The sequence below is a fragment of the Vulpes vulpes genome, chromosome 13 (assembly GCF_048418805.1).
Source record: "Vulpes vulpes isolate BD-2025 chromosome 13, VulVul3, whole genome shotgun sequence".
Taxonomy (NCBI): domain Eukaryota; kingdom Metazoa; phylum Chordata; class Mammalia; order Carnivora; family Canidae; genus Vulpes; species Vulpes vulpes.
Window position 1 is genome coordinate 113,737,757 of NC_132792.1, and position 144,179 is coordinate 113,881,935.

Here is a 144,179-nt window from a genome sequence, read left to right on the forward strand (position 1 = left end):
GGATTTTCTTTTCTCTCTTCTTATCCTGACTGAGACTAACTGGGCTTGTCTAATATGTAGATCAGTGTGTTTTATCAATCATAGGAAAATTCTCAATCATTTTCTCTTCATAAATTACCTCTACCTCTGCCATATTCTACCTTTTCTCTATTTTTGAAAATCTTATCATATATTAGTTCTTCTTACTCTTAAACTCATTTTCCTATTTTTCATTTTGACTTCTCTATACTATATGAAAAATAATTTCTTCTGACTTTTTTCCAGGTCGGTCTTTAACTATATCTAATCAGCTGTTAAATGCAACTATTAGGTTTTCTATTTTGTTAAATTATACTTTACATTCCATAATATGCCCCTACTTAAAATATACTGCATTAAGTTTTGGCACATGGATGTGCCCACATAACTTCCATCAAAACTAGATGAGACCATTTCTATCACTTCAAGTTCTCTGTGTATTGTTGTATTTAACCCTCCAACATGCATCCATAAGCCACTAATTATCTGATTCCTATTTAAATAATTCATTTTGTTTTTTCAAGGACTTCATATAAATTAAATCATTATTTTCAGGTTTTGGCCTGGCTTCTTCTATTCGGCATACTTTTTTTGAGAGTTGTTCACATTCTTTCATATATTAATAATTTATTCATTTTTATTAAGTAGTAATCCATTATATGACTATAATATAAATTCCTTTTTCCATCAATAAGCATTAGGATTCTGTACAGTTTTTATAAGAAATACTATGAAAATTCTTTTTTGTTGTTACTGTTACGACATTTATTCATTCAGTGAGTATTCATTGAATAATTTATAGTTATCATGTGATAAGGAAATGTTATTAGGTATATTAAGATTACAAAGAAATTTGAAGGTATTTTAACCTCTAATAACAAACTTTCTCTTTGAAAAAGGCTTGGATTTGGGGAAGTTCTTTGCAATTTTCAAAGCCAATTCACCCGCTACAAAGCTTCACCTGAAAGGTTTACCAGATTTATTGAGATATAATTGACATATAACATACAATAAATTTATAATGTGTTGACTTGATACACTTTATATTGCAAGATAGTTACTACAATGGAGTTAGCTAACACCTCCATCGTGGTACAAAATTATTGGGTTTTGTTTGTTTTTGTTTTTGTAGTGAGAACATTTGAGATCTACTTTCATAGCAATGTTGTATATAGCACACTACTATTAACTATAATCACCATGTTGTTTTTTAGACCCCCAGAACTTATTCATCTTATAACTGGAAGTTTGTACTCTGACCATCTTCCCTAGCCCCTAATAAATTACCATTTTGTTCTCTGTTTCAATGAATTTTGGAGTATAAAAAGTGTCCAGTTTTGATGTATAAAAAATGCTATTAAAACTTTTGTATATGTGAAATACTTGAGAGTGGAATTTCTCAGTTACTTAGTAAGTGTATTTTTAACTCCAAAAGGAACTGCATATATTTTTTCCAGAGTATCTCTTCAATTTCACATTTTCTATAAGCAATATATACTCTACAATGTTGTTCCATAACATGATCTACATTTTGTATTTTCAGTCTTTTGAATTTTAGACATTCTAATGTGTGTAGCAAAATTTACCATGATTTTTTCATTTCCCTGGTGAATAATGTTATTGAATATCTCTCTATATATTTATTGGACATCCATTTACCTTGAAATTTGGTTCAAATCATTTGTTCATGTTAATTGGTGAGGATACTCAGTATTTTATATTATGATGACAGTTTCCCCTTACTATCCTATAGATTTTATATAATTACAATCAAAACCTCAGCATGCTTTTAAAAATAATCAATTGACAATGTTTTCTAAAATGTATAGGGAAATACAAACAATCTAGAATAATGAAACTATTTTGGAAAAGAAACACAAGACGACAATTAGCCCACTTTTAAAGTGATATATATCATTAATAATAAAGGAAATGCAAATAAAAACAATAATGAGCAATGACTACTCATAATACGATGGTTAAAATAAAGGCAAAGAACACTGATCATACTAAGTACTTAAGAGTATAGAAATTGTGGAGATGAGATCTTAAGAAGGAGTCACATAAAGAGCTACAGAAATCTGCATGATCCAACATTTGACAACCTAAATATCACACCTGGAATCAAATAAAAATTAGTAAACATATGAAACAGCAGGAAACATCTCTATAATGAGAAAAAATAGTCAACAGAAACAGACTCAGAAGTGACACAGAGGATGGAATTAACAGAAATGGATGTTAAAAGAGCTATGTTAACTATGATCAATGTAGCTTTTTGTCCTACTCTGGCCACTGTAGTGAGAAGAATTGCTGCCATGTCCACCCACCTGCAACAGATGGTGTGAGGTTCCAGGTTCCTGATTAATAGGAACAAGCAGACATACAACACCAAACCCAACAATGTAAAGGCTCCCAAAGGCTCCCAATTCCTCATAATACAAAAGACCAGGACCAGACAGCTTCACAGGTGAATTTACTGAACTTTTAAAGAGTGAATACCTATTCTTCTCAAACTATTCCAAAAAAAAAGAAGAGAAACTTCCAATTCATTCTATGAAGCCAGCATTATCCTGATACTGAAGCCAGGTAAAGACACCACACACAAAAAAGAGAACTACAGGCCAGTATCTCTGATGAACACAGATGTAAAAATTCTCAGCAAAATATTAGCAAACCAAATCTAACAATACATTTATAAAATGATTCACCACAATCAAGTGGAACTTATTCCCAAGATGTAAGGATGGTTCAATATTTGCCAGTAAGTCAGCGTAATACATCATATCAATAAAAGAAAGGATAAAAACCACATGATGATTTTAAGAGATACAGAAAAAGTATTCAATAAAGTACAATATACATTCATAATTTTAAAAATCCTCAGCAGAGTACATATAGAAGGAACATACCTCAACATAATAAAGGTTTTATATAAAAAGCCCACAGTTATCACCATACTCAGTGGGAAAAAACAGTTTTCCCTCTAAGGTCAGGAACAGCACAAGAATATCCAATCTCACCATTTTTATTCAACATCCTACTAGAAATCCTAGCCACAGCAACCAGACAACAAAAATAAAAGCCTTCCAAACTGGTAAGGAAGGAGTGAAATTTTCACTATTTGCAGATGACATGATTTAGAAACCTGTAAAGACGTCACCCCCTCAAAAAAAAAAAAAACCCTACTGGAACCAATCAATTAATCCAGTAAGGTCACTGTTATAAAAATTGATGTACAGAAATTCATTGCATTTCTATATACTAATAATGAAAAAAGAAAGAAAGAAATCAAGAAAATAATTCCATTTTCTATTGTACAATAATGAAATACTAAGGAATAAACTTAACCAAAGAGGTGAAAGACTCATACTCAGAAAACTATACAACACTGATGAAAGAAATTGAAGACAATACAAAGAAATGAAAAGATATTCCATGCTCATGAATTGGAAGAACAAATATTGTTAAAGTATCTATACTGCTCAAACTACAGACTTAATGCAATCCCTATGAATATAGTAACAGAATTTTTCACAGAACTAGAACAATCTTAATATTTGTATGTAACTACAAAAGACCCCAAATAGCCAAAGCAATCTTGAAAAATAAAAACAAAACTGGAGGTATCATAATTTCAGATGTCAAATTATCTTACGAAGTGGTAGTAATCAAAACAGTATGACAATGGCATAAAAATAGGCATATTGATCAACAGAAAAGAATAAAAAACCCAGAAATAAACATACAACTATATGGTCAGTTAAATTTTGACAAAGGAGGCAAGAATGTGCGATAGAAAAAAGACAGTTTCTTTAACAAATGATGTTGGGAAAACTGGCCAGCTACATGCAAAAGAATGAAACTGGACCATGTTCTTATATCACACAGACACAAATACAAAATGCGTCGAAAACATAAATGTGAGACCTGAAGCCATAAAAATACTCGATAAGAGCAAATGCAGTAATGTCTCTGACACTGGCCATAGCAACATTCTTCTACATATGTCTACTGAGGTAAGGGAAACAAAAGCAAAAATAAACCACTGGTACTAAATCAAAATGAAAAGCTTCTGTACAGCAAAGGAAACAACAAAAGTAAAAGATAACCTACTAAATGAAGGAATATATTTGCAAATGGCCCATCTGATAAAGAGTAACCAAAATATCTAAATAACTTATACAACTCAACCCCCCCAAAAATAATCTAATTAAAAATGAGAAGACATGAACAAACATTTCTCTAAAGAAGACATCCAGATGGCCAACAGATACATGAAAAGATGCTCAACATCACTTATCACCAGGGAAATGCAAATCAAAACCACAATGAGATATCTCTTCACACCTGCCTGAATGGCTAAAATAGAAAACTCAAACAACTGTTGGCAAGGATGTGAAGAAAAAGGCACCCTCATGCACTACTGGTGGGAAAGCAAACTAGAGCAGCCACTGTGGAAGACAGTATGGAGGTTCCTCAAAAAGTTAAAAGTAGAACTAGCCTATGATTCAGGAAATGTACAATAACACTAATTTGAGGGGATATATGCACCCTTATGTTTATTGCAGTATTATTTACAATAGCCAAACTATAGAAACAGCCCAAGTGTCCACTGATAGATGAATCAATGAAGAAGATTTGGTGTGTGTGTGTGTGTGTGTGTGTGTGTACACTCAACCATAAATAGTGAAATCTTGTCATTTGCAATGACATCAATGGATCTAAAGATTATTATGCTAAGCAAAATAAGCCAATCAGAGAAAGACAAATACCATATGATTTTACTCATATGAAGATTTTAAGAAACAAATAAACAAAGGAAAGAAAGAGATAAAGACAATATGTAAACCAGACTCTTAACTAGAGGACAAACTGATCATTACCCGAGGGGAAGTCAGTGGAGCATGAGTGAAATAGGTGAAGGAGTTTAAGAGTACATTTGTCTTGATGAATACTGAGTAATATATGGAACTGTGAAGTCACTAGATTATATACTCAACACTAACACTATATGTTAACTACAGTAAAATTAAAACCAAAAACTAAATTAAAAGATTAAATAAAAAGATAATTTAGCCTTCATATTAGCATATTAGCATATTATTAGCAAATAAAATTCTACACCAACTGCTCTGTCTTATGTAGGACATTTCCATTTCATTTGTCACAAATGAAGGATTTCGGTTGCTTTTGCCTTCCTCTGTGAACCAGATCCTGTGAGGTTCACAGCTATAGCCTTTATAACCACTTCAAATTTATGTTTTATTTCTGAGGAAAGGACATGTTTACCTCATTTTTAAATTTGTACTTTTATTTTTTCCATATTTTCTACATTTTATGTGTTTAAGGGGAAAAAAGTGTTATATCACCATCACATCTTGATCCCCCAGCAGGAGGAAGTGTCTTAAAAAATATTCAGGTGGGGCACCTGGGTGGCTCAGTTGGTTAAGCAGCTGACTCTTGGTTTCAGCTCAGGTCATAATTTCAGGGTAGTGAGATCTAGCCCCATGTCTGAATCCACACTTAATGGGGAGTCAGCTTGAGATTTACTCCCTGTGCCTTTGGTCACACACTCTCTAAAATTAAATTTAAAATTAAAAAATATATTCAGTTATATGATTTCTCTGTACTAAGACTGTAGCCATTTTTACTAGTGAAATCATCTCCAATGTCTTCACTTGTTAATACCTTGTTTTTAATATCAGGATCAAACTTCTTTCGTAAAAACAACAACAAAAACTACAATCCTGAGATTTCTCATGCCACAAACCATCTTCACCTCCCCTAAAATCTCCTATTTCTTTATATAACTTATATGGAAGTCATTACATTATCATTTATATTACTACTGTTTACGTAAGTTACAGTATATTTTTGGTAATATTTGTATCACCCAGAATCATTTTCTTCAAGTCATCTTGTGAGTCCTTGCTAAAGAATAATGCCTGGAAGTGGATGATCAAGTTTCTTTGACAGTTTGGAGAAAATACTTTTTCCATCATGGAGGCTACTGCATAAGACTTCCACTAGAGTAGGAAGAGTCATACACAGGGAAAAGAAAAAACACTCTTTCTAGTCTGCTCTTTTTGAAGAGAAAAAGGAAAGGAGTTCACGAGATATGAGGCCTACTCTTTCCACTAAAGGGATTCAAAATCCAAGAAAAGGAAAGAGAACATTAGATAGATGATAAGGAGTCCAAGAGAAAAAGAGCTCTTGCTTTGCTTTCTACCTAGTACTTTGGGAGAAAACCTCCACAATAAGCATCCCTACACCCACATGGAGCAGCTCCAGCATGGTTCAAGAGGATGCGACAGTGTGTCCAGGATTAGATGGAGGGAGAAGTTAGTGTTTAGAAGTTTTACTTATCCTCCCTTGTAGTACAAGTGTGGAACTGAGAGACAATGCGCATGCCATTAGGTCTAGTCTGAGAAGAACATAAGGTTATCCAGCAACTCACATGAAAGTTGTGTTAGTGATACAGGAGTATCTGCAGTACAGCAAGAGCTAAGGGAGGACGATATAGCACAGAGTCAACTCAGTGACTGTACCTGCAAACAGTACACCCAGTGAGGTAAGGGAAAAAAGATTCCTCCAAAGATATTAATCTGTATCCATCAAGGGACCAGAAAGTTTCCATCCTCTCAAAATAGTGAAGTTATCGATGTCAAAACTTGGGGGAAATATTTATTAGAAAAATCAGATCTACTTTTAAAAACTGATGGCCCCTCTGTTCCACTTTCTCTGCATGTCTTAAATTTTATCAGTGAATATCTTATGCTTCTCCATGCCTTAATCTACTAAACCATAAATTGCTTATAGATATGTAACCGATTTCAATATTACACATTCAGGAATACTTAATGATGTTCCGTATTTTCCAAATGAACCTTAGAAATTGTTACCAACCTTTAAGCTTCAACCTGTGAATTATATACTAATATCACACTCTAATTAGTGATAGAATAAAAGGAAAATTAACTACTGAGTATGCCATTTAGGCTACCACTACCATGTCATTTTCACACATCATTTCATTTTGTAATGAGTAATCCAACAATGCACATATAATTTTTACTTAGATAAAACAACTGATTCTTTACTACAAGTAGGTGGGATCACAACAGTTTAACAAATAATTGGTTGATTCATATTTCAAATATCATGGAGAGCAAATAACTAGTACAGATAGTGGTGTACATGCCTATGTGTACTGAACCTATAAGCACATGTCTTCATATTAACATGTCCTCTTATGGTGATTTTTTATGATTATACAAAGTATTGATGCAAATTTTAAAAGATATCTGCACTGCTATGTTTACTGAACCATTATTAAAATAGCCAAATTTTGGAAGCAACCTAGGTGTACATTGATAAATTAATGGATAAAGATGTGATGTGGTATATGTGTGTTTGTATATTTACACACATACACACACACACAGTAGAATATTACTCAACTATATAAAAAAGAATGAGAGCTTGACATTTGTGTCAACGGGTGGATCTAGAGGTTAATGCTAAGTGAAATAAGTTAGAGGAAGACAAATACCATATGATTTCACTTATATGTGCAACCTACAAAACAAAACAAACAGAAACAGAATCATATATACATATATCAAACTGGTGGTTGCCAAAGGGGAGAGAGTTTTGGGGAATGGGCAAAATAGGTGAAGGTTATAGACCACAAATTTCCAGTTATAAAATAAATAAGTCACAGGGATGAATAGAATAGCATAGGAAATATAGTCAATAATATTGGAATAATGTTGTATGATGACAGATGATAACTATACCTATCATGGTGAGCATAGAATAATATATAGAATTGTCAGATCACTGTTATATGCCTGAAACTAATATAACATTTTATGTCGACTATATTTTGATTAAAAATGCTACAAACAAGAAAAAAATGTAGTGTGTATATATATGTGCATATATATACACACACTATATATACACACTACTATATATTAATGTAGTGTATATATATGCACAATATATTTTTACACTACATTTTCTTCTATACTACATTATATATATATACACATTATATATGTATATATGTGTGTGTGTGTGTGTGTGTGTATATAGTAACATTTCCCAGTCATAAAAAGGAACTCCTGTCATTTACAGCAATGTATGGACCCAGAGGACACACTAAGTAAAATAAGTCAGAAGAGAAAGACAAACACTGTATGATCTCACCTGTATGTGGAAACGAAAAAAGCAGAACTCATAAAAGTAGAGAGCACATTGGTAGTTACCAGGGACTTAGCAGTGGGGAAAATGAGGAGATTTTGGTCTAAGAGTACAAACTCCCAGTTATAAAATGATCTAATATACAGCATGGTGACTATAGTTATCAATACTGTATTCTGTACTTGAAACTTGCTAAGAGAATAAATCTTGAATTTTCTACACACATAAAAAGATAATTATGTGAGGTGATAGATATATTAACTAACCTTATTGTGGCAGTCATTTCACACAGTATATACATATATCAAATCACCTTAAGCTTATACAATGTTATATATGTCAGTTATTTCTTAATAAATCTGGAAAAAATGTTGATATAGAGAATTTGCCACAGTGACTGGCACATTATAAACAACCAAAATTGCTATTCTTATACATTTTACATTTTCTTCATTTTCTCCCTGTTTAGTTTTTACTATTCAAACAAGCCAGAGACATTCTAGGCTCCCATCCCTTCCTGTGTGCATTTCACCACTAGAATGTCTTGATCTCGGGTAGCATCAAAGGCTGGGCCTGGAAAATAGTCACAAACCTCTGACCTGGCATTTCCTGGCTCTGTGGAAGAACAGTATATCAGGCAAATTGGTGAGGAGGAAAGCCAAGGCTGAGTGAAATGATGAAAGACCTAGGGACGGAAAGCTAATTTGCAGCTAATTTCTAAAATATTGGCTAGAGATTTGTTCAGCTTCATAGGGACAATAGAGGGATTCAGGCATCACCAAGTCATTCTTCAGGGAAGATTAGAGATTCTTAGAAGCCTTTTTTTCCTATAATGCTGAAAGAATAAAACCTAACTGAATGAGCCAATAAGTATTTGTCTTGTTGACATTTGTTTCACAAATAGAAATGACATAGAACATACAAAAAAAAAAAAAAGAAAGAAAGAAAGAAAGAAAGAAAGAAAGAAAGAAAGAAAGAAAGAGAAACCAATCAAAACGTGTTGGGGGTGGGGAGACCATCCTCATCAGATACCAGTAGTAGGATGGGCAAGAGAACAAGCAAGTTTCCCACCTGCCTATACACCACTGAACATTGCTATCTAGGGGGATCTGGAAACTCTTATCATCAAGGACAACCATGAAAGAAAAGGAAAGAAAAAAAGTGTAATGATCCACTGAAGCATAAATGGAAGAGACAACACCTTTCATGGATCCTTGCTATGTGAGAATGTTCAATCCACTGAGAGCGTTTTTCACTCCATCCTTCCCTCTCCTACCATTTCTTCCCCTGCCTGCATACCCAACTATATTCCTCAAGGATCCTAAATGCACTAGGTCAGTGTTCAAGGTCAGAATTGCATGTAGAGTAGAAAATATACTTAGCATTGTCTTTCTTGAGTCCAGCTTCTCTCATACTCCAGAGCAAACCGATTTCTCTTTTTATGCCTAAATATCTCCTATCTGAATCTTTTACTCCATTTTAGACATTTCCCTATAACACTGCTATCAAATCTAACACAATCTGTGCATCTTTACCAAGAAACTCTGCACAGAGCCCTGGGAGGAAGTTGAATGTGTTTCCAGGCTGGGGGTAAAGAGCCAGCAGAGCATTGGAGAGACAGCTTTGATGACATTGTTTTTCATTTCACAGAGGACGACTCATATTTCTCTCCTTAAATATACACTGCAAGTCACGAGAGATGGCAGCTGTCTAATTACACCTGATAAAGCCTCCTTAAAAATGAGACTTGGGAAAACACATCATGTAGATCATAGAGCTGCTCAATTTTACCTGAAATCCAGAGGGAGCTGTGCACTGTTTGGGAGGGACATAGCGCAGGACCTTAGGGAGACACGGCAAAATTACTGCCACCATCAAGTTGTTGGTGTGAAATAACAGAACATGCACAATTCATATTTAATGCAAACTAGATAACTATACTTTATAAAACATGCAAAAGGATAACCTCATCTTACCATTTTTTTAAAAAGAGCCACTGATGAAGGCTTTGATAATATACCAAATCCCTTCCTAAATTAAAAAGATTTAATGGGAACATTTTATTTTCTCCAACAGGCTTCTGCTGGCATGAGAATATGGGAAGCTGAAATAGGGATGTGATCATTATGTCTAAGGCCTTGGGACAGCTCAAATAGCCTCCTTTTTCTCCCTTCAATTCCACAGACAGGTAATGTTCACTTGAATTTTAAATAAAGGACCAAACAAATGTGTAGATGCACATGGTTCTTAATTCAAGTACCAAAGGAATAAAGAGAATTTGGCCTCATAAATGTGCTCTTTTTGTTTCTCAGAGTTACCCACTCTTGTTTTCATTGTTTCTTCATACTCTTCACCACCTTGTGATAGCTTATGGCCCAATCTGCTATTACTCCAATGACATAGTAAGAAATAGGACATGGAATCTCTCAACTACAATTTACTAGAGAATTCCTACATAATAAGAAACTATTGTACACTGAAGTGGCTTATCCATTTCTAATGAAAGAAAAACAGGGATCCCTGGGTGGCGCAGCGGTTTAGCGCCTGCCTTTGGCTCAGGGCGCGATCCTGGAGACCCGGGATCGAGTCCCACGTCGGGCTCCCAGTGCATGGAGCCTGCTTCTCCCTCTGCCTATGTCTCTGCGCCTCTCTCTCTCTCTGTGACTATCATAAATAAATAAAAGTTAACAAAAAAATAAAAAAATAAAAGATTTGAAAGAAAAACAGAGCCTGGAGCCCTCAGCTTCTCCAACCTGAGAGAACTCTCACTGCTGTGGGATGCTGGGACTGTCGAGCTTCAGTTCAGGGCATATCTTCGAGAAACAGAGGAGGGCTATGAATAGTGTTTTACAATCTTAGTCATGTATTTCCTTTATACTACTTACTTGCTGGCTGAATAGTAACCCCTATGAAAGTAAACTTAAGCCTAGCTGTAGTCATCCTTTATGACAATACTGGAGCCTGGATTAACTTCCTTGGTCTGGTCTAGCTCATCTAACTCTCCAACTAAATGTCCTAATATCCAGCTCAAACTTTGTGTTCTAGAGACTTTTACTTATCCCTCTCATGTTGGTTGCTCTTTCTTCTAAATCCCAATAGTACCTGTCATCTTTATCAGTTGATGTTATCACTCAATTTTTTCTTCTTGTTGCCTGTACAACTAGTTATTTCTTTAAGGCAAGTGTTGTTACTATGATTTATTTTAATCACTCCACAAATCTGATCTATAGATTTTTATCCTGCAATTGCTTCCCCACAAAAAAGCAGCTCAAGAAATTCTCCAAAGCTAAAATCCAAGCTGAAGATGGATACTGTGCTAGTCCCTGTGATGTCATGGAAAAAGTCTTTAGGAAGAAGTTATCTGGAGCAAAGAGAAATATTGACCTCCAGTCATGGGTGTGGCCTTGTAGTATACAGCACCCAAAGAACCCAGCATAGCCTTTCTCACACTGTGCTCCATAGAATTCTATTTTCATGGAATTGTAATTGGTAATACACACATAAAAGGTTTCTGAGATCAAATTAGTTTGGAAAAAGTGAGGTTAAACAAAGTTTAACAGTTATTTTACTGCAGACCTTGGCAGAATGTTTAATAGGTAAAATGCATGATGAAATTCCAAGAGGGGAAAATTATAGGCAGAGTTCCCAAAAGTATTTCACTGTGGATTACTTTTTAAAGGAGCTTCATTTTGAGGCTAGAAATACAATTTGGAATGCTCAACTCTAGATTCACATTTATCCTTAGAAAGATGAAATGTCTAATGTTCAGAGTCCCTTAACATTTATGACATTCATTTACTAATTGCTATTCAAAGTTCCTTAAAAGTCATTGATACCTTGACATTCTAGTTTTAAAATAATTTTTGGAACGAGTTTCAAATGGAATTACTTATGGACATGTAATTTTCAACTAACTTAGAAGTCATATGGGCAAGCAAATCTGGTAGGGGGCTCACTGTACCATGGAAAGAACTTAGAGGTTATCTATATAAAACTCTTACTGCCCCCCCCATTATGGAAATATGAAGTGTTTTTGGTTTTCAACCTAGGACAATGTTTAAACATTAATGTTTTAAGTTATGTATAATAAAATATATCTTAATATAAAAAGAACCCCTCGCATCTCCATAACTTGATTTTCCAAGGCTCAGTTCATGCTGAGAATGTGCTAGAGCATGCCTCTAATGACCTTTTTATTGCTGCTTCTAATCTGTCTGTACATGCCATAACTTTGGCAATCCTAGTAGGAACTCCCCACTCCTTTCCAGAGAAGGTGACTGAGAGAGAATGTACACCTATTTAAAGACAAGTCAATAGGCTCCAGTTTTTTTGAGATTCTGGAAACATAAGAATTCAATAAATCTTATTCATATACAAGGGAATTCACAGTTTCATAAGAAATATTAAACAGATGTAGGTAAGTATCCTTAGAAGTTATATATACGATTATAGAGCTATGAAGCACAAAGCAAGAGCATTTATGTAGAGGGTTGGGTAAGGAGTGGAAAAAGGGCTATTGAGTCAGGGAAGGCTCCCTGGAGCAGGTAACACCAGAACTGAAAATGAATAGAAGTTACTGCAGCAAAGAATGGGAGAGAGAGGGAGACTTCCAGGTAGAGTGACAGTAGATGGCACTGTGCTAGCAGTTTTCATTATACCAAGTTACTGCTTACGTAACAGTATTATTAGGTAAGGAACATCACTTTTGTAATGTTGTTCATAGTATAAATGCATCTTTTAATATAGAGTTTGGTGACAGATTTTTTTTGCAGTTCTCTGAACAAAACTATAATGTTTTATTAGATGCAGACCATAGTTTTTCTTTCTTTTGAGTCTCTCAGAGTACAGACACAGGACTTGAGTATTTGAAGATGCCCCATAAAAACTGAAATTGTTCAAAAAATTAGTGGGAAATATCAGGGAGGGAGACAGAACATGAGAGACTCCTAACTCTGAGAAACGAACTAGGGGTGGTGGAAGCGGAGGTAGGTGGGGAGTGGGGGTGACTGGGTGATGGGCACTGAGGGGGGCACTTGATGGGATGAGCACTGGGTGTTATGCTATATGTTGACAAATTGAACACCAATAAAAAATAAATTTATAAAAAAACCAAAAACAAAAACAAAACGGAGGTAACAGAGAACACAAAAATTTAAGAAAACAGTTTGAATCTGGAAGGAAAATAGCTGAATGCCTTTAAATAATCATGTGATTTATCTCATTTTTAATGGAATCAAGTAATTAGTTAAGTATGCATGTTCCAGAAGCCAGGTATAAAGGACCTGAGCACCAGAGCCCTCATCTCCTTGTAACACTGGAAAGTTCACTTTCCTTTGTCATGTGAACTTAACTAGCCTGAACCTGTTTTAGATCACCAGATACTATGGGAGCTGTCCTTCTAGTGTAAGTGTTCCCCCAGCAACCTGGGAAAAAGAGTCATACTAGCAGTCCTGGCACCTAGAGAAAAACAAAGTGAACACCCAAATGCAGGAAGTTAGAATAAATGCAACCTCTGACCTGCAAAGCACAGTTTCATATTAATCCTAAGAGCACTCCAACCTTTCTATTACCAGGTTCCAATCTACTGGGTTGTAATTGCTTATTATTTGTCTACCTCTTATATTAGACTCTAAGCTCAGCAAAAGCAAGGGCTGATTTGCCTCCATCATGACCACCATCTACTTACCAACATCAAGCATGACACCTGACTCTTAATATGTAAGAAAAAACAAAAGTGTAAAAAATAAACCCCAAAGAATATGACAGGCCTTTGATCAACCAAGCCCATCTTAATGTACCTTCTTGCATGCATAGGAAAGAAATGATTCAAAGTCTGAGTAGTTACTAAAGAGCTAAAGGATCAGACCCTCTTGGAACAAATTTAAATGCAAACAATGAGACCAAACAAAAGACCTTTTAATCATCATATAGGCAGAAGTTCCAGAAGGAGAAGAATGAGTTCACCAAATGCAAAATGGGTAAATAGTTTTCATTGTCCAAAGAAATGATATTTTTTCCATTCTTAAATGAGGGTCAGCAAGCATTTAAACTTTTTTTTTTCCTTCTGGCTCATTTGTTAATTCTGAATGGCATTCATTGGCATGAACTTAAAAAGTTAATTACATCCTAATGCCTTGTCATAAACACTACAATCACAGGCCAAACATGATCTTTTGAGCTCTGCCAGGTGCAATGTGTTTATTTTTTATCACGGGATTTAATCTCATTATTTAAAATAAGGAAACTGAGATTGGGGCAGGGAGGGAACGTCAATGATGTGTACACAAGAATCAGCAAGTGGTAGAGTAGGGGTGCTGGGTCTGGCAATGGTTTATTCTAATGGCTGAAAGAGCTGTTCGGTTCTTGTATGTCTGGACTCGCCCCTCCTCAGAGGACAATGACTGTATGTACTGATACACAGATGCTTTAAGATGTATATTCTGGGAAGCTGGTACTGAAAGTTACATGTAGGATATTTTTAGAAAATTCCTATAGTACCATCACTTGTGGAAGAACAGAGGAAAGAATTAGGATTCTTACCACTGAGCGTTAGCTAGCCCCTGGAGAGTTGTGGAGCTCTAATGGCACTATAATGGTCCCCTGTTTGGCTGAAGTGACCAAGCCTTTTATGCTCCTTCATTGATCAGACATTGAATGTTGGATACCATCATAGGGAATGAAAACCTTAGAACGTTGAGGTATTCACTGAATGGTCTAAAAATTGATATTGGTTTTCCCTAGAGCATGCATCTCTTCTTGCAAAATCTAAGGTAGAGCCAAGATCCCTTATAACATAGAGACAACTGGACACCCCTGAAGAAGTAGCAGTGCAGGTAAAGAATGAATGCAGGTCCTCTGAGTATCCTTTACAGACATTGGATCAAGAAGGGACAATCTGATTCAGGTTAGAGTAGGACTTGATGAGAAATAATGGTAAAAATAACAACTGTTCTTATTTGCTGATGTGTTTTAAGATTTTATTTTTTATTTATTTATTAGAGATACAGAGAGAGAAAGGCAGAGACACAGGCAGAGGGAGAAGCAGGCTCCATGCAGGGAGCCCGACGTGGGACTCGATCCCGGGTCTCCAGGATCACCCTCTGGACCAAAGGTGGCACTAAAGCACTGAGCCACCTGGGCTGCCCTTGCTGATGTGTTTTAAAACACATCTAATACACTGTCACATCCACTGCTGCATTTCACCTTGGTGTCAACACTGTGTGGTAGACAGAGAAGGGAATATCATCCCTAATACACAAATGAAGAAACTGGGTATCAGAAGGAAAAGTGGCTTTCCTGTGGTTATTTAGTGTATTTCAGAGCTGAAGTAACAGCCAAGAGTTCCAGATTTAGAAGCTCATGAAGACTCCTTATTCTTTTCTTAGCTTTAATATAATGGAATGAATGACTCACTCAGAGATTCCATCTCAGCCAAGAGTTTGGCACCTCTGGGTGCAGAGAGGTACAACTCTTGGGGGGGGGGCTCAATGTCTCTGCTGTTGACCCCTAAAATTTACATAGCTCATCCTTTCCTATTTAGCCCCTCTAGACCATAGTAAACTAGATCTGTCCCAACTGGTAATTTTATCATATACCAAAGGATTCTTTAAGCAATTTGTGAATTCATGGCCACACTTCAAAACTAGAAATTGAGATATCTGGATTCTGTGGCATGACCATGACCAAAGCACCTTCTATATTTGGAGATCAATTTCCTGATTCAAAGAATAATTTGTTGGGCTTACATGATCTTCCAGACTGAAATGTAGTCTGTGAATTTAGAAGTTGCCTATTATGGCTCTAAAGCAACTCTGTGAGGTTGTGAATAATGCTCCACAGGTATAATAGATAACAGTTTCATTCTTTCTTTTTTTCTTTTCTTTTCATGCTATGATCTTCTGGGTCCCAGCCTCATGTTACTACTGAAATCACAGCATTCCTTCTATTAATTCCAACAATTAGAAACTTGTATGCATATTTTAACTTTCCTTTTTATTGGTGCTTTTAATTTTTTTCAAAACTTCAAAAATCAAGTTGAAAGAGTACATTAAATGAAGTTACTTGAAATCTTGGCTCCCTTGAGTACTTGTAAGTCTTGGTTCTTCAAGGTTGCCTGAGACCAGAGTAATCAGACTTAGGAATCCACACATTTAGAATATAAATTATAGATACTGCTTTAAGCAGAACTGCTGAGACCATCTAGTCAACAAATTATTTTACAAATAAGGAAACTGAGCTCCAAATATAGGAAGTATGCACTTTGTGCAAATCTTTATCCACTGAAAAAAATAACGAGGGCAATTTGAAATCATGCCCTGCAATTATAATTCACTTTTAATTACCACCCAGGCAATAATTATAGAAGAGAGTAAATGATGACACTCATTATAAAGACTCTACTGTTCTTCTGAATACCTCTATGTCCTCCAACCAATTAGTTAGGTCCTTAGCTGGCCAGAGTATATAAGAGGGAGAAGAACAACTGCATCACTTACAAAAAGCTCTGAGATTTTCCAAGCTATTGTGCCTTTATTTTTTTTTCCTCCAGGAGTCAGGAACTAGGAAGACCTAGACCAGTGCAGAGACCCTGGATAACAGGTCAGTCAACCAACTCGTCCTCCTTGGGCATAGATGATAATATAAAGTGCTAACTTGGTGGAACTGGAGACAAAAAGATGAAAAAGATGTATGCTTTTCTTTTATTAGTGAGCATTCCTATGACTTCAAACTTACCATGTCCCCAGAAGTTCTTATCTCTTTAATTCAGTCCGGGAAGGGTGCTCAAGCTGTTTGACTTCTCCTTGTCCCTATATTTAAGCATATATACCAATACCTGAGAGAAGCAGTCATCATCCCTCCTTACCACCTCTAACATTCATTTAGTTATCAAGAATATCAGAAAGGGAGACAGAACATGAAAGACTCCTAACTCTGGGAAACGAACTAGGGGTGGTGGAAGGGGAGGTGGGTGGGGGGTGGGGGTGACTGGGTGGCGGGCACTGAAAGGGCACTTGACGGGATGACCACTGGGTGTTACTCTGTATGTTGACAAATTGAACACCAATAAAAAATAAATTTATTTTAAAAAAAGACGATCTGAGAAGCTAATTTGCATTAAGACAATAATGAATACAAAAATTTTATATGTTACTCCTCCTTCAGGATTTTCTCTACAGTAGTAAAGAACCTAGGAGGCTAATTCTTTAAACCAAAGGTTTGGTCTCTAAAATTGGACTTTCATCACTGTGACAGAGCAGGGAAAAACATGTTTTGCCTGGACAAGGTCCACAGAGATTCTGTAATTGCCCTGTCTAGGTGCAATTGCACCTACATCATCTAGGCATAAGGCCATGCCTCATGGAGAGTTTTTAGAAAATGCCAATGTACTTTTCTAATTTGAGCTTTTTTTGTATTAAAAACACAAAGTTCCTCTAGTCAACATTGATATAAATCTACAAAAAAAGCTGTTAATTCAGTCATTATATGCAACTTTGCCAGGCTCTTTACCTTGAGATAATTTGTCTCTGCCTTGAAATCATGGGGTTCAGTGTTTTTCTTTTCATTTCCAGTTTCCCTGAAGATATTTATATGTGAAACAAACAAGAGCAAAAATATACTTGAGTTCTTATTTGAACAAAATACTCACAAAATTAGGGCAAAACCCAACATCAAGGCATTCTCTTCCTCCCCCGCCTAACTGTCCATCAAGTCGCAAAACTTCGAGCTGAGCAATTGAGTCTTACATTTATATCTACATGACATTTAGGAAAATTGAAGACTGGAAGCTACACATACAAGTAAAACCAGTGATTAGAGACAATGAGATTCAGTCTGAAGAAAAAAAACAGTGATATTATTAAAGAGACACTGACAAGTCCTTCAGACCCCAAATATAGACTATACCAAAAAGCTAACAGTTTTAGAATTCATCACAAATGTAAGCGTGGGTTTCTTTTAACATCAATAAAAACATGTTTTCCCTGAAATTGTGCATTATGTCAGAAACATTTGGAACTCACATATTTGAAATATAATTTTAAAATTCTCCCAAGTATCATTTTTTTTTCAGGCAGGAGAGCAGAGCCATAGAGAGCACGGTTTTTGGAGGCAGACAGACAGTGAGAATTCAACTATCACTAGCTATATGACCTTAGCAATGTATTCAATTTCTCTGAGTCATAGAATCTACTTCCATGAAGAGGGGAGCTCTTTATACTTATAGCACAACGTTGTTGTAAGGATTGAGTTAGCTATGCCTAACAGATATATGTCTTCAATAAATATACGCTACTATAATTATTATTGCTTCAACTCAATAGCTATTTTATGTCTACTGCATTAAGAATTGAGCCAAAAAGAAACTGCAGCTCTGGGAATTGACATGAACTGAAAGGGGCGCAGTGGGAATTGACATGAACTGAAAGACTTGAGAAATGTATAATGTCAGTTATGGTTCTAAAATGAGGTAAACTCTATGAGCAAGTATGATAAACATGTCTATGATAAGCAAGAAAAGATACCCCAGAGAACTGAAAACCCAAGAAGGAATGATTCCACTGAACTAGGAACAGTTCTTCAGACTACTTAGAAGAGTAACATTTTAGATATAGAGAGAAGAAAATTTGAGTGGACTCCTGACAGAAGGTATACAAATCACAGAACATGACTTTGTGACTTCTTAAGAGAATAGTGATTAAACAACTTGTGTAGATTCTGACAAACAGGTAGAAGTAAGACAACAGTACTGACTTGAAGAAGTCAACACATAACACAATTCAAGGTAAGGCATAAAAGAAACAAGATCAAGATTCATTCTGTTTTAAAATATGTGTAGAAGATAAGCATTATGTAGGGGATGAAGGGTTATGAAATGCATTAGAAAAGATTCCTTGAAGGCTGAATCTTCTATGAGATAATATCATTTAAATGTGGGACATTGGATCCAAGATGGTTTTATAAGATGACCCTGAACTCACATCCTCCCGTGGACACATTGAATCTATATATTGAACAATTCTTCCTGAAGAAGAGATGGGGCCTGAACAAATTATAGAGGGAGCACGTAAAGAATGGTAGGATAGATGAAGACGCAGTTATGATAGAAACCCCATCCCTGACATTGGCAACCTATAGTAGGGAGGTATATCATTGAAGGGCCCATGGACAGACTTACCTACTCAGAGGCACAGTGGGAAAAAAGTACTTTAAAGGGAAACTACAGTATAAGTAAAGGGAATCTATTTACTAATCCTAGAGTATCCACCAAATGGGTGGAGGAATTATAGGAACTCTCGCCAGGTTCAGAGGAGCCAGTGAGTACCATTTGCTATGTTATCCCTCCTTCTTGTTCAGACAAATAAGAACAGGGTTCAGTTGCTCTAGCCAGCCTGCTAGGGTCAACCCAGTATTCCCTGAGACCCTGACTGACCTACACCAGCTCAAGGATTCCCACCAAGGCAACCCTGGTATGGTGTGCACCAGAACACCTCCAGGCCTGTGTTCAACTCAGCCATTCTGCCAAGGCAGTCCCAGTGTGGCACACTCGAGGAACCCCCAGGACTGTGCCCACTCTAGCTCCAGCCATCATGCCAAGGTAGCACTGGTGCAGTACTCTCTAGGCTCCCAAGCTACTCCTGATCCAGGCCAGGTGTCCTTCTAAGATGGCCCTGGTGGAACACACCACAAGACACTCCCACATAGACCCATGACCAATCCATCTGTCCTGCCAAGGCACATTTGGATTCACCCCAGGCCCACACCCACTCCAGCCACCAAACCCAAGGCAGCTCCAGCATGGCACACCCAGGAGCTGCCAAACAGCTCCAGCCACCCCATCAAGATGGCCTTGCTGCAGCATGCCCCTACCAACTCAGCTCCTGCGAAAGCCATCAGGCACACACAGGCTACACAGAGCATACTACTACAAAAAAACATCCTTCAAGACTCAGAAAGATAGCTATTCCACCCAATAGTGGAGACAAGCACAGAAATTTAGATAAAATGAGGAGACAGAGAAATAAATTCCAAATGTAAGGGCAAGGTAACAACCCCAGGAAAATAAAACAAAGCAAAACAACAAGCAACAATAACCCAATGAAATAGAGGTAAGTAATTTACCTGATAAAGAGTTCAAAGTAATGGTCATAAGGTGCTCACCAAACTCAGTAAAAGAAAAACGGAACACAGAATTTCAACAAGAGCTAGAAAGTATAAGAAAGAACAAATCAAAGCTGAATAATACAATAAATGAAATGAAAAAATTCGTTAGAGGGAATCAACAGCAGAATATGTGATATTGAAGAATGGATCAACTATCTGGAAGATGGAATAGTGAAAATCACTGAATCAGAAGAGCAAATATATATATATTAAAATATGAGTGTATATAAAGGGCACCCATTAAGTATACCATCATTTGCAGTAAAAGGTTCCCAGAAGGAAAAGAAAAAGAGAATGTGGACAATAACTTACTTAAATAAATAATGGCTGAAAACTTACCTAACCTGAAGAAGTAAACAGATATTGAGGTCCAGATGCACAGTAAGTTTCAAACAAGTCCAAAAGACCACACCAAGACATATTGTAAATAAAAATAGAAGTTAAAGATAAAAAGAATTTCAACATACCAAGGCAAATCCCAAAAGACTATCTGCTGACTTCACAGCATAAACTTGGCAGGCCAGAAGAGAATGGTAGGATATACTTGAAGGGCAGAAATTGAAAAAAAAAAAGTATATAGATAGAAAGATAGATAGATGATAGATAGATAGATAGATAGATAGATAGATAGATAGATAGATGATAGATAAAGCAAGAATTCTCTACCTGCCAAGGTTATCATTCAGAAATGAAGGAAAGATAAAGATTTTCCCAGACAAGCAAAAACTTAAGGAGTTAAAAAAAAAAAAAAAAAACTTAAGGAGTTCATAACAACTAAATTGACCTTATAAGATATGTTGAAGAATCTTCTTTAGGTAGAAAATAAAATATCATAACTAGAAATAAGAAAACAAATTAATGGAAAAAATCTCATGCTGAAGGCAAATATATATTAAAGGTATAGTTCACCACTTATGAAGCTGGTATAAACGTTAAGTGGAAAAAATAATAAATCAACTGAAACTAAAATAAGTAGTAAAGGAATACGCAAAATGAAAAGATATAAAATATAACATCAAAAACATAAGACATGGAGGGTGGGGAATGTAGTACTTTTAGAATGCATTAGAACTTAAGCAATTCTCACCTTAAAATAGAATGATATATATCACAATAATATATATGTCAATAAATTTGAGAAGACAAAAAAAGATTCAAAAATAATTAAAAAATAAATTTGAGAAGACAAATCATATCAAGTATCATTTCTAACCACAATGATATGAAACTAGATCAATTACAAGAAAATTGGAAACAGGGACACCTGGGTGACTCAGTGGTTGAGCATCTGCCTTCAACTCAGAGTGTGATCCCAGGGCCTGGGATCAAGTCCCACATCAGGCTCCTGCAGGGAGCCTGCTTCTCCCTCTGCCTATGTCTGCCTCTCTCTCTGTGTGTCTCTCATGAATAAATAAATAAAATATCAAAAAAAGAAAGCAAATTGGAAACACATATAAACACATAGGGAGTAAGCATAATGCTACTAAACAATTGGTCAATGAGGAAATAAATACCTTAAGACAAATGGAAAGAAAAAAAACAATATTCCCAAATCAAACAGGACATACCAAATGCAGTTCTAAGAGGCAAGTTGATAGTAATACAAGCCTACCTCAGGAAACAGGAAAAAATTAAAATAAGCCATCTAACTTCACACCTAAAGGAACTAGAAAAAGAAGAACAAATGAAGTACAGAGTTAGTAAAAGAAAGGAAATAATAAAAGTCAGAGTAGAAATAAATGAAATAGAGGCTAAAAAACAATAGATAAGATCAATGAGACTAAAATCTGGTTCTTTCAAAAGGTAATCAAAAGCCATAAATCTTAGCCAGACGTAGCAAGAAAAAAGAGAAAGAGCCCCCAAACAAAATCAGAAATGAAAGAGGAAAGTCACAACTGATACCACAGAAATAAAAATAATCATAACAGACTACTGTAAAAAATTATATGGCAACAAGATAAATTCTTGGAAGCTAACATTCTTCTAAGACTGAATCAGGAAGAAGTAGAAAATCTGACTGATTACTAGTGATGAAATTAAATCAATAATAGAAAAACTCCCTACAAAAGTCCAGGACCATATAGCTTCACTTTCAAAGAAGTAATGCCTATCTTTCTCAAACCTTTCCAAAATATTGAGGTGGAGGGAAAGCTTCAAATTCACTTTATGAGGCCAGCATTATCAGTCAAGGACACTGACACACATGAAATTTACCGGTCAATATCCTTGATGAATGTAAATGCAAAAATTCTCAAGAAAATATTAGCAAAATTAACACAACAACACATTAAAAGTATCATATATCACAATTAAATGGGATTTATTCTGGGGCTGCAAGGATGGTTCAATATCCACAAGTCAGTCAATGTGATATATACACCACATTAACAAAACAAAGAATAAAAATCATATGATCATCTCAATAGATGTAAAGCATTTGACAAAATTCATCCATTTATAATAAAAACTCTCAACAAAGTGTGTATACAAAGAATGTGCCTCAACATATATGACATATATGTGTTGACCATATATGAAAAAGCCACAGATAACATTGTACTTAATGATGAAAAGATGAAAGCTTTTACCCTCAGATCAGGAACATGACAAAGATGCTCATTCTCACTACTTTTATGTAACATTGTATTAGAAATTCTAGCCAGAGCAATTAGTAAAAAAATAAAATAAAATAAAAAAGTCATCCAAATTGGGAAGAAATAGAACTGTCACTATTTGCAGATGACATGATACTACATATAGAAAACTCAAAAAACTCCACCAAAAAACTATTAGAATAAGTGAATTCAATAAAGCTGCAGGATACAAAATTAGCATACAGAAATTGGTTGTGTTTCTATATACTAATAACTAGGTATCACAAAGAGAAATTAAGAAAACAATCCCATTTACAATTGCACCAAACACCATAATATACCTACAAATAAATTTAACACGAGATTAAAGACCTGTACCCTGAAAACTATAAAACATTAATGAAAGAAACTGAAGACAAAAATAAATGAAAAGAGAAAGCATGCTCATGGATTAGAAGAAATAATATTGTTAATGTGTCCATAGTACCAAAAGAATCTACAGATTCAATGTAATCACCATCAAAATACTAATGGCATATTCATGGAAGTAGAATAAATAATCCTGAAATTTATATGAAACCACAGAGACCCTAAATAGCCATAGCAATCTTGAGAAAGGGAACAAAGATGGAGGTATCACATTTCCTGATTTCAAACTATATTACAAAACCATAATAATCCCAAACAGTACAATACTGGCCAAAAGAATATATATAGAGATCAGTGGAATATAATAGAGAATTCAAAAATAACACTATGTATGGCAAATCAATCAATTCAACAAAGGAGGCAAGAATATTCAATCAGGAAGTCTCTTTAATACATAGTGCTGGGAAAACTGGGTAGCTACATGAAAAAAGCATAAAACTGGACCACTATATTATAGTATATACAAAAATACATTTGAAATGGAGTGAAGACTGGAAATGTATAAATTGAAAACATGTAACGCCTGGAAGAAAACATAGGCAATAAGATCTTTGACATCAGTCCTAACAATATTTTTTGGGACCAGTTTCTTAGTTGCAAGAGCAACAAAAGTCAAAACAAACAAATGGGATTATGTCAAATTAAAAAGTTTTGGTGGTGCCTGGTTTAGTCAGTAGAGCATGAAACTCTCAATTTTAGGGTTGTAAGTTCAAGCCCCATGTTGGGTGTAGAGATTATTTAAAAATAAAATCTTAAAAAATAAAAATAAAATAAATAAAAAGCTTTTGCATGGCAAAGGAAACCATGAACAAAATGAAAAGGCAATCTACTGAATGGGAAAAGATATTTTCAAATAATCACCTGATAAGGGGTTACATAATGAATTTACACAACTGAAATTTTTAAAAATGATTAAAATTAAAATGAGCATTGAATAGATGTTTCTTAAACAAGATAGACAATAGCTAACTCTGACATTAAAAGATGTTCAACATTACAATCAACAGGGAAATGCAAATCAAAACCACAGTGAGATGTCACCTCATGGACTATTCTCAAAAAGACAAAAAATAACAAGTGTTGATAAAGAGAAGAGGGAATCCTCATATACATTTGGTAATAATGTAAATTGGTTCAACCACCATGAAAAACGGTATGGAGTTTCCTCAAAATATTAAAAATAGAGCTACCATATGATCTATCAATTTTACTTCTAGGTATTTATCTGAACAATTCAAAGAGATATATGAACTTCTGTGTTCATTGCATCATTATTTACAGCAGCCAAGTATGGAAGCAATCTAATGTGTATCAACAGATGAACGGATGAAAGATGTGGTGCATATATACCATAGAATATTATTAAGCTATAAAAAATTAAATCTTGCTATTTGTGACAACATGGATGGACCTATAGGGTATTATGCTAAGTGAAATAAATTAGAGAAAGACCAATACCATATGATTTCCCTTATGTATAGGAATCTGAAATACAAATCAAATGGACAAACAAAAAATAGTAACACTCATAAATAAGATAACTTGTGGTTATCAGAAGGAAGAATTATGGGAGTATGGGTGAAATAGGTGAAAGGAATTAAGAAACTTCCAGTTATAAAATAAATAAGTCATGGAAAAACAAATAGATAATGGAAATGAAAAGTATAGCAAAGGAAAGATAGTCAATAATACTGTAATAATTTTGTATGGTCACAGATGGTAACTAGACTTGTCATGGTGAGCATTCCATCATATATATAAATATTGAATCACTATGATGTACAACCAAAAATAATAGGATATTATATGTCAATTATACTTCAATTAAACAACATAAATGTGGACAATATTTTGATAATGGTAATGACACTAAAAAAGCACTCGGTGGATGCCAAGCTCTCCTTAGTGTTGTATATACCAAGAACCTTTTTTTTTTTTTTTTTTTTGCAAGTATACGAGGGTTTATTAGCAAGCTCGAGCTTGGGTCCAAGTGTACCGGACACAGTGGAGTAGGGACTCAGATCCCGAGGGGGGCTCCAGCTGGGTTTTATGGGCTGGTCTAGGGGACCTCCACAAGGGGTGGAGGAATTTATCGTTCTGTTTACATTCTGATACGGGGCTTTTAAGGGCGTTAAGCTGTTTTTTTCTTGTAACTGAAGTAAGGTAAGGTTCAGCTCTTATTCACAGGGGCCTGAGATGGCTGTACTTGTGCCAACATTGAACCTAAGGTGGAATGGCCTTAATTTTCTCGGCCTCCACATTTCCCCCTCTCAGAGGAACCTAAGGAAGGACCCAATCATGGGTCCAGGTTGGTCTCAGAGTGAGCCAGGGGGAATGACTAGACCAGAATTTGAACCAACCTTGTTGCTGTCCTCATTCCCGTTTACATCCCAGGGAAGAAGCAACATTCCACATTTAAGGCAGCACATAACCTCTTTGTTGTAAGAAGACTAAGTCTAAGCCCCTTCTTATACCAAGAATCTTATGAGTTTGAAAGTATTATTACTCTTATTTACAGATTAATAAAAAATGAGGTTCATAGAGATAAAATAACTTCTCAATATATGAAAATGATGACAGGGAATTTCAGACTGAAAGGAAAAACATGAGCAAAAGGCAAGAAGAGGAAATAGGCCATTCATTAAATAAAATTAGTGTCCTAGTGTGACTCATGCTTAAACAGAATACAATTGTGGGAGATAAGTCTGGACAGAAAGGTTACAGAGAGACTTGAACTCCAGATTTGGCAATAGAGTATAACTGAAGATATCAGTGAAATGAAGTGATGAAAAAAACCTCCACTTTAAGAAGTTTGATGTGGCAAGAGAATATAGAATGCATTAGAATGTAGGAGGAGAGCTATAGAGAACTTAAAGGTTGTTGAAAACAAAACTGGTGTTCAAGAAATAATGTTTCCCAGTTACCCTTGAAAACTCTCATAGCAGAATATTCACTTCAACATAACTTGATTTCGTAGGTGGGGCTCCTACAAGTGTAGAAGCTCTGTGTTTCTGAAGTTTTGGAGATGCTGGTGATGCAAAGCTAAGGAAAGGAGAGAGGTGAGAACAAGCTTGAGTTCAGGTAGCTCTCTCACAGGTAAAAAAAAAAAAAAACCTTCTCAGCATAAAAAGGGAGAAGTCCATCTCTATTTGCTTCCAAGACTCTCTCTTTTTATACTGGGTGTGAACTTAAATATTGAGGGAGAGAATACAATGAATACTACCTTCAACCTTTACTCTTACTTCTGAGTCCAATCTAGCCAATCCTAATGAAAGTCAGCACTTCTTTTCATCTGGAGTTTTGCAATAAGGAGCTTCTAATAGCTCTCTATTAACTATCATGAGGAAGGAAGGATAATACTTAGAAGAGTATAGGTTTAGGTGGAGAAATGAGATAAATTATGAGTGATGAATGTATAAGAAGAGGATGAGAGGATAATGGTATCAAAGGCATGATTCAGAAACTAGAGATGCAGACCTTCAAAGACAAGCCTATAACTCCATTTTACTAAAGTTTAAGTCTTCTTATAGAGTCCTACATGAATAAAAATAAAAAGCAACCAGGAAATTCACACAAAGTTCACAACACTTGACTATTTGCCTGTTGTTGTCTAAGTTATGAACACACTGAAATTTGATGAGATGCTACATAATAATAACCAAGAACCAATGAGGCTGAATGTCTTTTTTCAGTTAGCCATGTAGCAAGTTGAGCACATTACACTTCTTGGTCTGAGTATAGGTTTCTTTCCATTGCTCCAACACAGTCATATAGAAGAGAAACATTCAAGGGGATGATGTCTAAACTAAAATTTTCTTGTACTCTCCAATTATTTTACCCCATTTTCTCTTACACATAATAATTATAAAACTATGGTGCAGGACAAGGAGCGATTTCCTGAAGCCACAGCCAGGAGCTTTCCTTTAACAGTTTGGTTTCTTTCTTGTATTGCATTCCATATCTAAAAGGTATACATTATACATAAATGTTAAATGGAATAATTTAACTGTTAGGCTCATGAAGGTGTCTAGTTAGGAAAAAAATAAAAGGATTATGGATATATTAAAGATAGGTACTGTGTATAGATAAGTAAACCCAGAGCCAGGCACCTTGAGATAAAATCAAGTAATTGTGTGTCCATATGTAAGACGTTTAATCTTCCTAGCCTTAATTTTTTCATCTGTAAAATAAGAGAGATTAAACAAAAGACCAGTGAGCCCTTTAAACATGGAACATTCCATGAGTCAAAACCTCTTAAAGAAATGACCAGTAAACTGAAGCTCCAAAGGCAGATGGCCAGGCTGGCAATGTCCAGAAAGTGACAACTCCTTGGTTACCCAATTACACCTTTGAAAGAAAAATACGAAGTACCCAAATGCTTCCAATTATAATATTCACTGTGCTGGGGAAAGACAAAGTCAAATGTGTTAAAGGCCTAATGAGGTGTGTGGAAGCAACCTCCCTCTGCAGTTTATGGCTTTTTCACACTTAGTTCTCACTGCTCAGTCAGCAGGCACAAAGGGAGAGGTGAAGAAAATGAGTAGTTGTTTTCTGGCCCATGATGATGACAGAAATAGAATCATATCAATGCTTTGATATTTCACACAAACCTGATGGAAGATTCTTAAATATTGTTTTGATTTTGGCAGAAGCATCCTAAAAGATTTCAGGTATGTTGGAAATAGAGTCTGATCCACTTTGTAGAAGAGTTAACTATTTTGTGAAGTTCAGGGATATCTAAATGAGGCCAGTATGGAATTGTCACCATTGCTTTCACCAGGCTGGGATCATACACATCATAATGTGACTGGGCCAATGTAGGACATTGAAAATTGCCCTGGTATATCTGCTATGAAAGGTCTACTTTGGTTCTGCCACTCACATGGTTAAAATGCTCACTTGTAAAAATACACAAATTAATCCCTGTTTACAAAACTCAGTAGGATTATGATACTCAATTCTGATGAAATTGTACATATTATAAATTCAGTTACTATGTAAGATCATTATGTTATTCTCAAATGCATTTTTCAGAATAATTTTTTTAATTCTGAGATTATGGAATTCTTAAGCTGGAAAAAAAATTTAAATATCTGTATATGTCTCCAGAATGACATTGGTAATTTTTTTTCTTAAAACTTTCTCTACAGACACCAAGGAAGATAATCTTCCTTAGTAGCTTGATCCTTCGTTTCAACTTATTTCCCTTTATAGTTACTTGAACTTATTCCTTCTGCAACTTCACTCCCCTTCATTCTTCCTTTAATGCAGTATTTTAATTTACTTAAGTGGATGTTTAATAATTGTGTTATAGATCTAAAAGATAAAATTAATTATATATTTTAATTGACAGATCTTTTTGGTAGATTTTACTGTTTTGTAAAAAATTCTAATGGAATATTTTAATTATCATTTTGTATATTTCGATTTGCAAGTCAAATATGATCTCCAAATGATCACTGGTATCTTAGCCACATGGTTTGAAAAGTCAATCTATAAAAGAGAGTTTATCATACTCTTCAATTATGTTTCAAAAAATTATTAAAATACCTAAATATAGTAGAAAATGATTTTTATACAAGGGAAATACACATAGGTTCAGATTTAAAATTACCACAATGCAATTAAAACCCTTTCTCATTTAATTTTTACACATTTATGATCACTAATCTAACTTCAGTTTTATCCTCAGAATCTAAATAGCCCAGGAATTGTGGAGTTTTTAAAGATTTTATTAATTTATTCATGAAAGATACAGAGAAGAGGCAGAGACACAGGCAGAGGGAGAAGCAGTCTCCCCACAGGGAGCCCAATGTGGGACTAGATCCCAGGATCACGCCCTGAGATGAAGGCAGATGCTCAACCACTGAGCCACCCAGGTTCCCAGCCCAGGCGTTTTTAATATGAGGTGTAAAGTTGTTATACACACACACACACACACACACACACACACACACACACACATACACATTTATTAGTACACCCACAGTGACAGCACTTTCATAATTTTTCAATTATTTGTGACTGTGAGCTTTCAAAGACAGTATTATTCAATAATACAGGCAGGAAATAAAATACTATTTCAAATTATTTCAGCTTCCTTAGAACTCTGCAGGGGCAGTATCAAATCATCAATATAGAACATATCACCTCATGCTATTTATTCAAAGAATATTATTGTTACAATGTTAGTTGCCTTGGACTAGATGAGATTATGTGAATCAACTATCAACCTTAATCCATGTTCTTTAAAACATCTTTATTTCCCACTATAGTGTTCAAACCTCTTTATTTTATTAAGTGGTGACAGACTTCCACAGTGAATCAAGAAGCCATTAAGTCTTCAAGTCATCTGATGTTATAAGAAACTTAATTTAATTATTCACACTTTCACTCTGAGGCCAAAACCATCCTGTGACTAAGTTATAAAAGAATCAAAATTTGCTCTCTTTTTCTCTACTCACCCCCTTTCCTGCTATACCATGATACTCTATTCCAACACATCGCTCAAAGAGGTCATGGCAAACTGGACTGAAATTGAAATGCCAGATAAAACCTTTTTGCATTCCTGGGAAAACACACTCTAAGGTACATCACTGAGTTTATGAGATGTTGCAGGACAGGAAACAGTCTGGAAATTTCTCCTAAAGCTCAGAGAAAGAATTCCTAGAGGGATGACTTTCAATTAGTGAAAAACAAAATGCAGAAACAGATAATCTGATGGTTTTTGTTTTTTTGTTTTTTGTTTTTTGTTTTTTCATTTGAGGCCAAGAGGTTTTATTCCCTCATCAATCCTACTTGTTATCAGGTAACTGTCTGTGCGGTATTGTTGAAAAGGCCTCAGGAGACCCCACATAAAAAGTAATGCTCCCCCCACTTTTATGAACTAAAAATTCCCTTATGAGAGTTTTATCAGTTAGGTATTTAAATGAAAAATCTGCCAGGGGAGAAAAGAAACTATGTTGTTATTAATATGACCATCATCAAATAATGGGCCTTATGATGCCTTATAACTTGGAAATTGGACAATTGCGTTATTAGACCTTAATAGAAACAAAAGTATCTGAGAACAAGTTTTGATTGTGGAATAGAATGGCTCTAGGTTCCCCAAATACACAGTATGAACAAGGTTGAAATATGAAAACAAAAGACTCAATATCCTAAACAGCTCTGTCAACTTTACATTGTACCCAAGGCCAGCCCTTCCCCAAAGCACTGAAGAGCTCATGTACCAGAAATTCTAGAAATACAGCCATAGCATATTAGGAAAAAATAAGAAGAAATTTAGCCTCCAAGTTTTGGTGTTTATTACAAAAAAAAAAAAAGATTTGCTTAAAGACAACTACAATGTCAAACCTGAGATTTAAAAAAAAAAAGTGTTAGGGAATAAAGGCTTAAATAGTTACCATGGTCAGTTTGTAGATGGCAGATTTCATACCAAATGAATAAGGGAACCATAAGGACAAACCAGAAATTTAAAAATGCTTCAAGCTTATTCCTGCAGAATAAGGTGTTGCTCCTTACCCTTATCACCAGGGTTGTTTCTGACCTCAATTTAATTTAGCAGTGAGGATGATTCTCCTGATCCCTGAAGAATTACCCTGAACTCTACCAGACCTCATTGTCTTCCCTTAAATCAGCTTTATTTCCACTGGCACATTAGACATCCATCAACTATGAATTTGAGCTAGTCCCTACCTCTTTAGAGATGGAATTCTGACCTCTCTCCTATCCCCATCTCATCCCTGACCAACCAATTGAGAACAGGGCAATTAAATGACATTTACACCCTTAAAAAAAATAATAATTCTGAGCACTTCCAGTTTGTTTCTCTCTCTCTCCTCTAAATATCCATTACTTTATATTTATTTTCTGGAATCTAGCAGTGGGGTCACTTATTAAGTATGGCAAGGTGACTAGTGTGTAATCTACCTTAGTGACTATTACAGAATTCTTCTGCAGTAATTTTTAAAAGTCTGAACAAATAAGATGAAGAGAAATGCCCAGAGCAGGTGGGTGCTTAACAGTGACTTATTACTCTAGTGATGCAGAGTCTATGGGCACCTCAATGGACAGGGTGATTTCATCTCTGAGCGAGATTACTATGAAATTCCTATCAATCTGTCATGAATAATTGATCATCACACTGCTAAAAAAAACACAGATGTGATAAACAATGCTACAAATGTGACAAAGAGAGAGCTTACAGCTTATTATTTCACTGCCTATTATTTCACCATTTGTGAAGATGCCATTGGCACAGTCAACCCAATCACTGCATGCGTGTGTAAACTGCATGACAAATAAAAGATTATAATTGATTTAACCCTATGTAATGGCCCCTTTGGGTTTTGTGGAAAAGTGTGTTTGTAAGAGAATGCAGAGACCAGTGATGGCTCTTGTTGAAACCGTGCAGTTTCTTTATTAGTTCTTCTTCCCTCCCACCTCAGTTGATGTACTGTGTGACTCAAAGCCTATTTGTCTGCACAAGCTCAAGGCCCAAACTGCAGGGATTCCACCCTGCCAGCATCCTCCTCTCAGCCCCCTAGTAAGGCTGCTTACTCAAAACTTACCCTTCTTTCTTTCTGTCTGTCAAAACATTAAACTCTCTCCCTGTCCTATTGTGATAGTTCTAAAGAGGAAATTAATCTGACTAAAATAAAATTAAATATAGCATCATAAACTCCAGTACATTCCTACTGACTTAGGTAATTAAATTTTTTTTCTACAAAATGAACATGAAATGTGACAAAAAGCTTGCCAAGTTTCATTAATATACCTAATCTGCCATTCCTGATGTCTCTTGAAAATTATGCCATCCATCAGAAGAAACCAGGAGTCCTGGGAACCTGAAGATCTAAATAAGAATCTTTAAAGAATATATAATCCCAGGTAGGGGTTTCATTTATTTATCCAGAGAAATGTAAAAAATAGATAAAATGTAAAAAAGGATGAAAATATAATACTAAATGATGTTTTCCCTAGTGTTCTGTGCAAAGGGTGGATATTTTCTTAAAAGATTGAAGGAGAAACCAAGAAAAGTCTTATCAGATTTTTTAATATGTGACTCAACAGGGAGTGGGAAGAAATTTTTTTCTGGATAAAAGTCTAAAAATTAATGTTAAGAAAAAATAGCATGTACAGCAGAGAAAAAAAAAACAAATGAAATAATGTAAGGAGGGGGAAGAAGCAAAGAGGAGGAGAAAAAAAAGAAGAGGAGCATTCCTAGTAGTTAAGGCATACTCCAATTAAAAATGAGCTATAGGAACCTCTAAATCCCAGTTATGAGAAGTGGGTCCATTTTCTAGGATTGACATGTTATAGCTTCCATGGTATTCAGTCTCATTGTGGTATCTACAACATGCCAACCATTGTTTTAGGTACTGCATCTGTAGCAATAAAGAATAAGACAGAAATCTTAGTTCTCAGATGGTATGTATTCTAGTGGGAGAGAAAACTAAGATAAAGAAGATATTTACCAGTCATTAAACAAATAAATAAGCAAGTAGCAAGTCCTAGATGGAAAGTCCAGTACCCACAGATGCTGCAATGTATTATCTAAAATGTTCAGTTCACAACCAAACATAAGAAAATATGCAAAAAAAAAAAAAGTGGAATGTATAGCCCATCCAATGCAAAAAGGAAGCAATAGAAACTGTGAGAGTGATCAGATGTTTGATTCAATGGGAGGGAAAAAAATATCCACAAACTTCAAAATAGCCATTATGAATATAATAAAAAAAACTAAAGAAAACCACAGTTTTTAAAAAATGAAGATATGAAAACAATGTCATAGCAAATTCAGAATATCAGTAAAGAGACAGAAACTGTAAGAACCAAGTGGCAATTCTAGAAGTGAAAAGCATATAAACTAAATGAAAATTTCACTAGAGGGTCATAACAACACATCTGAACTAGCATAAAAAAGAATAAGCAAACTTTAAGATAGACTAGTTAATCCAAATAATGGAAAGGAAAAGAGTAAAGAAAAATGAAGCATCTCAGAGAAATGTTGAACATCCAGAAACACAACAAAATACACATATTGGGAGTATTAGAAGGAAGGAGAGAGAAGAGGCAAAATAAGCATTCAATGAAATAATAGTTAAAAATTCTCAAATCAAATTTTAAGGTAAACACCTTATCTGGTAAGCTCAATAAATTCCAAGTAGGATAAAATACCAAGTAGGACATACTGAAACAGACCCATCATCATAAAATTCCTGAAAGCCAAAGGCAAGGAGAAAATCTTGAAAGCAGTAAGATAAAAAGGACTTATCATTCACAAGGGAGCTCCAGTAGGATTAGCAGCTGACATCTTGTTCAAAAACAAAAAATACCAGGGGTACCTAGGTGGCTCAATTGGTTGAATGTTGACTCTTGGTTTCAGCTCAGGTCATGATCTCAGGGTTGTAAGATTGAGCTGGGTAATGGACTCCACGCTTAGTGAGGGAGTCTGCTTGAGATTCTGTTCCTCACCCTCTGCCCTTCCCCCTTCTCACTCTCACTCTTTCTAAAATAAATAAATAAAACTTTTGGGAAAAAAAAAACAAACACTAGAAGGCAGTGGGATAAGATATTCAAAGTGCTACACACCACCACCACAAACTACAACAAAAACATAAAACCTATATCCGCCAAAACTATCTTTCAAATATGAAGGTGAAAGAAAGACATTTCTAGATAAAAAGACAGAATTTGTTCTGAGTTGACTTACCTTACAAGGTATATCCTATGTGCAACTGAGAATATATCAGATATATTCTACATGCAACTGAGAAATATATGTGCATGTGTATATGTATATATACATACATATATTCTGATTAGATTATATCTATATGAGGAGAAATAGATTTATAATAAGAAATTGGCTCCCATTGTTGTGGAGGCTGACAAGTCCCAAGATCTGAAGAGTGAGTCAGCAAGCTGGAGACTCAGCAAAGCTAATGGTTTTGTTCCAGTCTAAGTGAGCATTTGGCATAGTTCCAGTTCCAAGGCTAGTACCCTAGAAGGAGTTCATGTTTCAGTTTAGGTTTATGGCAAGAAAGCGAAAAACAATGTTCAAGTTCAAAGTCTGTCAGGCAGGAAGAATTCTTTCTTACTCAGTGAAGGGTCAGCCTAAGTTCTGTTCAGACTTTCAAATGATTGAATGGAGCCCACTCAACTCATTAGAAAAGACAGTACATTTTACACAGTTTGCCAACTTAAATGTCATTCAATAACACCTTCTGAAATACTCAAAATAAAATTGACCAAATAGCTGGGCATCCCATAAGCCCAGGAAAACTGACACATAAGATGAACCATCATGACATATACCAAATAAAATGATTTGATTAGTAATCTCAAAACTACCCACTACGAAAAGTTCAGGTTCAAATTGCTTTGCTGGTGAATTGTAACATATAAATAATTAATACCAGTTCTTCATAAATTCTTCCAAAAAGTAGAAAGAACACTTCTCAAATCATTCTGAGGCTAGTAATACCCTAATACCAAAATAAGACCACTTATCATATGATTCCATTTATATGAAATGTCCAGAATAGAAAAAAAGAGACAGAAAGTAGATTAGTGATTGCTTTGAATGAGAAGGCAGGGTAGATAATAGTTATAGGGTACAGAGTTTATTTTTGTAGCGATGTTCTAAACTGGATGTTCTAAAATTGATGTGATGTGATGTGATGATGGCTGCACATATTTGTAAACATAATAAGAAACACTGAATTATACATTTTAAATAGGTGAACTGTGTGGTATGAATTATTATTCAATAAAGCTGCTAAAAAGAGAGAGAGAAAAGAGATGCTGGGTTGATGCCCTTGTTAGAAACATGAAAGGACACCCATAGCAATGGGAAGAAGGCAGAGACCAGGGATGTGCATATGTGATGGCAGGAGTTTGTGAATCAGATCCCCAGAAGCTTCCTGCATATGCTGATGATGCTCAGGACTGCTTATGTAGAGCTTCTTTTTCTCCAAGATAAGTTTTGCACATGCCCTCTCCAAGGTCTCCCAATATCTGATATCAGAACTTTGGTACTATACACCCTACATGTCCAAAAGAAACTCTTGGCTCAGCCTCAGGACCTAAGTATTTATTTTTTAAAGAATTTATTTATTTATTGAGAGACACACACACACAGATAATGAGAGAGAGAGAGAGAGAGAGAGAGAGAGAGAGAGAAGAGAGAGAGGCAGAGACACAGGCAGAGGGAGAAGCAGGCTCCATGCAGGAAAGCCCAATGTGGGACTCAATCCCAGGACTCCAGGATCATGCCCTGGGCAAAGGCAGGTACTAAAACGCTGAGCCACTCAAGGATCGCCTAGGACCTAAGTATATTAATATCATCTCAGGAGGCCTCCCTGCTGAAAGAAGTCATTCAGAAAGGGATGAAGTACCATGTGCTCTCTTCCAGCATAATATTCTCCCCTCTATAAACATTGAGAACTATTCAGAACATGCCTGCATTATAACCTAATCTACTACTTACCTGGAGAAATATATCTATTGTCTCCATCTCTCTGTTTTCTCAAATGAAAAAAAAATTATAGGGTTCATTTCATGATTTTCTGTGAAGATTCAATTAAATGGTATATATAAACACTTAAAAAGTGCATGCCCCATTGAAAGTGCAGAAAGAAAACATTTGCTATTATTACTCTAACAGTAGTTAACAAGTGATGAATAATCCATTGTTATCTGGTGGTGCAGGGGAAATCTCTGAATATGAAATACAATTTAACTATGGTATGATTTAATCATGTGTCTTAAGGCCAAGAGTTTGGCCCTGTGTTGTTCAATAATTTTACACTGTTGTGTAAAGCATTAGAATGATCCTGGATTGAATATGCAGATGCTACGTAATGAGGATACGTACTTAACATGTTACATGATACCTTCAAGGTTCAACTGTTTCTCAATAGCATAGCTGACATAAACCATAATAGTTTAAATTTAGGACAATTAGATGATATTTTTAAAGGGCAACCACATGATGGAAACTTGGCAACAGTGTATAATAATAGAAAAGCAACAAATCTGCTGGCAGGTGTATGGATATGAATTCTCTCTTTATTGGTTACAAGCTGTGATATATGGGCAATTTAATTTGCCTAGTCTCTTCACCTGTAAAGTAGATATAACCAAAAGGAAATTACCTACCTCGGCCTCTGGAGGTTGCTTACACAGAATGGTTTCCCTTTTTCTCACAGAAAATAATAATAGTAATAATAATTAGTAGTATAGGTGTACCTGTCATGAATATATTTAGCTGTAAGAAACAGAAAACCCCACTAATGTGTCTGAACCATGGAAGGCATAAGCATATTTGTTTCACTGAATAAAAATCCCAAGGATCAGACCTCCCAAGGATGCTTTTGTGTCTTAATCATACCTTTAAATAGAAGGAGATCTTCTATTTTCCCAGCTCCCAGCCTAGCATGTAGTTTTCATCCACTGGACTATAGGATATATGCAGCACCTCCAGCATCCCATCCCCATCCCAGGCAGGAAGAAGGGGAAGGACAAAGGGAGGATCATGGCAGTCAAGCCTTTCCATTTTAAAGAGTATGCCCAAGAACCCAATGACTTTGCCTTATAATACCCTGAGAAAAACTTGACAGGCTACTGCTAGCCATAAGGCAGCTAGGGCACAGCAAGAGCTGAAAGAGAGCTGTTGAATCAACCAACCAAAAAAATGGTGCTTCAATATTAGTTTTAATTCATTTAGCCCTTACACTGAGGAAACAGGCACAGAGTGATTATGTCACTTGTCAAAGGCCACCCTCAGGACAACAGCTGGTAGGTATAGTGCCTAGTTTAAATTCAAAAAGTACCCCCTCATCTGATTTCTAAAAGGCTCACTTTCCTCTTTGTTGACCCAGTCTTATATCAAGGTTTATGTCTCAGTGATTAGACTTCAGGCACATTTCTAGTCCCATATGCATCCTTGGCTTGGGAGATTTTGTGCAGAACACAATCTTTATAACTGTAAAGGGGAGCCTGGTTCACACGGGGGCCAGTGGAGCCAAAAGTTACTCAAGAGTCTGGACACCAGCACCACCTTCCTCAGCAACATATTTCAGCTGCATTCTAAGTTTATAAATGAAGAAAGCAGTGGAGCATGCTTCCTGGCAATGTCCTCTGGCCCAAGGAGCAGGAAAAATTGTTTCAGAACTTCTATCTATATCCTCATATTGCTATCAATATGTAATGATGGTATTATGGCCATAATTTTTAGTACAGGAGGCGAATTCTGGAAGTCAAATTCTGAGCAACAGTTGAGACTGGGACTATATAATATATATTATAATGCAAAGCAACCATTAGTATTTTTGTGAGCATGAGGAATACTTGATAAATATAATTGTATATATTTAAATTTTACAACATGATGATTTGATACACATATACATTATAGAATGACTACCAAGATCGAGCTAATGAACACATCTATTATCCCACTTAGTTAAAATAGGTAACTGTGAGGAGAGAATGCTTAATTTTCCCCCAACAACTTTCAAGTATACAATACTGTATATATTATTAACTCTAGTCACCATGCTGTACATTAGAGCCTCAAGTTATTCCTTTTATAACTGAAAATGTGTGCCCTTTGACCTACATCTTCCCATTTCCCTCTTTCCCTAACCCCTGGCAGTGACCATTCTATTCTGCTTCTGCAAAATCAGGTTTTGGGGGATTTTTCGTATTTTGTTTAGAGTACACATAAATGATACCATATAGTACTACAGTACTTGGCATTCTCTTTCTTATTTCTGTCACTATTAATGCCTTCAAGATTCATTCCCATTGTCTCACATGGCAGGATTTCCATCTTTTTTATTGCTAAACAATATTCCATTATATCTGTCCATATATTTCACATGTGCTTTATCCATTCATCCATTGAAGGACACTTACATTATTTACATATCTTGGTTATTGTGAATAATGCTGTAACAAACATGAGTGTGAAGATCTTTCTTGTGGATATTGATTTAAATTCCTTTGTATATATACCCTAGAGTAGGATTACTGGATCATATGGTAGTTCAATTTTTAATTTTTTGAGGAACTGCTCTGAGGAACCGCTTTCCATAATGGCTGCTCCATGTTATATTCTCAATGGTCTCCACATCCACATTCTTGCCAAACACCTGTTACTCTTATATTTTGGACAACAACCATCCTAATAGGTGTGAGGTGATGTCTCATTGTGGTTTTGATTTGCATATCCCTGATGATTAGTGATATTGAAAACCTTCTAATATACCTATTGGCCATTTGTATGTCTTCTTTGGAAAAATGTCTTTCAGGTCCTTTGCCCATTTTTAATGAGGTTAGGTGGGGCTTGTTTGTTTGTTTGTTTTGGCTATTGAGTTTTATGAGTTCTTTATGTATTTTGGATCAGATTATCAGATGTATGTTTTGCAAATATTTTCTCCCATTTTGTAGGTCATCTTTTCAACATATTGTTTTCTTTTCTGTGAAGAAGCTCTTTGGTTTAATGTAGCTCCATTTATTTATTGTAGAATAAATATAAACCTATGCATATATAGTCAACTAACTTTTTCAAGTGTGCCAGGAACACGCAATGGGGAAAAGACAGTCTCATCAGTAAATAGTGTTGGGAAACTTGGAATGAAACTGGACCCCCAGCTTACACCTCTCACAAAAACTAACTTGAAATGGATCAAAGATTAAATATAAGACCTAAAACCATAAAAGTCCTAGAAGAAAACATAGCCAAAAGATCCTTGACATTAGTTCTGGCACAATTTCTTGGATGAGACATCAAAAGAATAGGCAACAAAAACTAAACAAACAAAAAATCCACACTACTATCTTGGAAGCTACAAGGAAACAACAAATGTTGGAGAGGATGCGGAGAAAAGGGAACCCTCTTACACTGTTGGTGGGAAGGTGAACTGGTGCAGCCACTCTGGAAAACTGTGTGGAGGTTCCTCAAAGAGTTAAAAATAGACCTGCCCTACGACCCAGCAATTGCACTGTTGGGGATTTACCCCAAAGATTCAGATGCAATGAAACGTCGGGACACCTGCACCCCGATGTTTCTATCAGCAATGTCCACAATAGCCAAACTGTGGAAGGAGCCTCGGTGTCCATCGAAAGATGAATGGATAAAGAAGATGTGGTTTATGTATACAATGGAATATTACTTAGCAATTAGAAACGACAAATACCCACCATTTGCTTCAACATGGATGGAACTGGAGGGTATTATGCTGAGTGAAGTAAGTCAGTCGGAGAAGGACAGTGTATGTTCTCATTAATTTGGGGAATATAAATAATAGTGAAAGGGAATATAAGGGAAGGGAGAAGAGATGTGTGGGAAATATCAGAAAGGGAGACAGAACATAAAGACTCCTAACTCTGGGAAATGAACTAGGGGTGGTGGAAGGGGAGGAGGGTGGAGGGTGGGGGTGAATGGGTGGCGGGCACTGAGGGGGACACTTGACGGGATGAGCACTGGGTGTTATTCTGTATGTTGGTAAATTGAACACCAATAAAAAATTAATTTATTAAAAAAAAGGAAGCTACAAGGGGAAACTTCAAGGGAAGTAGGTGCCAAGCCTTCGAAGGTTTGCATGAATATGTATCAGAGCTCTGTTCAAGAGTGTGGCTTATTATCAGAAAGACAATTGAAGAAACAGGTCTGAATTCCATATCTTAGCCAATGTGGAAGGGAAGGAAAATCACAGGACAAAGCTGTAGTGGGGGAAGGGAGTGATTTTTCAGTAGAGCTGGTGTCCAGATTTTTTTCAGTAGAGCCAGAAAGGGAAAGAAAATCATAAACTTCCCCCTGACTTGCAACCAATTTTGGGCAAGGTAGAACCACCTGCAGAACCTGAAGTGGAGGGGATCAGTCAATTATGTAAGTATATAAATGCATTTCAAATGAAGGGAGACATGGCTGACACCTGGCTGACCTAGATATAACAATAATGCCTATTTTTAAGATTACCTTAAGCATCAACCAGTAAATAAAGTGCTTTATAAACAGTAAGCTGCCATATAGGTGTTAAATGCTACTGCTGCTTTCATTGTTCTCTTTATTGTTATTATTTTGTAAGCATTTAGCTCAGAGCCTTGCATATTATAAGTTCTTGCATATTATAAATGCAATTATTGACTGGCTGTCTGGGTGTTTTTTGAAAAAGAAAAACTGACCTATCTATTTTCTCTAGCCTCCTTCCCCCCAAACTCTAGCCCGGAGAGGAGAAACAAAAACCGACAGTACAGGCAATTCCCAAGAGATGAAACTTGCTGAAGGGACAGGCAGGAGACCACACAAAAGGAAGACTGTTGAGCTGCTTGAAGGGGCTTACTCGGTCTGTTTACAACAAGAGCACGCATCTTGATTGTAATAAGTGAGCTTGGAGGGCTAGACAGGCTCTTTAATCTCAGAAATGACACTGTGAACTCCAGTTCACCTGCTCGATTTATTTACATTGCTTTTGCCCGCTAACAAATCCAACTCTCCATCAGATTAATCAACATTTATCAGCCAGCGGCGGGAGCATCATTTCATAACGTAAGTAAAATAGAGAGGGAGTGAAATGGAATAGAGAGAGAATAAAACTCCCATTACTCTGTGGCTATTTTATTCTCTATGTATTTTATTCACATAATGAATGATGTACTTCTGGCTTTAACAGCATAGCAACCCTGGGTTCTGTTTGTTTAATGTTTTCCCGCCAGGGACTGCGCAATTCAATAGCATATGCACAGCGGGATAAAGGAGGAGGATGGTCAAGTCTGAGCTTTGAGGTTTAAGACTGCTTAAAGAAACCAAAGGTAGGTTAACACCAAGTTGTCCAGAGTCTGGCATTGTTAGTTCAAATAAATTGCCACCAATCCACAAAGTAATTTGTCTCTTTGGTGTTTCATTGACCTTTATTGCAAATAAAGCATTCATTTATTCAGCCATTTAAATAATCCAGTACCAACTGTGAATTGGAAAGTGTTCTGAGTGCTAAAGATGTAGCAGTGAACAGAACAAAGTTCCTGTGCCTGTGGAGTTTACACCGAGGGGGATTATAAACAATAGCAAATAAATATATAATGAAATTTCATGTAGCTATAAGTGTTACAAGAAAAATAAAGTGGGCTATGGGAACAGAAACAAAGAGGGCTACTTTGGATAGGAGAGCCTAAAGACTGCTCTGGGGTCATATTGCAGCAGAAATCTGAATAAAGTGAAAGAACCAGGCATTTGAGTATCTGAGTGAAGTGATTTCCAGATGGAAGAAAAACCCAGGAACACTGAGGAACTGGGAGTCCTGTGTTGCTGGAGAGGAGTGAACAAGGTGAAGAATGATAAAAGAACCTGTCAGAGATGTAGCACTGGGCTATGTCATTTAAACTTATATGCAACAGTAGGAATTTGAAAGTGATAAGAATTAGGTGGAATTTTTTTTAAAAATCATGTTATGATTTTGCCTTGACCATACCACACAAGGACAGAAATCTGATTAATAATTTTGTATTTTGCAAATGAAGCATTGATACTGCCCAGGTTACCAATATTTTAGTGATGTTGTTGATGATGATCCTATAATAGGGCATATGGTAATTGATCAGCTGGGCAATAATAGCTGAGCTAGTAACAAAGAACCTTTTACTTGAAGTATAACATGCAAAGAGAGAAATGTGCAATTCACATATGAATGGCTAAATAAATTATCACAAAGTGAAAATACTGCCAGATCAAGAAACATTATTGACATCCAGGTCTTGCATCCTGGTCTTTTCTAATCACACATCTCCCATCTCACCAGAGTAAAGAAATCTCCTTTTTTCTAATAGTACATACCACTTTAGCCTATTTTCAGAATTCTATATAAATGTGAGATTCATCTTTTTCTTACACACATTATCTGTTCATTTTAATAGCTGTCTAGGGGGCGGCAGGGTGGCTCAGCAGTTAAACATCTGCCTTCAGCTCAGAGCGTGTTCCTGGAGTCCCCGGATCGAGTCCCACATTGGGCTCCCTGCATGGAGCCTGCTTTTCTCTCTGCCTATGTCTCTGCCTCTCTATCTGTGTATCTCTCATGAATAAATAAAATCTTTAAAAGAATTGCTGTCTAGGAATCAACTGTAAATATACCAGATTTATTTATCCCTATAAAACAGGGATGAGGGGCACTGGGTGGCTCAGTGGTTGGAGTGTCTGCCTTTGGCTCAGGTCGTGATCCTGGGGTCCTGGGATTGAATCCCACATTGGGCTCCCCGCAGGGAGCCTGCTTCTCCCTCTGCCTTTGTCTCTGTCTCTCTTTCTGTGTCTCTCATGAATAAATAAATAAAAATTTTAAAGAAAAAAAACAGGGATGTTTCCAGTTTGATGCTATTAAGCATTGTGCTACTATGAATATTCTTGTACTTGTCTATTGCTGCACATTTTCTGTTGGGTATATATGAAGAGGTGATTACCTGGTCATAGTGTATATATACTCAGATTTAGTAAAAAAATCTGAGTCAATGTTTGTTCAAAGTGAATGTACCAGTTTACCCTCCCACCAGCTGTTTTAACAAGGCTTGTAGTGATGCCTCATTGTAGCTTTAATTTGCATTTCTCTGTTGACCAATGAGCACTGAGTTACATGTTTATTAATCATTTAGATACCCTCTCTTGTGAAATAGCTGATTCTCCTGCCTATTATTTTTCTGAATTGTATTTCTCTGAATGATGGGAAGTTCTTTCTATATTTTGTATATATGCATATGTGTTGCTGAATAACTTTTCTTGCTTTTCTGACTTTAAGTTTGTATTTATTTAAGTAATCTCTGCACCCAACATGGGGCTTGAACTTCAACCCCAAGATCAAGAGTGCCAAGCTCCTCTGATTGAGCCAGCCAGGCACCTCATCTTTTTAAGTTTCTTAAAATTGTCTATGATCAGAAATTCCCAATTTTAATCTAGTTGACTCTAGCAGTCTCTTCACTTATAATTAGAGTCGGCTGTGGTTTGAGAAATCTTTACCTATCCCAAGTTCATGAAGATATTCTCATCTATTATAAAAGGTTTGTTTAACTTTCACCTTGAGATATATAACCCTTAGATTTATTTCCTGTTAGCATGCAGTAATTTCAAGTCTTTTTTTCCTGCAGATATTTAGTTAAACCAATGCAATTTATGAGGAAGAAAGCCTTTCCAACTCTTTTGTAGTGCCATTTTTGTTGTAGGAGTTATTTTCAAGTCTATTTATTTATGGGCTGTTTCTGGCTTTTTATTCTGTCTACTACATTAATTACTATTCTTACAGTAACTCTAGTCTTAAATATTGAAGGTTTATAATAAGTTTTAATATGTGGTATTTTTTTCTTCTTCAACATTGTCTTAACTCTCCTTGTCTTCTTGTTCATATGATTTTTAATAGCTTTTATATTTAAAGCAGTTTTAGATTCATAGTAAAATTAAGAGAAAGGTACAGAAATTTTCCATTTATCTCCTGCCCCTACATATTATGCTTGGCCTCCCTCACTATCAAAATTCCATATGAGAGTGGTCCACTGGAGAGTGGTCCAAGTTATCAAGTTCAATGCACCTACATTGGCACATCACTGCTACCTAAGATTTATAGTATTAGGGTTCAATCTTGATATTGTGACAGATATATAATGACATGTATTCACTATTATACTATTATACAGAGTAATTTCACTGGCCTAAAAATCCTTTCTGTTCTAACCACCCACTCTGTTCTCCCAGACTTCTGGAAACCACTGATCTTTTTACTATAGTTAACAGTTTTGTCTTTTCTAGAGTGTCATATATTTGGAATTACACAGTGTTTAGCCTTAGAGATTGGCGTCTTTCACTTAGTAATATGTATTTAAAGTTCCTCCATCTTTTCATGGCTTACAGTTCAATCTACAGTCCATTCCAAGGTGTGTGTGTGTGTGAGTGAAAGAGACAAGGTCTGTTTCTATGTGTCTAGATTCACTTTTTTTGCATGTAGATATTAAGTTGCTCTAGCACCATTTGCTGAGAGGACTATCTCTGCTTTTTCTCTTTTTTCAATAATCATTTAATTATATTTATGTAACCTATTTCTGGACTTCCTATTCTCTTCCATTAATCTGTTTTCTATTTTTTTTATCAATATCATACTCATACTTATTGTAATTTTATGATAAGTCATAAAGCATCAGTCCTATGACTTTATTCTCCTTCATCATTGTGTTAGCTATTCTGGGTCTGCCTCTGTGAACCTTAGAATCAATTTATTGATATCCACAAAATAACTCACTGGAATTTTATTGGAATTTCACTGAATCCATAGATCAGGTTGGGACCAACTAACATCTTATCACTATTGAATCTTTCTATCCATGGACATGGAATATTTCTCCATTTATTTAGTTCTTTGATTTCTTTCACCACAGTTTTATAGTTTTCCTCACATATATCTTGTGCACATTTGTTAGATTTATATCTAACAATATAACTTTTTGAGTGCTAATGTAAATGGTACTGTGTTTTAAATTCAAATTCTACTTGTTTAGTTCTGGTATATAGGAAAGTGACTTTCCTGTATTAAACCTATATCCTGAAAATCTGCTGTAATTACTAATTATTTACAGGAATTTTGGGTTGATTCTTTCAGGTTTTCCAAATAGACAATCATGTCATTTACAAACAAAGACAGTTTTTATTTCTTCCTTCCAAATCGGTATAACTTTTATTTCCCTTTTCTGTCTTATTACATTAGGTAGGACTTTCAGTATCACATTGAAAAACAGTAGTGAGAGGAAACATCTTTGTCTTATTCCTGATTTTGGTAGGAAAAATTATAGTTTCTCACCATTAAGTATGACATTAACTACAACTTTTTGTAGATGTTCTTCATCAAGTTCAGGAAGGCTCCTCTATTCCTAGTTTGTTGAGAGTTTCTATCATGAATGGATGTTGATATTGTGAGATGTTTTGTATGCATCCATTGATATGATTATGTGATTTTTCTTTAGCCTGTTGATGTGATGGATTAGATTGAACCTGCCTCTTATACTTGGAATAAATCCTACTTGGTCAGGTGTATAATTCTCTTTATACATTGTTAGATTGATTTGCTAATATTTTCTTGAGCATTTTTGTATCTATGTTCATGAGAGATATTGGTCTGTAGTTTCCTTGTAATGTCATTGTCTGGTTTTGTTACTAAGATGATACTGGCCCCATGGAATGATTTAAGAAGTATTCTCTCTACTTATATATTATCTTTGATTTTCTGTACGTTGAAATTTATCTTCATAGGTGTAATTTCTTTGTTTTTGTTATTGTTTGTTTTCTAATTTGTTCTGCTTGGTGTTCTCTGAGTTTCCTGCATCTGTGTTTGGTGTCTGACATTGATTTGGGGAAATTCTTATGCATTATTGCTTCTGATATCTTTTCTGTTCCTCTCATTCTTTCTTTTTCTGGTTTCCCATTATACATCTGTATGTTAGATATTTTGTAGTTGTCCCATAGTTCTTGGATATCCTCTTCTTCTTCCTCCTCTTCCTTCCTCTCCTAATCCTTCCCTACCCCCTTTCTTCTTCCTACTTTTTCTTTTACAGTATTTATTCCTCTTTTTTTCTGTTTAGGAAGTTTCTACTGACATATTCTCAAGTTCAGAGATTATTTCCTCAACCATGTCCAGTCCATTAAAAAGTCATCAAAAGCATTCTTATGTATACGACAGTGGTTTTTATCTCTTGCATTTTTAATCCTGTCTTAGAATTTCCATCTCTCTGGTTATATTATTCATCTGTTCTTGCATACTGTCTGTTAGAGCCCTTAGCATATTAACCATAGTTGTTTTAAATTCCCAGTCTGGGGATCCCTGGGTGGCGCAGCGGTTTGGCGCCTGCCTTTGGCCCAGGGCGTGATCCTGGAGACCCGGATCGAATCCCACGTCGGGCTCCCGGTGCATGGAGCCTGCTTCTCCCTCTGCCTGTGTCTCTGCCTCTCTCTATCTCTCTGTGACTATCATAAATAAATAAAAATAAAAAAAATAAATAAATAAATTCCCAGTCTGGTGATCCAATATTCCTGCCATATCTGGCATGATAATCTTTTCTTTTTTTCAAATATCTTTGTTGCACCCATTGAGATGACCATGTGTCCCATAACCACCCCCCTCCCCGCCTTTAATCTATAAAGGTGTAATATGCTAATAGATTTTTCTTATATTAACCCAATTTGAATTTCCAAAATTAAACACAGCTTGTTTGTGATGCATTTTTGTATATAAATTAGATTTTATCACTGATGTTTTATTTAGGATTTTAAATCTATGTTCATGAGAATACTGTTCTTTTAAATTTCTTTTGATAGAACTTTGCAGGTTATCCTGGTCTCATGAAAAGAATAAGAGAAGGAGAGAGGGAAGAGGGGAGAAACAGAAAAAAAAAAGGAGGGAAAGGAAGGGAAAAAAGGGAGAAGGAGGGAGAGTGAGGGAGAGATTTCCTCATTTTATATGAAAATTTTTATGTAATATTGGAATTATTAATTTCTTAAATATTTGGAATAACTCAGTGGTAATCTGATCAGATATTAGAGATTTCTTTATGGATAATGTTTCTTTAAAATTCTGTTAAAAATAAATAAATAAAATAAAATTCTGTTTAGATTTAAATTTTCCTCTTATGTAATATGTATACTTTTTTTTCTCCTTAGAAATATTCTTATCTCATTTACATTTTTTGATTTATGGTCATAAATTTGTTTGTAATGTTTTTATATCTTCATCCTAAAGTTGTAGATCTAAATAATGTTACCTTTTCCATAATATTGATTTTTGCACTTTATCTTTTTTGTTGTTAGTCTCTCTCAGAAATTTATAATTTAACCTTTTATATAAACCAATTTTTGAGTCTTTAAAAATATCTCCAATATATTTTCTATATTAATTTCTTTGTTAATTTTTATTATTTCTATTTTTTAAAGATTATTTATTTATTTATTCATGAGAGACACCAAGAGAGAGGCAGAGACATAGGCAGAGGGAGAAGCAGGCTCCCTGCAAGGAGTTGGATATGAGACTCCATCCCAGGACCCTGGGGTCATGACCTGAGCCAAAGGCAGATGCTCAACCACTGAGCCATCCAGGTGCCCCTCTTATTCTTTGTTTAGATTCAATTGTTCTTCATATGAATGTTTAGCTCATTGATTTTCGTGTATTCTTTTTTCTTAATATATACGTGTAAGGCTATGAATTTCCCTCGAGTCACAGCTTTAGTGATAACCCAAGGATCTGTTGTATTTTATCATTCAGTTTGCAAATACTTTCTAACTGAAATCATTATTTTTATAAAGCATTTTTCCACTAGCTTAATTCCGCTGTCATCAAATAACATATTCTTTGTGATTTTTAACCCATTAACTTTTGTTGAGATTTGCCTTATGGCCTATTTATATTGTCATATTTTAAGACAGACTTCAAATGTATTCTGAATTATTGAGTACAGAAGTCTCTGTATTTCAAACAGGTCAGAGAGTGATTACTGGTGTGAGCAAATTGGAGCAGAATCTGCCTGAGTTTGGAATAAGAGAGAAAGCCTGCATCTCAAGGAAGTTTGAATAATAAATCTCTGCATAAAGCTAAAATTCCTGAAGGATGATACATTCACTGAAGAATTAGGAAAATGAAATGCTTGCCCACAAAAACAAAACAAAACAAGACAAAAACCAAACAAACAAACATAAAATAATACAAAATATGCCTCTTTCAATTATTTTTATATCGAACAGGAAAACAATTTTAAAAAGGAGGTAAAACAATTTGAAATTAGCCACCATAATTGAATATACTCATATACTATGATGTGGGTAGCCATACATGTGTATGTGTCCGGCTTACCCTTGTTTTCTTAATCTTTTATGTTATCCCCTTTTCCAAAGTGTTTCAGGTTGAACAACACACTAAGTGATCATCCTATTATAACCCAGGTAAATATATATAGAAGTAGATATAGTAGAACAAGAAAAATTATTGTTCATGTGCTCCAGGATAATTCTATGAGAATGCTTCTAGGAGCATTATTTGTGATAGCAAAACCTGAAATCAAACTAAATACACCTATCAACAGTAGAATGAATAAATAAAATGAGACATGTTTTTAATTCTGGAATAGTATATAGAAATAAAAATAACTAAATATTTACATCCAACAAAAGAATTCTTTGGGTAAAAGAAGGAAGTGACTGAAGTACACATACATTATGTTTCTATTAACATGAAATTTAAGCACAGGCAAATCTATATATTAAGCCATGTGTATATATATGTAGCAAAATTAACAGATTCAAGAAAATAATTCATGTAAAATTGAAAATAGTCGATATTTCTGGCAAAGAAAAGAGGGGATTTAAAAGTATAATCTGAGGATTTTGAATGTACTGGTTTCTTCTTTAAGATGGATGGAGCTACTGAACAATAATCAGATGTACTCTTTAAAAAAGTATGATAGATTTTAAAATTCTAAATTCCGAAAATTTATTAAGAAATATATTATTGATTTTTTTCACCCAATACCTATATTTATGTGTCTTCTTCAGTTGAGATGATAATGCTTTTAGCATTGATTTTAATAGCTCTTGGTGTAGCTGAGATAATAACCTTTCACCCATAAAATGTGTAGGAAATAATTCCCTCCTGCTTATTATTAGCAGAAAGATAAGTTCATAAATATATTTTTGTTTTCTTTAAAACAATATAATTTCTCCCATTATTGTGTCCAATTTAGAAATTTGAATTTAATTGTTTCATCATTCAGAAAAGTGCCAGTTTTACTTCTATACCAATCCTATTACCTGGAATTGAATGGCTTTCTTTGATTATATTTTCACCTATTGGACTCAAGGACCATTGGTTGCTCATTTGGTAGAGCCTTTTGGGATTAGTCAGAGAAAAAGCCTTTCTTAAAGACAGCAAACTCAGTCCCAGGTGGACTGTGGGGGAATGTGACTGCCTCTAGGTGCTACAGCCAGTGGGCCACATAGTTGAAAATGGATGCAAGGCTCCTTGACTCCAAGTCAAGCCAGTGAACCATTCCCATGAAGAGCTTTCAATGAGACTGCTTATGTGCTTGCTTAAGAAAAAAACAAATACATACATAACTTTAAACTGCCAAGTAAAATAACCCTATGCACTATGCTCTTGATATGTGAATGACTGCATGACATATCAATGTTAGGAATCAGGGGAACCCTGCATAACTGCTATTTATGCATCAATGATAAACAAAGTTGAATAAATGTATTAGGACTGAGACTGCAGCTCAAAGTTAAAACTGGCCACCAAAGGGAGGAAAATAGCAGGGACTAATATGTTGTAATGAAACAAACCACATGGCCTTACCACACACATCCCACACTATACTGCGTTAATCATTCCTATAGCTTTCATTTTGAGTGGCTACCTTAGCCATCAATGTAATGGGTAGTGGAAGAAATTACATCTTACATTTAATTGTCACATTGAGCAGCACTGCAATGCAGGCTTTCTTGGAATTTTAATAGAGTGACCTGGCTGGCTTGCCAGCTAATATAAAATCAGCCTTCTAACTACTTTCTTTACTGCTGTCTTGATGACTTCAACTGATAAACTCTTATGACCTTTCTCAATTTAATTCAATTTGTTAGACATTTCAAATGGAATTTTTTTACACAAATTAATGGTAAATGAGGGATTCCCCCCTTCACCAGCCACCCCCCTCTTTCCTCCAGGAAAGATTACAATAGATGAATTGGAATATAACGGGCTAAAATTGCATAAATGTTCAGCATTAAGTCATGCAAGGCAGCATGCAATTTTATAGCGCAAAATATTTCCCAAATTGTTGATCTGGGGTGAATAACTAAAACAAAATTTGAGGTTATTCTTGTGTTTGATGGAAAATTAAATTCTGTGGTTGATAATATGGCCTTTCAGTTCAGACAGACATGGGTTTGAGTCCTGGTATGCTATTTAGCAACTGTGTTCTAAGTAGACAAGTTGTTCAGCATCTCCAAATGCCACTTTACTTAACATGAAAATGAGAGTCATAATGCCTATATCATATAATGATTATAAGAATTTAATGAGAAAATGTACATAAAGCACCTAGCATGGTGTCTGGCACATAAAAGTGCTCAATAACTGGCTCATATTTCTGCTTTCCACTGTTACACCCCATCAAAATCTATCTCCCAGAATCTGCATATCCTGCTGTCCCAAGGTTCTTCATTTCAGCCAGATGTTCTTAGGTAATACCGGGTTTAATTAGTCAGGCTGGGATAGGTTCCTGTGCAAATAAATCCTACAGCAGCCCTGAGTCTCACAGAGGTAAGGATTAGTGTAGTTTTGTAGGTCTCTGACTCTGGTTCCTGTGGACACCTGGAAGCAGCATTAAGGCAAAGCCACTCAATTCCAGAGCCTTCAAATGTTTTCTTTTTCTTTTTTTCTTTTTCCAAAGTTAAATTAGGGGAGTCAGATCTATTTATAGCTGATGCTACCAGGGTGACCATGGACTTGTCTTACAACAACTATAATACTAAAAGAATACCTCCTAATTGTCCGTAGCTTGGACAGCATGGCTAAGCTTACCCAATTCCAGATTTGGAATAATTCTTTTTTCCCCCCAAATTTGGAGCAATGCTATACCTAAAAGGACTACTTGGTATAGTTAGATGACCTATCACCCATCCCATGCCAGGAGAAAGAATGCTGGTCATGCTCCACAGCTGAAGAGGAACAATTAGCATAGTAATCACGTTTGTATACTGCTTCCTCTTGCTAGCCTTACTTACTCTACCCTGGCCAAAAGTTTGAATTATGGGCCTTCCTCCTTTAAAAAAAAAAAAAAAAAAAAAATATATATATATATATATATATATATATATATATATATATATATAATTTATTCATGAGTGAGAGAAAGAGAGAGAGAGGCAGAGACACAGGCAGAGGGAGAAGCAGGTTCCATGCAGGGAGCCCGATGTGGGACTTGATCCCAGGACCCCCCGATCACGCCCTGGGCCGAAGGCAGGCACTCAACCACTGAGCCACCCAGGGATCCCTGGGCCTTCCTCCTTGATACGAGATAGGACTTATAAAATACCAAAGCTATTGATCATGAAAACAAAGTTTTGAGTGAGAAAACTGGAAATGTGGTTCTTAATTTAATTAAGGAAAATTTAATTCTCCATATTTGTCTTTAACCATATCAAGTGGAGAAATGTGTAAGAGGTGAGATATTCCTACCTCAATAAGTATTCTCATGGTCACTTCTCCAGTGATCCCAAACACCCTCACACTCCACACCACACACCTTGCCCCTCTTTTTTCCAATCCCATTCTTCACTTAAACACTTCTCTCTACTAAGCCCAATGAATGCCTCAAACATGCAGCAAGCCGGTGCTATTACAATCCCTTAGTTTTCTCCACTAAAAATAGCAGACGCATAAACTCCCTAATTCCCCATTGCCACTAATGGAATTCCAGCCTCAAAGATTTTAACAGTTCTCTTCTCTTCAATCCAAGCTACTGAAATGCCTCCTGCTCTGCCAGCTCAGGTGTCATTATTTGGGAAATATTACTTCTCAACGTTTTCTTTTTCCAGTTGTTTGCTTTTTTCATTATTTGCAGTTCAGCAGCTATTAAGATCCAGTGCTGCGGAAAACAACAATAACAACAAAAGAGCCGCTTAATAACTAAACTTAAAAACCAAACTAGTCAGCAGCGAACAATGCCTTGTCAACATTTCTAAATGGAGCAGAAAGAAGGCGAGCCAAAAGGACAGAGAGAGGGCAAAAGAGAGAAAGGGATGCTTCCTGATGGATGAGTATGCATAAGTGCTTCAGATAATGGCTACGAGGTACAGCCTACAGCACATTAAAGGGGAGGAGGAGAGGAAAACAGTGAATGGCTTTGGGAAGGGGACCCCAAGTCTATGATATGGACAGATAGATGCAAACATTGGTGAATGCTGAAGTCAGTACAGGCTTTCAGCACTATCCAAAAGTAGAGTGTTCTTATGAAAACCTCTCTTAGGCTGAAATGGTGTAAAGTGAACAGGCACTTGCCATCAATTTACATGGAAAAAACTTTTGAGCATTCTCAGGACCAAAAAGTAACCTCTTGGGCTTTTCCGATACCTTAGGACACCTCTTGCTAATGGATGCACAAAATAAATGGAGATAAAGCGCGGATATTCACAGTTCAAAGCTCTGGCAGCTAATGCTGAGATGCTGAATGTTCTTCCCATGGAAGAAGCTTGGCAGAGCCAACCTTGCTGCTCGGAGTGTGTACTGCCCTCTGTACTGGCTTGCTGCAAAATAAACACCGAACGCTATTTTTGCTGTTCCTCTTTTTTTTTTTTTTCATAAAAGCCGAAATTTTCTTCTTATTCCTTTCAGTTAGCAGAAACAGGTACTAATGGAGGTCTTTCGTAAAAGTAGAGTGGCATAATACAAATTTTTGGAAAGTGGGGGTTATCTCCAGTATTTTGCCAGGCTACCCCTTACAAATAGCCTTTAATTCAAGGTTCTTTCCCCATCTGAACATCCCACCTCCCTTCTTTGTCCTCTTCCCACAAAACTTTGCCCTCAGATATGAAATTTATCCCCCAGCGGATGAAAGCTTAACACCTTCTCCCTCTGAAGGATATTTACAGGGATAGAAGACACTCTCAGAAACCTCAGAGCCTTCCTAGTCCAAAGTAAAACACAACAGATTTCAAGGAGGAGGAGATATTTCGAGCCTACGAGTTTTCTAGTCCCTATCAAACCATTATTCCCTATAGACATCTGTTTAATAAGTTATGTATTCTTAAATGGACTTCTTTCATGTTTTATATTTTAAGAGAAAAAGATAGAGACAACTGTAATGTCAGTTTCAGGATTAGGATCCATCTCCAATTTCCTCTGAATGGTAGGAGTAGAGTTAGAGCTCCAGTCAGTTTGAGTGGGTCAAATAGACCACTCACATTCGCAACAAGTAACAATCATCTCTTCTTCTGAGGCAGTTATTCACTGTCTCATCTAAAATAAGTGATTAAAAATTGTGATTTCTTACACTTTACAAAGGAGGTGTCAAACTTCAGCCTCTCACCATGGTTTTACAAAGCTGTGTTGAAGAATAAAGTTTCGTGTATTCAACTTGGTTCTCCACCATTATCCTGAAATCATCAAATCAATGCTAGAATAGAAGCTTGCAAGAATAAGTTCCCCAAACAGTATTCTGTGGTTCTACTGACATTGTCTAATAGTTTTAATTCAGTCTCCTCAGCCTTTCCCCACCCCCCCCAGCCCTGCCAATTTTCCCCCAGACTACCCAATTTTTTGCTACCCCTAAAATGGATTCCTGACAAATTAAACTGTCTTACCACCCTACTGTCAGTTCCCAAAAATCTAATTAAAAAATGCCACCTTTCTGAAAACTATGATCAAAACTTACTTCCAGTAGGACTCCTCATCTGCATTTATCCCATATACTTTATTTACTACCTTGTCAACAAAGTACCTTACTGGCCTTCTTTAGTTGATCCTGACTATATGGCATCTTTACATGGATATTTAATAAAGATAATAAACATGTCATTTCAAAAACCATTCACCTTCTCCTCAGTTTAATCATATAATTCCAATATGAAGTTCTAAAATAGGCAAAAGGAGTTTACAGTGGGTAAAAAAAATAGTGTGGTTGTTTCTGGAGGTGTTATGGGTATACTGGGAAGAAGGATAGGAAATTTTCTAAAGCAATGGTCAATGTTTTGATAAGAGTTTAGATTATATAGATCATACAATTACCAAATCCCAGTAAACATACACTTAAGATTACTGCATTTCATTGTAAATTTAAAAAAATCAATTGATTTACAACCTTTCATACCTGTTTTTCTCTTAGTAATTCTCAGTATTTTTTTAAAAAAAGATTTTATTTATTTATTCATGAGAGACACAGAGAAAGAGGCAGAGACATAGGTAGAGAGAATCAGACTTCTTGCAGGGAGCCCAATGTGGGACTCAATCCTGGGACTCCAAGTTCAAGCCCTGAGCCCAAGGCAGATGCTCAACCACTGAGCCACCCAGGCATCCCAGTAATTCTTAGTCTTATAAAACTTCATCATTCACTCTTTCACTCAGAGTCAAATCTTGGGTTCATCTTTGGTTTACGTTCTATCAACAAGTCCTGTTGGCTCTAACTTCAAAATATTATTGAACTTAAGTTTTGTATTACTAGTATCCTTGTCCAAGCCACCATCAACTCGTCCATGGACCACTATAGGTCCTCTAACTGGTCTATTTGCTCCCATTCTTGTTCTTGATTTCTCCCCCAGCCTCTTCACCTAGTCTCTAGTTTTTTAATACCTATATTGAACCATATAAAGCATAAATCTAATAATGGATCTTCTATTTTCCAGTGGTTTCTCATCACAATTAGAATGAAATAAGGGCAGCCCCGTTGGCCCAGTGGTTTGGAGCCCCCTTTGGCCCAGGACATGATCATGGAGACCCAGGATGGAGTCCCACATAGGGCTCCCTGCATGGAGCCTGCTTCTCCCTCTGCCTGTGTCTCTGCCTCTCTGCCTCTCTCTCTCTCTCACTCACTCTCTCTCTTTCTCTCTCATGAATAAATAAATAATATCTTTAAAAAAAAAGAATGAAATAAAAACTCAACACCGAAAAAAAAAAAACCCAAAATAATCCAGTCAAGAAATGGGCAGAAAACACGAACAGACATTTCTCCAAAGAAGACATACAAATGGCCAACAGCCACATGAAAAAATGCTCCACATCACTTGTCATCAGGGTAATACAAATTAAAACTACAATGAGATACCACTTTACATAAGTTAGAATGGCTAACATTCAATTCAATTCAATTCAATTTCAATTCAGGAAATAATAAGTGTTGGCGAGGATGTGGAGAAAAGGGAACCCTCCTGCACTGTTGGTGAGTATGCAAGCTGATACAGCCACTCTGGAAAACAGTGTGGAGGTTCCTCAAGAAGTTAAAAATAGAGTTAATCTACAACCCCACAATGCACTACTGGGTATTTACCCCAAAGATACAGGTGTAGCGAAACAAAGGGGCAACTACACCCCAATGTTCATAGCAGCAACAATGTCCACAATACCCAAACTCAGGAAGGAACTAAGATGTCCTTTGACAGATGAATGGATAAATAAGATGTGGTCTATAAATATACAATAGACTACTAATTAGCCATCAGAAAGGACGAATATCTACCAATTATATCAATATGGATGCAACTAGAGTATATTATGCTGAGTAAAGTAAATCAATCAGAGAGAGACTGTTATCATATGGTTTCATTCATATGCAGAATATAAGAAACTGCAGAGGATCATAACTGAATGGAGGGAAAACTGAATGGGAAGAAGTCAAGGAGTATGACACACCATGAGACTCTTAACTTGGGGAGACGAACTGAGGGTTGCTGAAGGGGAGATGGGTGGGGGAATAGGGTAACTGAGTGATGGGCATTAAGGAGGGCACATGATGTGATGAGCACTGGGTATTATATGCAACTGATGAATTATTGAAAACTACATCTGAAACTAATGATGTACTATATGTTAGCTAATTGAATTTAAATAAAAAATATAATTAAATAAAAATTAAATATATCTGCCCCCATGGATTACAAGGTACTAAATTATCTGACTCCTGCCAAACTCTCTAAACTTATTTCCAACCTCTTTCTCCCTCCCTCTTTCCACTCTTGACATGCTGGCCTCCCTGATATTCCATGAAGCACATCTCCACCTCTCTACCTAAAGTATACTTTTCCAGATAATAGCACAGCTCACTCCTTCACTTCAACCAAGGCTCCATTTAATTTTAACTCCCAAGAGAGGTCTTCTTGATGATTCTCTCTAAATGAGTACTCCTATTACTCTAACTTTTTCCTATTTTGTTTTCATAGCACTCATTACTCTCTCACTCTCTCATACACATACACACATACACACACACACACACACACACACACACACACTAGAGAGAGAGATGGAGATAGATAATATTTGGGTTTAGAGAAGCAAAACCAATACGATGGAAAGAGAGAGAGATTAATATTGTAAGGAACTGGCTCATACAATTATAGAGGCTGAAAGTTACCCTGATCTGCTGTATGGAAGCTGGAAATCCATGAAAGCCTATGGTGTAATTCAGTTTGTCTGAAGAACTGAGAACCAGGGAAGCTGATGTTATAAATAGATTCCAGTCCTGATTTGAAACTGTGAGAACCAGGAGCTCCAAAGCAGGATAAGGTTAATATCCTCATTTCAGTAATCAGGCAAGAAAAAAATAAATAAGTTCATTTTTTCCTTTGCCTTTTGTTCTACCCATGTCTGCAATAGATTGGATGATACCCACTCACATTGAGAAGGGCAATCTGTTTCACTGAATCTACTGATTCAAATGCTAATATTATCTAGAAACAGACACAGCTAGAAATAATGTTTAATCTGAGCACCCTGTGGCCAATCAAGTTGACACATAAAATTAACCATCGAGTGTATTGAAGTCAAACCTTATTTTGTTTGCTGCAATTCTGCTATTACAACTCCTGGAACATAATAAGTGATCAAGAAATACCTCTTAATAAATAACAAGCTTTTCAGTAATGGATGTTTTTTAAAACTTTCTGTGATAGTCTAAGATGGCCACCACCAATCCCTTTCTTCTACATAAATGCATATTCCTAGTTATATCAAAAGAAGCCTAATCTCTATCCATTTAAACCTATACTGTCCTTAGTGACCTGCCTTGACCAATAGAATGCAGAAAAAGTGACACTCTGAGAATTCCAATGGTAGATTATAAGAAGTGTTGTGGCTTCTATCTGATTATCTTGGAACACTCACTTTTGACTCTCTTTTTAGAAACCTAGCCATTATACTGAAGGTCAAGTTGCCAAAAGAGACCACATGTACACTATCCAGTTGACAGTCCAGCTGACAGCCCCAAGCTGACAGCTAACATCAGCCAACAGCCCTATGAATAAGCCATCTTGGATGCTCAGCTAATCAATCCTTCAGATAACTTCAGGCCTAACCATCATTTGATGATAACTGCATGAAAGATCCTAAACAACAGTCTCATAGCTGAGCCCAGTCAACCCATAAAACCATGACAGCTATTGTTTTAAGCTACTGAGTTTTGGGAATATTTTGCTGTGCAGCAGTAGAAACCAGAACACTCTTTAAACTATACTATTCTTTCAAATGTTTATCTCAGTATGTTTTGTAATTGTGGACCTCAATATGTAAATACACTGACTCAGTGATGTTCTTTACATCTTCAAACGATGCCTGTGAACGTTAACTACCAGACAGATCGCATCATCCTCCATGCACCCTCCACAAATACCAATATTATAATAGGATTTACAATATCTGAATGTACTTATGGGGGCATAGAGAAAAAAAATGACCCCCAAAACACAAAAAGCAAAGGAGGAAACAAGCTAACTTTGGTCAAAATCTCTCAGGTCACCAAAAACCAGCTTCATAGTTAGAAGGACCAAAATCCAGGCCTACCCAGGGACTGATATAGGTGCTTGGAATTCTATAACAATGATTTATGAGATCATAGCAAGAAATGAGCCCATTATGTGCTGAGAGCTAATGCTCAGTGGTTTTTTTTTCACTTTCTGATCTAAGAACTTTTAAAACAAGAAGAAGAGGAGGGGGCAAAGAGCTTTTTGTTCATATGGGTTACAGTGATTGATATTTACCTTACTAGAAATCAAAACCTGTAGAATGCTTTAAAAGAAAAAAAAAAGATGATCAGTGAAAACTGAAAATGTAGTTCAGTGGGGAGAAAGATCTGTTTTGGCAACAACAAAGGAAACCTTTTGAAAGACTTGAACCTTGTGACAGGTATTGGAAGATAGGTGAAATCTGATTAGGCAGAGCAGATACAAAGGGTAACTTGAAGCGATGTCTCGGAAAGACATAGATTGAGAATGGTACATGCAAGATTGGCAAAGGAAGTTTTGTTTCTTAGAGCACTGAGTGAGGCTGGAAAATAAGAGAAGCCAGGTCTGGAAAAGAGGCTTGAAGTTTAATCAGTTATTGAGTAGTAATGTGTTCTTCCTAGAGGGTGCTTATAAATACCATTTGGCCAACTTTAGAGTTAGTATAGGATATTGGTTGAGTATACATATCCTGCAATCAGACTGCCAAGGTTTCAATCCAAGCTCCCACATTTGGTAGTTGTGCTGCTTTGGGCAGATTACTTAGCCTCTCTGTGTCTCAAGTCACTGTCTCTAAAGCATAACAGTAACAGTGACCCTGTAAGGTTGTTGTGGGAATTGCATATAACATATCTATAACAAGGCCTGGCTATACTGTAGATCCCTGATGAATTTTCGTTAATACTATGTCAATATTGTGCCAGGAAGGGAAATATTTGTAATGAAGTCATTATTTTTCCCTTTATGTCATAGTCTAAAGTCTTGTTTAGTTTATTGTCAACTAAAACATGTTGTATTTTTCAAACAACTTGGAGCAGCATCTTTGTTTATTAAGCCAATAATTTTGATAACTGGATAATTCTACTTTACTGACCATCTTCATTATAAAACAATACCCTAGATAGTAATCATTTATATTTTTCTAACAATGGATATGTAAAGCTAAAATTTACAAATGTTTTCCACGTGTCAGGCATTGTTCTATATGTGTTTCATGTGATGTTCATGACAACCTCACAAACTGCAAGAATGGATCATCAGGTTTGATCTTGTAACCAAAAGCTGTGCAAGTACCAAGATCTGTGTTATCTGAAAACACCAGCAGCAAAAGAGTAGTGGCATCTGATCTCACAGATTTTATTTTCTAGTATCTGGTTCTTAGATTGGAGAGTCAGAAGAACTTTTAGCCATCCAACACTTTCATATTATGGGTGAGTAAACACAAGTTCATGAACTTAATGTCATGAAAGGCAAATGTTCTTTCCACTCCCGTGCTTTGCTGTGGAATGTATTTGAGGACTCATTCATGAAGATCGTTTTATCTGGTATTTGGAGATAATAGTAATTTAATGAAGTCAATGAAGCCTCCAAAAAAAAATTTTTTTTGTCTTTTGAGGGATTTCAGAACCCTGAATAGCAACACATATCTTCTATCTTCTTCCCACCTTTTCCTTAGCCACCCCCATCCCATCTCCCTCCAATGTTCTCCACATTAACTTCATCACCACCTTACCAAACCTGTCACCAGATTTTGGAGATCTCCTTCTGAAATCTATACTAATGTACACTTACTGGGAAATAATCCTTAAGAAAAATAGTATGAATGTATAATTACTTAGACATTTTTAAAAATTATGCTAAAGATTGCAAACCCTTGGAATTAGGGTAATTCAGTTCAGAACCTGTCTCCAACTCATTTTACAAAGTGACAATGTAGTTGCTAGTGGTTATTATAATAATTTTTTAACTATTTCAGATCCTTCCTGATTTTCCTAAAAAATATAAATCCTACTTAAAAAGTACCCAATAATTATTTTAGCAATTTTCAAAAAGTTTGACTGGAAAACCTGGCAAGGCTCTTAGGAATTCATCTCGCCATGTCAGTCTCACCAAAGAGATGCTCACAGAGTCAACAAGCTTGATTGTAGATGGGGCCTCTCTTAGCCTCTTAGTGTGATCCCCAAACCAGAGCCTAAGACGAAGGCTTGCATGAGGATAGTATGTAGGGAATAAAGCAGATAATAATGAATATCAAAGAGGGGAAAGGCAATAAAGGATGCATTGAATTGGCCATCACAAGGACACTCCCTCACTCACAAACCTACAGTAGCTTTGAAGGAGCCTCAAAAATTACTTTCAGAATCATCTTCCAGAAGACAAAAGGAACTTTCAGGTTGCGTACACTGAGTGCCAGTCAGGGTCATTCAAGCATGTTCTAATGTAAGATAAGTCCCAGGGCAAGAAGGAAGGGGTACTCAGCAGAGCCCCCAAGGAATTATACCTACTTTAATCTGAGCAAACCCGACATGCCCCTGAAGCAGAGGCTGGTGTTTGAATTAGGACCAAGAGGATTTGTAGTGGAGCACAAAAGGAGTGTGATACAGGAACTTAGAGATATTCTAGCTGAACTTGACCTTTTTATGGGAGAGGAAACTGCAGGCCAAAGAGCAGTGATTTGGCCAACATCTCATACGTCATTAACAATAGCACAGGTCTAAGACAAATGTTAGTAACTCCTAAGCCAGTGTTGTCTGCTGCCCATTTTCTCCTTGCTGGTGAAACAACAACAAAAAAATTCACAAATCTACGTTCACTATGTTCTTTTTAGATGTAAGTTTTTTTTTTTAAATAAATTTTCAGTTCCTCTGGAAATGACCAGAACTCTTTCATGAGTCTCTGACTAGGTACGAGGTAGTATACAGGGGCCATAATCTACTCTGCAGTGTAAGGTGAAATGATAAGACATCAGGTCCTCCTGTGGAAATGATTTCTACTAGCTCCATGTTCCACCTAAGGGTGTGGGTTCTGAGGCCGACTGCATGAGTTTAACTTCTAGCTCTACCCTTTACTACAGGGAACTTGGTGAAACTAGTTCACTTCTTTAAGTTTCAGATTTCTCGTCTTTAAGAACCAAAGGGCCAGTGTGGGGGCTAAATTAGATATCACATTTCAAGTATGTGAGACTGTGGATAGAAAGATTTCACAAATATTGTTCTAAAGAACTCCAAGTAACTAGAATAGGCGTAGACCAAAATTTCAACAGTATCAGCTGCTTACAAATACCTTAGATTGTGTAGAATATTATCCACAGTATGATTTTTACACGCATTTCCTACATATGTTCCTACATACATCTTACATCAGTTTCCTTGATTTATGCCAAAGTGATTATTATCACTTTGATAGTGATAGATTTCTAATCTTCTGCCTCTCTGAGATATTCTTTCTCTTCCACCTTGAAAGCCTCCTGATTATTCTCTCTGCTGATTTAAATCTCACTGGTCTCTATGTCTAACACAGAGATCCACCTCTCACTGAATGACTACATCGCATAGGCTGGCCTAGAACAGGGACATAATAGATGCATGGGCACTAAATTAGCTGGGTGATAAATGTCTCCTTGAGCATTGCACTATTTTGAAACTTTGGATAACCTAGTTGAGCCAGCGAGGGAGCAAGAGCAAGTCGTCTTTTCCCCAAACAGTCAATGATCTCCTCTAATACACAAAGCACTAGGTGAGGCCCTGGGAACATTGCACTGAGTGAAAGAAAACTTACTCTGTAATCTTATGGTAGTTATAATAGACAAATAGAGTAGGCAACCAATGGCCATAGCAAAACTGATCCATGTTTAAAAGCGTGGTAAGTGTGCGAGAGAAAAATATACAGTGTTGTAACAGCAGAAAACTAGAGGAAGGAGTGGTTTTGAGTTGTCCAGGGAGGTCAGTGCATGTGAGACCTGAAACATAACTCCAAGGTAATCAGACGGGCATGTGTTGGAAGGGATCGAAAAGAGGGTACAGGAAAGAAAACAATAGGTGAAGGAAATGATATATTTACAAGACCTTATGAGTGGAAAGACCTTATTTTGAGGAACAGTTAAAAGAAACCCAGTGGGACCTGGTGAGACTGGGGCACAGAAATCAAAGAAAATATGGCATGCTTGATAAGGCCTCAAAGTGATTTGAATAGCAATTCTGAAAGCACATTTTACCATAACATATCCATCAATCTCCCCATTACATGCAAGATATCAATATTTATTTCAATGCATTATGACTGTCCATAGAGAAATCATGAATATTCAGTGGCATTGTTTGGGTGGAATGCTCTCCAAAAGTCAATGATCATAGCAGGTGTAGTTTTAAAGTATTGATCATTCCTTCTTGTTAGAATTTATTACTATATATAAATCTTAAAATTTCTAATTTTTACCTCTAGCATGAAGGTATAGACACACACAGTGTATATATATTCTTTACATATTCTATTCTTTCTATCTATCCATGGAGAGAGATATCTACTTTCTTTATCTCTGCATATATACATACATACATATCTATATATACACACATACATACAGCTGACCCAGTAAATAATGTAGCGGTTCAGGGTGCCCACCCCCTATACAGTCAAAAATCTGCAATATAACTTTTGACTCCCCGGGAACTTAACTACTAATAGCCTATTGTTGACCTTAAACTTACTGACAGCATAAACAGTGAACATATATTTTGTGTATGCATTATATGATGAATTTTTAAAACAAAGTAAGCTAGAGAAAAGAAAAAGTCATCAAGAAAAACAAGGAAGAAAAAATACATTTATAGCACTGTATTTATCTAAACAAATCTGCATGGAAGCGGACCCACAGAACTCAAACTTATGTTGTTTAAGAGTCAACTATATATACAGAGAAATATATATATATATATATATACACACACACACATGCATATATGTAATTGGTATATATGTAGTATATATACTTAGTATTATATATATATACAGCTCTACTTCTTACTACTATATATACTGGAAACATTAATTTAAACCCTAAAAACTAAGATTTGAGGGGCATTTGTATTTTAAGTCAATTTTTTATTTAAGAATTCATTTAATAGAATTTTACCAGAAATTTGGCATTCCAATAGTAATTAAGAAAACAAGGCTTGTAGACAAGTACACAGCTAGTAAGTAGCAAAAGTGGAGTGAAAACCTAGATCATGACTTCTCAACCACTGTTTATTTCATCGCCCTAGAAAGCTATAGAAGCTTGCTGACTCCAGATCATTTAAATGACAGTCAAGAAATGCTACAGCCACTCCCCTGGAACCACTGGAGTGAGGAACAAAAGCAAAGTTTTGAGCATCTAACTTCCTTTTACTAAGTCTCCTAATGCAACAATTATCTGTGAGCACACCAACATGTACGGGAGGAGTAAGGTGCTTGTACACCCAACATACCAAGGCTTGAAGCTTAGATAAACAGTTTTATGAAATTCCTCCACTAGTTTGATCAAAAGCATTCTCTTTCCTAAGAAAGCATGATAGAATTAACATGAGTGAATGTTACAGTAAGAATAATCTTGAACCTAACATATTTTAAATAAGTTACCTGTGACACACTCACAGGATATAACACCACATCAATACGTCCTGAGAGCTCAGTTGAGAATTTCTACTTTAAATACCTCTTCTCACTTTTCCTTACCCTTCAACCCCTCAATTTCCTTGTTTTCTTCCCTCTTGTGTCCTGCCTCTGCAGATGATTCTGTGTCCTAATTATCATAGGAAAGAGAAAGAAGAGCCAAGTATTTACAAAAATGCTTACTTTTCTCTTCAAGATGGGCATGCAAGTACGAACTAGACATACTGAGAGTAGCAAGCCATCTGCAGCCTGGGAAAAAATGTGAACCTTCCCTGGCCCAACAGTGTGTGTGTGTGTGTGTGTGTGAGAGAGAGAGAGAGAGAGAGAGAGAGAGAGAGAGAGAGAGAGACTGACACCAACTAAATAAACTCCCCACCTACTACATTTCTGGTAAGGGAGCCCATTTGAAAAGCTCTTTCAAGCATAGAAAAGGTGAGGCAGGGGGCAGACAGGCAGGAGAAGGTTATTTTGAGGGCTGGTTTAATTTATGGGGTTTATTTGTATCCTCTATCGTTCAGCGGGAAACCTTGTAAATGATGTTTGCATGCACTAAACTGTGATAACTGAACTGATGAGTTAAAGACTTGACTGAACATTTAATGTTGCTTATTAAATAATTATGACGAGGTTTGATGAATGGCCCTGATTCTCTGAACTTCCAACTGAGATTTTCAGCATGAGTTTCATTAGACAGACATGGATGGAGCCTGCTGCAACCCAGCTGCAAATGAGCTTGCAAAACATTTGAACTGGAAGCCTTCAAAAGTGAATAATTCAACTGTCTTAGTCTATCTTCTTTGGTCCCCACACTAGCATTTCATTTTCATTTGATGATGGAGTGGAAGCAAATTATGCTATGTCTATGGGGCTTTCTGAAGTATCATTGCAAGATATCTCCATATGTACTTAATGAAAAATTAATCTGTATTCTTTGGGAAAGGGAAAAAAAGCTATTCGACTTAAAAATACATCTTATTCTGAGATGTCAATCACCTATCTTCCATGAATACTGCAGTGATGTGTGGCCAATATAGGTGAGAGATGAGAAACATTAGGATTTATTGAAGCCAGTGAACTTGTTCAGTGTGTGAGCCAGAGTCATTTGTTGTAATGACATGTGTCATGCACTTTTGAAACTCCTCCATGCACTAGTGTAAGAGCTCATTAGACCATCCAAAAATTTAATTTCAAATAAGAGAGCATTGCAAATCTGGGATTTTTGTCCCATATCTTCAACGTTCCAAGTAGCTGTCTCTATTTTTGATGGCAGATTCAATTTACGTATCTGTAGAGATTTCACATTTGTGCTTTATTTGATGATTTTTTTTTAATATAAAGACAAGCTGAAACTCTACTCCACATTGAGAAGAAAGTAGTCTGCAGTGAAATGAAAGGAAACCTGGTACTGGAGAGAAGTGGGTTGGATTCAGAGGGTCACTAGAGGTAGTAATTAAAGGCAAGAGATCTGGACCTCACCTACCTGTGTCTAAATCCTAATTCTGGCACCACTAGCTGCAGAACAAAACACATGCCTGGAAGTCAAGAATCCCTGAGCTCCAGTTTTGTTTTTGGACTGGCCAAAAATGCATCTGGAAAGTCATTTAAAGTTTTCCGTCTCAGGCCTCCTGGGGGGCTCAGTGGTTAAGCATCTGCTTTCGGCTCAAGTTGTGATCCTGTGGTCCTGGGATCGATTCCCACATCTGGCTCCCCATGGGGAGCCTGCTTCTCCCTCTGCCTATGTCTCTGCCTCTCTCTGTGTGTCTCTCATTAATAAATAAATAAAATCTTTTAAAAAATAAAATAAAGTTTTTGGTCTCAGTTGCTTCATCTGGAAAATAAAGATTTTTAGACCCTATATGCACATTCATACTTAAAAACATTTGATTAGTTAGCAAGTAGATGTCTAGAACTAATTTCACATGTAATCACAAGTATATTTAATTGCTCTGTAAAAGTATAATATTTTGAAAAAATAATTTAAAATATTTTAATGTAGGATCTCAAGGTGTAGTGTTGCTTATGATTTGCTGGGCTTCTAGTGCTGAGTGGCTCAGTCAGTTGGGTGTTTGCCTTTGGTTCAGCCCATGATCCTGGGGTCCTGAGATAAAGCCCTGCATCAGGCTCCCTGCTCAGAAGGGAGTCTGCTTCTCACTCTCCTTCCATGTTCTCTCTTTATCTCTCTCTAATAAATAAACAAATAAATCTTTTTTTCAACAAAAAAGAAAAAGAAAGGTTAGTCTGCCTTATCCTGAATTTGTCTCTTAAATTTAAAAAAATGAACAAGGTATCTAAATTAAATATCTTTTTATACTAATCCAAAAATAGCTTGAAAGTGTTTTAAAAGTGACAGAGAAAAATAAATAAATAAAAATGACAGAGAAACACTAGAGGTCATAACTTGTAACTGACCATGTCTCCAGATACAACCATGGTTTGACCTTGACATTGTTCAAGCATTTCTCCTTAGACCCATCTCTAACGGGCAGATTTTTTTCCTTTGTTAATTAACCACTGATCTTAGAGAAGAAAGGGGGTAAAGTAGAGGCAAAGCTGGTATAAAGGGATCAAACAGTGAATAAGGATGTACCATATCTTTGTTCACATATTTGGTCCAGAGAACCTAAAGACATGAGTATCGGGTAAAGTTATAAGTTCACATTTTCTCCTTATAATTATTATTCTGAATTTTCATGTGGAATAGCCTCTCACCTTTGATAATTTTGCATGTATTTTTATTGACTGTACAAGTCTACCTAGATAATGGACTTATATATAGAGAGAGATTCCATGAAGATAGTAAACTAAAAACTTGAGTCTCATAAGGGTCCTTAGCAAAGAGGAAAAGAACCTTCAGCCTTCATTGATGGAGGGATGCTAATCGACCCCTTCCTGTACTGCACAGAGAGCCAGTAGTGCATACTTGGTTATTGGCCTGTCATCTGGTCTTCTCTAACAAGTTACATTCTCTCTACCCTTTTTAAGTTCCTAAAAGAGAAAATCCAGGAGCCCTAAACTAAGGATTCAAATTTAACTGTTGCCCCAATCCCATGATCAAAGCAATATTCTAGCAAGTCTGTCTAATCTTCTGCATTTGCTCTTAGCTGAAAAATTAATCTCCCTGACACTCTGCCCCCAATATTTTATTTTTCTAGACTTCTGAGTTCTCTGGCATCCAGCTCTAAGATTAAATAATGGCTTCCTAGAATAACTCATGTGTTCTTTACATTTCTGCTTCCCAGAAACTGTCTCTCCTGTTCCAAATATATGGCCATTGTGACCTGTTTTGGGTTCTATAATAGCTCCAATCACTTCACCTTGTTGGGGATAATTGATAAATAACTGGAACAAGCAGATACCTAAAAAGGGGAGGGAGGACTATGGAATGTTCAGTTAAAAAATATTGAAAATAGTGGATTTTACAAACCATCTAAAAACTAGATTTTTGTGGTATTCAGAAAGCAATTAATGGGTCATTTATTAAAGTAATTTGGTGATAAAAGGAAGCATGTCAGTTTTCAGGACAGGGTAATCTCAGTCACAGTGTAATGGCACAAGGTGAGCTGCTGCCAGTGACTGGTGGTCCCTGCACACACTGGGAAGACAGACTTTTCTGCAGCTCAGGTGTTTCTTCATAAGAAAGATTCCCCAAAAATCCAGCAAGGACTTCCAAAGTTGAAGAAGAGAAAGGAAAACCATATGAAGGTAAAGTTGCAGGTTGGTCTGCACACCAAATTTCTGGGCCATATTTGTCTGGGATGTGGGCCTAACTTCAGCTGATAGTTTATTTTCTTTATATTCACTGTCATATTCTAGACTCCAGGAATTTCATTTTCTCCATGGCCATCCACACTCCTCCTTCCCAACAAATACGTATTCCTAAATTGTTCCCAAAGTGCCACAGATTTTTCTTTTCCAACCATTTTAACAAATATTTTTTACTTTCATAAGAGAAAAAAATTTGGTGAAAAATAGCATTTACAAATGGACAAAGATTTAGATGTGGACAAATAATATAAGCAAATCATAAATTAGGCAAGTGATCTTTTATAACAAGTAGGTTAAGTCCTGTGGGCTAAATCGGGCTTGCTGCCTATTTTTGCAAGGACTGCTAGTTAAGAACGGTTTTTACAAATGAACATTTGTGAATAATCTGATGATAGGGAACACTAACTTTGAAATTCAACTCTGTAAAATATTACCCTGCCATATGAAAATAACTTCATTCTTTTCATTAGTATGTATCAGTTTTAGGGCCTGCTATAATAAAGAATTATAAACTGGGTGACTGAGAATAACAGAAATTTATATTCTTACAGTTAGGGAGGCCAGAGGTCCAGAAGCAAGGTGTTTGCAGAGCCACACTCTTTCTAAAATTTCTAAAAAATAATCCTTCCTTGCCTCTTCCAGCTTCTGGTAGCTCCTGGCCTTCCTTGGTTTGTGGCTACATCACTCCCCTCTGCCTCCAACTTCTCTAGATCTGAATTTCTGCGTCCTTTGTCTTATAAGGAAAGTAGTTATTGAATCTAGGGTGCACTCACCCACCTCTAAATCCAGATAGTATTATCTTGAGACCTTAATTTAATTATACCTGCAAAAACCTAATTTCTAACTAAGGGCATATTTATAGGTACCTAGGTTTAGGACTTGGGCATATCATTTTTGGCAAATACAACCATACATATATTTGGCACTAGGTAGTTATATAATTATTTTGAATTTCATCAAAATTCGTATTTTGAATTTCCACAAAAGTGTGTGGAAATTTGTTTTCTCTCTTGTTTAATAAATAACTATATGATAGCCTTGATTTTGCCTCTTGACCTACAACAGCTAAAGGATAAGATGGCTGACCTGTCTCCCATGCTATAGATATTATCCATGCCTACATTTTAGACCATATTTTCTAGTTTGTACTTATCCATCTATTATAAGTGTTATAAACGAATAGTTTGTATTTTGAAAAATGGTTCTTAAAAGAACTTATCTCTCAGACTCTTTAATTTGCAGGGTTTTTTTCATTAAAACTACCACAAAAAACTATAGTGTGTCTACACATGCAAATTGGTTTAGAAATTGGCTAACTGTAAATAAACTAACTAATTGAATGCTATCATAAATATCATAGTAAGTTGTGCTCAAACCCTTGATAGTTTAAATCTAACAGGTTCCTCCCACTCCCCACTCAGTCCTCAAAAAGATCAATAACAAAAAATAAATCACAAATACTCTTTAGTATCAAATATAACATATATTTTCTGCTCCAGAAGTTTACTTTCAAAAGTGTTTTAAACTTTTTACTCTAATACCAAATCAAAGTGAAAATAGAGAATGAAACTATCCAAAGAGGGGCAATGTTGCACCATAAGGGAATAAATTATGGTGTTAGCATGGGTTAAATTTACAACAGTCACAAAATTCCTGCCCCATGTTAGTGTGCAAGACCCACATCAACATAATAGCAAAAAGATCAAGAAGGAGGTGGAATGAGTCATGAGGTCACTGAGATTTCTTTAAGCCTTGAGTCAGACTTCAACTGCCTTTGTGGAAAGTGGGCCAGCAATGTCTTTGAAGAAAGAAAGCCATCAATCTTGCAAAATACCAAGACAATGATTAGTGAAAACAAGCCAAGCTTCCATCCTTTTCTCCCACATTCCACTACTGCTAAATAAACTAAACATATTATATAAAAGAAAGTCCTATAAACCAAATAATTTCCCACAAAGTTCTTATCTGATGGATTAAGAAACATTGTCAAGAGTAGTTGGATACAAAATGCAAAATGAAAATCATCAGTGAAAATAAAGAGACCAAATGATGCCAGAAGAACGCTGTTCCAAGGAAAAATGGTGACATTTTGGTTGCTACAAAAATTCTCACACACAATAGATAACAAGGAAGTTCCAAGTTTCATTTCTGTCCAAGATTCTGGGGCAAGTGCTTAAGTCTTTTAGGCAATCGATAAACAGATGGTTTCCCTAGCATTCAAATCCCATTTTCTCCCCGTTTGTTATCTAAACCAAGGCAATCAGACTAAGAGTATGATTATTACAGTTTTGCATGGTTGTTGTATGCATGATAATCTAACATACATTGCTCTTAAAGATTTGGGGGTTTGGGGAAAGGGATGGCATGCTTCTCATTCCAAACAAAAACATCATATTTACAATTGCATTGACCAAATGCCTCATAAAGTGTTCTGTATCAGCAGATAGTGACCTGAGGCCTAGGTCAGCAAGGTGAATTAAGGGCAGCAGGAATTCTTTGACCACCACCATGGAAACAACAGCTGCAGGACATGCCAAAATGCCTAACTCCAAGGCATGATCTCTATTCAATATGATGGGCAGGCAACATAAAATTTTCAGTTATAGTTAACAAAAGGGAAATAGAATTTCTTTCTCCTTTGGTGACAGTGATTTATTGTATTTTGGCTTTGGATGTCCTTAGGTTTAGGCATTTTCTTTATTGACTCCAGTCTGTGGACAAAATTCAGACTGGCAAGAGCTGCAGAGCCTGGAGATGATGGAAGGCAGCCCAGAGATCAGAGATCAAGAACAAAGACTGAGGCCTAAACCAGAAGAAAAATAAACTTTGTATTCCATTCTAGTCCAACTCTTTCATTTGGGGTAATCCAGTTTCCAGAGTTCCTGGGATCTGGTCAAACCTCAAGTTCCTTCCCTTGCCACAAGTTGAGCTAACTAAAGCTGAACGGCCCTGCTAGTTTGAGCCAAGAACTAGGTTGTTTGGGGGATTTTTTGTGTGTGTGTGCAGGGGTAAAATACTCCCAGTAGCATTTTACCTTGGAAATCAATCCTGTGCTAATCAACATTCTGAAAATTATCTGGCCATAAAGTCATCACACTGAAGTTACTCTCAGGCAGTAAGTTTTCCCTTCCCATTATCCGAAAATGTACTCACAATCAAGATAACCCCAGGCTAATTGATGTGAGAAATGTAGGAGTAGGTATACAAGTGTGTGTGCATTCTATATGTGTACAATTCATGTGTATTTTCCTTCAGAGTAATTTAACATTTCAATTTAATACAATAGTCACATAGGGAACATGCAAACAACAAGATCTTTTCTTATATAGAGGATCTTTTCTCTCACTTCACCTATATACACAACAAAATATAAAATCAATTTCTATTTGTTAATAACCATTGAAGCCATTAGAGAATAATTATAGTTTCTTGGCATAGTGATGAAGCACATATTTAATTGATAAAAAACAATATGCTATGATAGGACAAGTTAAAATAACTGTTAGAAGAGTTCGTGTTTAGTTGAAATAATGTGCATATCATGTTATAAACTTAAGGATAAAGTATCTTACCATTTTGCCCAAATATAGCTGTACTATTGTCTTGCTCTAAGATAACCTGATTTCTTAAGGTTCCTTTGCCTCGGGCAGCCCGGGTGGCTCAGCAGTTTAGTGCTGTCTTCAGTCCAGGGTGTGATCCTGGAGATCCAGGATCGAGTCCCATGTCAGGCTCCCTGCATGGAGCTTGCTTCTCCCTCTGCCTGTGTCTGTGCCTCTCTCTCTCTCTCTATCTGTGTGTCCCTCATGAATAAATAAAGAAAATCTTAAAAAAAAAAAAAAGGTTCCTTTGCCTCCTCGAAATTAATTCTATGGTGATACTAGAACTCCAAATCAATTCAATGAAGCCTTAGAAAGCCTTCCATGTGTGTCCAGCCTTATTGGGTGCTGTGGTAAATGCTTTCCAGGGGAAAAACAAAGTAAGGTATTTGCCACTGGCAAACATACAGTTCTTGTAAGGAAAGTAAGCTTTACTTTGCATATAAGATCTGAAGACACAGTGGAAAGAAGAGCACAGGCAAAATTTGGTAAATAAATGAAGTGCCAAACAGGAACAAAGACTATAAATAGGGAAAAAGCACCCAAAACTGAATAATGTGTGTGGGCTGGCAATTTCACAGATCTTACAGATCAGGGAACACAAAGGACAACCACAGTGGCTAATTTCCTTGGCCCCCTTTACCACCCCCTCATACAACCAAATGGGGTCACTAGGACTCCTGATCTCTTATAATATCATTAGGGATGCCTGGGTGGCTCAGTGGTGACAATCTCTCTTTGGCTCAGGTCATGATCCCAGGGTCCTGGGATGGAGTCCTGCATCGGGCTCCCTGCTCAGTGAGGAGTCTGCTTCTCCCTCTGCCTGTGTCTCTGCTTCTCTCTCTGTCTCTCTCATGAATAAATAAATAAAACCTTAAAAAAAAAAAGAACACGTTACCTTTCCTGAATTAGATAGAGAAGTGTAGGAGGAACATGCTGCCAATGGTAATGAAAGGGTTAAGTAGACTTTGAACTGAATTTAAACCAGGAGACAGAATTGATGCATCTTCTTTGATTGTTCAAAAGCCAATAGAATCCCCTGATCCATTCCATTACATTTATTTCTGTCGTGCTGAGCTAAAGGATAGAGAAGACCTTTCTTACTCTAATAAGTGAATAGCCCTGCCTCTCTCATTGCAGCTGCATCTTTGCTGACCTATATTTCTCGCATATGGATGGATCACCGCTAGCGGGTTCGACAGACGCTATAATATCATTATGCAAATGCAGGTTCGCTGCCACTCGGGAATCCTATAGACTGATCGCTTCATTATCAGTCTTATCAGAAAATACAAGAGAATTGTGTCCCATACTCAGTGAGATGAGAACATAATTTAAATTAAGTAGTTTACTGTCTGGCTATTCTATTGGCCAGGGTGGGAGATGAGAAAAGCTGATTTTGAAAGCTGGCATATCAACAGGCATTGCTCTGCAGAGGTATTGCCAGAGCTCGTTTCTATGTTCTGCCCCCTTCCCTAGGCTCTACCCTCTTCTTTCCTCCAAATCAGAACCTATGCTAAGATACTTGGCAGCATTTAATTTGTTCACCTGCTGTCATATGTCCTTGAAGAGTGTCTGCCTTAGAATAGAAGCAGTTTAGTCCTGTGCTTAGAGATGCAGGCTGTTTAGTGAAAATCTCTCAAACCTTAGGATCAAGTGACCTGGATTCTACACACTAAGTTCACAGTTTAACTCTGAGCATTTTACATGATTCCTGTTTCTTAAAAGTTACTTGACCTATTTAAGGCTTTTATTTATAAAATCAAATAGTTAATGAAGATTATTGTTTAAAGCCTGTTAATATAATAGTAGCATTTTACTGTTACCTGAAATTTTAATCTGCTATATTTTTCCAACTCTTATTCTGTAGAAATAAAATACAGCTATTGATATTTATCCCAATTAGTAATTATCACAGGATTCCATTAAAATGGTACATATAAAACTATAACTAATTTATGTAGTGAATTATCAATGTGAAAAGTATATGTGGCAGCATTACTAATGAGACTAACAGACTGCAAACCATAGACCTGGGTTCAGGTTCCTGACATTGGACATCAAATGCTGAGATTACCTGGCCCAGGTGCTTAGCTCCTGCCTTTACACTTAATCCAGAATGCATCCTCACAGTTGTCGCCTTTTCTGTCAAGAGTGCCCTTTGCCTCATTATAACCCTCAAAAGAAGGCAGCCCCCGTGGCTCAACAGTTTAGCTCCGCCTTCAGCCCCAGGTGGGATCCTGTAAGCCTGGGATTGAGTCCCACATCTGTCTCCCTGTGTGGAGCCTGCTTCTCCCTCTGCCTGTGTCTCTGCCTCTCTCTCGGTCTCTCACGCATAAATAAATAAAATCTAAAAAAAAAAAAATAACCCTCAAAAGATGCTTTTATTACAGCATCTCTCCTATTGGAACATAGTTGTTTACATTTTTCTCTATTTCCAGCTGTGGACATCTTGAAAAATGATACCTTTTGTAATCTTTACTTCTACAACTGTCAGCATGGTAATCCATACCTGGAACATAATAGGGCCCAATAAGTGTTTAAACAAGACAGATCACAATGTACCCAACTCCAAAATTGCTGATAACAAAGTCCTATGAGAAGGTAGTATGAAGGAGATTGCCTTCCAGTGCCTGAGAGAAGTGGACACACTTTCTCATGACCTCAAAGGAGGAGTTCCCAGAAAGATAGCTCTCACAGAACCCCAGTGTCTGTTGGAGGAGAAATTGACTCCTTGACCTAGGAGAGCTATACCAAGAAGGTCTTGAGCTAATATCTTTGTTACTGACAGTCCCTCTCTAACTTGCCAACTATGTTGTTTCTGGGATGACTCCAAGCACAAAAGGTCTGCCAGCAGAAAGTGGAGCAATTTTGACTGGATTGTGGCACAGAATCTAGAGTCTAGACCCAGTCTTTCATCTTGTAAAAGCTCTGCCTCTGAAACAGTTCCTCTGGTCTCTAAATCCCTGGAACAAGTAAGGAGTAGCATACACGGCCTTCATCAGAAAGCCTAGTTTGAAACACAAGGACAAGAGTTGCGCCACCCAAGTGGGGTATTAATGCCAAACTAGCAATTTCAGTTCTTAAAATTCATCATCTCTACCCAGCATTTTCTTTTTCAGGGTTTTAAAACAGAAGCCCTACTAGGTATGCAAAATATTGTTGTTTAATAAATGGAGGGAAGAATGAATATGTAAATACACAGTTCACCTCCTTCATTATTTGAGTACCTGAGGTGGTGGGTCGTTAGTGATTCATTTAAAGCCAAAGAACTAATAAAAAGGAAGCAATATACTCATAATGTATTTAAAGTTGAAGAGAGACTAAGAATTATCCCATGTCACCATTCATTTTACAAAGGAAACTAAAAACAAGAAAAACTGGAAATCTTTTCCCTACTTTCCTTAATCAGTGGCCACAGTACTTCCAGCTTCTAGTCTGACAATATTATTCCAAAAACCACCAACTCTGGGATCTTCTCTTCTTCATGAACCTTTGGCTTCAACCACTACTGGCAAAATTCCCAGAGCTGACTGAGATCCTCTTAGAGTCTGAACATAGTGTATTAGAGAGCCACTTATAAAAGTTCAGTCTTTCATTCCATAAACAATTATTGTATTCCAACTGTTTACCAGGTATTTTGGTCAAACTAGAGCTACATTCAGATGAATATGCTGTCTATCTTAGGGATGCTTAGAGTTTCATATAAATAAAATATTAACTAGTACCCCTTTTTCCTCCTCTCTAGTTCCCTATGGGAGGATGAAGCAGCATGACGGAATTGAGGTGCAGCTGCTCACATGGACAGGGTAGGTTATCCATGTACCAATTCCCTGCAGATCTCTGGAAGTTTTTGAAGAAGACCAGCCTGGTTCTTAGAAGCCCAAGGAAAGGAGCACAGAGGCTATCCCAAGCAGAGGAAGTAAAGGAATCATGAGTCTGGTGTGGACAAAGAAGAAATTCAGCCATCACCTCTGTGCCATTATTGTTGGGGAGCTGGAATAAAATTGAATATTGTCTCTATAAACCACAACCACTATAATTCGTTCTTTTCCCCACTGTCAAAAGCCACATCAGATTGTACCTAAAAAGCTCAGATAAAAACAAAAACAAACAAGCAAACAAAAGCCCTGTGATGATAGAAGTGTGCCTGAGAGGAGAGAAAGAGAAGGACAGATACGATACGTCTGTATCTGTTGAAGTTTGAAATGACAAATTAGGCAGTTACTAAGGTATTAGTAAACCACCTTAGCCTGCAGAATCCCTGAATGGAATGGACGTCATAAGAAGGAACAGAATAAGTTACCAGATTCAAGTAAACTGAGGCTTCAGAAGTAAAAGAAAAACTGCAGTCATGATAACAAAACAAGTGTCATGTGTGCCCTGGTCTGAGGGATAGCTGCTTCTATCTTTTACAGGAAAAATAGAGAAGGAACCTGAAAGGTAAGCAAAAGATAACAGTTTGGACAGTTCTATGAAAATAAAGGACATGCTTTGGGGAGGGTGATTAACAGGTATCCATGGGAAGAATGGAGGGTAAATTGGAAAAACATCTCATGAAAGAAGTCATTTGAGCAAACCCTTGAAGACAGAATAGGATTTCACCTGCCACAACGAGTAAGGTTTATTTCTCCAGAAATCGCCTTGTATATTTTGGAACACGCAGTCTTTCTATGTGGATAGAGCAGATGATGCCCAAAAGGAGGAGCACTAGATTCTGAAGGGTAGCAAAGCAGTCTGAGGAGCTGGGATGCTTACCCTAAGGAAGAGGGAGGCACTGAATGTCTCCTGAAACCACATACTTGCATGTTATGCTGACCCACCCACTGGATCCCCAATCCAGGGCTCATCACACAAAAAACAATGAATGATATATCCCCTCATCATAATAGCAACACTTCCTGAATGCGTGCCATGTGCCTAGCAATTCTCCAAGCACTTTGTATATACAATTTTCCCATGTCTTCTCATCACTTCACAGAAGGTGCTAATACTATCTGTTTGCATTTCTTTGCAATAAATAAAGGTTAAGGAATTTAAATTCAGAGCTTGTGAGGAACAGACTGGATTGGAACCCGGGATGGATGAGTCCAGAGTCTGTATTCTTAACTATTAACAACATTCAAACTTGATAAATGGAGTTAGCATAGGTCAGTTAGGAGGATGGATGGATGATTCCTTTAGAAAGTATAGTAGCGTGTTTCCATTCTTTTTTGCCTCTGTTGTTCACTTCCCATTCAATTTTTGCAATTATTTAGCTCCCAACCTCTTGATTTTGTCCAGACCTTATATTAGACTTTGGGCCTCTTGCTTCTAACTTGGATCCTTGACTCTAGTGGTCTGAAATACAGTCAGTGTTTTGGCCAGCAGATGTAGTATAGGGAGAAATACTTTGGTTTGGAAAGAGTCTTCTGGTTGCTCTCAAATTGCCCCTCATTGTACCTTTGAAAAAGCTTTGCCAAGCTCATGTCTGTGAGAGTATTTAGCAAAATACAATGTATTAGTAGTTAACAAGCAAATTCTTTAAAACTAAATACCAGATGCGCATATTTCTGGTTATTTCCACTGTTAGGCCTGAGTTATAGTGAGTTGTCAAGCAGATTCCTCCCTCTAAAACCAGCACTTCTCAAAGTGTGGCTCTTAAGAAGCTTATTAAAAATCCAGATCCCTAGAATTCATTGACAACTCCTGAGTCAGCAAATGGGGCTCATTGATAAATTCTTAATGAGTTCCCCCCCCCCCCAAAATCCCACACACACTAAAATCTGGCCACGAAATGTGTCTAACATCATGATGCAATATATTTTGGAACACGCAGTCTTTCTATGTGGATAGAGCAGATGATGCCCAAAAGGATTGGGCAGTATACATATTCACACTTGTATCCTTACCTGTAACTGAAATATCATGACATGATACTTACCTTACCCTGTGTCATTTACCATTTTATATTCTATTTTATGAGGTTTCTTTTTGTATATTTTAAATCACAACTCACACCTTGAAAAACATGGATCTAAATGATGACACTATGCAGACCAAGTCACTTTGCCATGGTTCCTTTCCCAGTTCTGTGCTACACCCATGAGCTATCTTCCTAGGCCTGTCTTCATCCACACATCTTGTTCTAGACCATTCCATCTCCACTCCTCTATCAAAATTTACTTTCTCTTTTATTTCCAGCTCTAGTTTCATATAGGCCTTTATACTAAAGTAAGCTGGTCTGACCAAATGATCTGAGCAGAGTGTTCCTGCTATTTATTAACATTTGCATTTAATCAGAGAAATATTTACATATTGATCTAGAAATCAGATAACCATTTTTTTTTAGGAAGGATGTTATGCTCCAATCCTCCCATATACACACATACAGCACAACCTGCAAACAGGATCTCTTGTGCCTGGTATGGAGGACCCTATTTGAACTTTCACCCTGCCCTACTTATCCCACACCCTTGGGCAAATCCCTAATCTCCTATCAGTCTAGCTTCTTCATCTGTATAGTAAGAAGATAATAAAGCCCTGGCACTACTGCTTTGAAAATCAAATAAGATGCACATGACAGCACTCTGTAGTAATTGACTTCCTTTTCCCGCTCTTCCCATTCCCTCTCTTCCTGTGTCCTCTCATATGCCCTTGTTTTTCTTTTGCTTCAGTTCCCACCCTGCCCCCATCCTTCCAGTATGCATATTTAGTTTGTCAAGACATATCTGGTTTGCCTCTTGCCCTGTGTGTTACTTCCATGGTCCCTCCCCCACTGCCTTCGTGTGCCTCCAGAAGCCATGTGGTTACTCCATTCATTTTCATCCTGATTGGAAAGGGCACGGATCCATACTTTCATTCTCCAGGATTACCTCTGTGCTATCCAGTTGTCATCTCAAAGAAATCTGACAATATAATCCATAGTAAAATGTGAATGATAAGTTACTAACGTCCTAGGGTCCATTGCTTTCTCTTAAGGGACTACTTATGCAGGGACATAAAGGACTGGCTGATCCGTCAATTGCAGAATATTAGGCAACAGCAGGTCAATGCAGGAAGGTTGAGAGAAAGAGGACCAGAGAGTGACGTAATAGTTAGTTGCCCCTCGACCATCTAACCCAGGCCTGGCTTGTTCTGGTTCCTTTGTAGTTTCTTACATTAATGAGTCACCTTCATGAGGGTTAGCTGAGAATGAGGATGACAAAATGCTACTGTCTTCCTGTTCTTCTTCTGCTATTCTTGTTGTCAAGGGCCCTTTGGTCCATGACTCCTTAGCAGAGATTGCAGTGCATGAAATATGGTTAGAGCAGCCAGGCTAGCCTTGCTGAGATGCACATCAGCTCAGCAGCCACCTGCCTTTTGAGGTACTGGTGATTGCTTCCCCTCATCAAGGGGCCAGGCCCAGAGCTGCACACCCTGAACACAGCAGAGGCCTTTTGGTGAGTGCTTCTAGGAAGCAGTAGAGACTAGAGAAGGACACATAATAGGTGCCAGAGTTAGGTTTGTGTTTTATTCATTCCATCCATCTTCAAATATTTACTGACCAACTACTGTATCACTGTAGTTACCAGGAAGAAAGAGAAAAGACAAAGCATTGACTGAAAGAAGAAGCAGGAACTACAGTTCTAGCATATAAGGAGAGAAACAAAATTCATTTGTGTAGGCCAGCACTACAACCCTGGAGGAAGATGACTTATTACAGATGTGTCTTTGCCAGCTTTACTACAAACATCTTGACTATGTGTATATTCTTGGAATGAGAAGTAAAGACTCGAGCTAATAATAAATCAGTTTTATCCATGTTTTTAGCCTAAGCTGACTTCTTTCCAAATAGGCAGTAAATTCTCTGAATTTCATGACTCAAGATTTGAGATCACTCACTGGGCTATAGTAGACAATTTCGAAACCTTCTATCATTGTGATGGTGTCCTCACTGGTGCTGCTCTGCTCTGGATGACTGCAGATGCCTGCTGAGACTCTCAGATAGATCCATCCCAATAGATATAGACATACACTGCTTAAAGACTAGAGGAGAGAGAAGAGGAGAAGACCATGCAAAGATGAGGGCAAAGATCAGAGTGATACAGCTGTAAGCCAAAGAACACCCAGAGCCACTAGAAGCTGGAAGAGGAACGGAAGGATTTTGTCCCATTTCCACCCCAGAGCCTTTTGAAGGAAAGCAGCCCTGCTAATAACTTGATATTGGCCAGAACTATGTAGGGCAGGGGATACGAATAGGAAGCTGCTAACATATTCCTCTGGTACACCTGGAGATGCTTCTAGTATAGTTTAAGAATGGTATTGCTTCTGACCCCTCTCAGGAGCCCTAGACATAACAGTCTTCTAGACTCAAAGAAATTCGTTGTTTTCCATATGGAATGTCCAACAAAGGATTTTAAAATTAGACTTCTGCCACTGTGGCACTTTGTATGAAAATAGAAACAAAAGTAACAGCTTGATTGACAATCAAACTTCCTAAAAAACTACCCTTGCCAAAGAAGATCTTTTAGAGGCAAAGCAGGTACTTCATAGGAGCTGAAGCTACCACTCTCTTTTGTTTAAGTCCAAGCCACTGAGATACCCTAAACCCTGGCCTCAAATGTCCCTAAGACAGAAGACACAGCTCTCCTATTTTACAAAACAAATACATTTTAAAAGATAATTTGGGGGGTAAAAGAGACCATTTTACATGCACAACGGAAGACTTTCTGGCTCAGTGGAAGATACACACTCCATGATACAGAGCAGAAGACAGTGATGATGGTGATTTGGGGGACATGGAACCCTTGGCACCTACTAGTGGGCCTGAGAGAAGACACAGGTTCACAGGGAGGCAAGGAAGGAGGATGTCTTGGATACAGTTGCTAGGAGACAGACACTGATCCATTTTTTTCCAGGGGAACTTGCTGACTTTTCCTTTTTCCCTTGATACAAATCCACTATAACAAACAACCTATCCTTTGTCTTAATTTCTTTTCTTTTTTTTCATTTGGGTAGCCAGTCTCTTCTAGGGGCAGAAACATGGATGTCTTGGTCCCCTATCATGGGATGAGTGTTTCATCTTTTCTCTGACAAGATAGGTCCCCAACCCTGCATCCTCTTCTGGATTGGAGTATCTCAGGGTCCTGCTTTTTATATTTGGAACTAAGTTTGTGCCCTGGCTCCTCAATGGGACTTGAACCTTAGGTCCTATGCTCCTGCCACCCTCATAGCTTCCTTTGTCATCCAGGTAGATGTAGTATCCCTGGGACGCTGTCCTATCTCCTCTGCACATGCTCTGGGCCTTGAGGTCTAAGTCCTCAAAAGACAAACTCTCTGAGTCAAGAGACTCTTCAACAACATCACCATGGGCCTGTCTCTGTATGGAAAAATACATTTTCCGACCAATTGGAACTTTGACTCTCTACCAAGATAGTCTTTTATACATGATTTCCCTAGATCTTACCATTCCAGTATTCTTGGTGCCTGGACCCCCTAGACTACTCAATTCTCCATTTTGAGTTTGGGAACTTCCAAGATCACTGGATTTCAGAATGTGTCTTTATTTGTGCTTTCAAGCAGTAGACTCCATTGATGGTTTACTTGGACAACTGCTCTATTTGTCTTCAGTGTTCCAGAAGGAATCGAGGGCTGAAGTATCCTGTCCTCCAGCAAGTAATTCTAAGCCTTTTCTAGAATTCACTCATAGCCATGGTTCAGTTGTTTTAGAAATTATCTCTCCTCTTGTTTCTCCAACATCTGGATGTCCACTCTTTTTATGACTCATATCTGCAGGTGCTCTTAGACAGTAAAAACATAAAGAAATGATTAGTCTTCACATACCTACTTGGAAAGCATCCTCAGAGGAAAGCCTGCAAACAATGGAGGAAGAGACACTTTTTATGTAGAACACAGTGTGAGATGGTGAAATGGACAATCTCTTGTCAGATAACTTCCTCCATTAAAAAGCTAAAAAGCAGGAACCCTGGGTGGTGCAGTGGTTTAGCACCTGCCTTTGGCCCAGGGCGCGATCCTGGAGACCTGGGATCGAATCCCATATCGGGCTCCTGGTGCATGGAGCCTGCTTCTCCCTCTGCCTGTGTCTCTGCCTCTCTCTCTCTCTCTCTCTCTCTCTGTGTGTGTGTGTGTGACTATCATAAATAAATTTAAAATTTTTTTTAAAAAAAGCTAAAGTACACAGGCATTAAGTCCCCCAGGATTCAGAATGTTTCAAGAGAAGAGGCTAACCCACAGGGACACTCTGAAGATGAGCTCTCTGGGACAGTGTTCAACAAAAAAGGAAGCAACTCAGATTGAATAGCATTAAGATGGTATATGTCATGGTGAAGTAGTAGCAGAAAATGGGAGGCAAATGATTTAGTGGGATCCATAAATGGGTCTAATACAGTGAGAGGGTATGAGATCAGGTGAGGACATCCTTCCCTTTCCTCAAAACTACCATGATCCTGAAAGAATAAGATTCTGGAAACTAGCTCTCACTAATCTCTCACTAATCTCTTTAGGCAAACTTCAGGCTATAATTTTGCATCAATAATGTGACTTTCTATCCTGAATTCATGGGACTCTGTGTTCCTTACATGTTATTTTTTAAAAGAAGGTAAAAGAATTTTCTATCATGTATTTTAAAAAACACTCAAAAATAAGGGCTTCCTTTTTGTGATCTTCTAAATATTTCCCAGTCAATAGCCCTCTACTGAGGACAGGTACAAAATCTCTGACCTTAGATGATGTATGATTTATTAGATACGATTCTTCTCCTTGAGACCAGAGCTCAGCTTTAGCATCTGATGAAAGGCTTTCAGAGGTTCATACTCACTTTAAGAATCATTTCTAAGATGAAGAATGAGTCAGAGACATGAGGTATGGAAAGAGGAATGAACTGTTATGGTGTGACTCTGTTTCCCTAGACATATCCTACACCCTCTTAATAACCCATTCCAAGGACAGAGAATCATAATATTTTAGATTTTATCCTGGAGTTCTCTACCACCCCCAGACAGATGTATTTGTGAACTTTGGATAAAATAATCTGCCCTGATCACTCTGCTCTTTTAAAAGGAAAATGTTCTCATGTTTCTTGAGAGAGGCCATCTCAGATATCTGCTTATGTAAACATAATTGATTTGGTAAAGTGGGAAGAGTAATAAGGAAAGCATGAGTCCCTCCACACTAAGCACTGAATTTAGGGTTTCCTTACTCTGTTTCTGCCTATTTTTTCCACAAATGGATTCATCTGTAGGGAGCATAGAAAAATAAGGAATTTCCTCATAGACACAAAAGGAATATATTAGTTAAGATGACTCAAGAATTTGAGCTTGGGGCACTGTGGCTGTTCAGGAGATAGAAATCTGTCTCCAACTTTTGCTCCCTCTAGCAGCAATGAACACTGAACTATGAACCTGTATGTTCCAACCTAGAGGTCCAGGCCTCTGTCACAGAGCCAAGGGATGATCACAGATAACTCTCAAACATGAAAGAGGGGACAGGAAATAGAAAATGAACTTCTAACCCCTCCTCACTGCCTAGATCCAATAGTACATCCTGAACTACTACTACCCTTCTCCCTTCTCTGGGTCTTGTTAATTTCCAACTCTAAATTTAAAGTATGTGTAGTATATATGTGTGTGTGCATGTATATACACACACAATTTTCTATTTATTCCCAAATCCAGAAAAGTCTAGTTTTACCCCCTAGCATTCTTTTTTGTATGGTGAAAAAAATTATATTTAGATTTATAGCCTGCTGGACTATAAATGTTTATAGTTTATAAATGGACTAAAAGTTTAGATGATCCAACTTTGTTGGCAACATCCGAAGCAGCATAGTCAGGAGCCAGTCGAACATATGCTTTCTTCTCTCCATCAGGCCTGATCAAGGTGTTGACCTTGGCCACATCAATGTCATAAAGCTTCTTAACAGCCTGTTTGATCTGGTGTTTATTGGCCTTGGCATCCCCAATGAACACAAGTGTGTTGTTGTCTTCTATTCTCTTCATGGCTGACTCAGTAGGCAGGGGGATCTTGATGATGGCATAGTGATCAAGCTTGTTTCTCCTGGGGGTGCTCTTTCGAGGATATTTGGGCTGCCTTCAGAGATGCAGAGTCTTGGGTCATTGGAATGGAGGTGACCTATGGATCGTCTTTTTTTGTGTGACTGTGCACGCCTTCCAGGACCACTTTCCTAGCTTTCAAAGCCTTTGCTTTGGCTTCAGCTCTGGGAGGGGTAGGGGCTTCCTTCTTCATCTTTGGCACCATCTTCGTGAAAGGACACCCCCTAACATTCTTAGATTTGACAGCATCAATTTCAAGTTTGAAATTTTCCAATGAATTTTTACTAATCCCCAGAACTTTATACTTTTGGTATTTCCTCTGTCTTCAGTCCCAGCATCCCAACATAATCTGGCTTGCATTATTGACCCAAACATAGAACTCAGCAACCCACTTCAAGATTGTACAAATGAATCCACTTTCACAAATAAAAACATAAATAAATAAATAAATAAATAAATAAATAAATAAATAAATAAACAAACATGAATAAGCAACATAGCCTTTAATAAAGCTACTTTAAGAGTGACAAAGTGGAAGGGAAGTTCTAGCACACTCCAGGGAAAATAATGTAGTAGTATTGATCATTTAATAATTTAATATTTAGTAATATTTGCCTATTTAAGTCTTTTTGAGGATTTTCTGTTCCCAAAGTATCTCAAAACTCTTTCATGCCCATGCAATCCCCCACTTGTTGGTCTCTGTCTCCCAGGTCTCCACCCTCCAACTAATTTAACCCATAATTATAGAGCAATTTAGCTTCCCCAAATACCTCTCCCAACCTGCCCACCTAAATCCAGCTGGATTTGGGGTCTTCATGGGGCCTTTTCTTTAAGAGCAGTTGGAATTCTAACTCGTGAGAGATCACATATTTGCTTTTTATGAATTACACTTGTGGTTACCTATCTGTAAAGAGTTTTCTGATTTATATCTTGTACTTGCTAAGTTTTCACCAAAATTCCTAATGGTCTCTCAATAACTTTTAAAAAATCCTTAATGAGGTTTTAACACACACAAACACACAGACACAGAGATTTAGATACATAGATACAGGTATCTCAGATTTATCCTCTCATGTTCAGAGGGTATACTGCAGTTTTAATACCAGTGGCTTTATAAGTAAGAGTGTAAACTATACAAATCAGGCACTGTATAATTTCTTTTTTTCTGTATAATTTCTTTACTTTGGTTTCCTCAAGTCCCCTCACTTCCAATGAATCAGCATAGTCCATGGGTACCCAAACTAGTTCTTGTAGGACAAAGATTCACGCAGCTATATGAAAAAAATACCTTAACAAGAAGGGTTAGAAGATTAATTAGCCCATCAGAGAGGAAAAAACATAATAAACAGCAATAAATAAAGTAGTTTGGCACCAGTAGAGGAAAAAGAAACCAGAAGAATAAATGAAACAGAATAGAGTTTAAAAATTAATTTAAATGCCTATGGGAATTTTGTCCTTGGTACAGAGGTGCTTCAAATACTTGGGGGAAAATTTGTAGTCAATATATTTGGTTGAGACAAATGGGTAGCTTTGGAAAAATGATAGAATGATAGGAAATGGGAAACTAAGATGCTTTATTTAGGAACACCAGGGCAGTGACTTCACCTTTCCCCCCAGGTGATATATAGGCCTGCTGACATTGAGCTTATCCAGAGGAACTAGATGCTTTTATATATTTTCACAAATAGAAATGCCTAATTGTGTGTGTGTGTGTGTACATGTGTATTTTTCTTGATGGATCATAAAACAGCAAGTCGTAAAGGGCTGTGGCATGGCAGCCTCTAAGCATTCCAGATCCAGCAGGCTGTGCTGATATGAAGAATAAATCACTCATAGCTCCTTGGCATCATTCAAGACTCTGAAGGCCATGTGAAATACCTATGTGCTGTACTATGCCTTTTCCCAACCTGGGCAGCCACCTTTCTTCTGAAAACATTGTGTATGCTTTTGTTTATGTACTAATTCCTTCCCATTAATGTGGGTCCATCTGACAAGCTGTAGAAACCATCTATAGAAAACTATAGTTCTCTATATAGTTCTCTACTGCATGCCTTCCAAAAGCTAGGTATCCATAAAATCAAAGATTTAAATATAAAGAAAGAAAATGATAAAAAAAAAACTGTCAGGCATTTTTTCTTAAGGATATCAGAAGTAGAAATCTGTTACATGTCTCAAAAGCCATTGGAGAAAACAGCAGACTAGGAGCAACCTGAGCTCACCTCCTCCCACAGATACATCATGGCAACAGCCGCATATGATGCAACAGACCCTGAAAACAACCTGAAGATCAGTGGAACATATCTTCCATCGCTAAAGACATAAAGAAGCCACAATGAGGACAGAAGGGGCAGACGTAGTTGGGAACCAAATCCTAGCACAGCAACCCAAAGACTCGTGAGAGATCACAGGTACAGAGATCCGCCCTCTGAGGAGCAAAGGGATCAAGCCCCACACTGGGCACCCCCTTCCCTGGAACCTACTTTCCTAAAGTGAGCTCCATAATGTCTAGGCTTTGAGAAAATCAGCAGGGCTTAACTTTGGGAGAGCCAGAGGACTATAGGAAACTGAAACTCTACTCTTAAAGGACCAGAAAGCTGGATCACTCAGGTTGAGACACAGCAGGAATTAGCAGTTTGAAAAGCTCCTGCCAAAATAATGGTATCCTAAAGATGTCCATATTCTAATCCCTCGAACCTGTAAATATGTTTCCTTATGTGGCAGAGATTTTGCAGATGTGGTTGAGGATCTTGACATAGAAAGATTATCCTGCATCATCTGTCTGGGCCCGATGTAAACACAAGGATCCTTGTAAGTTAAAGAGGTAGGCAGGGGTTTCAGAGGCAGAGAAGCAGATGTGATGGCAAAGGCAGAAGTCAAAATGATGAGGTCATGAAGCAGGGATGCTGGCAGCCTTTAAAAGCTAGAAAAGGCAAAGGAATAAATTCTTTCATACATTGTCCAAAAGGCATACATCCTTCCTGATTCTTTTTAGACTTCTGACCTCCAGAACTACAAGAAAATAAATATGGGAAGGAAGGAAGGAAGGAAGGAAGGAAGGAAGGAAGGAAGGAAGGAAGGAAGAAAGGAAGGAGGGAGGGAGGGAGGGAGACAGGCAAGCCCAGCATCTGGGTTTTATGCAAAGGAGATTTATTGACTAATTTTAGGACATGTGCCAAAGGGGCAGGAATCTATAGGAGTTTTCTTGGAGAGTAGAACTACTTGTGGGTGCCATTTATCTTGCCCTCCTCCCTCCTTTGCTTGACTGGCAATACTTGTGGGAGCCAGTAGTGACATTCTCTATCTACCTTACCAGAACTGCTTGCCCTGCCCTAGCATTCCCCGGCATACTCACCTGCCCAACCTGCCTACTTCAGGGGGTTCCCTTCCAAACTAGCTCCCCTCCCTGCCACATTCAAAAGGCAGCCTTGGTCAGGACTAGCATCCTCCAAAGCAACTATCATCCCACCACACTCGGCAATACCCCTTCAGAGCAATTCTTGCCCTGGGTAAGGGTGGGCATCCCTGCCCCTCAGCATGTCCATAGCAGTTTTGCTGAGCCTCTCAGCCAGCCATGCTGAGAGCTAACCCCAAATACCATCAAGTCATCAGCAGCTATAATCAGACCATGCCAGGGGCCAGCACTGCTTACCAGGATGTAATCATGGTTGGTCATTGCAGCCAACTGGTTTTGGGGCCAGCCCTGCCCACCAGTGTGCCCATAGGAGCTACAGTGTGGTCATTCAGATAGATGTGCTGGAGGCATCCCTGCCCCGGTGTGCTTGCACTAGTCATGGCTGGTCATTGCTCACAGTCAGGCTGAGCATCCACCAATATGCTTATAGTACTTACAACCTAATTACAATAGGAGATTGCACACAGCTCACATAGGAGATATCCCTGGAGGTCCTGATTCTAATGACTAGGGGAGATTACACAACTGGGCATCACAGTATGCTTTCTATATAAAGCCACTACTTTCAAGGGTGGGAGATAAAGCTGACCTACATAATAAATAGAAACAAACACAGAAATTAAGGCAAAATGATAAAATAGGTATGTTCCAAATGAAAGAACAAGACAAACTCTGATAAAACGAACTAAATGAAACAGAGATAAGCTATCTACCTGATAAGACTTCAAAATAATGGTCATAGAGATGCTCACCAGATCTGAGGGAAGGGTGGACAGAGTGGATGAACAAAGTGAGAATGTGGACAAAGAAAAAAATATATATATATATTTTATAAAACCAATTAGACGTGAAGAGTACAATAAGTGAAATGAAAAATACTCCAGAGAAAATCAATGGCTTATTAGATAATACAAAAAAACAGATCAGTGATCTGGAAGGCAGGGTAGTAGAGAACACTCAGGATGGACAGAAAAAAAAAAAAAAGAGAGAATTTAAAAAATAAGAATAGGGACCTCTGAAACAGTGTCAGGCATACTATGTTTACATAACAGGGTCCCAGAAGGAGAACAGAGAAAGGGTCAAAACACTTACCTGAAGAAATAATAGCTGAAAACTGCTATAACATGGGGTGCCTACAAGAGACTAAGTTTAGACCAAAGACACATGCAGATACGAAGAGACTGATAACTAATATCAAACTTGAATCACTAATCAAAAAACAACCAACACACAAAAGTTCAGGATTAGATGGTTTCACATGAGAAATCTACCAAACATATAGAGTTAATATTCCAAAAAATAGAAAAGCAAGGAATAATTTCAAGTTAATTATTAGAGGTCAGCATTACCCTGATACCAAAATTAGACAAAGACACTACAAAAAAAGGGAAAATTATAGATCCATATCCCTGACAAATGCAGGTACACAATCCTCAACAAAATATTAGCAAGTTAAATTCAATAATACATTAAAATGATCATTCACCCCAATAAAGTGGGATTTATTCCAGGTGAGTTAGGGACAAATGGGACTAGGTAGGGAAAGATAAGGGAAAGAGTCAGTCTCCCACAAATCTCTGGGCTCCCATAATTTCCAAGGACACTGAAATGCACCAGAGATAAGGCAACAAAAAGAGAAAGGGAAGTAAATCTGCCCCTCACCCCTGGCTCCAAAATACTAGCTAGTATATTCCTTTGACGGCTATCAAGTAATCACTGAGACTCAAGACAGTCATATGTCATTCACTCAAGATAGCACAAGAAATCTCAAGTCCACCAACTTCCTGGTCAGGTTTTCTATAAAAGGCCAGCCAAAAAAGCCCTCAGTGGCAACCCTGTCAGGATCCGTCTCACTTCTGAGAGTTTTCTCTGTATCCTTGCTTAATAAACTTCTATTACTTTACTCACTCCTCTCCTTTGTCTGCAAGATTTATTCTTGGACTCTGTGAGTCATGAACCAAGCTCTCCCTTTTCACAGGAATGGAAGGATAGTTCAATATTTGCAAATCAATCAACATAATACACCACATTAACAACATGAAGAATGAAAATCGTATAATCATCTCAATAGATGCAGAAAAACTATTTGACAAAATTCAACATCTGTTCATGATAAAAACTCTCAACAAAGTGGGCACAGAATGAATAAACCTCAACATAACAAAGGCTATATATTACAAACCCACAGCTAACAACACACTCAAGGTAAAAAAATAAAAGTTTTTCATCTAAGATCAACAACAAAAGAAAGTTATGCACTGTCACCACTTTTATACTACATAGTAATGGAAGTCCTAGACACAGCAATCAGACAAGAAAAGAAATAATAAAAGTCTTCAAAATTGGTAAGAAAGATGTAAACTTGTCACTATTTGCAGAAAACATGCTATTATATATAGAAAATTCCAAAGACTCCACCAAAAAACTATTAGAATGAAGAAATAAATTCAGTAAAGTTGCAATATACAGATACAATATACAGAAATATGTTCCTATAAACTAATAACAAAGTAGCAGAAAGAGAAATTAAGAATATGATCCCATTCATATTTACACTGAAAAAATTAAAATATAGGAATAAATTTAACCAAAGAAGTCAAAGACCAATACCCCAGAAACTAAGATACTGATGAAAAATTACATGCCAACAAATTGGACAACATAGAATAAATGGATAAATTCCTACATACTATAATCTTCCAAGGATTAATCAGGAAGAAATAGAAAATCTGAAAAGAACAATTACTAGTAACAAAGCTGAATCAAACACACTCAACACACAGAAATTCAGGATTAGATGGCTTCACAGGTTAACTTGAGTGAACATTTAAAAAGAATTAGTACATACTTGTTAAACTATTCCAAAAACTGGAAGAAGAAGGAATGATTCCAAATTTACTCTAAGATATTACAAAAAACAAAAAACAAAAAACAAAAAAAAAGGGGGGGGGGAATTATAGACCAGTATACCTGATGAACAGAGACACAAAAATCCTCAACAAAACATTAGCAAATCAAATTCAATAATACATTAAAATGATCATTCATCATAATCAACCATGATTTATTGCAGGGATGGAAGGATGGTTCAATATCTGCAAATCAATCAACATGATATACATTAACAAATGAAGAATGAAAATCATATAATTATCTCAATAGATGAAGAAAAAGCATTTGATAAAGTTCAACATCTGTTTATATCAAAATTCTCAACAGAGTAAATATAGAAGGAGCATTACTTAACAAAATGAAAGCCATATATGACAAATCTATTGTTAACATCATACTCAAAATGAAAAACTGAAAGCATTTCCTCTAAGATCAGGAACAATACAAAGATGTTCACTCTCACCACTTCTACTCAAGATAGCACTGGAAGTTCTAGGTACAATAATCAGACAAAAAGAAAAAAGAAGAAGAAGAAATAAAAGTTATCCAAATTGGTAAGGAATAAGTAAAGTCGTCACTATTTGCAGATGACATGATATTATATATAGAAAACACTGAAGTCTCCACTTAACCAAACTATTAGAACTAATAAATATATTTGGTAAAGATGCATGATGAAAAGCAATATATAGAAATCTGTTGGTTTTTTATACTAATAAGAAAGCTGCAGAAAGAGAAATTAAGGAAACAATACTACTTGTAGTTGCATCAAAAGAATAAAATATCTAGGAATAAATTTAACTAAGGAGGTGAAAAATATGTACTCTGAAAACTGTAAGACATTGATGAAAGAAATTGAATATTAATAAATGGAAAGCTCTACCATGTCAAGCACTGAAATCCTTATCAAAATATCAATAATATTTTAATGGAACTAGAGCAAAACATTCTAAAATTTGCCTGGAACCCAAAAAACCCTGAATAACTGAATAAGTCTTGAGAAATAAGAACAAATCTATCAATATCACAACCCCAAATTTCAAACGTTGCTACAAAGCTATAGTAAACAAAACAACAGAGTACTGGCACAGAGCAGATATCAATGGAAAAGAATAGAGTCCAGAAATAAATCCATGCTTATACATCCAATTAATCTATGACAAAGTAGGCAAAAATATACAATGGAGAAAAGACATTCTCTTCAATAAATGTTGGGATGTTGGGAAAACTAGATAGCTATGTGAAGAAGAATGAAAGGGGACCATTTTCTTACACCATACACAAAAGAAACTCAAAATTAATTAAAGACTTAAATATAACACATGAAGCCATAAAACTCCTAAGAAAAATATAGGCAGTAATCTCTTGGACATTGGCCTTAGCAATATATTTCTGAATCTCTCCCCTCAGGCAAGAGCAACAGAAGCAAATATAAATAATCAGGACTCTATCAAAATGAAGAGCTTTTGCACAGTCAAGGAAACCACCAAGAAAATGAAAAGGCATGATCTTTTACCACTCAACTCCAAACACATAGGAACTTGCATGTGTGTGTATGTGCATGTGTGTTAAATACATAATGATAAAATTGGTAGGTTAAAAAGAGAAAACCCTGTAAAGTGAGAAGGATCAGAAACAGGGGTATCAAAAGAGAGAGAGAAGAAGAAGAAGAAGAAGAAGAAGAAGAAGAAGAAGAAGAAGAAGAAGAAGAAGAAGAAGAAGAAAAGAAAAGAAAAGAAAAGAAAAGAAAAGAAAAGAAAAGAAAAGAAAAGAAAAGAAAAGAAAAGAAAAGAAAAGAAAACAGGAGTATCATGAAGGTGGTTGCAAAAGCAGGCAGTGTGTGTCAGGACTTGTAAGACCACGTGTAAATCACAGAAGTCTGGATGTCAAAGTTGTGGGCTAATCTTAGTGAATTTCTGTCGAAATAATTCTTATAACTGCTGTGGGTAAGGCTTGGGGGAAAAAATAGATGCATAACAAACAAACAAACTTCTATCTTGACTAGAAGTCCCTCTCACCATTTTTTCATATTTCTGGTTCAGGCATATCTTGGAGATACTGTAGGTTCAGTCCAGATTATAGCAACAAAGAGAATATTGCAATAAAGTAAGTCCAATTAAATTTTTTCACTTCCTAGTGCATATAAAAGTTATGTTTGCACTATACTATAGTCTATTGATTACGCATTTTTTAGGCACAATGCTATTGCAAATTTCTTAATTTAAAAACATGTTATTACTAAACAATTTTAACTCATCTGAGCTTTCAGAAAGCCTTAATCATTTTGCTAGTGGAGGATCTTGCCTCCAAATTGATGGCTCCTGATTCATGGTTGCTGAAGGATGGGGAAGCCGTGGCAATCTCTTAAAATAAGACAACGATGGAGTTTATCACATCATGTGACCCTGCCTTCTGTTTCCTCATTTACTAGATCTTCACAGATGATTTCTCTGTAGCATGCCATGCAGTTTGATGACATTTTACCCAGAGTAGAACTTCTTCCAAAATTGAAGTCAATCCTCTCACCCTGCCACTGCTTTATCAACTGAGTTCATACAATATTTTAAATCCTTTGTTGTCATTTCAATAATCTTCACAGTATCTTTACCAGGAGTAGATTTTATCTTGAGAAACCACTTTGCTCATCCATAAGAAGCAACTGCTCATCTGTTCAAATTTTATCATGAGATTGCAGCAATACAGTCATATCTTCATACTCCACTTCTAATTCTAGTTCCCTTGCTATTTCTGCTACATCAGCAGTTGATTCCTCCAAGACTACGGTCTTGAATCCCTCAAAGTCATCCATAAGGGTTGGAATTAACTTCTTCCAAACCCCTCTTAGTGTTGATATTTTGACCTCTTTCCTCAAATGTTCTTAATGGCATCTAGAATTGTGAATCTTTCCCAGAGGGTTTTCAACTAATTTTGCCCAGAGCCCTCAGAGGAACCACTATTTATGGCAGCAATAGCCTTACAAAAAGTATTTCTTAAATCATAAAACTTGAAAGTTGGAATTACTCCTTGATCCATGGGCTGCAGAATAGGTGTTGTGAGCAGGCATAAAAACAAAACTAATCTATCTCCATCAGAGCTCTCAATGTTGGGCTTAAAATATTCAGTAAACTATGTTGTAAACAGATATGCTATCATCTGGATTTTATTCCATTTATAGAGTACAGGTAGATTATATTAAGCATAATTCTTAAGGACCCTGTGGTTTTCAGAAAGCTAAATGAGCACTGGCTTCCATTTAAAGTAGCCTTTAGTCCCTAACAAGAGAGTCAGCCCGTCCTTTGAAGCTTGAAGCCAAGTGTTGACTTCTCCTCTCTAGCTAACATCATCTTCTAGTATAAGCCTGTGTCATCTTCAATGGAAATATTTTTGTTGAAGGTAGCCACCTTCACTAATCAACTAGATTTTCTAGATAACATGATGCTTCACCTTGCACTAGTATATTATGGAGATGAATTCTTTCCTTAAACCTCATGAACCAAACTCTACTAGCTTCCAACTTTTTTTCTGTAGCTTCCTCACTTCTGTCACCCTTCATAGAATTGAAGAGCATTAGGGCCTTGCTCTGGATTAAGTTTTAGCTTAAGGGAATGTTGTATCTAGTTTGATCTCTCCAGGCCACTAAAATTTTCTCCAAATCAGCAATAAGGATATTTCTTTTTCTTATTATTTGTGTGTTCATTGAAGTAACACTTTTAGTTTCCTGCAAGAACTTTTCCTTTGCATACACAATTTGGGTGCTTGGTGCAGAAGGTCTAGCTCTTGGCCTATCCAGACTTTTGACATGCCTTCCTCCCTCAGCTTAATTATTTCTAACGTTTCAATTAAAGTGAGGGGATGTGTGATTCTTCCTTTCACTTGAACAGTTAGAGGCTATTTATTGTAAAATTTTTAATGGCCTAATTTCAATATTGTGTCTTAGAGAGTAGGGAGGCCCAAGGAGACAGACAAAGGTAGAAGAATAGTTAGTTAGTCGGTGGGGTAGTCAGAACATACACAGCATTTGGGGTACCTGGGTGGCTCAGTCAGTTAAGCAGCCAACTGTAGGTTTTAGCTCAGACCAGGATCTCAGTGTCCTGGGATCAAACTCCAAGTCAGGCTGCTCCTTCAGTGGGGAGTGTGCTTGTGGATTCTCTCTCTCCCTTTCCCTCTGCCTCTCTCCCCCATGCTCATGCTATCCACCACCCCACGAAATAAATAAATATTTTTTTAAAAAGAATATACACATTTATAAATCAAATTTGCTATCTTATTTGGCTATAGTTTGTGGCACCCAAAAACAATTACAATAGTAACACCAAAGATCACTAGTCACAAATCACCATAACAAATATAATAATAAGGGAAGACTTTGAAATACTGTAAGAATTAAAAAATTTGACACAGACAGAAAAGGAGCAAATATGGTGCCAATAGACTTCCTTGACACAGGGTTGCCACAAAACTCCAATTTGTAAAAAACGTAGTATCTGAAAAGTGCAATAAAGCAAAGTACAATAAACAAAACATGATTGTATTTAAATTTTTTCCAAGCTTATGGAAAATTTAATGATATGATTAATTTAAAACCTAGATAAAAATTAACAGTTTACCATATTTGCTTTACCTGTGTATGCACATTTGTGTATAGGTTAAGCCATTTGAAAAAAAAACGTAAAGATGCTATACTTCTCAAATACTTCAGTGTGCATTTCCTAAAATTAAGAACATTGCAATAACAATAGCACATTTAAAGAAAGCAGCTTTTTTCAGTGAGCCAGTACCTTGCCCACATTCAAATTTTCCAGTTGTCCACCAAATTTGATTACTTCTTTTTAAAACAATATACACTCCTTTTTTCCTTACTGAGGCAGTAGGACAGTGTTTCTACAAATAATTCTTCTACCTTCCAGAGTTATCTGATTGTTTCCTCATATTACTGCCAATATTTTATTATCTATATTTCTTTAAAATTGCATTTAGGTTTAAAGCCTTGATTCAATTCAGATTAAACATTTTTGACTTTAGAGGGGATGCTGTGAACAACATGTTAGATCACATTCAGGATGCAGATATTAGATTGCCAATTATTAGTGATAGTAAGCTTGATAATTTGGTTAAGGGAAAATCATCATCTCTTTCTGTCTAAAAGATATGTATTTTGTTTTGATTTTTACAACTAATAAATGATTGGGGTGAAGCTTTGACATTTTTATAATGTCTTGTTTTCCACAAACTTTCACCTGATTATTTTAGCATCCACTGAAGATTCTTATCTGAATCAATTATTTCCTTGGAGTTTGCTGTAAGGTGACTCCAAGTTTTATTATCTATTCAACATGCCTTAGCCAGTATCCTTCTGCAAAGAAAATCTTCTTTTATCAACTCTTGTGGATTGAATGTGTAACCATCCCTCCTAATTCATATGACAAAGTCTTAATCCTCCAGCATAACGGTATTTGGAAAGGGGTCTGTACGAGATACTTAGGGTTAGATGTGATCAGGAGGGTGGGGCCCTCATGATGGGATTAGTGTCCATCAGAAGGGACAACATTTGTGTGGAGGTCATGTAAACACACAGCAAGAGTGTAAGAGCTCTCACCAGAAACAAACCATGTTGGCACCCTGATGCTGAACTTCCAATCTCCAGGTGTGACAAAATAAATTTGCTTTGTTTATGCCACCTAGTCTATGGTATTTTTTATAGAAGCCTGAGCTAATACATTAACTAAGGGTGAATTATCATTTCTCTTAAGTAGACTCAATAAATGCTTAATTCCCTTCAATTACCACCACCTTCTACTCCTTCTTCAGCAAGGAGTTGGTATAATAATCACTGCCAGTGGTAATGAAATGTCCTTTTTCCTTTTACAATCTCTCTCCCTTTCTCTCTCTCATCTCTATCTTTGACTTATCACTAAATGAAATACATATTCAAGATTATACTGTCAATTATAGACATTCTTTTTATGCAACTCTTCATGCTCAAATTTGCTCATATTGGGCAATGGAAGCCCCTGCAAGCTGGCTTCTCATTCCTTTTGACACACTCTCACTAGGTTCTAGATGCACATTCCAGATGACATTCCAAAGTCAATTTGTATTTTCCCTCTTTCAGATATAATATCAGTAATTTTCTCCAAAATCCCTGATTCCTTTGAATATAGAGCCAAGATCTGATTGCTAAATATATTAGTTCTTTGTTGTATTAGCTTGTTCTAAACATCACTGACCTGTACCTACTAGGTACCAGTAGCACCTTTCCGGTTATGACAACCAAAAATGTCTTTAAACGTTGCCCACTATTTCCTGGAGGGCAAAATCACTACCAGTTGGGAGCCACTGGTTTACATGAATGACAGCATTGCTTGAATACTCTGCGGAGACTTGGTTTGTTCCTCTAAGAATGTGCACTGAAGGTCAGATCAGCACAGAGATAATCCTCATTGTGTTCCAAGATTTGATGGTATTCTCTTCTGCAGCAGGATTCAGAGCTCCTTTAAATGCCCCCTCCTGCAACTCCTACTGCTGAACAGAGAATAAAATTGTGCATATGTGCTTGTTGAAGTGTGTCTTTAGGATATATTCCTTAAAATAGGATTGCTGAGTAAAAGGGAAAGTACATGTGTAATTTTGTTGTATATTGTGAAATTCTTCACAATATTTGTATCATTTTCTACTCCCTCTAGCATTGTGAGAGAGTACTTGTCTCATAACAGCTTTGTCAAGGCATTTTATTTCTTTGTGGGAGTGGAGATGGAGGAAGCTGGGTAATACTGACTCAACTCAACTAATAGATGAGAAGTTTTATTTTCAAATAATCTTCTCAATCTCTCTTATTTAGTGAAATAGAGGGGAAAATATTTTTTATGCATTTAAGAACCTTTTTGTTTTGTTTCACTTTCTGTGAAAATGAACTCCATGCATGTGTTTTTTGTCTATTTTTTTCTACTATATTTTTGAATTTTATCATTTCTATTTTTTAGGACATTTTATATTTTAGGGAGATTTTCTTTAATTTTGAGATATTTTCTAATTTGTTATTTGTTTTTGTTTTGTTTTAAAGATTTTATTTATTCATGAGAGACACACAGAGAGAGGCAGAGACATAAACAGAGGGAGAAGCAGGCTCCTTGGGGAGCCTGATGAGGACCTGGATCCCAAGACTCTGGAATCACCATGATCTGAGCCAAAGGGGGGCTCAACCACTGAGCCACACAGGTGCCCCTCTAATTTTTTATTTATGTATGTATGTATTTATTCATTTTAAAGATTTTATTTATTTATTTATTCATGAGAGAGAGAGGGACAGAGACATAGGCAGAGGGAGAAGCAGGCTCCATGCAGGGAACCCGATGTGGAACTTGATCCTGGGACTCCAGGATCATGCCCTGGGCAGAAGGCAGGCACCAAACCGCTGAGCCACCCAGGGATCCCCTAATTTGTTATTTATATTTTGACTTTGCTCATGGTGATTTTGGCATGTAATTTCTTATTCCTTTTTTATTTTTTTTTTATTGCTTCTGGGTTTGAAACACGTAAGAAAAACTTTTTACACTGCAGATTATTACAGAATTCACTTTATATATTGTACTTGCTTGGTCTTATTTTTTATATTTGAGGTCTATGTGGAATTTATTCAGGTATGGGCATAAGTGTGTAACAAAATTTGTATTGCTAACCTGTATTTTTAAAACCATTAATTTGAAAGTACATTTTTTATATAGTTATTTGAAATGGCACTGTTATCATATATCTAATTTCCATATATATGCATATTGTTCATTTTTCCAGTCTTCTATTCCATTTCATTGATGATAGAGTTTGTTGTTGCTGTTATTCTGATACAACAGTGTTTTACAAAGAAATATTTTTATAGACTTTAATATATAGTGAGACTATTCATCATTGCACTTCTTCAAGATGTTCCTGGCTAGTCTTATTTATTTTTCTCTATGAACTTTAGAATCAACATTTCTAACACACACACAAAATTATTCAACATGGCATTTTTAAAATTCAAATCTACTCATGCCTCTCTCTTTTTCTTTTTAAGATTTTATTTATTTTTTCATGAGAGACACAGAAAGAGAGAGGCAGAGACACAGGCCAAGGGAGAAGCCAGGAGCCTGATGTGGGACCTGATCCTGGATCACGCCTTGGGCCAAAAGTGCTGAGCCACCCAGGTGTGCCCTACTCATGTCCTTTTTGGAAATGTTTCAATATTTCCTCATATAGGCATTATATAGTTCTTATTAAATATATACCTAGATATTTTATCTTTTCAGTTCTATTATAAATTGAGTCTTAAAATAATAGCTTGACAAAGTAGATTTTATTGAAGTTATTAACTTTGGATTGTCAAAAGATGCCATTTAGAAACCAAAAAGACAAGCCATAGATTGGAGACAATATTCGTAAAACACATCTGATAAAGGACTAGTATCCAAACTAAAGAATTTTGACAACTCAATAATAAGAAATCGTATAACCCAATTAAAGAAAAAAAAAAAAAACAGGTAACAGATTCGAACAAACACTTCAATGAAAATGTAAGATTAAGAATGAAAAATACAAATGTGAAAAATGTTCAATATCATTACTTCTTAGTAAATCACAAATTAAAACCACAATAATTAAAACCACAAATTAAAATCTGTGAGAAGGTCTAAAATCAAAAGAAGGCAAAGGGCCTCACCTAACTCCAAATGCACAGGGAGGTGCCATCCTGCCCATGTTCCCAGAAGGAATACTGAAAATATTTGGTGAACAACACTGACTACAACAGACAGCCTTGAGAGTCTACATGATCACTTCTCTTACTACCACTCAAACCAATTCTAAAACACCTCCCCTCTTGCTTTCTGATCCTCATACTTTCTTTGACTCTCCATATTTTTCATATTGCTTTCAACTGCTGGACTTTTATACATGCAGCTTCCTCTGCTTTAACTTTCCTTCCTTAGATTTGCCCTAGTTCCACCCTACTCATCTGAAGACACATTGACTCTTAGTTCTTGACCTAAATTTTCCTTTTCTTTCAGAATGCCCATTACAACAGGAATTTAATATTGATTATAAAATCATGTAATGAATGTCTCTTCAGCACTTCAGCCCATAAAGCTTGACCTGTTCTACCTTTAACATCCCCTATAGTTCTGGCACATTTTAGGTATCCATTCAACATTGTTCAATCACTACATGAATAAATTAATAAACATATTAAAATACTGGTTCACTGTACTTATTACTATGGTCTAGATGTAAATAACACACATGTGAATGAAGTGTAGAAAAAGTGTGGTAATCCAGAAAACTAAGGGCAGAATTTTTAAAGATCTTTTAACTTAAAAAATGTATTAATCTCTTTGGTGGACTTTTAGTTCAAAACTTGATAGAATGTAAAGAAAAGCCACCTTTTCTAACTGAAACAAAGCTACTTTAATTATTGAGAAATGCTAAGACAATTAAAGATATTTCAAATATACTGGCATATCAAATTAAGTTATTATTTTACCTTGTGTTATCTCTAAATCCAATAGTCTCCAGAATCATGGAATTATGGAATGTTAGAATTTGAAAAGACAGACTTTTAAAAAAATCCAACTGACTTATTTTACAGGAAAGGAAAAGCAGAGCTAGTTTCCAGTTTAAAGATGACACTGAGCATATTTCTTCTGATTTCTAGTCTAGTCGTGCTGTTCTTCACTCTTCATTTTAACTTACGGGTCCTATTTTTATCCTCCTATAATCCATTTCCAATTGTCTTTTTTCAAAGAACATTACTTGTTAGTCAAAACTGGTCTCATGATAGTTTATACCTTACCATCAGACAAATCATACACAAAATAATTATTCTTTTGTGTGCTCATTTTTCCTTAAATGTTGAAATGGTAATTATTTAATATGTAACTTTGGTCTTTTTAGAGTATTAGAAAATTAGTGTCTAATCGATCAATTTCCTTACCATTGCTTCAGAATTATGGTTCCCAAATGTGGCAAATCTTTTAGGTCACAGATTCCCAGATATATCACCTCAAAAATTCTGAATTCTGAATGTAGTCGATTTTGGATAGCCTCTGGGAAGTCACAATAAAAAAATAATAAAATTTCAAAAAAGTTCTAAGCAATCCAAAAGCACAGCTAGGCTAGGAAACCACTGTCTTAGAGAATTATCAAATTTTGAAAAACTCTAAAACTAATCTTATGGAACATACCTAGCCCAATATAAAACAAAAACAAAAAAAACTTCATGATGGATATAGATTGTTAGAATAAATGAATTTCCTAAGCCTTTAAGGCCTTACTATTGAAGCACCCAATTATTTGCACATGCAAAATTTAGTACAAGGTGGATTGGTTGAACCAATAAAATAATCTAGAATGTGAAATGTCTAAGTCTTATATTATTCAGATTTAGAAAGCACCCTTTCTGACATTTCTTTCCGCTGCTTCACAAATGCCATCATCTTTATGACTGTAGCCTTTTTACTTTTCCTTACTGCTATTGCCTTCCTGCAGACTTTATAGCAGCTTTGACAGTCCCCCTCTTGATTCATTTAATCCCCCCTCCTTCTCTCTGCTGTCTTTTTCCTCCATCTATTTTAAGTTACAGAGGAGAGACAAGAAAATCACAGCCTAAAGGCTTTCAGAATTTAACGTTTTCACTCTATGGAATATATGAATCACCCACTTGCACATTCTGAGGTTTAGTTATTTGTTTCTTTTTCCAAAAGAAATTGTTTTTACAGATTGCAAAAACATTAATTTTGATATTGACTCTTTTTTGTGACACACTCCTCATCTGAAATTTCTCTTACTCTCTGGTCAAATTCAAATATATTCACAATATATGGCCAGCAAAACAACATGCAATAAGACTAATAGGATACAAAGTCTTCAGTAGATAGCATTTTTGAACTACTGCAGTTATATGAATCTGAGCTTAGTGATTGGCACCATTACAATCCACTCACAAGCAGGAGTTCAAGACCCCATTCCGGGCTCAGCTCCGGAAAGGAGAAATGCCAGTATAGTTGAATGCCAAGGATATTTTTCCATGTAGGTGCCAGCCAGGCCCTGAAGCTTATGACATCATGAAGGGTATAAACCCTTGCATTATTAGGTGCTGTGCCCTCTTTGGAATTTGCCATTTAGTCATTTTTTTGGAGATTTGTTTCTCAGAAATATATTGGAGGTTGACATAAAAACTGGCCTGAGATGCCTTTTAGTAGTAAGGGCTCCTGGCACTTACAATATCTAACCAGACCAGGAAGAGGATCAAGGTAGAAAGGGCAGGCAGTGGATGGCTAAACCAGCTGCTGACACTTTGGGAAGAAACACATACTTTGCTGAGCTTTCCACTGGATTTCGTTTGCTACTTTTTTCTTTATCAGAGCATTAAGTCATTAAGTTTCATACAAGGGAATCAGGATGGTTGCATTGAGTCCTTACTACTGAGTCCTCATATGCAGTGTAGCCCAGCCTATGTATTCTAGGACCAACATCACATAGTAATAAGCTATGCATTTTTGTTTTCCTTAAACATTGTCTCTCTTAAACCTGCCTATGATCATGCCAGGTGACTAGACAAGGTTGAGTGCTTATATTTGGGACATTTAGTTCATGACTTTCTTACTGTCTCTTCCCCCTTTGCAAATACAACCAAGAGTCATCAGTACCAAAGAGAGAACAGTGGGCACCAAGTGACAGCTTACATTATAAATCTTTTAAGGAAGACCAAAATTCAGAGTTGAAGGTGAACAGAACCAACAACTGAAAGAAAAAGTAAAATAGAACAAAACAATTAACAGTTTTGAAATAGCAGTAAATCCAAATATACAGAGAGATCATAGAGGAATCCAATAATTAGCGTGGTCATAACACATACACACACGTATATGTACTCAGGGTCATCTTAGAGCCAAGTAGAATTTCTAAGATAATTATTTCCATGAAGGCCCCCAGTTTGAGAGTTCCTGCCTACAAAACTCTACGTGGTTCTAAACTTCAGATCAGAGTAGCCTAGTTTTAAAGGAACCATGATCTGTCTATTTCAATTTGTCTGTGCCCTACATAGATGTTATAAGACTTAAACAAGACAAAACATAGATAACTGATTTTAATAAAGGAAAGAATGTAGCTGTCCAGAAAACATTCCAGATATATGTCTATAGGAATGGTTATATAACTCAGTGGAATTTGAAGCTCAAAAAGTCCACCTTTAGGTAATTAAGCTAGATTTAAAGTAGACATAGAACTAGAGTACAGGCTCTGAATCTGAGGCCATCGGCTTCTTTTCATACTACAGCTGCTACTATTACTTTGAATTTCGCTGAAATAGCCTAGATGCCATCAGTCGGGAGACATCGTCTTGACTAAGATTCACCGCTGCCTCAAATAGAGGCTTCTATGACGCACCCAAGCTCCACTTTATGTACATTGACACAGCATATCTCCACATTTGTCATTCCCCTGCCTTTCAAGAAAACTGGATTTGATTCTTCACTCTTACAAAGTGGTCTTCTCCAAGGACTAGAGTATTGATTCACTGTGAGTTTAAACTTTGATTTAAAAACTTTGGTTTTTAAAAACCAAAAGCTTTGGTTCTCCACCCTCCCTCAAAATTCTCTCACATAAGTAAGTCATTTAAATAATTGAAGATAGTCTTCTTATTCAGAATGGTTACATTTCCCACTATTCTGGTTGTTAGGAGTAGCAATGCACTTTAAAATGACACTCTAGGGACACCTGGGTGGCTCATTCGGTTAAGTGGTTAATTGTCTGACTCCTGATTTCAGCTCAGGTCATGATCTCAGGGTCATGGGGATTGAGCCTTGAGTTGCTTGGCACTAGGCATGGAGCCTGCTTAAGATTCTCTCTCTCTCTCTCTCTGTCTCTCCCTCCCTCTGCTTCTCTCTCTCTCCCTCTGCTTCTCCCCCACATGCTCGTGCACTCTCTCTCTAAAAAGAAGTAAAATAGAATGACTCTCTAAGAACCCGAGTCAATGCTTCAGATACTGTTTTGACCAGCACAAGGCTGAGAAAAAAAAAATCACATCTCCTTTGTTTTGAGTTATAATTCTAAGTCTACAATGAATTAATTGGATATAAGAGAAAGAGTGGAATAAGAACAGGGAAATGAAATGACAGGATGATTTAGATAGTCCCAGGTTAGCCTTAATCCTTACATCTATATAGTAGAGATTCCAAGATGGGTACATATGCTATATGATTTGATCCTCACAGCAAGCCATTCTGGCAAACAAGATAGTATAGACAAAGCATAATACACATTTCCTTATAAAACCAAGTATTAACATTAAAAAATTGCTTAAAGCTGTGGGTACCCATGTTGGAACTCTCTCTTTCTGGAACCTAAAGCATTGGCGTAAGTGTATTTCCCTCAAAGAAGTAACTATCATACATCTGACCCTTCATCTCAGTGTTAACCAACAAGGTTTAGATCTTGATAGCAAAAACACAGGATACATTTTTCTACTTGGACCTCTTTTTAAAAATATTTTATTTATTTATTTATTCATGAGAGACACCACAGAGAGGCAGACACAGGCAGAGGGAGAAGCAGGCTCCCTGCGGGATCCCAATACGGGACTTGATCCTGAGACTCTGGGATCTCACCCTGAGCCAAAGGCAGAGGCTCAACTACTGAGCCACCCAGGCATCCTCCTACTTGGGCCCCTTAAAAAACAAAATTTACAGTGCGTTAGTGCTACACAACTGTCATTCTTCTCTTTTTTCTCTCTCTCTCAAAATCCCACTATTCACTTTAATTTGGAACATAATCACTCAACTGTAAGATCTTTCATGTCTTTAGCATAATAGGATTATCTTAGAGTCTTTATCTTTGTTTTTTTCCCTTGAATATTCACCAGTGTACATGTATATGTGTCCCTGTGCATACATGCACACGTGTGTACATGTCTGTGGAGGAGGGAGGATACATTTCTTACTTTCATATTTAGAATTCTGGCTTTAAGATTGAGAGCCCTTGAGAATGTGTTGAGATTAAGGGACTTTGAGGCTGTGTTTATTTGGACACATACACATCATGACCTAATTACAGTGGGCCCCACCAGGTGTGTTCCCAGGTTCACTTCTCTGGTGTTCTGGTTCCCTTCTAGCTCCCCAATGTGCCAGATGTTTCTTAAATTGCACTCTCATTCAGCAGATTTGAAATCAGTAGGGCTTGATGGTAAAGGGAGGGGGTTGTTGCTTCTTAATTTTGTTTCTTTCCTTTGAAGCCTCCTGCCACAGCTGTGCACTAACAAAACTATCTCAGCCCCTCCCCCAGTGGCAAATTTCAGTTTTAGGTTCTAAAGTTTCATTAGCCAAGCAATCTCTCCTGGAAGCTATTTCATTCCTCATAACCGTAGGCAGAAGCTAACACTCTCAAAAAAAAAAAAAAAGGGGGAAAAAAGAGAGAATCTTATTGTGGTTTTATAAGTGTCTCTTTGATGTCCCATTGCAGGTGCATATACGAGGCTGCCGAGCTTCAAGATAAGTTCCATGGCTCAAATCCTGTCTGTGGTTTTGTGTAAGCTGCCCCTTCCTCTTCTAGAGAATTTGTGAACTTTAAAGGTTATTACTGGGAAAACTCACTGGTCCAAAGAAACCTTCAGAATGAGAAAAATCTCACTGATTATTTTGTTGAAATATTCTTAATCTTTTTTTTTTTTTTAAGAAAAAGTGTTAAATTGATGCCAATCTCCATACTTTGGTCCAAGTTTACCACTCTATGTTTAGAAATCATTTATCAATCTAATTAAATATCTGTTTTCTGCTCCTTTGTCCCAGACTTTATGCTGGACTCTAGACTTAGAAAGATATATAAAATAGTGTCCACCCTCAAAGAATTGTAGTAAAATTGGTGTGAAGCCTACATAAACCAATAAATAAGCACAATACATGATGAGTGCTATAATCAAGATTCCTGGTGAGGTGTGGTAGCAAAGGAAGAATTCAAATTCAGACTGTGGACAGAATGTGAATAGTGAGCACTGGATTTTATTTACTTTTCCATTTCTCATTTGTCTAAGAAAGGATAACTAATAGTCATGTCAGATATGTAACATAATTTATTATGATAATATATAATTATTGATTGTTATACAGTTATTGAAAACTTACCCTGTGCTGGTGCTAGGCAATGTATGAGTATTTATCATGTGTTACTTTGAAACTTAAAATAAGTTTATGAGGGGAATACTTATGTTTGTTATTTAAGTCAGGTTGTTGAAAAACACCAAACCCAAATTTTCATAGTATAACATAATAATGGTTATGCCTCAGTTAAGGTGAAAGGCTCTTTATTATAGTTTTCTGCCAACTGATGATGACTCAAGATTCAGGCTCCTTCCATCTTGTGGTACTGCCATCTTAAGCATATGACTTCCAAGTTCTTACAGAGAAGACAGAGAAAACCATGTTCCATCTCTCAAAATCCTCTTAAGTCCCACTTTTCATTTCACAAATACTGAATTACTTATAGCTCTTTGAATAGGCATACTATTCCATTCATCTTTTTCTTTGCCCATGCTCTACCCTTAATCTGAATGTGATTTTCCCTTAATTCCTCTTTGAAAATTTCTATTTTACTTGTGTAGGTAATATTTTTGCAAAGATTTTTTTTAAAACATTGTATAAATTTTCAAGGACTTGTTCCTCCTTGTATGATGCTAAATGCTAAGAGCCAGGCTTATAGTCAGGCAAAAACACCATTTTCTACTCAAACATGCATTGTTCTGATTCCACTAAATACACCAAAGATAAAACTCATTTTCTCACTGTACTCTTTTATAATGAGTCTTATAATCTGTGGATGGCATGATTTTCTTTTCCCTAACATATAGTCCTGATTCCCTCAGCCTTGAAATGGACCTCTTAATGGTCCTGACAGTGCTTTTTCTACAGCACAGCTCAGATAACCTCCCCCTTTCACACTGATGTGGCCACCAGTGTGGTTCTGATCCTCATTACCTCCCTATCCTGACCACTGCAGTGGCATCGCAATCTCTTCTTCAATATATTCCACCTTTACTTCCAGACATATATTTCTTCCTTTTTATCTCCATGACATCATACATAGTATAGTGACTTATAGGGAAAAGATACTTAATAAATTACTTTGTTATTGACAATTATAATGACAAAGATCTGTTAATGAATGCAAACAACTATCCACATATACTTATACAGCCTCCATATTATATGGAACCCATGAAGATGATTACCACAGATAAACTTTCAATGTTTTTAGAAATCCAAAGATCTTGAAGGTAACATTGAGAAATAATTATATATAAGTTATGTACACACACACACACACACACACACACACACACAAGTGAACTCAATCCTTCCTATAATAATGAAATTACTCTGTCCCAAAACGTTTCTCCCAACAATGCAAATTTCTTAGGGTGCTTTGCTTCAAAGCCTACCCACAGCCATATCTTAGAAGGTAAATATATAGGAACCATATATAATAAAAAGGGCTCTGATCAGAATGAGTAAATGAAAGGGGTCTGTTTGTCTATTTAAATTATATATATATTTTACCAGTGACTCCTCAATCAGTAAATGTAAGTCTAGAAGTACATAGGGCATATAAAGAAGTATATTATTCCAATTAAATTATACAGGCCTTGCTTTCAAAAGTTGATATTCACACTTGAGGTGAAATGAACTTCCCATAGTGTAGAAATGAGAAACTATAAAAGAATATGCTGAGAAATTAAGCCAAATAAAAATGTAAAACTTCTCAAAAAAAAAAAAAAAAGCCAAACTAAGAAACAGACTCTTAACTATAAAGAGAGCAAACTGATGGTTACCAGAGGGAAGGTGGCTGAGGAGGGGAGAGTATAAAATAGGTGATGGGAATTAAAAGTAATTATCATGATGAGCACTGAGTAAAGTATAGAATTGTTGAATCACTATATTGTACACCTGAGACTAACATAACATTGTGTGTTAACTATATTAGAATTAAAAATGTTTTTAATGTAAAACTTCTCTAGGTAAAAAAGGCAATGTATAAGTAAAAGACAAATATCAAAATGGAAAATAATACTGGCAGCAAAAATAAAAAGGGCTAATATCATTAATATACAAACAGTTGTCATAAATCAACAAGGATTCTCCAGGAGAAAAATGAGCAAAGGATATAAATTGGCAAATCATAGAAGATAATTATAAATGACTTGTAAATGTATGAAAAAATGCTTAATTTCACTAGGAATAGAAAAAATTAAAACAAGGTTTAATTTTTCAACTGTCAAATTGGTAAGGATCAAAAAAGAGAGTGTTCAGCTTTGGCAAGGTTTTGAGTAAACAGGCTTTCTCATATATGGCTACTGAGAGTTGGAATTAGTTCTACTTTTCTAGAGGGTAATATTGCCTTAAAAATATGAAGAACGTACATAAAGTTGGTCTATTAGCTTTACTTATAAAAACATATTCTGAAGAAATCATTAAACAAATTTAAGAAGATATATGTATAGGGATATTCATTGTCCATTATTAATAGTGAAAAAATTGAAGATAACCTTAATGTATAATAGTAAGAATTAGTATATAGCACAGCTATTAATACGACTTAGATCTATATCTTTTAAAATAGGAAGATGCTCAAGGCATATTGATGAGGTAGAATTGTAGACTGGAAAATAATCCATGGAATATTAATTCTTGAGGAGATTTGTGTATAAATAAAATTACGAAAAGATTAAAATAAAATACAAGTGAATTTAAGTCTGACTGATTTATACAAGTAATTTTTTTCTTATCAGTATTTTAATTTTAGCATAAACGTGGGTTACTTTTGTAAAACATACATAATTTGTGCTTTTGATTTAGCATAATATAGTCTTAAATTTAGAAGGAATCATTAAAATAATCTAATCTAGTTCATCCTGGAGACCTGCACTAGAATCCCCTGTACAAAGCATCCCTGATGGATGATAACTGAGCTTCTCTTGAGTATTGCAGATAAAGAGGAAGCTGCTATTCTATGTTCTATTTTGGGATCTTCAACTATTAATTTTATTTTTTTTCTTCTGTCAAACTGAAACCTTTTCCCAATACTATCTACTTATTAGCCTAGTTCCTTGTACTCTGGGAAAGTAGAGGAGAAACCTATTTCTTTTTCTACATGTCAACCCACCAATTCTTTGAAAGAAATGATTATGTTCCCTCCTGGCTTTCTTCACAAAGATATCAAAACCCATCGCCTCACTGATGGTTCCTGTCTTTCAGCCCCACTCTTGCCTGAGATACACCTCCACATTCCTCCATTCTGTGGCTGAATACACACCTTTGGGAACTGGGGATCAGAACAGGGAAAATAATAAATGATAAGGACTTCAGAAAAGGAGACCATCTCTGTGGTTGGGATGGTAAGCTCAGATTCACGGGAAAGATAAGACTTACTAGAGATCAGGTAAAATCTTTGACTTTCTGACCACCATAGAAGGGAATAAAGGGTACGCTAGGCCCCATGACATTAGAGAATGTTCCTTTTAATGGTCCAAATTTCAATTCTAGACAAGAATTAAAATGTGCCTTTCATGTATTCATCTTACATTCTTTTTTACTCCTTTCCTACTTCCTGTTCCTTTGCTATTCGGGGGTAATGCCTAAATAAATAAATAAATAAATAAATAAATAAATAAATAAATAAATACCTGAAATGATGTTTGCCTTCTCACACTCCTTTTCTGCTGTTATTAAAAATCTTAGTTTTTAATACTTTGCTTGTTATTGTTCCATAAGATACTTCCTATATATAGGTTTCAAATCTCCAGTTAGGCTGTAAGTCAGGCAGGTGTCTTTAATTTCTTCATCAGCTCTCCTCATGCCCAGTCCCACTTGACAATGCATACTATGCCTAAAAGATTAGGTTGTTAAATAAATGTTGTCTTTTTATTGTCTGGTGATGAGTTCTCTGTGATATCATCCCATTATACCCAATCCCATATGTGAAGACCTACCTCCTGTACTGCTTGTCACATTAGGAGAAAGAATAAAGTCACAGTAAGTATGCTCTTTGCTGAATTCTTATCCCTTCCAATTGTAGATACACTCTTATGTAGCTACTTCTTACCACTTACTGTGGCTTTTGTGAAATTCCCAGTAGAAGATAGCATTCTTTCCAATGCACAGTTTGGATGCTCATAGCAGAAAGTGAGAAAATTCTGGAAGCTATTTAACATTTAATCTAAGACCTGCTACCAGGCTGACCCATGATATCTTTGCCTCTTCCTCTTTTTCCTGTAGAACTCTCCTTTTCTACTGACACCATCTGAGGCTCTCCAAAGTGATTCCTCTTCAGAATTGTGGATTTCTGGTTCTCAAAGCTTAGGATCTACCCCAACTGATCCAAGGGTCCAGAATATTTTCTTCCCAGCCAAAGAGACTATCAGGTAAACAAGAGGAGATGATCCTACTTGCTTAATGTGTCTCCTCTGTACAAGAAAGTTGGGTGCCTCTGAAGGAGTTGAAGATTAGTTTTCACTCTCCACTGAAGTCAAGAACTGAATTAACGAGGTGTACAGTCAATAGCCGACTCATGATCCTCCAGCTGAGGCCTCAGACCCAAGGCCTGATTTGATTATCACATTGCATTTATCTTGCTAAGATATGTCAATGGGACAGACCCTTGGAAGTATATATAGTAAGCAAAATCTATATACTCAATACACCACTCCATCTTTACAGTCACTACCTTTCCTAGTTACTACCCAATATGTATCAAGTTTTATTCCCACCTGTGTCTTGAAATAGATGCTAATTTTAATAAAATATTTAGGGATCCCTGGGTGGCGCAGCGGTTTGGCGCCTGCCTTTGGCCCAGGGCGCGATCCTGGAGACTCGGGATCGAATCCCACATCGGGCTTCCGGTGCTTGGAGCCTGCTTCTCCCTCTGCCTGTGTCTCTGCCTCTCTCTCTCTCTCCCTGTGTGACTATCATAAATAAATAAAAATTTAATAAAATACTTACATATTCAGTAGGAAATACTTTCTTATAAAGAAAAAAGTTTTCAGAATAAATTGAATATTAGTTATGAGGGCAAACTAGGTGGAAGATGTGAGATCAGGAGTGATGAATAGTCAAATGGTATTTGTCTAAAACAGTCCTGACCCTAAACATATCATTTTCTCTTTTTTCTCCCAAAATCAATTTAATCCCATGATTAGTATCTTACCAACCAAACCATATTACAATTCATCAGTGAATTACTACAGAGGTGTATGATAGGATATCTCATGAAGTTGTGATGTAATACTGGGTTTCTGTTATTCTCCCCTTTTTAATGTCTGACTTACCAATGCATAACCTGGATATATAGCATCTTGGGTGTTATCAACTGCCAACTGGCACCTGATTCCAGTACAGGACTAGAATATGTGCTGAGAAGGATAACACAAGCAAATTCTCTTGGACCTTCTCATGAATGCCACATCCTCCTCAGAACCAAGCCCATGACTGACTGACAAGCCCAATGGAGAAGGAGCAGAAAACAGGAAAGCGTGTATTACACATTGCCCTGCATTCATCAGACCGCCCTTCAGAAAGGGGAAATAACAACGAGTGAATGGTGGGAAGTCATTTTATCTGCTAGAAAAATATGACCTGTTCCCCACTCAAAAAACAAGTGGTTGTGAAGCAACCACATTATTTAAAGCTACAAGGCAAACAGGAAGAGGCAAACCAAACACCCAGGCCCTGAGAACTTCCCGCAAGTGCACCCCTCAGCTGGGCTGGTTTGCAGTCATGATGGGCATGCTGACAGGCTCCAGTGGTTGCTGTGAACCCAGAGCATTCTTGATGAGAAAGGAAAGAGGAAAGGAAAGTGCTAGTTCCTCTTTAGTGAGCTATTTGGGAGTCAGTTGCTCATTCAAAGGAATAAATGATTTCTTGAACCAGCCACCATCAGTTTAAGCACTGCCATCTGCTAAAGAAGCCCAATACTAAAATACAAGCTTGGACGATGTAGAAATCGCCTAAAACTGGAAGGCAAAAGAAGATACCTACAAAACCCCAAGGAATGGTAGCACTTTAAAATCAATTGGCAGCACATGTGGCTGTGTTGGCAGAATTATTATCATTGGAACTTGCAAGGTTTACAGGTTGGCTGAAAGATTCTGCAGTTTCGAAATATCTGATACGAGCAAATAGACATTTCAGGAGCTATCCTGGGATGACACTCCCCAGCCTCAGGTCCCATCTTAATCATACTTTGATATACCTAGAACTGCATTTCAGGACCACCTCTGAGCTAAGTTGTTATTTTGTTGCACAAACCAGCAATAGGTCTTAGTAGAGCAGGGGATGAGTACTGTGACTCTACTGAATTAAGAATCAATATTATTTTTTGAGTGAGGGTCCTGAGTTTGGAGTGACCGTTCCACTGTTATAGAGCCAGCCAGTCAGTGTCAGGCCTCTGTGATGAGAAACCTTCTCCTCTTCCCTCTACATTATAGATAATGCATATCTAGGGGCAGTGGTGAGATGATGCTCCATGGTAGACGGATTTCTCACTGCAGAGAAAAATTTCTTTTTGGGCTAGAGTGAGCAGTCATGTGGGAAAAGTTGTCCCTTTGGATACAATGGAAAGTGTGAGTCCATAGTTTTCCCAGAACCCAGAAACCCTCCAAAAGGTGGAGAGGCAAAGACCTTCACCTTCCAGATATGGATTACATAGAAAAATGTACCACTTGGCTGACAGTGATATTAATGTATGTTTTCCCATTTCTCTCACTCCTCTGACAAGATGTAGTGTCACAGAGAACCAAATTAACACACCGGGAGGTTTTGTCATTAAAGAAATACAAGCTCGCTTTGATTATTGCTGGCAAGAGAGCAGAGTGTGCAGTGCAAACAGCAATCCTATTCTCAGAACTAATATTCTGCAGACAGCATGGCTCTGTCTCAGAGTATCTTGAATTGGGAGACGGGGGTGTAATTTTTCAAATCTAAAGGGACAAAATGATTTCCAAGCTAGGTACTTAAAGGTATAGCTAGCCATAGATTGCAATGAACACAGCTGTCAATGTTGCCATAATCATAAAAAAAAAAGAGAGAGAAAGGAGGGAGAAAAATTGCAAGAACTGTTTCTAGTTATATTTGTATGAACAGAATATGTTATTTGTGAGACTAAGTGAGAAAGGCACTTATAGAAGGGTAAAACTAAGATTTATTTATCTGAGAAAAGTTATCAAATATAATCAGGCAATTTACTGCAAGAGCTTTAAGAGTCTTAACTTTATTGTTGTAATTGTTGTTGTTTGCCTTTGCATTTAAATGAAAGTGTTACTGTTTTAGGTATCTTCTTGAAATTTACTTATATTTGCTGTTTTGCCATTTGATTGTAATCTGTTGATTATGGAAAAACAGATTGCAGACCAGACATCAGAGATACAGATTCTAGTGCATATATTTTCCTCACTTATTTGTTACCATTGATAAATTATTTCACCTCTTGAAGTCTTCGTTTCCTCATCTGAAAATAGGAAGAGTAATACTATAATACTATCTATATTGACAATCTATACAGGGTTATATCAAATAGCAAAATTAACAAGAAAGTGCTTGGAAATCTAAGTTTTGGCCTTACAAAGGCTACAATTGTCTCAATTAGGCTATTTAAATCACACTGATGTGATTTAATATGGGGTGCCGGGAACATAAAAAAGCTGTACATTCTCTCAGAAATGAAACATAGATTTTGTTTTGCTGCCAGAAATAGCAAAATCATTAAACTCATCTGAGACTTGATTCACTGCTTATACATTCCAAGACTTGAGGAGACATGAGCTGTACCTACATCACATAAAATATAAACATAAACAATTCACATAATTGGCTCAATTAATTGTCCCACAATCAGTGCAATATTTAGTTTTTAAGGCCATAGGTAATTACATCCATACAAAACAATTTGGATCTGTAAAATAACCCAAAAGGGAATAACCAAAAGGAGAGTTTAAGAGGATACTTTATATTCCCAAAATAGAATTCCTGAGAGGGAAGAAAATAATAATTCTCATCAAAATGATGAAACCATGGCAAACAGTGACTATGAGACAAGTACTATCCAATTGTGGACAGAATAATGGTAATACAAGTTAAGGATTAGTCAATCTTAAAAAAAAAAAAGAAAGAAAAGAAAAGAATTAGTCAATCTTTATCAACTAGTAGAAGGAGGTATGAACTCAAATCTAAAAAATCAGGTCCCAGAACTAGAGTCAGGCAGAATGGATAAGAGAACATCAGCCCTGTGAATGCATCAGCTCAGGGAATAACAACACTGTTTTAAGAATAAGTAAAGAACATTCTTAAAAGTTTAAGTTGTCTAAGGTCATGAGAACATTACAAAGAGAAAATTTTAAAAATAACTCTTAACCATAGTCTTCAGTTGAGCTTTATGGAAAAGGCTTAAATTTAGATAATTACACTGCTGTAAAAACATAAATACTTTTTTTAAAAGAACTTTATGAAAATTATGCTAAAGAAACTGAATGGCTATGCTCTGTCAGATACTAAGGCTTTTCACATGGAAATGATAGCCACCAAAATGGGCTTCCAGAGCCATTTTAACATATATCCATTGCCAGGCAAAAAGTAGAACTGGGATTCATTTTATATCAATTAAGAAAGAAACAAGGGTTTAGGTACTCTGACCATATAGATCCAAAATACAGGGCTGGGGGATAGGTTTTTCTCCTAAAATGGATGACACATTCTGAGCCCCAAAGCAGTATCCCTTGGATAATATTTCCTTCAATACGTGTACTTCTCAGATTCTGCAAACTCACATAATGTATTTGAAATCTAAATAATTCTAGTCATGTGTAAAACTATAATTTTATTCCCTTATTACTGAAATTTAACCTAAATCTCAATTCCAGCTTCCAATAATGATAGAAAGCTGAGCAACTGGAGTCAAACTAGTCTCTTTCTGTTTCTACACTCAAGTCTCAGAGGAATCCCCCTCTCTCTCTGCATTCTCTATGAAATGAAGTTAAATTAATAGTGAGCAGAAGTTTTTAATTTTGATGCTGTTTAATGTATGATTTTTTTTTCCTTATTGCTTTTGGTGTCATTTCTAAAAAAAAAAGTCTACCCCAAGTCATAAAAATAAATACCCTGTTTTACTTTAGCAAACAGAGCTTTTATGTGTAGATCTATAACCCATCCTGAATTAATTTTTGTGTGTGGTGTGAGGTAGAAATCAACGTTCATGAGAGACACCTAACTCTGGGAAATGAACAAGGGATAGTGGAAGGGGAGGTGGGCGAGGTTGGGGTGACTGGGTGACGGGCACTGGGGGAGGGCACTGGGTGTTATGCTATATGTTGGCAAATCGAACTGCAATAAAAAATATATACATACATACAAACATAAATATTCTTTTTTCCTAGAAGTTTATCCAGTTGTCCTGATATAATTTGTTATAGAGACTTTCTATATTCTCTATTGAGTTGCTTGGGCTTCTTTGCCAAAACTCTATTGACAGCATATGAGTGAGTCTAGAAGTAGATTCCCTATTCTATTTCTTTGACCTATATGTCTGTTTATACACAAATGTCACATTTCCTTAATTATAGTAGCTTTGTAGTAAGATGTGAAGTCGGTTAATTTAAATAGTCCAATTTCGTTTTTCTTTTCTAAAATATTTCATGGGCTGTTCTACACCATTGCATTCCCATATAAATTTTATAATCAACTCAGTTTCTAAAACTATTTTAAAAAATTAGAAAATCTATTGGGAATTTGTTGAATCCATAAATCAACTACAGAAAATATCTACAATAGACTCTTTGAATTCATGATTGTGGCTTATTTCATCATTAATTTAGGTCCTTTTTATTTCCTCTATGGCAAGTCTCACAGGCTTCAGTGTAGTTGCCTTGTGTTTCTTTTGTTAAATATGATCCTAACCATGTATTTATCTATAAATATTTCATATATATATAAATATACGTATTTTTTCTACACCTTTGGAGAATAATTTGCTGACATGATGATCTTTCAACATTAAATACTTGATTTAACATGTGTGTCCTAAAGAACAAATAACCAAAGTATTATTATCAAAATCATGAAATTAATAATATAATATTATTTAAGTTTTGCCAATTTTCCCAATTATGTCCTTTGTAGTAAAACAAAATTCTGGATCAAGGATTTTGTGGCTTCTTAGCCTGTTTTAGTCTAGAAAAGAGCAAATGGAATTTACTGTGGCAATAGAAATGTTCTATGTCTATACTACCCATTAGAAAAGCCTCTAGCCAAATGCAGCTATTGAACACTGAAATGCAGGTAGTATGACTGAGAAATTGGATTTTTCATTTTAAATTTAAATTTAAATACTCACATGTAACTGGTAGCTTCTATATTCAACAGTGAAAAACTCTAGAATAATTCCTCAGTCTTTTTGGTCTTTCAGGTTCTTGATATTTTTGATTAGTAAGGCCACTTATTTAATAGGACATCCCTTAATTTGGGCTTTTCAAATGTTTCTTCATGACTAGATTCAGATTATGAATTTGGGGCAGTAAAACTTCAGAAGTGATGCTGTTTTCAGTGCCTGTCAGCAGGCCAAAGATGTTGATTTGTTTCGTTACCTGTGATGTTAATTTTGATTACTTAGTTGACATGGCTTCTTGCCAGATTGCTCCACTATTATGTAAATAGATTTACCTTTATAATTAAAAAGTATCTTGTGGAGAGATATTTTCAGACTATGTAAATATCCTTTTACTCATCAAACTTTCACACATTATTTTAGCATTTATTAATGATTCTTGTGAGTCAAATATTATCACGATTAAAAAAAATACTTTCCCCAAAGTTTCTAATTATCATCTGCTTAAAGGATGAGTCTAAAACAAGCTATCCCAACTTCACCAAAACCAGAACTCTGTATTACCATTTTAAACATGAATTCTCTTGGTCTAAAATGATTACTGGAGAAGGAGATCAAATAGAATTGGTAAAATGTGAATATACATTAAAATACATAAAAGGAATGTATAAGAGGAGTCAAACCTAAGTTGATAGTGTTATTCAAATGAGCAAAATAGTTTCATTTTACTAAAATGTATCTTTATCATTATTTATAGTCAATTGACATTGAGCACTCCCTGTGCACTTGTCATTTGGTATATGTGTTTTACACGTGATTATCTTATTTAATTCCTATAATAACCTAATAAGGTAAATGCTGTTATAAACCATTTGACAAATGAGAAGTCTGTTGCTTAGAGAATTGGTAATATCTTGGATTATGCATCTAAGGTGGTAGAATCAGTATATGGAATTTAGGTGTCTCTGTCACTGTAAGCATGTGAATGTAACTTGTAGCTGGTTTTATTGGGACTTTTCCACTTTCTTTTAAAACTTAGGGCTGGAAGAACAGCATTATATTATTAAACTATCCAGTTAGTTGGTTCCAGGTCACCAAGCAAGCATTGGCATTGGCATTCCATCTATGTGGACAGCATGTTCAAAGATAAGACTTGAGTGTTGTTGTTATGATAAGCCACAGGGAGAGATATATCTTAAAAAGGACCAGAAAATACAGACTTAAGTCTTTATAAATAAGTCTGCATATAAGTTCAAGCAGAACCTTCTCTTGAAGCCTGAAGTTTGCAAAACATAATGAGATCCCTGGCTTCTCCATTGGGCTAGGTCATGCATATCAAGGAGCACAAGACTATTTTCTGCCCTTGTCACTCCTTAGACATTTGCTTCTGTAATTAGTTCAAGGCATTAATGCTGGCTGGATTATTAAGATAATTGAAGAGGGGAAAACATATTTACCATATATTTCCAAAGGGCTTAGTCAATCCCTAATTTTATTCAAGAATGAATTATTTTTTAAAAAGATTTTATTTATTTATTCATGAGAGACACAGAGAGAAAGAGAGGCAGAGACACAGGCAGAGGGAGAAGAAGCAGGCTCCACGCAGGGAGCCCGATGTGGGGCTCGATGCTGGGATTCCAGGATCATGCCCTTGGCTGAAGGCGGCACTAAACCACTGAGCCACCCGGGCTGCCCTCAAGAATGAATTATATAGCTGTAGGGTTATAAATACTACAAATTATAGATCTTACCACTAAGAGATTTTTCAACTCAATGAAGTTGATACAGAAACATGAAACATGCTCAGTGATGTTAAAGAAGCAAGGTTAATAAGGTAAAAGTCATCACCCAGCAGTGTACAGTAGGTTGAATCTATTATATAAGCAAGGAGAGTTAGAAATGAAGAGGAGGCCATGTGGCCTTTGGTCTGGGGAGTCTTCACAATAGAAATGGCTCTACGGTGTTGAATAGTTTATCATTAGCAGCATCATCATGCCTAAAGCATAGATAAGATGAGGTGTAATGCATATATATCCCAGAAAGGTATGCTGCCATGTATCCCTCCTTTTTTTACCCCAGTCAAGTAAGCATACAATACATTGCAAGAAAATGGGAGTTATTTTTAGAAAGATAAACCTGAAAAGTATTGTATAAAAAGAGAAGTCATGTATATACTTAAGCATTTAACTCTTTTTAGTGACCATTGCTGTGACATACCTCACATTCCTCCATGGGTCTCAACATTATGGTCAAGAATAGGTGGCCTGATTGCCTGTAACAACTCTTCCACTTTGAGCATTCTCTAGATCCTTGATCAAATCATTAGGTAATTGACTAGATGAAATACTATGAGAAGTAGCTTATGTAGAGAATAATTGAGATAGGCTTTGCTCTTACCTTTGCAGAAATGAGTATTTATTAGCTCATGAAGTCAGTTAGAAATACAAAGTTGTCCTGGTAGCTAAATGAAAACTAAAAATCAGCATCAAGAAAGGTAATGAAAAGGTTATGTCAGAATCCTAGAAGTCGCTCTCAGTGGATAGGACCTGTGGAGCTAGAATCATAACTCAGGGGAAGGAGGGATAATAGGCAAGTTCATTTTCTCCATCCAACATGATGACAGTGTGATAAGATATGCTCTTAAACAAAAGGCTCAGCTGTGATATTACCCATGACCAGTAGAACAGTGACAGAACTACAAGGAATGCAGCTATTGAAAGAGAAGAATCATGATGTGTATAATCTCAGAAGGGCCATTTTCTGCCCAAACTCTACAGAGTTCTGCCATGAACATTGTTTAATTATTGTTGACAAAGGTAACCATTACCTTACGAAAACAGGATTTACAGAGTGTAATAGAAAGTCAACTTAACTTGTTTTCTTCACCACCACCACCCCCCATCTCCTTTCCCCTAACTGCCACCTGGTCTCTTTAAATCTGGCCCAGGGCAGGAACTTTACTTATCACACTTATGTCATACAAATTGTTTACTAGTTCCTTCTAGCAACACAAGTCTTGATTTAGTAATTAAAACGTCCTATCCCATAAAACTCCAAATTGGCTTCAAAATAAATACTTTCCTACCTCATTTCAGACAAGAAGCCTGCAGATGGGGAAGCGTATGTGGTCAGAGCCCTTATTTTTCCAAGGAATCTCCTTAAATTCCTTTTTACTTGGCTCAAAGTATGAGAAGGCTCTCTCAAAAAATTTACCATAAAATGATCAAGTCCTTTATAGTCTTATGCATTAAGAATTGCATGATTGGTTTTTGACAATTTATTTGACAGTTCTACATTCCTCTATCACCTAGCTAATGCCTACTAAACATTTGTGCATGTACTTTGTTAGCCCAAGTATCTAAAGAATGTGAGGTACAGTTTTTGTTCTTTTGGGGATGAGTGTCATAAAATTAGCACAAAAATTATAAGGGAGATTATTGGTAGCTGAAATAGTTGGGGAAAGTTTCATAGAGGACATGGTGTATGTGTTATGACTTAAGGGAGAGACTGAGTTCTAACAAGTAGAAATAAGGGCAAAATGGCCTTAGAACTACTGAACAAAGTATAACTTTGTGATCAAATGCTGAAAACATAAACGAAATTATATGTTTCATTAAAAATTAATATGTACTTTACTCATACTATATGGAATATACTTAATTTAGTACATTTTCCTATATACCCATCTCATTCACCAGACATGTAAGTTTAAGAAGATAGTAGATGTTTGCCCTTTTGAGCTTACTCAGTATTTGAACTCACTCCCTTAGAGAAGGACAGATATGTCTTCCCCAGCTCCTGGCAGCTAGACTATAGGCACTTCGCTGAAACTCAATCAATTGGATATTTTCCCTGGGACTTTAATTAGAAGCAAATAAAGCAAAGACACAGGGAGCAAATTGGAAAGCCTTCCAACAGCAGTGACAGCATGTATCTCCTGGCAACAGTGTCAGTGGCAAATTCTAATGCCCAGTCCCAGTATTGGAGGTCAGATTCCTTCTGTGGTATCTCCTTGAATGTAGTTCTGGCAGACCTGCCTACTTCAGTGTCTGCCCATTTTCTGGTTTGTTCGTGAGCCTTCCCAATTATTCTTGAAATTATCCAATATCTTTCCAATAAAATTCCTTTTCTGCTTAATTTACCCAAGTTTTGTCTCTGTTGTTTTCAACCAAAGACCCTGAATAATAAATGTTTCTATTTCTCATTCTCTCTTGTTGACAAAAGAAACACTCAATTATTGAACTGAATTCAACTTCAGTTGAATTGAAAGGTCTGTTGCCAGATTCCAAAAGGCTTTACGTTCTTAGCTGACCATTCGGTATTTTATTTTTCGTGGAATGGGCCATTATGAATTTTTTTTTTTTTTTTTTTTTTTGCTCACACTGTTTCCTTTTACAATCTCACCTATGTCCATGGCTTCAGCCAACATCTCCATAAAAGTGATGCTATAATCTCTATCTCCACTTCACTTTCCCTTATAAATTTTCACTTTATATTTTCAGCTGCTTGACAGACACTTTCATCTGAGTGCACTGTCAATACCTCAAGCTTATAAATTAAATATTTAAGCTTATATTCTAAGTCATGTTTTTCTTAATTTACTATTTTTCCTAACTTTATGACACTTTTCATTGTGACCCAGGTCCAAAGCCTGGGAGTCACCCTTGACTCCTTTTTTTCCTCATGACCCATCACCAAGTCCAACTAAACTATAGTTCTGAAAGTTATTACTGAGTACTTGTGTTGGACTATTAGTCACTTTGACTTGCTAATTCTGAGTTTCTCTTCTGGGATTAATCTCTCTAGGGCATCCTAGAGGGGATACCTACAGTGATAAGGTAGAAAGAAAAATAATTAGAAAGAAGAACTAGGATTTTACTATGGATATATCAAGAAGGATCAGGATGGCCATAGGAGCAGATGACTTAAATTTCACAGATGACTTTAAAAAAGAGATTTTTTTAAAAAGAGATTTCAGTAAAATAGCAATAGTGAAAAAAATATGATAAATTGTTTTATGGGGATGGTATGAAAGTTGGGGTTAGAAATACAGTTTCTTGAGAAAACAAAGAGAAAGCAATACTAGGAGAAATGGGAGTGGAAGAGAGCTGGACATATGGAGTGATTGTAATACATGAGAATTGGGCCAGGCTGTCCATATTAAAATACCAGTACTATCATTCTCCATGAGTTCCCTCTTATCTGTCCCTCAGCTTCTTCACTTCTAAAATGAAGGAAATAATACACACTTAAATAGCGAGGATTAAATGAGTTTGTATATATAAAGTACTTCTAAGAGGGTCAGTAAAAGAGACATCAGTAAATATTAGTTCTAAAGAATAACATTATATAAGACAAAAGCACATTTTAAGAGACATAAATAAGAAGGTAAGATAAAAAATGAAAAAGAGAAAAGAAAAAAATTGCAGAGCTAGCTCCATGAAGCAGTAAGATGACAGAGCAGCCTAGATTTTTAAGATTGGCCATTCACATGGGAATGGTACCTTTTATCTAATACTCAGAAAGAGACAAAATCAGCTCAGATAGTATATCCATACCTCCAGGGTAAAGAGAAATATGTGATGAGCAGGCTGTATTGACCAATCCATATGTTGTTCTGTACCAGCAGAGAGATTGGAGGATTGTTTAGGGAACAGAAGATAGAAGGACTTTTGCAATCTTCACTGGGATTCTTAATAACAACTTTGGTCTCAGCCCAAGTAAGAAAAATGTAGCTGGTGATCTCACTCCTGGACCACCCACCTTTCAGTATTTAGTTCTTCCCCTGTCCATGAAGCAATAAGCAGGCCAACTCACCAAGCCCAGAAAATGAGCTGCCATGCTTTGACACTTGCCTTTTTTTTTTTTTTTTTGTCAGATGTGTAGTATACAAAGGGTAGTTAATAGAGGAAGAGGGTAAGGGGTGAGTTCTGGACACATTTACATAGCTCTATTTTCTAGAGGAGGCCTTCTAAAATTTTTGTTGAAAACCTATGAGCCTTCCCCCAATGTGGCTTGGAAACATTTACGCATCCCAGATAGGTATGTAAATTAGAGAATTACATCACATTACACACAGATGTACAGTTTGTCTGCTCTGGGGCTGTCTCTGATTTTACCCTTCCTACCAGGGAACTCTGCCAAGGAACTTCTGAGAAGCAGACAGGCCATGAGCCTTGAGAGGGGGAGTACTGCTCCCTCTCATCCGTTCCAAGCCCACAAGTTAGAATCATGCCAAATGTCGGTCCTGGGATCCATTCAGTTCCAAATGTCAGTGTCTCAGAGGCCAACAGCCACCACCCATTCTTCCATTGTGAGTAGCTACTGAAATGGTGGTACCACTTAGTGGTAATCAGAAACCATTAAAAACAATGCCTTTTGAGTGAGAAAACTGATAACCTCTTACAGAGCTTTGGCATCTGTCTATTTCACCAGTTGGTTTATTATCTAACAATAATCCAACTAGTGAGAGTGATAGGTATCATAAGCCCCATTCTATAAATAAGATAACTGAGGTCTAAGGACACTTAACAAAGCCCTCTCATAGTATCTATCATGCTTTATGACAGCTTCCATGAACTGAGTTCAGTTTCTGCCTCTACAAAGCGTAACAGGAAAATTCACTGTCTACTAAAATATCTTGATAACTAAGCATTCAGAGATTGTAACCTAATTATTTTTGTATTTTTAGCATCTAATCCAATATCTGACATGAGATACTCACTCGATTAGGCATCAAATATTTAAATATATCAAAACCAAACAGAATGGTGTCCTTTATCTTCTTTGAGATGCTTTATTATTCTCACCTCTACTGAAATGAACAGACTTGATTTCACTGTATTATATAAACCCAAGGGTTACCAAGAGAAATATTGACCCAACAGTAATAATAGGTAACTTTATTTCAAAAATGTATTCATTCCTTGCCTAAGTCTACAGCTAGTTCTCTAAGGATGGGTAAAATACACAGAATGTATTCCCCTTTACAGATTTCTCCAAGAACGGGATCATATCATCTACTTCTGTATCTCCACACATTGTACAAACTTCTGCAAATATCTAAAACAAAGTAAGTTCTAACTGTATATTGAATTATGAACACTGTTCCCTTCATGACATAGAACTCAACTAAATCATAAAACCATAAATGGTTTCTAGTAAAGCACATGATTTTGTGCTACCTAGCATAGGACATACAGGATTTTTAGATAAAGTATTTTCTCTCAGCATGCTTATTTGTTAAAGAAATAATGTTTATTTATAAAAGACATGACAAAATAAGTACAGGTATGGCTTATGGAGGTTATAGGAGCTCAAGGAAAGAGATTCACATGGTATAGTGGTCAGAGATTCATTGAAAAGATGATGGTTGGGACTCATCAAAAAGAATATTTGCCCTCAATCCACAGTTCTTATCAAGTCTCTTCAGCCTAGAGGTATACATGCTTTAATAGAGTGATAAGCCTGGCCTGATTGCAGGTGGAATTGTTTTTTGGTTTTTTGTTTTTTGTTTTTTGTTTTTTTTTGCAAAACAGCTTCATCTCTATACTTCTTGTTTGGTGGTAAATTCGTGGTTTTGTTTGCATTTTGATCTTATGGAGATCTGCCAAGAACAATACCGAGTCTATAATGAAGATAAAAAAAGAAAAGGAAAAGGATTAGGAAGTTTGATTCTTTATTGCACCTAAGTCTGTCAATCTGAGGGTAACCACGTTGATTAGGGAGGCCATAGAGACACAATATCTAAGCAAATTCATCATACACTCCTGTGGAAAGCCCACAAACACATGCTATCCAGACACACTCTCACCCTCAAGTCAATGCATGCATATCAACACTCCAAAGTCAACTTAAGTGTTCTACTCTCAAGGGATGTGGAAGACAATAATATCCACTAAAAAGCTAATGTTCCTTATTAGAAATCTTTTTTCCTCACTTGGGCCTAGTTTAAGTTTCTTCTCAGGTCATCAGGCTCCCAGCTCAAATACGTTTCCCAAATTGCTTGTAGCATCAATTTTTTTTTTCTTATTCTTCCTTCACCTTCCTTTTGTCAATCAACTAACTATAAGTTAGAAAGGAATATTTAGGTGCCTGATTGGAATTATTTATAATAATTCCAACCACACTGTAAATATTGATAATTCATTTATAACTACCACATTAAAAATAGTTACTTGCAAATTCAGCAGCCTCAAAAGCAATAATTAGGAAGGTTTGATTTTTTTTCCAGTTATTTAATGTATTTAAGAAAAATAGACACACACATATGAAGTTGTTGATACTCTAATTCTCCCTTGGTTCTGTCTTGAAAGCTTAAAATTTACACTAACTCCTCCACTTGACCCTAGGGCTGAGAAACAGAAGGAAATCTACTGCTAAAAGCATCCTTCACTCCCCTTCACCCAGGCTCAGTTTCCAAAAACCAACACAAAAGGCATATTATATGTCTTTAGCTCCATGGCCTGAAGGTACCTGACTAGAACTGGGAGCCTGTCCAGTCCAGACAGAAGGAAAATATTACCCTTCTATTTAACAAGGCAGTGCTGAAGGATTAATCATTAAGTAAATAGCAACAAGCCAGGAGGTTTGCAGGAGGGACAGAGTCCCACCCCATGTTCTCAATTTTTCTGGGATTCAAGATGGAAATTATTACAGGGATAGTTTGGAAGGGGCTGCAGTAACAACCACCTTCCAGAGCAAGATGGAACAATGCATGAAACTTCAGGTCTGACCCAGCCAAGAGGGAAGTTCATTCCTAGAGTCCTCCAGAAAGCTAGGTCCATTTGAACAGTCTGCAAACATACATAGGGTTGATAAAACCTGTAGAGTGTTCATGGTCCTGCCATGTGTTGCTGCGTAACTTTAAATAAGGCATTTAATCTTTCTGAGCCTTGCCTTTCTCAATTTAAAAGTGTATGTGTTGCGTTTATTGTCAGGTATGCTTTAATTAGAGACACATAGAAAATAAAAATCCTCAGAATGGTCACTTGGAATGCCTAAAACTTCTTAAAGCCTCCCTATTGTGAACACAGACCCACATAATAGTTGCCTTTTTAAAGAAAAAAAAAATCTGTAATTTGAACCAGAGGACTTGAGGCATTTTTCTAAGCAAAGTGTCTCATATGCATTCTCTTAGGAACTAGCTCAGGCATTGTCTCATCAACGGCCTCACCTTGAGGTTGCAATATGCATGATGGAACCCCACATAGCTGCACAGTGATAAAACATAGACACTTCATGAAATGTATTATCTTGAAGATGATTCCCCTTTTATAAAAAGACCTTTAAAAAGAGTCTACCTATGTTTGGATTTAATTTGTCTCCTGTTATCATTGTACTTATTAATTTATTCCACCAAAAAACAACATACTGGGCATTTAAAGTGTGCTGAGTTCAGTGCTCAAAGTCAAATGGAATATAAGAAACCATTAGACATAATTTCAAATTTATAACACAGTCAAGGTAGAGTGAATAGGGGAAAAACAAATAAAATATGAAAATCAAAATATAAAACAAAATTTGAAAAAAGCACTGAGAGCTGATAGAGCAGTCTATAACTCAATTTTTCTAAATCTATATAGGGTGGCCTCAGATGGAGGAAGGGATAGCCCCCATGGTAGTGGCACTCCATATCAAGCTGAGGGCATCACAGCATCACTCAGGATGTCAATACAGGTAGTGAAACATGGTGAAGGCACATAAGATCCATTTCCTGAAGGACTCATTGGGAGGTAGAATGGGAAAAGTGTCAGATTAAGTAAGGCCTGATCTGTAACACTAGCCTCCAATCTTGCACTCCTGACCCTAATCCAGATGGAAAGGTACAACAGAGTTCTTGCTATGACATGCCCATCAGAGATGAGAGGGGGCTACTTATGTTGAAATTTGCCAAGGTCTTCTTGGTACAATCCTAATTGCTCGGTATATTGCTGTATCAGTGACTCAAATTTCCTTGACGCTGTTAGGCACAGCACAACTCATAGTAAGATGATCCCTGTGATCATCATAAAAGGGTATCAGAGGACAACGGCAGGAGTTTATCTTCACTAGGTAACTCTATATCAAGTCTGTCAAAGGGATACTATAATGATGCCAAAGTCCATGCACTCTATATCATAGCAGGGATGGCAAATGGCATACCAAAGCTGCTGCCTTATCCAGGACTGAAGAAGGAAGCAGAAGAAGAAAGAGAAGGAAAAAGAGAAAAATATGAAGGGTCTCATCTCAACAGACAGACTACCAGTTTTAGTTGCCGTCCTCCTTTCCTAACCTCTCTGACTCAGTCAAGAACAGCCTCATTTTCTTGTTTTTCCAATCCAATTGGCCTTCAAGGCCTAGATTCCAACTCTCTTTTGACTCTGCCACTTGAAAGCAAAGTACCATCCAGAATAGGCTGGATAGAATGAGAAAGAAATCAAATATGGTTGGTTTGGACTTCTATATTTTTCAGAACCATTAACCAAAAAAATTAACAAAAGTTAATAATACACACACACACACACACACACACTAACCTTTCTTAAATTTTTTGTTTCTATACAGATACACACACATAAATATATATACATGAATATATATAGGAATTAAAGAATAATTTGATCATGTTAAATAAGTGGATTAAATAATGCACGCTGCAAGGTGTCCCAAAAATGCAATATTGACATGGTCTGGGATACATAAATTTCCATAGAAGAAAGAAAAGACTAACATACAGTTCTGAAGAATGGGAAAAAGTAGAATATACTGAGAGCACTTAGAAGGACATTCTCCATGAAGGCAACTATTTTTATAGCCTTGGCAAGGCTGTAAAGATGGAATGAATCTCACATTGTGGGAGATAATTACTAGTAAGATTATTTCTTCTTTCCAGCCCTTCAGAGTACAATGTCCAGTTCCCAGACCCCAGCCTTCTGACTCCTCCTCTTGCTTTCCTCCTCTTATTCCCATACTCACATCACTTTGGCAGGATGGTTTCCCAGGACACCTAAGCAAGGCAGTTCCTTTGTTCTAGCAAAAGAGACATTGTATACTCCTGTGATATTTGCTTATCATTTTCTCTCTTCACTAAATCTTAAGTGGTCGTAGGTCAAGGCTCTGTCATGTCCACAGGTGCATAACCCAAACAGCCCCTAGCACAGAATAGGTTTTCTAGTTACTGAATGAGTGAGCAGATGATTATCAGTCTCAACAGTGAGATCTAGTCACAAATCTATCCTGAAAAAAGTGATGTTACAAATACAAAGCTGAAAAATTATGTTCTAAGTCCTCAAGAACTCAAGATCTAGTGGTAGGATAGGAAGACGAATTACAAGGTAATATTATAGAGTTTAATAGACACATATAGTGTGGTTGAAAGCATGGAAGGAGATATCAACTTTGCTGGAAGGGTCAGGGTACACTTCACAGAGAGGGTGAACTTTTTGCTGAGTCTTAAATGACAGGAGGAACATTCATAGTTTAGCTAGCAGAGAGTAAAGCGGAAGATTTGAAATAGAACTAGTATAGTGAGCAGTCTGGTAAATTGGAGTCAAGAGATGCTTTGAATTACAGGCTTTGTTTTATCTACAGAGAGTCACAGCCAGAGCATACTGCCACAAGTTGAAGTCTAAATTGCTTTAGATCGCAAGTTCCCAAAGGGTAAGGACAATGTCTTTGGTGTGTTCTCTCAAAATTTCATGCCTCCTGCACTGTGGGTGTTCAATAAATATTTAATAATAACGAGTTGATTAATTGAGAGCATTCATGTTCCATATGCATGGGTAGAGCCCTCTTTTCATTTTAATTACTATTGCTTTAATCATCATTAAATAGCATTTCTTAGATAGCAGTTTGGTTCATTGTTAAACATGCGGGTTGCCTGAGTTTCTAGCCCTAAGGTAAATAGCAGAATGAGAGCATAATCCCCTTTACATTGCTGGTGAATGATTTTGTGACACTGCCTGTATAAAATGGATGCAATGAAATTCTGGAAGAATACTTATTGACAGAAAGCACCTGAGTGAGTGCTGGAGAGGCGGGGTGAGATGCGGAAATGTAGGGAATATCCTGGCAGGAAACAAGAACTGAGTGAGCAGTTTATCACACAGCAGAGGCTGAAATAAAAGGAGAAAGAAGTCTTCCAATAAATGTGGCAAGAATCAGTTGGATTCCTGGCCTGATGGTGGTGTCCAGGGAGTGGATCATCCAGAGAGTTCAGCTACTGGTGAATGTGCTCCAGACCAAATGAACCCAGCAGGGCTGAGATAGAGCGTAGAAACACACATCTATGTCTGAGCATCGTTGCCAGCGTATTGTCCACAACTAGACTCTCAGATTGTAAAAGGCCAGTATCACCACAGCTGTGTAAAAGGCAGTCATGACTCAGACCAGCAGAAGCTTTGGAAAGCAGTAAACTCTAACGCAGAGGAGTTAGCATCGTGATCCAATGCAAATTTAAGTTAGATAATGGAATGGCAGTGAAGAGAAGGCAATAGTTGTGGAGGAGGAGGAAACAGGAGCAGAGGTGATAACATTTACAGCTGTCTCATAAGCACAAGTGGACAAAGTATTTGTGAAAGCAGGCCGACCAATTTTCTGCCTTCAATATTATCCAGGGCCCAGCACAGAATAGGCAATCACTACAGGTCAAGTGTGGGGCTTTCATGCAATCACTCTGGACTATCTTAATTCATGTTAATAGGTATTAAATATCAGTTACTAGTTTTCCATTCTTGCCACGGTAGATCCTATTATTCGCAAAACATCCAGAGTAGTATTTTTAAAATGCAACTCAGATTGTATTACTCTCCTGTGTAAAATTCCCCAGTGGCTTCCTACGGTATAGCTGTATGATTTTTGTTGTACGGGGGTCTCAAACACAAAAGCCTAGAGGGACCAAACTGTAAGTGTTAACCATATATTATAAGATTGAACTGACCTCTGAAATTTAGTGTGCATGTGACAACCTTAAAGGGTGCTACCGCTCCTTACCTCTAGCTATGTTTTGGCATGTGGAAATGTGAACCCATATTTGCTAGAACTTCTAGTTTTCCAACACAAACTGGATATCTACATTTTCAAGCGAAATCTAATTTTGAAATGTTGGATCAAATTTATAAAATATAGTTTATGCCAAGCAAAATGTATCTGCATGATGGTACTGTCGACTAGCTGCCAATTTGCCTCCTCTGGGATAGGACCTAAGCCAGTCTACAATTGGTGTCAATTCACTTTATCTCATGAATGCTGGAATAGGGTTAAATTTTTAGGAAATGTAATCAGTGTTGTGAAAAGCAAAAAGCCAAGTCACAGGGCAAAATGTGTATCTGCAGAATCTAGAGAGTATCATCAAGGGCTGAGGATAAAAGATTAAGGCAGGAGTGTTCAGTGGAATATACAGTATGTCACAGCAGCAAAGAAAGGTTTGTGGAGCCATGATTGTTCAGTAACTTCCTCAAAAAAAGTCAGACTAATGAGATTGCCTTCCTAGTCCCTTACTTCTTATTTAACATGCCTGGTCTACAATCAGGCAACTTCATCCTCAATATTCACATAAGAAAAGGTAAAATAACTCAGAAGGAGAAAGAACATATTATTAACCAAATTTTCAGAATAGTATCCATCTCTTCAGAGGGCTGAATGGATACACAAGTTGCAAAGAATATAGCCTTACTGAGTGAGATAAGAAAGTATACTTCTTGGTAATAGTGCCCAAAGAGGCTAAAACATGGGTACTTAATAGAGTTAAGGAATAATACCAATGAGTATCTGAAGCAAATCCAAAATGAGAGACATAATTAATCAATAATGGGAAAAATCAGAAGTTCAGAAAAGAGCAGAACAGGTAAGTATGATCAGAAAACTCTTCAGAGAGAAGGTAAGACATGAGATTTTTTAAAAATGTATTGATATATTGTTTCCATGTCTTGGCTTTTGTAAATAATGTTGCAATGAATATAGAGGTGCACCTATCTTTTCAAAATACATATTTCTGTACCTGTGGATAAATACCCAGTGGTGGAAAAGCTGTATCATATAGTAATTCTATTCTTAAAATGTTTTAAAGATTTTATTTATTTATTTATTTATTTGAGATAAAAAGAGTGAGCAAGAGAGAGAACACAAGCAGGGGGGCAGCAGAGGGAGAGAGAGAAGCAGGCTCCCCACCAAGCAGGGACCCCACCCCCACCCAACATGGGGCTGGATCCCAGGACTCTGGGATCATGAACCAAGCCAAAGGCAGATGTTAACGAACTGAGCCACCCAGGTGCCCCTATTCTTAAATTTTTGAGGACTCTCCATACTGTTTTCCACAGTGGCTGCACCTATTTACAATTCTACCAACAAAGTATGAGGGTTCCCTTTCTTCCACATCCTCTCCAACACTTATTATTTCTTAAAAAAAATTTTTTTCCTAATATGGTTAACACACAATATTACATTAATTGGAGGTTGCAGGTATAAAACATAGCGAATTAACTTCTCAGTATGTTATGCTATGCTCACCACAGGTGTAGCTACCATCTGTCACCCTACAACCCTACTACAATATTGTTGACTATATTCTCTATGCTGTGTCTCTTATTCCTGTGACCTATTCATTCCATATCTGGAAGCCTGTATCTCCCACTCTCTTTTACCCATTTTTCCCATTTCCCCACCCCTCTTACCTCTGGCAATCATCATTTTGCTTTTCTGTATTTATGGGTCTGACAACCTAAATGTCCATCAATGGATGAATGTAAAAAGACACACAAATGCACCCACACACACACGCACAATGGAATATTAGTAAAAAAAAAATGAAATCTTCCGATTTGCAACAACATGGACAGACCTTGAGAATATTATGCTATGGGAAATAAGTCAGAAGGATAAAGACAAATACCATATAACTCCCCTGATATGTAGAACTTAAAAAACAAAAACAAATTAACAAACAAAACAAACCACAAACAATATCATAGATACAGAAAATAGATTGGGAATTACCAGAGGAGAAGCAGGTTGGGAGATGGGTAAAAGGGCTAACAGGGGTCAATTGTACAGTGAGAGATGGCAACTAGACTTTTGGGAGTCATCACATTGTAGTGTATACAATGTCAAGTTATGATGTTGAACCGGAAATTTATATAATAAAACAAAAATAACCATAATTTTAAAAAGGAATGGATTGATAAAGTCCTCACTGATTCATTAATCCAACAAATGTTTATGAGATGCTAGGTATGGCTCTAGACATTGGAAATCTAATGAAGAAGAAAACAATGTTCTCATAGAATTTCTATTCCAGCATAGGAAAATAAACAATAAACAAGTTGACAAATAATTTCAGGTAGTTATTAGTGCTACAAGGAAAATTTAAAAAGGGCTTAGGATATGAAGGGACTGGTGTGGTATTAGAAGCTAGGGACTTCTTAGGCATCTATGACCTAAGTGATGGAAAGGAACCAGTCAAGTGAAGGTCTCAGGGGAAAGTATCTCAGAAAGAAAGAATGGCAGGTGTAAGGAGAGAATGAGCTTAGTGTATTCAAAAAAGGTGGTATAGGAGGGTAGTGCTACAAGAGGAGATCAGAGTGGTCATTGAGGAGGGTCTTGTAGCATCTAAAGGCATAGTAAGGATTTGAGTTTAGCTCTATTTTTTTAAGTGGATAGCATTAGAGTGTTTTAGGTAGAAACGTGATATGATATGAACAATATTTTTAAAAGATCACACTGCCAGTTATATGGAAAAATGACCTTAAGGATAAAAGATAGATGTAGATAGATCTATCAAAAGATAAACACAGAATACCAGGCAAAAGGAGTAAATGGGCTTGAGTTGTATTTTGACAGTAATGAGTTGCCATAAGATGGGACCATGAAATACAAAGTTTTGAATGCCAGCTTTAGGAATTAATTCAGTCCTTAAGGAGAGCATTGAGGTTCTTGACCATAGGATTAGTGTGATAGTAGAGCCATAATCTATTTGCTTGTTTATTACCTATTTCCCACTACTAGAACATAAACTTCATGAAGTACTTTGTCTTATTCTCCAGGATTCCATCACCATCACTATCATCAACACAAAACTATAAGCACCTTGAAGGCAGACACCATGCTAATCTGAACACAGTTATGAGCACAGAGTAGACTCTCAATATGTGGTTAATGAATGTGATTAATGAAAAAAATGATAGAAGGTTGTATTTGACATAACAAATTGGATTTAATGGAGAGATATGGGGATGAAGCAAAGAGGTTGCTACTATAATACAGATTTGATGAGTTAAGGCACAAAGCCAAGGAAAGAAAAAAAAATGGAATAGAGGATGGAACTGGAGGGTTTTATGCTGAGTGAAGTAAGTCAACCGGAGAAGGACAAACAGTGTATGTTCTCATTCATTTGGGGAATATAAATAATAGTGAAAGGGAATATAAGGGAAGGGAGAAGAAATGTGTGGGAAATATCAGAAAGGGAGACAGAACATAAAGACTCCTAACTCTGGGAAACGAACTAGGGGTGGTGGAAGGGGAGGAGGGCGGGGGGTGGGGGTGAATGGGTGACGGGCACTGAGGGGGACACTTGACGGGATGAGCACTGGGTGTTATTCTGTATGTTGGTAAATTGAACACCAATAAAAAATTAATTTATTAAAAAAATTTTAAAAAATTAAAAAAATGGAATAGAGGACAAGAAAACCACCTGTATTTGGGGGAGAGTCAACAGAATTTTGAGATAGTGGTGACTTGATCATAAAGGATAAAACTGAACAAGAATTTGCAGAAGATTACAATGGAGGAGTGGAAATAGGCAGTATAAGAAGAGGGAAGCTGAGCCATGACAGGACAGAAAACCTTGAGCACAGCCACAAAGCAACAAGCAAGGATGAACAAACAAAAATCCTGGGAACTGAGCACAGAAGCTCTGAGTAGCCCATGCCATGAAGGAGAAGATCTGAAGGTGGGTAGCACCCCATTATGGGGCAAGAGCTTCCAATAGGGTTCCTGAAAACAGACTCATTGGAAAGACTTCCCATAACTATTTAGATGAATTCTAATGGCCTATGTACACGTTTTGAATATTGTCACAAAGAAGAAACATGGGATTGAGCCATTGGATAACAGTGCCTGCTTTGCTGGTGAGGCAAGGCCCCAGGTGGCTAGTTCCAGTGTAATGCAGCAGAAATGCAGAAACACACACTAGGTACCAACAAAACACAGGTCATCCTGGAGGCTGCTGTTAGATAATAGAAGGACAAAAATGCCTTCCCAACAGAATTTGAACGATCTAGAAAAAACTCATAGAATGAGCTACTGGAAATTGTTTTCTAAGTGGAACATCAGAATGATTTACAGAGTTACAGAACTATGGGTTTAGTCTTGGGTTTCCAGACTGCTCTTGCCAACTTTCAACCAAGGATTCAACAGGGAAAGACATGATGGATGTGGAATAGAAGGCAGAAACAGATATAACTACAAATCTATGCATGCGTTTTACAAGTGTTTAAGTTTTCTCATTGTATTAATTTGTTCACGTTTTTCTTACTGTGCTTTCACCCTGACCCATTTTGCAATTGACTTAAAGAATTATGTCACATATTTAGTATTTTTTATTCTTTTATTTTTATAAGTATGTGTTGGTAATCAGTATCTTGATAATGTGTATGATCTATGTCTTCAATCCTGCATCTTTGTCCATTCTCTCTTTGCTGACTTTGTAAAGATCTTTTAATAAAAACAAACAAAATATGCAAACATCAACATGATTAACACTCATAGGAATCATTCTCATATAAGAAATTATTTAAATCACCCATTCCAGCATGCTCATTGTGGCAATAATATCACTTTCATACATTTTATTGTAAAAGAGGACACACACAGAGTTGATATTCCCACTTCCAGTGACCCACAGGCAAAATATAGGCTGCAATTTGCTGTCAGGTTCTGAATCTGTTTGGTGGGTTGATTTCACTGGTCCTTTTTAGAGTTGCTTTCTCTGGCATCTTGGGGTTACAGGGACTTCTAAGTAAGGGATAACTACAATGTTCTAGAAAGTAAGGGGTGGTAGGAGAGAGATGAATTCTTAAAGCTTTCTAATGCATCTTAGCATAAAACTTCAATAGTTATAATGAGATTTTCTGTTTGGATGTTATGACACAAAGCCCGTAAACTTCATATGAACCCCTCCACGAGGTGCACCATAGTATTCTATACTATGTGGGTGCTGGTCACCTTATCATTGAAGTTTGGAGCAAGAAGAGATAATAAATGCTTGATAAGGTGTTGACAATTCAGATCTCCACATCTACTACATGTGTGACTCATCATCAGCTTTTATCTTTCAAGAAAAATCAGTGATGACAAAGGCAGTACAATGGGCTAGTCCATGTCACAATGGAGAGCTTGTGATTCTCTTCCTTCAGAACTAGAGAGGCCTCTTGATGAACTAGACTCTAAGAGTTAAAGCTTCTCTGTAACCCACTTCTTGCAAAGATGATGATAATGATGATAACATTATAGGTTGAATTGTGCTCCCCTAAAATCCATATGTTAAAGCCCTAACCCCCAGTAACTCACAATGTAACACCTTATTTGGAAATTGCATTGTTGCAGATATAATTAGTTAAGATGAGGTCATACTGTAATAAGGTGGGCCCCTAAATCAATATAACCAATATCCTTATAAAAGGAGGAAATTTGAACACAGACATGCACACACAGAGAGAATATCATAGGAAGATGAAGACAAAGATCTACAAACCAAGGAATATCAAAGATCACCAGCAAGCCAACCAAAGCTAGGAAAGAAAAATAAAACATTCTCTCTCACAATCCTCAGAAAGAACCAACCCTGATGGCACCTGCATCATAGATGCCCAGCCTCCAGAACTGCGACATGATAAATTTTTGTTGTTTAAACCCCCAAGTCCATGGGGCTTTGTAAAGACAATTGTAGGAAACCAATTCAGGAAATAAGTTAATTATAACCATAAATATCTAATGACATTAATATACATTGTAGAGAATTTTGAAGGTTCTTTATCCAAGTCAAAGAAGGAGGTAGGACAGGTTTTTGCTTTAACTAAACTGATAGAAGTGACAGGACTTTCCCCCAGCTTACATAGAAAGGTCATGGAAGAGCAGACACTAAAACTATGAGTTTTCAGAACTGACTTTCTAAGGTTCTGTGACCACTGGTAGCCTATGTTGAAGGAAAGAAGTTAAGGAGGGGAAGAATACAACATCCGGATACCCACTCTCCTCCTAGGTCTGCTTTTTAAGGTTACTAATTCTCAACAAGAAAACGTTGTAGGAGATGGGTTCTATAAACTTAGAGCTGAGTAGGAACATGGGAGGTGAACTAACACTGACAATAATATAATAACTCACTACACAGGTGGAAAAGCACTGGAACAGGAGCTTCCTATGAGACCCCTGGCTTTAGTATTCCATGTATAGGGACATCTGGGTGACTCAGTGGTTAGACATCTGCCTTTGGTTCAGGCCATGATTGCATGGTCCTGGGATCAAGTCTCATGTCTCTGACTATGTCTCTATCTCTGTGTATCTCTCATGAATTAAAAAAAATTCTTAGTATTCCATATATAAACTGGAGACCTGCTGGCTTTGGTCTTCCCAGGCAGGACTCCTGGGTTGTGCAACATGCCTCTCACATGGGGCTGGCTCTGTCCTCTGTCCTGGCTCCTGATGACAGCAGGCCAGAGTTCAAGATCTGCAAGGGGAGTGAGTGCATTACTACAATCTGAAAATGTCAGAATGCACTCCAGCTGCCCCATCTTCCTTGGAAATCCCTTTTGGTTTTGTCACCGAGGCATTTATTTAAATCTTTCAAAGACTCTTTCACAGTTTTATTGCATATCCCCTTTGGGAATAAGCAAAGCAAATTTATTTTTCACTATGTTAAGTGTAATGACTATTGACTTATCCTAAAATTGCCTCTTTAGACCATTCCATCTTACCATCTCAAAGTGATCCCTCTATCTTTCATATCCCAGATTTGGTGAAAAGTACTTCTTCCCCATTCCCTGAATGAATTTGTGACTTGTATCCTTCTTTTGTCTATCTACCCTTTTAATCCCATAGCTACTTAGTCTTTCAATTCTGTTGGCTCGTTAATTGACCAATCAAGTATTGAGTACTTTCCTTATGTAAGTCCCTGGCCAAGCCCTGGTGACACAAAGATAAACAAAACACTATCTGTTCTCAAGTAGTTCACTCTCTAGGGGCAGAATTACAATGGAATGAGAGGGTGAGTGGGCCTGAGCCAAGCCAACCAGAATGTGATTTGAGCTCTAGGAGAAGCCGCAGAGCATGTGGGTTTCACTCAAAGGAGGGCCTTGTGTTGATCAGAGTTCTCTGCAAACAGCAGAAGCAAATTCTGGCTTATTTAAGCACAGGAGGGAGGGGCTGGATTATTGGAATAGCTTTGGGAAGCCTTGAGAGATCAAAAACAGGCCTCAGAAAGCTAGGAGCAAAGTCTGTTCCTGGGATTTGAGGAGAAGGAGTTGTTCTCAGAATGACTGCTCAGTTATTCTTGGTCCTTTTTAAGACACAGATTCCGAAGAGAGTCTCGTTTGCTGGACCTCAGTTCTATACCCACCTCCTTTCCAGGAAGATCACACCACCTTATAGGCTTCTTGTTCAGGCTGTATCCATTAAAGGATAGGCAGTTCCTCAAAAATAGAAATAAATAGAAACATCAGGGGGCTGACATTAAAGCAAGAAATCATTGCCAGGCAGAGCACAGAGCAGATGTCCCTAACAGGAACTAGAGTAGGCTGGAAGGGTGGAGACTCCTGGAAGGAAATGGACAAGGGTAAAAATTTTAAAGAAAAGTAAGAGTTAGTATGGTAGGTGTAAGAGAAAAGGGGAAAGGAAGGTGCTCTGGGATCTGAACAGCAGAGACCATAGCATAAACCAAGCCCTGAGGGTAAGTTGGAATACTTTGCCTAGTAATAACAAAGCAGGGGGAAAGGTAGAGTCAGGAGCCAGATTGTGGAAGGGACCCTTTCTCTTTGATGTAATGGCATAAGTATATGAAAGAAGATGAGAGAAAACCACACAAAATTGAATATAAGACTCAATGTGTCAGCAATGTGAAAGGCAGGCAAGAAATAAGGGCAGGAGGGACAATAAGAATAAAATGATGCACAGCACCAAGCACATGATTAATGCTTAATAAGTATTGGTTCCACTATCAGAATTCATAAAATGGAATAGATCAGTATCTTCTTCCTAGGTTTGTCTGAGAACTCAGGGATCTAGAGGTGTGAAGCAGATGACATACAGCAGGTATGTTTCCAGTTTGTTCCCTACTTCGGTTTCCATTCTTGCAGCAATGTAAGTCAAAAGGATTGAAAATAGCCACCAGAGCTAAAATGATTGTGCTGAGAATAGAAACAAGTACAGAGAACACGAGGGACTAAGGTGAGCAGTTAGCACAGGGTATGAGAAGGGGAAAAAGCCTAAACCCTCCAGGGTTCTGAGGTTGGAGACTGAATAGATAGATACTAGCATTATTCACCAAGACGAAAAAGGTGAGGGAAAGGAGGTGCTTTGGTTTGGCATTTGGAGGGTAAACTATATCAGCTTTGGGTTTCAGGTGGCAGAGAAGGTCCATGGATGGTGGCCCTGGGTGGCTCTGGCCTCTTCTCCCTCCCCTACCAGTGTTAATGGGAAGTGAACGGCCAGAGTGGAGTCTATTGTACAGGGCAGAGAGCTTCAAACTGACAAGAGGGTACCAAGTTATATGACCTGACCGGATATAAACCTTATTCTCAAACCTTTTTACTACGCTATACTTCCAAAGCATGCCATCCCCTCTCCATTTAGATGCCTGTGGAAATCTTCCATCTGATAGTGTCTCTAGTAAGTAAACTCTTTCCAAAAGGCAAGGATGAGGAAATTAAAAAAAAAACAAACTCAGAGATCTTTTATTTCTAAAAAGCATTTCTCCCTGAATACCTGGGGTTTCTAGACTATAGTTTCTAGTTTCCAATTCCCTTAAAACTAGTCAGGAGGACTTGGACCTTTCTGTGGCCTCCAGAGCCATGTCCAATCTCAGCACTTGACATACAGTAATGAATCATAAAGGATGGAGGGGGAGCCAGATTGAAACTGTTACAAAGCCCAAGGAGTAATTTATTTTTATTTTTTTTAAACTTACGATGTGTTTCAGATTATACAACATCTGCCTGTTTATATTTCAGCTGGGGAAATTTTTTTCCTGCTTAAAAGATTTCCTGATTTCTTATAATAGTAACTGATGTTTCCCTGTGCATTCTAACTTTTTTCCTGACTAATTTTACATTTGAAACTGGGTGCTACAGAGGCTCAGTGATTTGCCCAAGGACATAGGATGATTGCATGAGTTAGAAGGGACTAAACACTAGAGCTCTTGACTCCTAGTGCAGTGTTCCTTCCCAAAGCTCTCTTCTATGAGTTTGGTTGGAGCCTTTCCTTCTCAAAGGACAGACCCTCATCAGAGCACATACCCTGCTAACAGGCAGCACAATCAGTGAGGAGGCTCTTCACATCCAACTGCTCACTCATCCAGAGAATATACTGAGCTGCTCAGGCAGTGCTGATTACAAAGGTCAGTTAGTCGACATGTGGCTGGAGAGCTTTGCAGAGTGATAATCAGGTGCAGGCTCTTTCTTCCCTCTGAGAAATTTTCAATTTGATCAGGGTAACACGTTCAAGGGTGTGAGTTGACCTCTTAGAGTACTGTAGTTTTGTGTTCATGATACTCATCTTTTAGAAGTATCTGAGACCCAGAGATACAGCAAGTAATGGAATTAGAGAGGTTTTGCATTAGAAGATAGCAGAGAGGAAAAAAAAAAAAACAAGAAAAAAAGCAAGTCACTTCAATTTATAAGCAAGGAAACTCAGATTTGGGCAAATGAGCCACAGAGCTGATCAGAGACAAGTTTGGTAGTAGAATGCAAGCCTCTTGACTCCCTGACCGGTGGTGTTTCCTCACATTGTATGGCATGTGGCTGCAAAGGATAAACCAAGTCACTGCATTCATTTCTCACTAATCAAGTCAGCAGGAAAACTTGGGTTTAACAAATAACACATTGGAAACAGCCCTCAAGATTATATGGGAAAGGAGAGAAAATGAGTGGGAAAAATCAGAAAGGGTGACAAAACATGAGAGATCCTAACTCTGGGAAACGAACTAGGGGTAGTGAAAGGGGAGGTGGGCAGGGGGATGGGGTGACTGAGGGAGAGGCACTGAGGGGGGCACATGACGGGATGAGCACTGGGTGTTATACTATATGTTGGCAAATTGAACTCCTATAAAAAAATATACATACAAAAAATAAATTTAAAAAAAAAGGAAAAAGCCCTCCAAAGCTGGTCTGAGAGTCTAGGAGGCTGTGATCCCAGGTTCTGAGTCAAAGACATCCTGATGACTCACATTTCAATACTGCTTTTCCTGGGCATCTCATCGTATTTGTAGGAACCGTGACAAATAAACATCCAGACAGGCTCAGTGCAGACCATAAACCAGAAAGCCTGCTTGTGTCAGCTTATCTGGGACCTCGGAGAGTAGTTGCCTATCACAACTGATTAATATATATAAATATTCACTTGTACCTGCTTTAGAACAAGTCTGAGTAAGGCAATTGCCTGTCATGGTGTGACTTAAGTAATATTCATTCTTGCCCCAATACACACACACACACACATGCACACACACACACACACACACACACACACCATTATCAAATCAAAGTATCTAAAATTTCAAATTAGAAATGTGATTCCTTTTATTCTTAAAAGATCTTTGTATTTTAAGAACCACCTGATGAACAATAAATCCTCAGAGCATGTAAATAAAATGGACCTAGCTGATGCTTCTGGGCAAAGGACAGATAGCAATGAGAAGGGATATAGATGAGAGCCAAAAACCATGTTCATAGGTTTCAACTGTTAATAACTTTGATTGTGCACTTAACATATACCACGTACCAGGCTAGGTGCAGGAAAAAAAAAAAGATAAATAAGGCATAGTCTCTGCTGTCAAGTCTAAAATTCTCACAGCTAAGCAGAGGAAAAAGTTGTAAACCATCAGAATCCTATGTAATATTCCACGCTCATAGTGCTACTTGGAGAAAACAGATGAGGGCCACCTAGAACTGCCCAAAGAACAGTGTATAGGAAGTGATGCTTGAGCTGAGTCTTTTATAAATGAGGAGAAGCTCACCATGAAACCATGAATATATTTTGGGAAGAAGGAGCAACCCTACACAAAGGCCCAGAGTCAAACTATATACCTCATCTTCAGGAATAGTAAGCAATTCTAAGTATAATGACAATGTCATGGACGCTTATCTGTAGGGTATTCAATAAACTGGTTTTCCCTGGACTGAGGGAAATCTTGGAGAATGAGACTTACAGAGCTATAGCCAAGAAAGTCCTTGCTAAGCCAGAATAGGTTGGTCAACCTACAGAGGATCATGAGGAGGGTGCTCCTGTGTTGGGGGAAAAGGATCAAAGCAAATGGCGTAGTGGAAGGAGCACTTGACCAGGAACCAGAAGCCCTGAGATTAGACTTGATGGCTGCTAGTAGAAGCCAACCTGAAATCAGTTCTTTAATCTGGACTGTTTCATGGCAAAGATTAGAGAGTGATTCAGCATTCATGAGAAAACATAGCAACAAATGGTGACAAAGGTACTGTGATACAGTTCCAAAATTCCATCTTTCTGAATGTCTGAGGAAATTCCTGAAGAGCAAAGTTAGGTAGAATCACCTACTTCAACAACAGATCATTCCACACAATAACAATTCTGTGAGTGCAAATCTACACAAATCCCTGAAGCCTTTTCCAGGAGCAAAAGGAGCCCACAGGAGATAGAAATCTGAGAGAGATCACCTACTGCTACATGGTGACAATGGTGGCCGTGATGATGACTATATTTGTGCCTCTTATTCAAAAGTAGCTTCTTCAGGTGCTAGACGCTGGTTTGTAGCCAGGCATCAAAATGATTTAAAAAGCCATAAGTCCCTGTTTGTCATGACTATCTAAGTGTACATTAAATTGTAATGACCTGGAGCTGCCAATCTCAGTTGCACTGTATTTCATCACAAAATTTCTTGTTTGTTTATTCACTCACCCATTGAACCAACAGATTAGAATAACACATTTGTTGTTTAGAAAAAGAGAAAATTGCAGTACCTGAGCTATTACCTCATTTAGATGATTAGGTGACTTAGGTGATTACCTCATAGAATTACAAAACTAAAAGTGAATATTATTTTTGTACTTTTTCTAGACCCGTGCTAGAATTACTGAACAAGCTTCAGACTTCCAGTGCAGTTACACAAAACCTTTATTCATATTAATCCCCAAATTCTGAGAGTGACTTACATCTATATCACACTTTGACTATAGATGAAAGATAAAAAGAGTGACCAAATTCAGTCAGAGAAAAATAAAAACCATCACTTTTTGGGAGGGTTAGAAGAAGACCCGTGGAGTGGAATCATGTGAGCTCACTAACTGGCTGGCTGACTAAATTTAGTACTTTAGGGTCTTATCCAGACAATCTTGTTCTATGTGAATATTAGAATGTGTTATTCTAATCCAAAACATAATGTGAGCCTCAAAACTGAATTTTCTATTTTCTGGATTTTCAAGTTTCTCATATACTTCCACAGTTGGGAGATCAGCCCTGCAATCCTTGCACAAGTTCTAAAAAATAATCAGTTCCATTTCCAACCCCAATGATTGTTCTCGGCTTCACAGCTTGTAGTCTCTGCCAGGAAACGAAGCAAACGTTCCCTCTTTCAAAGCAGGTGCAGCAGCCTGACAATAATCCAATAAAAAACCTATTAGCTGGGTCTCCATGACACTCCTGGTATCCATGGGACCCACAATATCTTTAATGTAGATAATAAATCCAGACCATTTCCTTCCACAATTGCTCCCAATATGGCTCCACTCCTAGGACTGTTCCACTAACCTTTTGTTGCTATGTTTTCTCATGAATGCTGAATCACTCTCTAATCTTTGCCATGAAACACGTGCAGTCCCACTCAGTGAAACAGATCAATCTGCTTGTGTTAGCCAATTGCAATTGCCTACTGGGCCATATCTGTAGATTGCAAACAGCAGGCCTAATACTGACCAAGTTGTAAATTATCAGCCATGGCTTGGTGGTTAAGTGATGATGAGTAAAGAGAGAACACAAGGGAGGTTTCAGACCCTTGGAGTCTCTGCATGTATCTCTGAGTAACCCTGCACATATAAACTCCAAAACAGGTCAGTATGTTAAATAAAATTTTTAAGGAAAAGATGTTCTAGTTCATCCCACATAATGCCTTTCCTTCAATATTCCTGTTATTTTATCTCATGTCAATTCAGAAATCTTCTATAGCAGGCTATACTAAAAGACCAAAACTTTCCTCCACCTGGGATTCAAGACTTTCATCTTCAGGCGCCTTTCATATATCCAACACCATCTCTTATTGCCTCCATATAAACACTGTTTAACGAAGCAAAATGCTTTGCTGTTAAATATGCATGATGCTCACTGTCTTCTCCCTTAATTTGCTAGAATGAATCTCCATAAAGGCAGGAGCCGAGTTTGTCTTGCTAACTTTCATATCCCTAGTACCTAGCACAGTAACCGGTACCTACTACACACTTAGAAAATATTTATTGATACAATAAATTTGCCAGCGAGCTTTTTCTCTAAAATAAATGTGTTCCTTATCAACATTTATTTTCCTGGTCCCCCGACCTTAATCAAACCTTGACCCCTTCCTTCTGAAAGATTATCCTAGGCTATTCTGGACTATATTGACCTATTTTCATCAAAGTCCAATTATGCTTCAGAAATCATGTTTAACTCTTGACTTAAAAATGTCAGAGATTTAGGATTTACATGGACCAACATTTCATTTTTTATAAATGAGAAATCTGAAGTCCAAGAAAATGCATTACTTGTACACATTTACATAGTACATCACGATCAAGACAGGAATCAGGCATGGGTTTTTGCACAACCTCACCTTTGACATAACTTGGTCTAATCTGTACCTGGTGACCATCATTTCTTAAAGTATTCTTAAAGTATTGACCCCTCCATGTGCACAGGGTAGTTTTCATCCAATTATATGATAAATATTGTTAAATGGCATATTCGTTCTTGAATATAAAATTGTGAGCTTTAAACAATAGAATAGTGTGAGATCAACCCTGGATAATATAAAAAGTTGTAGAGTTTGTCTTTGTTTCGTGTTAATGAAAAGTTAAAGTCACCTCAGGTTTGTGATGATTTATTTTAAATCAACAAAAACATCTGCATAGCTATTATATGTCTTGCAAACTGTATCAAATCAACAGCCATTCAGAATCAATAGTTCTCCTGGGAGACCATGTCCATTCACCAATTCTTCTGCAATATGTAACTGAAGTATTGCAATTAAAACCTGAGGGGCACCTGGGTGGCTCAGTAGTTGAGTGCCTGACTTCAGCTCAGGTTGTGATCTGGGGTCCTGTGATTGAGTCCCGCATCAGTTTCCCTACAGGGAGCCTGCTTCTCCCTCTGCCTATGTCTCTGCCTCTCTCTGTGTCTCTCATGAATAAATAAATAAAATATTTGAAAAAAAAACCCTGAATAATGAGGAAGAAAGGAAAAGGGGTGCCATTTTATGGGGAAAAAAAACTCAAAAAACCCTACTGCCCATGTCATCTAACTTCCTGTTCTCTAGAGAAAGGTGTCACAAGAGACATAGGAAGTCTTGTCCTCTTCAGTGCATATTCCCATGGAAAAAGTGCTACATAATAAGACTGTGTGCCAAAATCTAAAACCTTAGCTTGATGATAAATGGGTTGGATGGGGGGCCTTATAATGATCTTAGAATTAGTGAATATTATGTTTCTGATAAATACAGAAAACATGGTGGCTGTGCCTATTGGCAACTCATCACTATTTCCTCTCTCCCTGAAGAGGCAGGAAATTACATTTCTGAATCTAACTTGCATTTACTTGTGGTCATTTAACTGAGTTCTAAGCCTATGGAATGCAAATGGAAATAATCTTTGCTACCTCCTAAAATCTAGTCATTGAAAACTGCTTCACATATTCTCTTCTATACTCTTTCCCCTCCCAACTGATGGTAACACCAGACCAATCTTAGAAGCTATAGGTTGACGATGGCAGTTGACATTAACCTGAGCCTCTGAATGACTATGTAGAAAAGAACCACCCTCATCTCAATATAGCCATTAGACAGTTATTATTTAATCCACTGAAATTTAGGGGGGCTATTTGTTACAGAAGCTTACTATACTCTAACGAATAAAAAACCATTCCTATGTTACAAGATTGATGTGAAGTACAAATTTACTTTGAAAATTATAGGAATAGGATACAGAACGATGGGGATAATTTGTCAAAATTACACATAAGTTGTCCTTTACCCTGACCTTGCATAATTTTCAAAAGAAAAAAAATGATACCAATATAATTCTATATTTGCATTACTGCAAAGTTCCTTACACTGATACATAGGAATAGAATTTTTAAAAATCTCAAAGGTCCTATGTTAACTATACTGGTATTAAAATTAAAAACTTCATTAAAAAATCTAAAAAGTCTCAGGTAATGGTAATGGGAATAAAATTTTTATTTTATTTATTAAAATAAAAATAAATAAATAAATAAAAATTTTATTTTATTTATTTAGTCACTTTTTAAAAAGTGACTTCAGGAATAAATCAGATTTTAAGCTAGAATTATATAAGGATTTCTCCAGTCTTTTTTCTGATTGTCTAGTTTAAATCTGGCTAAAAGAAAGAACTAGACATCAAGATCTAATCAAAAAGTGTGTGCAGATAGATTCTTCAAGAAATCATCACCATTCTCTATAGACACTATACTTTGAAAAGGGAGAAAGAACTCTCAGTTCCTCAGAGAATGTGAGTACATGAAATAAGACTCTGACAATATTTTTTTCAGTTTATACACTTACTTGCATATGAATAATGCATTCCATAATCAGATCTTTCCAGAAGATCATAGTTTACCAGGCAACACAATAATAGCTCATAATCTAAAGAACATTCTCTAATTTTCCATTTCAGTCAATGGACATCACTATCAGGTTTAAAATTTCAATTTGAATCTTGATCAATTGTTCCTAGCTCCACACTATCTCTGAGTTCCATCATTTACCTTCCATTTTCAATATCCAACACCCCAGACAAACTTTTTAAACTCCATTTCTGAATTCCTAAAAAAATATTCCTAATTTCTCTTAGCTCAAATACTTTCTCTCTAATCCATCTACCAAAGCAAGTGCCCTAGAATATTGTTGTATCATATAAAAAGAATAAGAATAAGGTCACCTGAGTGGCTTGATTTCAGGAATCATGAGCTCAAGGCCCACCCAGTGTGGAGCCCACTTTAAAAATAATAGCTATCTTTTATTAAACACTAAGCACTGAAATATATGCTAAATACTGAACATGTTTTTCTATATTCCTGCAAACACTCTCCATGGGTTATTTTTCTTTCCACATAAGAAAATGA